The following is a 121,896-nucleotide window of genomic DNA, read 5'->3' as shown; positions in this document are numbered from 1 at the left end:
AGCCATGCCCAGGCTTTGCATACACATGCCATGAATGTACAGTATATACTTTTGTGTTTCAATTTGCATCAATCGTCAAGTCACAACAATAGATACTTTTGTGTTCACAAGGTGGTCTTTTGTCCGTCGTCAGTCTATGGGCACTATGTACAAGCCACCCAAACAGCAAATGCTTTACAACAAAACTTTGTGCTTTTGTCCGTCATCAGTCTATGGATGCTATGTACAACTCACCCAAACAGTGAATGCTTGACAACAATGAAACTTTGTGCATGGAAAAATAAAACACACTGTCACCATTTTAAAAATAAAACCGTGATGACAAATACAACCTTCAACAGTTCCAACTATGTCATACACAAGATGGCAATGAGGTAAAGGATGAAGACAAATTAACAGATTTGAACTGCCTTGTTTTTGTTTGCAACAGGTCATCTTTTCTAATCACACATTCGTTCTTGTGCATGTGTGTGCAGAATGCGACAGCCACTGTTCCGTCTCACTGGCGCTTCAACGTGTCGGAATGCTCCCACCGGCTTTCATATCTCTTTTAATACAGCTACCATGCACTGCAATTTCATGCCCTAAGCCTTGCACAAGTCAGAATTCACTTGAAAGAAAAGCACGCTCTTCCAAGAGAAAGTCACATTCTTTGGCAAAGTCTGCAATTGGTCTACTAGAAGCATAAAACAGAAGTCTTTTGACTGAAGTTACTCAAGTTCGCAAAGCCCCTTACAATGGTCATTTCCAGCATGTCCTTCCAAGTGTAGGGCGGCATTTGAGGTCCTTCACGAAAGAACTACGATGCGTTTTAAGAGAAAGGTTCTTGCATGTGTAATAGAGAAAATGTACTGCAAAGCGCTGCTTTCACCAAGACAATGGCACCAATGAGCAACATGCACCATAGAATGATACAGCTCTTTTAATGCGCACTCACTGGCTCCAGCAGGGAAGTTGTGGCTCCCCTTCACATATGCAGTGGCGTCATGAATCAAATGAAAACCTCTGACATACAGCTCTTCGTGCGTGCTCACTGGCTGTAGTAAGGAAATTGTGGCTCCGCACATGTCCGCTGCTGCATCATGGCTCCCGGAGGTGTCGACGGGGGCGGTGGCCCGGTGATGGGCCGGGGCGGCATGACCGACGAGGGCCTCGGAGGTGGCATGCTGGTCGTGTTGCTCCAGTGAAATGTGGGCGGGTGGCTCTGCTCCTCGTAAGACATGGCCGTTGTGAATCGTGGTGGCTGCGGGGGTGGCGGGTGCGCAAACTGGGGTGGTGGCTGGTGCACAAACTGTGGCGGAAGCGGACGAGCCGGGGGCGGCGGAGGTGGCGGAGCCGAGGCATTGTACGTGGCAGGCGGGGGCAGGCCTTGCGTGTACGGAGGCTGCGAAGGATTGTAGGCCATGGGTGGAGCCGCGGGAGCCTGTGGTGGTGGGTACGACTGCTGAGGTGGGGGTGGTTGGCTCATGTGCGGTGGCTGTGGGGCGTACTGCGGTGGCGGGGGAGGCATCTGCGGAGGCGGCATATTTGTTGTTGCGGCGTTTGCCGCTGCAGCCACTGCGGCTGCTGCGGCAGCCCTCTTGTGGCTGTCGTCCTGAATCTGGACAGTGATGAGGTTTGGTCTGCTGACGGTGGGGTTCTGCTGGTTCTGGTATGCCCGGGGTGGCGGTGCCACCATCTGCTGCGGTGGCGGCTGCTGGCTCGCCATCACGGGTGGCGGCATGTCTCGGTACTCGGGTGGCAGGGCCTTCTGGGGGGGCGGGGGTGGTGCCTGCTGCTGAGGCTGTTGCTGTGGCTGCTGCAGGACGCTGGTGCGGGAGACTTCGAGGGGCGGGGGCGGGTGCTGTGACACCGGTGGCGGGTGCTGCCGGGGGTCGCGAACCATGAGATGCTGCGGCGGCGGCGGGTGGCTCGCCACCATTGCTGCCATCTGCTGCTGCTGCTGCTGAGAGGGCAGGCCGTGCGACAACGCAGACGACTGTGAGGCCGCTGCAGCGACAGCTGCTGCCGAGGCTGCGCCCTTGAGGTGGCGATGGGTGATGTGGGCCTGCAGTTACACCAGAAGCAGCACTGCAGCTGACCGACCGGAGTTGCACTAATGCAATTCACACTGCCTTACAGCCAATCTGAGAGTGAACGGCCCTCTGTATCCACCACTGAGTAAGAGCCACATAATCTAGCTTGTGGCTACAGGTAGAGCCTACCGTAGTGCAACCTGCAGTTTAGCAGTGTCACTCATTAACTGTTACACATCACTGCAAGATAGCTGCAATTCATCTAAGCAGGCTATTCACACAGAACTTGACAAAACTTAGTTCCTGACAGCTCAAGCAGATGTTAACAACCCCTTCATTTGCTCGGCATTCGTGCCAGAGCATCATTTCGAAACAAGTATAATTTAACATTAGCTGCTGTACGTAACCATACAGAACTGATGAAATCCAATAACGACAAGATTAAGTACAACCCTGCTTTCATGTGTGAAAGGCAACACGTAACCATAAATTGTTGAGGTCTGGCCAAAAAAAGTGAACTGTGCACGTCATGTCCTAGTGAATTTTTCCAATGAAGCATGTGTCAGAATGGAGTAAACGCGGTACACATTATGAAGCAGTGAAAAGGAAGATCAGGCAACAAACTTTATGCCGACTAGGCAAACAAGCAGTCACCTGCAGGTCCCGCTGGCTCAGGTATGTCCGTCGACAAGAATCCTTGCCCTGGCGACTCCCACCATAGGTACACATGAACACTGTCCCAAGGTTGCTCTGCTCGAGGCGCTGAACTTTGTCGTTGCACCTGTAGACGAACAATAACCAATGGGCTTTGAGGGGCAGCTCACCATGTTTTGGCATGGCAAACAGACAAACACGGTATGTAGAAGCCACATTACCTGCTGCGTGACTTGGTAATGTGGGCAGTCACGCACGCTAGCTTGGAAACTGACGTACCTGTAACACGTCTTGTCAGCCTTTTTAGCACAGTCATAGCAAAACACATGTTTACATGGTATCTGAAAAAGAAGGGAAGTGCTGTAAGTTCATCTGGTATTGGCTGCAGGTTTGCATTGCACTGGCATGAAAGATATTTTTTGCTTCAATTACACAAGAAATCTGAAACAAATGCTAACTAACTGTAAGACTAACTGAATTTGCATAATTTGCTACGAAGCACAGTGCAGATGTCTTTTCATGGTACCCTTGTGTAACTGTTCTTCTGGTGACAAAGCATGCTCATTGCTGTCATCAAAACATGCAGGTGCGGCATTGCACTCGCATTAATTGCCATTCGTCACATGGTGAACATTAAACAATCACATGGTGAGCCAACATTGGCTGCCTTCAATTTTGGCATGTTACACGACTTTCACATGACTGGTTGCATTCAATGTTGTCACATGATGTGTCATCTGCTTTATTTCCTTCCTCAGCAATACAAATGCTCCTGCCATTTCGCACTCACGGAAGAGTTACTGCTCTGAAATCGCTTACCATCCGACCGTAAGTCAAGATGGGCAGGGTGCATTTGTCACAACAGTGGATCATTGGGTTGATGAGCTTCTCACCAATCAGATTCACCTGCAACAGAACCGAGGCAATGAGTGCAAAGGCACAGTGATACCTTACACAAGGTATAGAGAGATGCTATCAACTAAATGTGATGGACAGGGCATGAACATGCAACCTCACACTAAAGAATAAATTGCAACATTATACACAAGAAAGTTCACTCCATCGAGAACATTAACCTTAGCACTTCATGACAGGCTACATAAACTGCGACCTGATACTGCTTAACAAAGCGATCAGCTGCGGTGGTTCAGGGCTTTGGCATGCCGCCTGCAAGCACAGGGGTCAAAGGCATGATTCTTTGCTATGGAACCTGGATGCAAAAACGCTGTTGTACTTAGATTTAGGTACACATTAAAGAGCCCTAGCTAGTTGAAATTATGCTGAGCACACCACAACGGCATCTCTCATAACCTGTGCTCTGCTGACGGACATTAAACCCCATAATTATGGGTGTGCATTTTGTGTTCCACCAGTTCGAGCAGCCAGGCACACGACCTTTCCCTGGGTTCACTCCCCCATGCATTTAGGCCAGCACACTTGGTGCCAGGAGCTTCGCGCAAGAACTCTTTGCATCCACCAAAAAAACATAAGGCCGATTTAGAACCTTCAGCACATTACAAGTTCACCAAGGCAGGCATGAGCATTTCACTCCTTATGGCTTTTCTTAAGAATTCATTTCCCGCACCTTGTGGTCCCATCTGAGCTTCTTGTTCTGGTGCAATGGCTCCGGTGGCCCCGTTCGACCCAACGGTGAGAACGTTGGGGGCTCAATCGTGTCAGCCAACAGGCTTCGCTCATCATCTTCCTCCTCAAACTCTGCAAGAGGGAAGACCCATGTCTCATGCAGCAAACAGCACAATGACACATCTTTTTCGAGCACAACGTACAAAATGGGCATGCTATGACTGATGCCCAACCCAACCTCACTCACCCCTGCGATGCGGTCGGTTTATGATCACGCCAAAGCAGTTTCGCAATCGCTTGAACGGATCGGGAGCACTCGCGGCGCTCGTACCGTGGTGGTAACGGGCAAGTATCGAACTCGTTCTAGTCGCGTCGCCGTTCGGCAGCCCGTTAATGAGGTGCCTGTTCGGGCTCGCGGTGGCGAACTGGTAAACATCGCGAGTTTGACCTCTGGACGCAGAATTCTCGCGAAACAAGAACCTGCGCGGCGGCGGCGTGCGGAACAAGTACATCGTAGGCCGTCAATACCTGCTGCGGTCCCTGGAGCCAACGCGGCGCGCGTTCACAGCACAACACTTCATAGCGCGGGCCGGCCCGTTCAAAGCGAGCAAGATCGCCGTAACTACGCGGCGTTCGACATGCACGCGTGATGCACTGAAGAAGAAGAAAAGGGGGGGGGGGGCAGAACTGAGAGCGCGTGCACATTTTAAAACACCAATGCGCTTGCTCGTACCGAAGAGGCTCCGTGGCGCGCGCAAGAGCGGCACGAGCACGAGCACGCGCCAGAGGACCAACACGACGCGCACAACGCTCGAAAGTGAGCGACACTCGGGCCCGGCACATCTCATGCGCGGAGTACGCGAATGATCGGCGATGAGACAGCGATGAACATACTGGTGCACCGGGAGGGCTCGCCTTTTGCGTTGTTCTCGACGTCGTCTTCGGCGGCCGACAGATTGTGCTCGAGTTCTTCCTCCTCTTCGATGGCGGCGGTGGTCTTTTTGCCAGCAGTGGACGAGGCTTTGCGGCCGCGCGCGCTCTTGCGACCGCGCCCGCGGCCCTTGGATTTGCCCGTTTTCTTCGCCGTTGTTGCTGGAAATCGTGGCAAGCGCTGGTTACTAGGCGAGCAGCGATCGCTGGATTTTCGAGCAGCTGTTGCCAGCTTTTACGTCTACAAGAAAGAACGCGCCGCACGGCGCGGCGACGTGGAAGGCAAAAAAAAAGTGCGCCGTTGTTTGACAGCTGCGAAAGGAACAGCAGCTTCGCAATGAGTCTGGGAAAATATGAAATCGTTGCTACTACGTACGAACTGGCGAGCGCGCTCGAAAGTGACTTCGCAATTAGTAGACAAAAAATATTTATGTGTAAGAGAGAGGAAAAGCTGGCAGGCTCTTTGGGAGGCCCTACAATACCGTCGTCTGTAAATAGATTATGTAAATAAAGCAAAGAAACAAGCGATTTCGGCACATGTTAGCTGTTTGGGTACCTGCGTCCGCCATCTTGTGCCGGTCAGAGACGTAATGAAAGAGGCGGTTTCATTGGACGTGCATTAAACCCTCCCCACCATTGGCTCACAATCGATCACGTGAACACATTGCTTTTGTCTTGAGGGTCTTGAGTGAGTGAAACCGAGCGTATTTGATCGTATTTGTATTCATTTATTGACTTGCAAGTCGCGGGAACGTATTTTGCGCGCAGAAGTTCTTTGCCCCAAGGCCCTGATAACCAATCAGCAATAAGTACAATAATAAATTTGGCCCGAGGTGACCCTGATATTCTCTGCAGAGCGTGGAGTGTGCGCTGTGGGTCACGTGGTCAGTTCCGATTCTCATTGAAGTCGATCGATGCACCCGTACATGCGTGAGCGAGCTTGGAAGTGATCGTGAGGCTTGATCTGCATTGAGTTAGATCTGCACTGACAAAAACACGCTTTCAAAATCCCCTGTAAATCAAACACATAGACACACACGCTCCAGGAACCTCATGTGCTTTTGGGTATTCATCGTAGAATTCCGCATGCTCTTTAGAAATGAATAAATCAGTTTCTTGCGGAGTAAACATAAAAGTGGCAGTCCATGCATCTCGGCTTGTGGTCGCTTTTCTGCGATCGGTACTGGTAACGTCACAAGAGTTGAAACGAGGTCCTTTCGAAGATGCCCAAGTCAATGCTAAACAGTCAACTACAAGCACGTGGAGCACACTTTGCGCTTTCGATGTGAAATAGACCTTACTCCTGTAGTTCTCACCACAGGTTATCACAGCAGTTAGTGCACCCGTAGAAACTACGCGCGGGTGGATGTGGGACGCGAACGATGCTCACATCGTCCTGTGTCCCGGCGCTCGTTCCATCAAGAGCCACGTGAAATCGCGACAAACCGATAGTGTTCCTGCCTTCTAAAGCTGAAATACGATCGGCAGCCTCTCTTCGTTCTGTGTTAGAACGACTCGAGCTGGTTTGCTAGATCGTGAACGTTATTTTGGACCCACGGCCATGCCCACGACTGCTTAGACAATAGTCAGGCTCTCGGAGGCCGTCTCTGCTTATGCTTTCACCATCATCATCACCACCTGCCGCCGAGTTTCGCTCACTCTACGATAGACTAGTACAGAATCATGTGGTCGTTCGTCGGCGTTGTGCGGGGTGTTGTGTCTTGTAAGGTTAAAAAAAAAATTGCCTGCTTGCTATTTATTCGAGAATCTTCTGGACCTCCGATCATTAGTCGAACAAATGAGCCAGCCTCTGGCCGACTCCGTCGATTTACGGGTCACGTATTTGCACACAGATTAGATTTTTTTTTCCCTTAAAGTTTGGCCGAGAGACAATAACAGCAGCAGTCGGTGCGTTCGAACAACGTCGCGCAGGCGTCTCAAGCGGATTCGATGCAACATGGAAGCGAAGCGACTTGAGAACAAGCGGCGAAAGGAAAAAGAAAACTCCGGCAAGGAAGTCGACTGTCGAGCCGAAAAGAAGCGTGAGTTTTCTATCTGGGTTGCGCCGTAGTACAACCTCTCCGGGAGTCTAAAGTGCACCTTTCTTTGCGCCGAGTCCGCCGTGACGTAAATGTGCTTTTTGTTGACATACGGCTTCTACTAGCTGAACAGCTGTATCTTGCAACTACCCTTCGTATCGAGTGCAGCAGGCGGCGTTTCAACGTGGGCACACGCGTTTCTTGTCGCGAATGAATGGCCAGAGTCCGCGGTTGCACTGAAAACAAACGGGCCATGTGTTGACATTATCTACAGTTACAGGAGCGCGTTTCCAAGTGCAGGCGTCTAAATGTGCGCATGTTTGGCTTGTTCAAGGTCTCCTGAAACACGACTGGAGTCAGACGCATGCTGAAGTGAGCGCTACGTTGGATGTTGGCTTTCCCGTGGATTCCAACCAAGTGACCCTCGAATGCACGGACTGCCAGTGTTCCGTCACACTGCCTGGTGAGTCAGCGTTTTACTTCACGCACGCTCGAGCCCCGGACAGCCCGTGTTGAACAAAGTTTTTTTCGTTTTACTCTCTCTCACACAGACTTTTGTGCGATGTCGCGTGGTGTGACCTTTTGGAGCGAATTAATAAATGAGGCAGGCGCAGGTATCGCACTTCCTGCTTGCACGTTTTTACGAGGCGAATCTCTAATTATGCTATTCACATACATTTGAAACTCCGTAATGCTCTCATCAGACAAAACACTGAACATGGTTTTATTAACTTGATTGCATTTGAAAAAGGACGATAATTTCACAGGCTGTAGAGAGCAGAATCTTGACTTGAATCGACAAGCTTTTTTTAAACATTACCGAAGATGGTAAATTCCAAGGAAATCGAAGCACAAGAGCAGGTATCACAATTATGTGAAATGCGGCAGTTGGCATGTCTGAAGTGTGCAAAAATAATGGGTCAGTTGTGAGCTTATGTGAAATTATTAGATCATTCATGTGTTATTTCAGAGCAGTGTGCACCACATCATTTTGTTTCAGACGAATGAAGTGTTTTGCACAAAAGCAAGAATGGCTTCAAAATGAGACGGATCACAATGCATGAAGTGTGAAGCATACGTCCTGTACCATTTTCGAACCCGTTCTTAGTTTTGTGTAATACAGGTGTTACACAGCGGGCTGTCATTCATGACCAAGCCTGATTGCGATAGAATTTCTTGCATGCAATTGGCTCCTTTGTGCAAGCTGTGGGAGAGAACCAATCATGATCAAGAATTTGGATCCAGGTCAGGCATGATTGCAATTGAGAGTGGCTGTGTGACACTGGTATAAAATGGTGCATTTATCCGAAACAATGCAAAACTAACTGGCTCCAATTGCAGCTTTACTATGCCACTTCATTTCTGTGTGCTTGCAGAATTGTGATATCTTTTATTGCTGAGTTAGTAATGTAAACTTGATGACCATTAGTGCCCTTGAATTTTAAGATTTTCAGTGATTTCTTGCTTTAGCAATTGACGGCATAAGTAATTATTAACATTGCTGAAATGATATTGCTAGTGATAATGTAGGCTTCGGCGCATTATTCGTTGAGACGCTAACGTATTTGTTCAGAATAAGCGTTTTAGCTCTCGGAACTGTTCTTGGCAAATCAGTTCTGCGTGAACCCGCAAGGTGGAGGAAAGTAAATGAAAGGAAAAAATTGGCATCCATCCGAATTGTAGCACAAAGCTACTAAGGAAAACCATACAGGTTTCTCAGGAAGAAAGCCTCACAGTTGAAGAAAAATTCGTCCGGGACCGAGACTTGAACCCGGGACCCACACCTTTCCAGGGCAGTCGCACTACGATCTGAGCTAACCTGGAGGCTAGTTGATCACAGAGCAAGAGAAAATTAATTGAGCACTCGAGACACTGAATATGGCAAATCAGTTCTGAAGAAGCCCGCAAAGTGGAGGAACGTGCACGAAAGGGTAAAGTTGACATTCACCCGAATTGTACCACGAGGCTACAAAGGAAATCCATACATGTCTCTAAGAAAAAAAGCCTCGCAGTCGAAGAAAGGACTTTTCTTGTACCCCATATAATCTAAAATAAATTTCAGAAGAATAGTATCACTCTACTGCTTCTCGATGGCACAACCTTGTTTCATCCATAAATATACATGTGCCCATTGCTTCACCACTCCAGAAGTTTAATTTACAACCTTCTTCGTTTGATAGCAGCAGCCTCAAAGGAGCACTGGAACGGATTCTTCAACTTGTCTTTTTTTATATTAATTATATGAAGGTCCAAACGTTCGAAAAATTAGTGGTAAGCATCACAGCGTTTAAAATACTTTGCTGTAGTCCTTTTTTCTACAAACCAGTTATGGGTTCAGTACCCTGGGGGTAGATGCAACATTGGCTGGTTCTATGCCTGTGATTGCTGCGGCTGTCACACATGAGCGCAGCCTTGAGAAACACACGCAGCATTTTTGTTTATCTTTTTATCAGTAACACTATCATTCCTGGCCTTATTACAACACAGCATCAGCAAATTTTGTTCGCATGTCATCATAATTATAGAGTTTACTACAATAATTACTAGAGGGAACTCTGGTGCTGTCAGCATTCAACCACCATAGGAATGATGGTTAGCACATTGATTTGGCTAGTCTTCGTGCTTGTGGCTTTAGACGTTCTTGTGGCTTCGTTTATTATGTTTCATCTGTCTTCATTGGCCTCATTTCTAAGTAATCGATCCTTTCTTTAAATACAAAAGTCAATAATACTCGGCGAACGCGCATAATCGCTGCTAATTGCTGTGCTTCTGCTTGTCCGTGCGTATGTGGAGTAATGGTTTCACCATCGGGCTTCTGTGCTAGAAATCGTGTGTTCAATTTCTGCCATCGGACAATTTTAATAATGTTTATTTATTGGTGCAGTACTTTCTTGAAGTTGATAAGCTTGCAAAGTCACGAAGCTGTTTAAAGCCGGAAGGATGAAGTTCAGATAAATTCGTGCACTAACCATCATTCCCATGCTAGCCGAACCCCCAACTTCCGTAGACACTAGCACCACAGCTACCTCTAGCTAATTGCATGAAACTATGGTCATAACGTCGGTGACACTAGGCTGGTATTTCAAGACCCGACTTTAATACCAAATTAAGATTCCTATAAGCGTTTCTCAACCTCCGCATTTGCTAAGCATCATTCCTTTACGCATAAGACACATGTGGTGGAGATCCCGCAACTACGAAAAAATGTGTCCGTAGTCTTCCTAAGCGTGCATTCTCGTGCAGATGGCCGTCAGTGGCAGTGTGAGCTGTATGCGCCTGTGGTAGCCGAGTGCACCAGTCTGGTTCAGAAAGCCAAGAGAGTGGTGGTGAAAATGGTCAAGCAGGATCCCAACATCGACTGGCAGCAACTTGAGGTAAGCGCGGAGCACTCCACAGAGGAGTTCCCAAGAGCTTCTTCAACTTCACTCCATTGTCTCTTCACTTGTGTCACGCCTCCACTTTTGGGCATTCAAGCCTTTCTCGACAGCATAATCATGCCTGCGCTTGATGTATACACCTCAAAGCTTACTCGACCATATGTCAGCATTGCTGCCCAGGAAGGACAGCATGTTCAAAAACCAGGAAATACTAAGTGGTTGTAAAGTGAATGGCAGAGGATGTTACTGTCGGCCGACATACCTGACATAGTATTGGATCCAAGTTCAAACTGGCCAGGAGTCTCAACTGAATGGCCCAAGCAGTAGGCAGACTCTTGCATTTTGTGTTGTGTAATTGTTACTGAATTGGTACCACTGTGCACAGCAGCCAAGCGTTCTTGATTATAACAATTATTTAATTATTTATTGTGTCCATATTGTCTATCCCATATTACATAACAGCATACCTGCCAGTGCTCCCGGATTTTTAAGAGTTTACGAATTTGGGCTTACTCCACAATATTACTAACATTTCATAAATTTTTATGAGAATAAGTTATGTTGCAAAAAGGTTTTGCTTGTTTGTCTTTGAACCGTCTGATGGAAGTCTTCTGATGGTGAAAGCACGATGGAGAAGTACTCACTTTTGTTTATTTGGACTCAAGTTCGTGAAGCAGCCAAAATCAGCAACAGCAAAGTTGCCAAAAAAGTAACTTTAATCTAAAAACAGTGTCGTGGTTGCTTGCCAGCTTTTTGCTGTCCCTAGTTTGCTGTTGCTGCTCGTGCGTTGCACCTAAAGGTAAATCAGTGTTAATAAAGTATGTATGTATTCTATAAAAGGCAGCATATGCTCAGGCCAAGCTATAAAGAAAAATTAAATCTACTCCCCTCACCCTTATCGCCATCGATATTGTGTCCTCAGGATTGTTGCAGATTCTAAAGTTCGCATGTTGACAAATATGTAATAGGAGAAACGAAAAGTAAAAGAAAAGTATAATTACAAAGTCAACAAAGGCATTGCATAATTGAAGTAATGCAGTTTTCATGTAGGCACGAAGAAAAAGATTCCGGCTAACACCTAAAGTAACACATTGATCAATGCCGTAACACACTCGTGTGAAAAAATTTACTTGTAAGCTTGGGGAGGCACTACAAGACACAGGCATTCAATTCCCTCCCGCCTGCAAAGCATCCTAGTCATCTTCAGTTTACGAAAAAAGTAGCCACTCAAAACACCAAGCAACTGCTAATAGAAAATATAGAACATAAAAGACAATAATTAAATTTCAACAAAAGAATAACTTTCCGTTTGTGTTTGCAAGGCGAGTGAATCGATCTCAACTATACCCCATATCATACTTAGCGGGCAGCACTACGAAGGCTTGAGAAACGTTTCTCACAGCTTGAATTCATGACCGAAAATAGTGTGTCATAAAGATATAGGCGTGTACCATGTAACTTGATATAATATAAAGTCTCATACTTTATGAGACAAAATGGGATGTGCCTTATTGATTCTACTACACGGCAGTCATGATTCTAAGGAGGATGTGCTTGGGGGACCCAAGAAAAACAAACTTAAGTATGCACACTAATATAATGTGACTTAGAGTAGCCGATGGATTATTCAGGCTTGGCGGGGATTGCCTGAAATGTTGAAATGACACAGCCAATGGCAACCATGAAATAGGGGGTAAAAGAGCTTCAACATATGGAATGCAGGTTATATGTGAATTTCGCCTTATAGTGTGGCTTCACGCCATTGCAGCATGTGCTGCTGCAAAGTCACACAACAAAGCGGAATTTGCACTGCTGTCAAGGCACACCTAAAGGCAAAATTAGCATATAACCTGCACTCTGCCTTTATACTATTCTTGGCATATAAGGCAGGGGCTGACTTCGAGACTAAGGATGCTGGGAAAGAACTGTAAGTGCAAAAGGGCACAAATAATACACCATTTGATGCAAAGTTAAATTCTAACGTTGAGTTGTAGTTGCAATGTATGAAGCAGTTATTCCATAGAAAGCATTACAGATAAGAAAACAAGTGCACTGTGAAACATGTGGTGTGAAACTTCTATGACTGCATTACTTGCATGGCATCCACCGCGATGCCTGATAATGATAGGTAATGATAAATTGTAAAGGTGTGTATGCAAGAAGAGTTCGTTGCTGGGCTAGTTGGTTGTACGTAATTGAAGTAGTAACTTAGCGCGATAAAAACACTTGTTTCCGTGTTTTTGTCACGCTAAGTTACTACTTCAATTGTGTGTTCACGGTTATGCCCAAAGCTACCTGTTGAAGTTGAGCAGCGGAGAGCAGGGACAGCTGGATGCTCGAGCGGCTTACACTTGTGCCAAACACTGGCGATCTGGCTGGCCTTGTCCTTGTGCCCTTCTTCTTCATTACAAAATAAATAAATGATCTACGTGGATAATGAAAACCGGCCTATCAGTGCACTACTGGTGACGCAAAGAGCCAGGGTATCCTGTTATACTATAGTGAAGCTAAAGAAAAAAAAGAGAGAGAGAGAGAGAGAAAAAAACTGCTATTTGAATGCAGCTGTGTTGAATGACTGAAAAATGAGTGTGGGAGCATGTCACTGGCCCTCTTGTTCAGAAGTGGAAATGTACGTTGGCGCTCATTCTCACCTTTGTTTTTGTTTCCACCTTGCAGAAAGTGGAAGGGGTGCCAGCGTCGTTGCCGTCTTCCGACGAAGAGTCGAAAGATGAGAATCCACCTGTGGAACTTGTCAGTCCCAAGTACGACTACTACGAGAGTGGGGTGAGCCTGTGCTATGTTTTCTCGCTGTGTGCCTTGTGGTGAAGAGCAAATCGATTACGACGGACAGTCGGGCTAGTTTCTCTCGGACAAATGCAGGTAAATCGCGGGCCACATTGTAGACAAGGGACGACAGCAGAAACGGAGAAGCACAGTGCCCTGCGTGTTTTGTTTCTGCTGTCGTCCCTCGTCTGCAACGCACTGCGATTTGCCTGTATTTGAGTAAGCTAAGAGGCTGTGAAGTATGTTGGGGTCGTAGCTTGCTATGTTTGGCAGAACTAGTTTGACAACATGGACTGTGCCAAAATGTAGCGCGAGTGAACGTCATAAAAACAAACAAAAAGAAAACAAAGGCTTTGGTTTCAATGAAAAACATGGCACCGAACAGCAGGAAGCTTGGTAGCGAATGTCGAAGCAGCATGGCCTAGCAATGCCATGGTGGTGGCTACAGCTGCTAGCAGATCGGCTTGCGAGAGTGCTGGTTCGAGGCTGTGATATAATAGAAATGGTGGCGATGGTGGCTTCAGTTAATGCTGTTTCAGACCTGCAGTCCCGGCAAAAAGTCAGGAAAATCGGATGGTGGAGGGTTTTGCGTCCGAAATTTTAGACATACACTGGCTCTATGGGGTACGTGGTGATGGACATCTGTAAAATTGGGCATCCAAAAACCTGTTTGTTAAGTGTACTGAGGAAGTCTTGACTGATTATGTTACCTTTTAATGACACCTAGGTAGGTGACACATGCACTTGGTGGTTAGGATGTGAATCTCAGATTTTCAATACACCACCGGGAAATTCCCAATGTCGGAGTCATGTCCGGGTGCAGTGCTGTTTCGCATTGTGTTCTGGGTCATATCTGGTGAAAGGTATGTTTCTGGTCATTTCTGGAAAGAGATGCGTGGAGTAAAACGTTTATGACTGCGCAATTTGAATAGCTTCCGCGGCATTGCTTGCTGTGTATAGAACGGAGTACAGGCCTCTTACATTGTCCAACATTTTCTTCTTTTTTTTTTGGTAGCTGGCTTTAAGGGGGTTATATAATGCTACCCTTGACAGCAATTTACTGAGCTTATTGATAAAATAGATAGTGCAATTGTTGATGGTGGCATGCACTGTTGCCGTGCTGGTCGATTTCTTTCGCAGGCAAATGGCGACACGGTCACAGTCACACTGTTTGTCAAGAGCATCTCCAAGGAGGCATTGGCTGTGGACTTTGATGAAAAGGGCTTCCTGGTGAAGTTTCACACCAAGTATGTGTAGTTTGGTTTACTGTGCACTTAGTAATGCTGTACTCACATACAGAATATGATGAGGACAAACTTTTCAAGAGATTTCTGTGTTGCGAGGAAATTGTTCGCACAGGACTTTTTCAAGGAATGTTGTGTGAAAATGATTTTCTTATTTGTAATTGGCAAAATTGAAACCGTGTTGACACCTTTAGTCAATCCCTAATTTCAAGCTTTTAGTTTTCTGTTATGGGATTACCAATGTACAAAAAATGCACTGCCCTAATTAACCGTTACTGCAATGTTCAAACATATTTCGACATCAAGAAAAAATTAGAAGAACTTGTTTACCTTTATTTCTGGCCATGATGAGTACACTTGTGGAAAAGAACAGTGAAATGTTATTTGAGCATAAGGCTTTTAATTAGTATAGTAACTAATTATTCATTGTTTGCTGAGCTATATAAACTGAAAACTCACTCCAATGTTTCAAAAACAGTAGCTATGCTACTATAAGCTGTGCATGAAGTTACCTGCTGTTTGCTCAGAATTTTGAGGTATCAAACTCAGCATAACAGAAATATGTTGGGCATTACAGAGTTGAGATAGTAATAAAGCTTAAAACAGTGAGTAGAGCTCATTATCTAAAACAAAAAGTGAGTTTTTTTCAGGCCTTATCAACAAAACCTTGTGTTGTATTTGGATAGCTGGCTTGCCATTTCTCTCTGTGTTGCCTAAATTTTTCCTTGAGAAATCGAGATGTGCACAGTGGTAGCACATTCGCTCATTTCTTAATAAAAACCTTACAAAATCATAGTGCAGTTTCTAGTGATACCAAGTTAGTTGCTAGTTCAGTGTTGTCCTGTGTTTCCTGCTTTCTGTCTTTCTCATCTTGCACTGCCCCTAAGAAGTTATACCCCACCAAAATGGATGATTTCCCACAATGCGCCTAATTAAGTTCTGTACGTTTAGTTTTGCCCCCATATCAGTGATGCCACCCCCTCTACGTACGCTCTATTTTTAGCAAGCTACGAATTTCAAGTCCTTGGATAGGCGGAGTTTTCAAATGTCGGACTTTTGGCATTGACATTTTCGGCATTTATGTGAAATTTCTGGACAGTTCTAATGCAATAACGTCTTCACTGTTAGAGGTGCTCGCACTGCTCAGTGATTGCCTTGCATCGGTTCACCTGTTTCAGGAACACCAACACTGAGTTTTTGGAGCAGCATGGCGCATCAGAGGAGACAACGTTCATGTGGCGCGTCAACGTTAAGTAAGTGCACGTTTTTGGTATGCTCTCGGTAAACTTGTGGCACGAGTTATGCTTCTGCGGACAGAATACGAGACTCGTTGCAGTGACATTACAATAACCAATTATAGTTTTCCTGTAAATGATGCATCATCATGACATAGCAATGATATAAATAAGGACATGTTGATGACAAAAATGGTCACTGTGATGCCGTAATTTCATTAATAAAATGTCTACAAAGACGTTGAATCGGAAGAGTACATCTCAGCTGCTATTAAACCTGTGATCTTCACTTCTGAAAAGTGATTCCCCCTGACCAGCTGTGTCATTTGGACATTGATTGAAATTACAAAGGCAGGCAAATTGCTATATTCAGTAGAGCATGTTGCAGGGATAGTCGGCTTCTACTGGACAATTTCTGCACTCACTTTGTCCTCTCCCCTTTTTATTTCCATTTTGTGCCGAGTCTTGAGGTCTGCAATTGATATTTGCCCACTTGTATTGCAGGGAAGCCATACGACCAGAGGATTGCCGGTATCGGCTAAGCCCATGCAAGCTGGAGCTGGTTCTCAAGAAGAAGGTGGCATCACGGTGGTCATCACTCGAGCCGACCCCTCCTCCCAAGAAAATTGGTGAGTACACAAGCTAGTACAGTGAGGTCCTCCTTCTGGGACAGTATCCTAGAATAATTGCCTGAATTTCCCGACACACGGTTGATAATTGCTGTACCAGAGGTGTAAATGAGAGAACGAGGTTTTGCGTGACTGTCCTGGGTGCGTTCTGTTGTTTGGCAAACAATGTAATGTGGCAAAAGCGAAGAAACATACAAAGGAAACGATCAAACTAGCTCTGACAGACACGCTTGATAAGGAATCAAATCAGCCCTTCCATCCTTGACAAGAAAAAGGCCTTTCTGCGAAACCAACAAGGAACAGGCGATAGGACAACACAGTCTTATTTATGTCTGTCTTACTTGTGCTTCAATGGCTCTCCCGAGTATTGACCACCTTGCCTGACCACTACTTCTGTTTGTGTGTCTTGTGGCTTTCCGTCGTCTGCTAGCAGAGCCAGTGGCGACTCCCAGCAACACATGGGTACCTGTGTCGAGAAACGTGCAAGGCAGGACGCCACTGACCAACGTGGCCCCCGTGCACCAGCTGTCGCAGAACGCACAGCCCAGTGTCCAGCCCGCTGTGCTGGACTCTTGCGCTGGAGATGCAACCACTGCCTCAGCCGCTCATGTTGACCCCCTCTCAAAGGTACGGAGGGAAAGGGAGCTATATTTCAGCATTGTGGTCTTAGCCAAGGAATAAAGGAGGCGACCACAAATACCGTATTCACTTAATTCTAACGCATCCTTGATTATAATGCACATCCGTTTTCCGTGAAAAAAAAAAAGGGAAGGCCAATTATAACCTTCATCGTCTTCTTTGTTGCTGCTTGTCGTCTCCGCAGAAGGTCATCAACAAGCTGGAGACGCGACCGCCCCCGGCTCCTCCAGCTGTGGTTGCCCATGGCTACACGGGCCTGGACAACTTGGGCAACACCTGCTTCATGAACGCTGTGCTGCAGTGCCTGGCCAACACCCGGGAGTTCCGCGACTACTTCCTCAGTGCGTGCAGTTCTACTGTTCACTAGTAAATTTAACTAATGCTTGATCACTCGCAGTGAGCCACCAGTCTGAGTACCAGGCTGTGGTTGTTGAAGTGTTGGTTTTGTAGTCATTGCTTTACATCTTTAGTAATGCATTTTACGGCACTAGCTGTTACAGGATGACTCTCCTGTGTGCCGCTTCAAACTTAGTGGGCAACATTGCTGAAGCTGCGTAAGGATATATGCCAACTAGCACGAACGTTTCGTAAGGCTTACGAATTTCGGCTCATTTAACCGTTTTACGAGTTGCATCAAGTTCTTTGAAAAATACATTTGGATCATGAATAAGTTTTGCTTGTCGTTCTTCGGGCCTTCCATCGAGTCCTCTGATAGTGAAGGCACGGCAGAGTGGTAATTGCATTGAGCAAGTTTATACAAACGAGTTCCTTGTGAAACCGCCAGCAGCAAGTTGCCGAATAAGTCTTCGTGATCTAAAAAACAGTGTGACCCGCTGTGGTGGTGCACTGGCTCACACGTGTTGTGTGTTTGCTGCTGCTTGTGTGAAGTGACTAAAGGTATATTGTCTAATCATCATCAATAAAGAATGTGTTAAAATATGCATAGCACCCTCTCCCCCCTTGTCTCTATTTGTCATCGTCTGCATAATTGTTAACAAATATTGGTGTTCACAGGTTGGAAGGTATGCACAAGTAGTGCAGTCAGAGGAGTCCCACTATGCACATTTTGCAGTGAAAGTTGGTTTTGAACTGCAGTGCTTTCTGCAGGATAACTGTTAGTTCGTATATTACAAATACAACTTGTGGGTGTAAGGTTACTTCAAATTGCGCTTTGTTTGGGCACCTCTTTGCTTCCATTATGTGACGTACTACATTTCGGCTGCGAGTACAAGCAGTGCACTGTGTCCGCCAGTCGCAGAAACATGTCACGCTGCTTGTAAGTTGGAAAAAAAGAAAGGGTTAAGATCTGTGATGCCTTCTGTGTAATGATTTTGTCATATTTTACAACATAAAAGGATGAGTTGTTATGCCACATCCAGTTGCATGACACATGCATGGAATGACAGAAGGTTGAGCTACTTGGTAGGGATTCACGGTGGGAAAAAAGTTTGGCCTAAAGAAACAGAAAATGGCGAGCACGGTTCATTTCCCTCATGTTATGTCCTTGTCTGCACTTCCTTTTTTTCTGGCACGGACACGCACTTGCACATTGTTTTTTTTTTTTTTCACTTGTGATGCACTAATTTTTGGCCTGAAAGCAATAAGTGAGAGATGCCTCTCTGGCCTTTGTAGTGTTACGTGCTACACATGAAGCAGAGTGTAGTGGCAGGAACGTGTAATGGGTCGATGCGCTGCTGTTGCAGGTGCCACCTTCCAGGGCGAGCTGAATCGGGACAACCCCCTTGGCATGCATGGTGAGCTGGCCGTGGCATTTGCCGTCCTTGCCTCGTGGCTGTGGTCAGGCAAGCAGCGCTCGTTTGCGCCCGCCCGCCTCAAGAGCCTCATCAGCATCAAGGCGCCCCAGTTCACGGGCTTTGCACAGCACGACGCCCAGGAGTTCATGGCGTTCCTCCTGGACGGACTGCACGAGGTTAGCCTTCCTCTCCCGTCCCTTTCTTTTAAGAGGAAGTCTTGCCTCGTGGCCAACCTGCTGCAGAAACCCAGTGGCTATGACGTTGTGCTGCTGAGCTCGATGTTACGGCTTCGGCCTCAGCCGTGGTGGCCACATTTCAAAGGGGGCAAAATGGAAGAACACTCACATGCGCATTAAAGAGCCCCTGGTGGTCAAAATTAGGTCTGGAGTCCCCCACTATGGCGTGCCTCGTAATCAGATCATGGTCTTGGCACATAAGACACCAGAATTTAATTTTGTCTCAGAGGCCAACTGGGATCTTATTCTCAAACATGTGTGAAATGCAGAATACCTTCTCATTCGTCAACTGCTGAATCAATTTGAATGAAATTTGTTGCATTTAAAGGGAAAAAACTGAATTTAACTCAGCACCAAAACAGATATCCCAGTTCTGTAAGCTCGCATTTGTTAATGCACTTGAAACATTACAAATGTGGTATATGGGCTTACAGCTTGCATGAAATTGCTACGTTCACGAGAGTTTTGCAAAAGCCCTATGCACAAATTTGTAGTGCAATACAAATCGGTGTACTTAATCAATTTTGTCCACTTTAGATGTCTCCATATTGCAGTTTACAAATTTTTTATATTTTTCGCTGCTGAGTAGTCGTAAACTTCACCCTTCGGTTAATATTGATGGCTTGACTAGTGTGGGGTCTGATGTGGGATTCTCACACCGTACTCTTGGGACAAAGGAACGACAACACAGTAGTGCAAACAAGGGCATTTATTGCACCTTTCATACATCAGTGCCTGCTAGCCGGGCTGCTATCCACACAACATGCTGATGGGCGCGCGACAAATCTAGAAGTTTGACTCACCGCGACCGGAAGCGAGCGAATATGTTTGCCCCATGCTGGATACCAACGCCTGGTCGTTCGCGTGTATAGTCACGCGAATCCTGGCGCGTTCGAAGGCGGCCACGCGAGACGGTCTCGCCGAAGCATCGGTCGGCACGCGGCACGGCACATTCGTCCCGCTTGCTTCCCGAACCCAAAGAGAGAGCGCCTTGTCTCTCCCGCAACCAAGTAACCCCGCAGCAGCGCAACACTAGCGCCATCTCTCGGACTGCGCTTCAACCACATCGGCCGCGCGGACGTCACGCAGGCCACGCGGCTAAGCGGGATTACAGGAGACGCGCTATGCGGGAAAAACATCAGGGGAGGCGCGAGGGTCGCGCATCCCCACATCCCCCCAACCTTAAATCACTTCTTATTCCGGCGAAACATGTGACACGGTCTAACATTAACCCGTGCTTCGCGAGCAAGATAGTGCAACAGTGGTCGCGCCGAAGAAATGTCCACACGCTGTCCATAACATGCGAGCCGACATTGTCCCTGGGTACACCGCTGGCGTCCGCCGGTCACAGCAGCAGCTTTGCGGACTCGACGGCACGATTCCAGGCCAGGTTTCCGGAGACGACGACGCAGTAGTTGGTACGAGCAAGCGTTGCTCGCGCCGACGCGCCCTGCTGGCAGAGCCGCCGTAGCTGTCGGTGACCGCCGGCTCTTTTGTCCGCCGCCGAGGGTTGTGAGCTGGATGCAGGAGGCCGCCGAAGTCGCTGCGCCGAACTGGCCACAGCATCACCATCGCCCTGGGTGGCTCGATCGTAGTCCGGGGCAGCAGCGCAGACGATGTGCAGGTGACGGCAAACCAGGGGCGACTCCAATCACACTGCGTAAACTCAACACACTCGGCAAACACTAAAGTAGTGCAAGGGAGAGGAATTCAGCATGCGCATCGCCCACGTGGTACGATGTTCAACTCGGCTAGCAAAAGATCGGGCAGCTACTCAGATGCTAAGTTCACGTGAACGAAGCTCGCTTCCTTGAGTCGAACGAGTAATTTCAATTCGTGCGAGGCTACAGAATGAGGGAAGCAAATCGCAACACCTCAACGCCACGGTCCACCAGGTTGTGTCTCTCCACGTGCGACAGGCAGCTTCGTAAAGCCTTAGGCCTAAAGCGTCGCTACCCTGGCAACAACCGGCATCCAAAAACAACACCCAAAATGAGCGCAGAACAGGCAGCCGCGAGGAGACGTCAGCTCTGTGAGGTGGTCCTACTCCGCTCGGTGCACACAGCATCCGAGTTGACGGCACCCACCGTCCCAGACGGTGTCGGAGCGCCCGGTGCCAGGCCGCAATACCAGTCAGCCCGTCGTGGCACCCGTGGCCTGCGGCCACCCGGCTCCCAGAGCCACGACTTTACCGAGTCAAAGAGATAGAAGAAGCTATTTACATAAGAAATTCGGACCACCCACGAGGCTTCCGTACTCACTTGCTTCAGGCTTGCCAATATGCTCCGCGGGCGCTATGCCTCGCTCTCCCAGGATGCAGACCACGTGGCTCTCGTACCGACGAATGTCATAAAAAAAAACACTTGCGAAAAGGCTTAGCATGTTGACATGTTCAAACACACTACAGCCACCATCACCTCGCTCAAGAAAGCACGCCGCCGACGCTAGCGATCAAAATTCACACTAGGCCTACGCTTCGGTTCAAACAAAGGTCTCGAACGAAGCAAAACCGTTAAAGCTATCGTCTGATGCCCCAAGAGTTCCACGTTGGGCAGCCAGATGTGGGGTCTGATGTGGGATTCTCACACCGTACTCTTGGGACAAAGGAACGACAACACAGTAGTGCAAACAATCACAAGGGCATTTATTGCACCTTTCATAGATCAATGCCTGCTAGCCGAGTTGCTATCCACAAAACATGCCGATGGGCACGCGACAAATCTAGAAGTCCGACTCATCGCGACCGGAAGCGAGCGAATATGTTCGCCTCATGCTGGATCCCAACGCCTGGTCGTTCGCGTGTATGGTCATGCGAATCGTGGCACGTTCGAAGGCGGCCACGCAAGGCAATCTCGCCGAAGCATCAGTCGGCGCGCGGCATGGCACGTCGATCCCGCTTGCTTCCCGAACCCAAGAGAGAGCGCCTTGTCTCTCCCGCGCCCAAGTAACCCCGCAGCAGCGCAACACTAGCGCCATCTCTCGGACTGCACTTCAAACACATCGGCCGCGCGGACGTCACGCAGGCCACGCGGCTAAGCGGGATTACAGGAGACGCGCTATGCGGGAAAAACATCAGGGGAGGCACGAGGGTCGCGCATCCCCACACTAGAAAAGCCTGCTTCCTACAGTCAGTGGATATTGAGGTTTTCTTTCAAAAGCAACAAACCTCATGAATCCAATGCAGTGAATGTAGAGAAAATAATTCTTCATTCTCATGGGTTTAGATTCCTATCAGTAAAAAATCAGTATCAGTATCAGACTCCTATCAGAAAAAAAGGGGGGGGGGAAGTAAATGGATTTGCCTGAAATGGCAATAAGAGCTTGTCAATGAGTTTCTGTACATGCATGCACCTGCATACGACCTGGTCAGTCTGTATTTCAACTATTACCATGCTTTCACTATAACTGGTCAAAAATACAAGAAATGCTCGCACTAAATCTTCATCCTGTAGAAGCGTGCAACGAAGGTTGACGACGTTTTACTAACCAAACAATCGGGTATTTTTTTCACAACTGTCATTGTCCTGCACTAGCCTTGCTTCACCAGTGCCCTAATTAGTGCCAACATCAAGGATGGAGTTGGCACCATTCGAAGCTGCTTGCTGATTCTAATTAACAAGAATTTCTAACAGCAGACAGCAAAGTTGCTTGAGACTGTGTTACTATTTAACACGTATAGGTGCAAATGCTGGACATGCAAAACACACAGCAGATATACAAATTAGCAAATGCAGTCTTGACAACTTGATGGCTTAGCTTGGCTTGTCCCATGGTTTGAGCATGGTGTGCGAATACTGAAATGACTACACTATTTTCAATTTCAAGGAACTGTGCTGATGACACATAAAAAAGTAGCACTTATCTTGGTTGCTGAAGCAGCACGTGGTTGTGCTGGCAAAGTCAGAAGTATGCAATGGCACACTGTAAGGTGCCTGAATTATCTGTTGTCCTTACGCATTACATCATGGAATGGCGCACTGTAAGGTGTCTGAAATTTCTGTTGTCCTTACATATTATGTCTATGGGAACAGTGGCAGTCGGGCAAAACTGTCCACATATAAATAAGCATATCCGAATTATTGATAAGCAACTGGATATAGACCAAAAATGTCTTCTAGTTGAGCTAGCATGTGCTCAATCAGTTTACTGTTTGATATCAAAATTTACGGGACATGCAAATTGTGAAAGAAGAAAAAGAAAGAATGAGGAAAACTAAATAGGCTCGAATTTGATAATCTGTAGTTCTTTTTATTGACCTGCATGATTATCCAATAAATTAGAAGCCTCATGCCTGGAAAGATTACCAAGCAGCATCAGTTCAATAACAACGTTTTACACATTCAAACTAACTTTGTACATTTGAATGTCAATCACAATAATGCTAGAAAAATTTGTGTCCATGTGTATTTTCTGTTAAAACTAACTGCTGATTTAGGTTTTCTTGATTGCTTTGCACATTTTCCTTGCGGCTTAGTAGAAATTTAGAGCTTTAGTTTTTATTGCTTTTTCTATGATATGTAAGTCTTATTATGTTCTGTTTTAAATAACTATTTCATTTGTGCTCCTTCTTTGTGTGGTTGTTCGCAATATTCTAATACCTATTTCTTAATATCTATGGACTCGTCGCACAACTCTGGGAGAAGTTCTGGGTTCCTGCTTGTATATAATCTTTTTGTAATAACTTATGATTAATAAAATTTTGTTTGACTTGACAAAGCAGAAAGTCACATGTCATTGAGCCCATTTCTCATAAACTTTTATGGCTGACTGTATGTGCTGTTGAAAGGAATTGATAATGGGGCTTCCTGTTTCCGCACCTAGGACCTCAACCGCATTCACAACAAGCCTTACGTGGAGAGGGTGGAGTCAAATGGCCGACCAGACAGCGTGAGTAACTTTTGCTACTCTACCAGCGCCGAGCTGCTTCAAAGTAGGAGCTGCAACTAGGTCTTTATATTAAATATATATTTAGAGGCTCTTTTGCTCTTTCTATTCACATAAAGCACTGTACGTCCTTTGGTGTTATGAAAGGGAGCACCCCTGAAATTCTCCTAAGCACCCTCGAAAATATGCTGTAATGGAAAAACGCACATATCCTGCATAAACGTTTTCAATTTGACTAAATGTTAAACAGGAACGCTTTCTGTTGGATATTAATTGGCTGTATGCAAATCCGCACATCATGAGCAATCGTTACCGTAATAAAAAATGTGTTCACTTTCCTATTGGTCACGACTGTCATGCGCAGTTATCACATTCATGCTTCTTTACTGAAACTACGTAATTCTTTGAATGAGAGGATGTCACAGCAGTGCTAGAAATTGTGTTTTACATCTTAAACTCTGAAGTGCAAGGACAGCAAATCGGTGAGCATTCGGAGACTGCCTCTTTAAAGGGACTCGCCTTGAGCTACTTAAAAATATCCCAGAATCACGTTAGCACTGGTAGACAAAAGGGAACTATTGGCTGTTCTGTGGTCAGTTGAATGCAGGCGATTGAAACTGAGCAACGGTGAGACACTGCACAACCTCATTTGTTGTCCGGATCCTGTTTTTTTTTTTTTCCAGGTGGTTGCCGACGAATCTTGGAGCAACTACAAACTCCGCAACGACTCCATTGTGGTGGATCTCTTTCAGGGCCAGTACAAGTCCACCGTCATCTGTCCGAAATGTAACAAGGTGGGCGGGGTGCAACTCTTGTGGACAACTTTCGGGAATCTCGCAATTCATTTATTAGCTATCATGTGTAACACATGTATGTGTGCGTGTTAACCTGTGCAGCACTTTTGTACGATGGACAGGCTTTTAAAAGCATGTACTCTTTCTTGCCATATTGCTTTTATGTGATTTGTGACTCGCGTAAGACTTTCAGATTGATCATATTGCTTATGTTTGGATCCACTGCTGTCACCTGCTCAGCTCCTAAGGGCTAGGCTTTACTTTTTTTTCACTATTATAGCTTATACATTTTGTTCCTTTGTATTGGATTAGCAGAAATGGATACCTTCAAGAAACCCAGATACCTTCAAGAAACTGTGGTAAATCACAAGGCTTAGACTACTTATGTTTGGCAAAGAATTATTCTTCACCGACTCAAAAATAGCATTTCGAACACTTTGTATAATTTCTTCTTGTGCATCACGCGAAATTTCGCACAGGATGCACAATATGCAGGAGTGGGAATACTGCACCGATTGTGCTGTTTTGACACTGGATATTCCAGTTTCGGTGGCTGCACATCGATGGGGGTAAAGTGTAGAAGCGTTTGGGTGCTTAGGTTAAGGTTTCCATTAAAGAAAACCCGGATTGTTTAAATTTGTCGGGTACCCTCCACTGTGACTGACATCCCTTATAACCTTACTGTGCAGTTTTGGTATGTTAAACATCGCAATTTGATCTCGGCAAAATGCTCCGCTTTGTTCGCAGGTGTCCATTAGCTTCGATCCTTTCCTGTACCTGACAGTGCCGCTGCCAAAAAGACAGCGGGTATTTGTGGTGCACTTTTTTGCTCTCGACCCGCAGTCCGTTCCGGTCAAGGTTGGTGGTCACCTTTTAGCCTGTAAAGTGCAATTCCCTGCTCAATAGGCCTAACTGCCTCCTTATTTACAGCTTCGAGTAAGGCTCAACCAGGACGCCAAGATCCAAGACCTCAAAGAGGAGATATTCAAGAAGACAAAAGTTTCCCCAAAGAATGTATGTCCACGACATGCTTTGCTGCCTATTGTTGTACTGTCCGGGACAGTTGAAATGCAAATAACTTGGAGCTAACTAGAATGCATTCTTTCGTCTCTGCTTTTGCCAATTTGTGTAATGTTGGCATGATTTTGGTTTGTACACTTACTGTGAGGCCAATGCTATCTTTGGCCTTCAGATAAGCAGCGGTGCGAGATTCTGTTCTCGGGTTAATATTTGCAAGGATGTTCCTCATTATTATTATTATTGTTTTAATGTTCTCATTCATCCTTTATTTGTCTATGATTGTATAGCTAACAAATGTTCCCTTGTGCCCGTGATGGTTGTTGGACATAGTGGGCTAACATTGGCCAATGTTGCTCCTGTGCGAGCCTTTGAGTGATTGGCTGCTGCAGTGTCGGTCTGTTGAAAAGATTGGGACTGCTGGCAGCAGTGGCGTAGCAACAGGGGGGGCCGGGGGGCCGTGGGCCCCGGGTGCACGGGGCCAGTAGAGGAGCTAAGGGCCCCGGGTGCCAGACGACCTAGCTACGCCACTGGCTGGCAGGTCAATTGTTTCATTTCGCTGACAGCATTGTAAGATAGCCATTTGAAGCTTGAACATAGCTTGAACCTTACATGACTGGAGTTAAACTTTGCCGAAATAGAGCATAATGAACCAACCAGAAGAAATGAAAGCCAAAATAAATGCTTCAACTTACTTGAATTAAAACATTTCTTAAAATTTTTTAAGCCAATGGACAATGCAGCCAAGGAAAGCATAGGGGGAAATAACTGTCTCTTAATTGACACGCAAAAGTAATCAAGACCTCAGTCTGCTGCCATTGCACCGAGTTGTGCAGGCTAAAACTGTCATGGCTTGATAGGTGGGTGGCATTAGAAGTGGCTGTAGGCTAGAACGAAGACATAGAAGGTGAAACAGTTTCTTTTTTTTCCTTCTTCATTGTGAACGCAAATCCATTACGTGCAACTGGAACTCGACTGCATTATTTCAATGGTGGTTTCAGCTACGCTTACTGGAGGTCTACAACCGGAGAATTTACAAAGTGTACGGCAGGGAAGAAAGCCTCATTGGTGTGACCCCGAAGGACCAGATCTTTGCGTAAGTGTCCGAAAGTCTTGCTTGTAAGTGAAATGAAGTGCACCCCCATCTTGATTTTCAACTGTTGGGCGAGTATAATGAATACTGGGATAAATAAGTTATTATATTGTTTTCCATTTGCAATGCAACTTACACAAAATTTCGCTGCAGTATCAGTCAGTGCTGCACGAACGCTGAGGCAGATGCAAGCGGATTGCAGAGCATGATCACGCACTGGAACACGCGAGAAAATGGCATAGTTTCACCCTTTTTGTGCAGAACTGCATGACATGGGAACAAGCAGACAAAACTGAAATAAATCTTTCTTGCTGTGGTACAAAAAAAAAAAAAAAAAGACGCGCAGACATTCGGTTTGCAAGTTTTATTACTTCTCTCAACTTAAATTCATCTATTGAAGCAACAGATCAAACAAATAACTGCTGTTGCCAGAGACAGAGGGGTTCTACTCTGGCGGTTGCTGCTTACGGCGCGGCCGCCGTATCTTGAAAGTGAGCTGCGATGTGGACAAAGTGCGCCCAGTGCCTGTAGCTTCATATGCGCTGTGCTTTCGATGTTTAGTTTGCGTTGAAGCGAAAGACGGCGCGAAGGTCAATTCGCTTGCTGCTGCTGCTGCGCTTATCTTCATTTGCTATCGCAATCGATGCTTCGCCTTTCCAGTGAAACTGCGACTTGCTTTTCTTTTTTTTCTTTCTTTTTTTTTTCTTTTTCTTTGGACGTTTGTCACTCACTCTTTGCAATATATTTGTTATACATCGCGACGAAAGTTTTGGAAATGAAGCGTTTCAGATATTACAGACCTCGAATAAAACGGACGTTTTTTGCCGGATTGTCAGGGCCCGCTGTTACAAGATCCAACTATCTCCGCACTTGTGAATGTCCACTGACTCCGACTACAAACTTTTCTTACTTAAATTAAACAGGTGCTGGCTCTATGGTCAACGTGCCACAAAAGCTGTAGCTTCACCCATGTAACTGTAGCACACGTTGGAGTGATTTGTGGTACATCTGTACATCTGTGCTGTTGAGAAATCTTGATGTGCCATGTAACATACAAAACACTGCAGAGTGTTCTTAGATTGTTCTGTTGTTGCACCTTTCACCAGGTTCGAGGTTCTGGACAAGGAAGCTGTGCGGGAGCGAGTGGTGGAGGTGGCTGTTGTGCAGGCAAGTATTATTTTTTTCTTAGGGCAGCAAGTGAGGCTTCCCACATCAAAAAGATTTGGTTTTGTTTATCCTTTCCCATTCATTTTGATGGGAGTGGAATGCAAAAACATTTAGTGGACTCAGATTTAGGTGCTAATCTGGAGCTCCGCCACTTCGGTGCCTCTCGTAGCCTAAGTGTTGCTTTATGCTGTTAAAACCCATTGGCCAATGATTAATTAATCAGTACTGTTTACTTTACTAATTTTGATAGTACTAGTACTACAGTCAAAGCTAGATATAATGAACTCGCACGTAATGAATTATCATACATATAACGAAGTAAAGTTATGTTTCTCGCCGATGTCTGTGTCTTATAAATATATGCTTAAAACAAAGTTTTACTGTATTGTTATGTTCTAGCCTAATCACGGTGTTGCTTTGTTGTTTCTATATGCTTCTAAGGCTTCTGCATGTACCTAAGCTTCTAAAAGCTTGCAAACTATATCTGGTTCCCGCTCCTGGCCAGTGTCTTGACTTGGGAAAAACAAGAAGCATTTGCTAATATTTGACCTTAGATGCGCTCTGCCATTATGGCCTGGATATCAGCATGCCTCATCAGCTTGGACAAGCTGCAACGACACCTTTGTCTTCTCTACGCAGAGGGCGCTGATGCCTCCCCTGGCAAACACCTGCTCATCCTGCGGCAAGGAGTGCGTGGCTGAAGAGGACAAACTGAAGCGTTGCACCCGGTGCTTCCGTGTGGGCTACTGTAATCGGTGAGGAGTAGGGCACGTAGTTGTCAAACTTTTCTTTGCAGAGAGTTTGGAGGGGGTCTGACTTGGAGGAGCAGACATTGAGATGAAACGTTCATATTACCGTATTTACTTGTTTCTGAAGCACATACTTTTTTTGAGAAAACCAAAGTATGACGTGCATGTTAGAATCGAGTGTGAAACCAAAACTGCAATAGGTGATGTCCATATCTCAACCCCAGCCTTGGATACCACCTTCCAATATTGAAGGCCATTATTTGCCGTACTGTGAGTGCCAAAAGCTTTCCTGCGAGCACTGGCAGTTTGTCATCATTGGGTACCTCACATATAGCTAGCGCCTAAATTGCATCTCCAGCAGGGTTGCCATTGGGTACCCAAGGAAAAGGAGCCAGCACGGTACTCAAAAGCAGCCAATTTGTGTATTTTCGTGCCAAATTTGTTGCCAGCATCAAAAAATACAGTAACTCTAAAGTCAAGGATGACAATGCAGATACCTTATGGTCCAGAATTTCCGCCACATCATCAGTTTTAATGAGAAGGCTTGTTTTTCTTTATCTAGAGTTTGGAGGGCACCTCGAAGCTCAACTGGTTACAAAGTAATGAGTGTATCACTCCTTACAACCACAGCCCTACTTAATAAGAACCGCTGTTAGCACGTCCAGCGCTGCCTTGTTCCTAAGCTGCATCTTGGTTGAAGATACTCGTGAAAAAGAAATTCGCTCGGGATCGGTGCTTCAAATGAGGATACAGTTTTCAAGACACATTCCATGAGGTGGGGTTGAGCATGCGTCGGTGCCTAAAGTTTACACTCGCTTGATCAAATGTACTGGCAGCCATTTGCAAATGCCGAATTTCAGACTCGAGCACAAGATGGGAGCACTTGAAGACATGAAGTGGCATTGCCATTATATCAGTATGTCTCTTTGTATGCACTTCCTTTAGCTTCTCAGTTGATGGCATTCAACCTCTGAAGTGCCGACAAAGCATTTGGCATCTTCATTTACAGCTGTACTTCCATTCGCTACAGGAACTAGAAGAAGCGCTTTTGGACACTCCTTTGATCGTCAGCATGAAGGTTTATGAGCTTCTCACTGACATCTCCAAGATCTAGAGCTCAAGAAGCCTGATGTCATGTTTGCCTATACACAGCTTATCGCCCTGTTTCTCATGGTATAACTGTGGGATTTCACCCTTAGCAACGCAGTGATGGTGATGAAGTGCTGCTTCTACTTTTAATTTATTGTGCTGCCTTTTCATATCAGCTCTTTTTGAGAGGGTTACTCTAGAAAGGTAGTTGGTCTTTAGAACTAGAATTTGTAAGTTGTGCCCCTGTGCCTTTTTTTTAAAGCGAGGCTTTCCTAGCATCACTCTCACACTTTGGTGTCCGTTTCTCCTTCTAACCCTTATCGATTGTGCAGCTGCACAACGAGGTCTGACACGCTGATCTTCTATTGGCTTACACACTGCCTAATTCCGACCACACATCCTGCACTCTTTTCGTGCTCTTACCATTCATGAATACGTAACCAGCGGTGGCCGACTGTGGCGTTTGATTAAAGGTTGTGCGCTACATATGTTCTCTTAGTTCACTCAATGTGATTTATTATGCATGCAAAAAGTAGCAAGCAATTTAAATGCGTGGAAATCATCACCACAACTTCTTTTTGCAGTAGCAAAACCAGTTGCACTTTGCAAATGACTGGTTGAAGGTACTCTGAACTACTGACCAATCAGAAAGAGGCAACTGACTTCATCAGACTGCAGAATACCTTTTCTCTCAGTTGTGAATGGCACCCCCTCGTAAGATCCAGACGGTTGCGGAACCAGAATGAATGACCTTAAACCATGAGCAGGCCCTAATTTTTAAATACGTACTGAGGAGACTTGTACATTGTACACACCAGGCGTTTTGTTTCAATGCCCCGTTCTGCAAAACTAAGGAAGCTTTGCTTACATGGACAGACATCAGGGACGTTTTCCGCCCAATTTTGTTTTCTGCTAAAAAACCTCTCGGCAATTTAGAAGAAGTGCAGTGAACGTCTTAATGTACTGGTGTGCAGGACGTGCCAGACCAACCACTGGCAGCAACACAAGAGTGCCTGCAAGTTCTACCCAGAGCTGGTAGGCCTGCCTTTCGTGCTGAGCATGCCTGCATCCCAGGCGACGTACCAAAACCTCTGCCGGCTCATGGAGGCTCATTCAAGGTACGTTTTTACCCAATTTTCGTGCGTTTTCACAACCAGCGTGTTTGTGAACGAAGAGCACTGAGATGCGTAGTGCTAGAGAAAGAGTAACCGACAACGCTTTTTACTTTTCCTGTTTGACCGCGTTTGTCGATGGTCGTTGCCCAGCAACATTTGAAAACTTGGCCACGTGTCTCAATCTTGCCTTCCGAGGTGATTCTTGTCAGCGGAGTTTGGTGAAGTTTTCTTTTTCGCTTGCACTGAATGTGACAGGAGCCATGCCACACCTCTGTGACATCATGCTATGCAGCTAATCTGCAAGTTGTATTTCTCCAATTTGTCAGAGTAGCTGTGCAATGCGCTGACCTTTACTCTAATTTTCTTTTCTTTTTTTTGTTCTAGCAATTTTAAGGCGGATTTCCAGCATACTGCTATTTTGGTTTCTTTCATTACAGATCATCCTTTTTTAACATCTTCATTCAGTAGAACGCTTGGCATCCTTGTTTCCTTGACCCGTCATAGTGGCTCAGTGACTGTGGCATTCTTCTGCTAAGCATGAGGTCGTAGGTTCAATCCCAGATACTTGGGTGGCATTCTAAAAGGGGCAGAAAGCAAGAACACACATGCGCCCAGACTTACATACACATTGAAGAACCCCAGGTGGTTAATATTAATCTGGCTCCCCGCCCACTATGGCATCTTTCATAGCCTCAGTGTTGCTTTTGGACATTAAACCCCACTATAAAAATAAAATATTTGTTTCTTGCTAGGTTTCTTTTAGAAGTAATAAAAGCTAACCATCATAAATGCAGCTAGTCAGCAGAGCAATGAGTTTCTGTACAGTCTTAAGCCGGTTTCAGTGGCTGTCGTCGACAAGGTCTGGACTAACCAGCAGACAGCCTTGCTCGGTGTAAACGATGTGGAACCAACGATGCGACATTGCTGTGAAACTTTAATTAAGAAAGAGTGTCTGTAACCGCAAAATGATTTTGTGAAGTTAGAAGAACAATGCAAGTACCATGCTCGTGGAATGAAACATGTCAATTTAGGCCTAACCAGAATGCATCCTTTTGTTTCCCTCATCTTCAATTTGTGCTACATCGGCAGTTTTCACTGTTGTGCTTGGATCAATAGTCCATGCCACTTTTGCACGCCAAATGCATAGCAACATGACATTGCACTCTCAAGTAACTGCATTGGATGTTCTAGCTACTTCAAAATTTCCCTGTCACATTTCATTCCGTGAGCACTGTTACATGCATAATGCAGTTTTGCTACTCTGTGCAGCCTATATTGACCAATTATTCTTTTCTTTCATTTTTTTTTCTTCAGGCATTCTGTGAATGTCTTCCAACCACCCGTGGAGTCTAGCAAGCGTTCATTGGACGCAGCCACGGCCGCAGCTGCCTGCAACAATGAGGTGGCTGACACTAACCAGGAAGTTGAGATTCACGTGAGTGCTCAGCTTGGATATCACTTGCCTGTATTCTACCCTCGCCGAGCAACCAAGATGTGTCATTAGGCATGCGGACATTTGTGGAACTTAAGGGAGAACCAGTGATGACCTGCGGCACTGTATACATAAGTAGAGTTTTCGCGTAGTTTACACAAAGTTCTCATGTATGCTATATGAAATAGCGGGTCCAAAATGCACATGCACAGAGTGCCATGATCAGCTTTGCGGTCTATGCATGCACTGTCTTTGGGATTTAGCATTACATCTTTTGCCTGGCTAGTATTAACAACGTAGTGGGCCAAGATTGCCTGCTTTGAACCAAAATCAGCCTAGTTGCTTGCTTTTTTGTCACAGCAGCAAAACATAGATGGTAAAACTAGCCTTTGCTTGGTTTAGTCTCTCATTGAGGACAAAGTATTGGCACCATTTTGTCATCATTATTGAGTTGAGCCATCTGTTCTGATGCTGCCAGACCTAGCAAAAGATGCCACCATTGCTGCAAAAGTGCTTTGATTTCTATATACCAGATGGCTTCAGGGCATTTGGCATCGGCCATGCATTTATCATGCAGAATGCTCTACTAAATGTCTCCTCACCCGTCGTAGTTTCTTAGTGGTTTTGGTGTTGCGCTGCTAAGCACGAGATGGCGGAATCTAATCCTAGCTGCAGCGGCTGCACTTTGATAGTGGCAAGATGCAAAAACACGTGTACTATACCTTGGATGCACCTTAAGACACCCCAGGTGGTCGAAATTAATCCAGAGTCCCCCACTATGGTGTGCCTCATAATCATATCGTGGATTTGGCACACGAATCCCTAGAATTAAATTTTTAATTAGGTCTCCTTGAGGACATGCATATAACGTAGCCATAGCCCTTTTCGATTGCTTCTACTTAAAAGCCTGGAACGCTATACTAAAGCTGACTAATTATGTAACTAGAAATACTGGAACTGTGGCTTGTTACATTAGTTCTCACTTGTGGTTTTATGTGTGCCTGATGTTCCTCGTGAAGCTTGGCAGTTCCTATGGGGATCATCGAACCACAAAGCGCAAAATGCTCTTTTTTGCCTCTCTAAATGCTGACTAACCCTAAACGCTAGCTTGGCCAAGGATAAGTTCTTCTGGTAGTCTTCATTGTTTCGTGTACTATTGTTTATTTCTTGTGGCTTGTGGCAAAAGCTGGCTTTTTGTGTTGTCAATCCTAGGAGACACTTTGGGTGGTATTTCGAAGTTTGCTAGCATCGTCGTGCGATCTGAGCTATATTAAAAGTACCCGTAACTTGGACAACCCAGGCCGACGCCGTGAGCCAAGGTGCCGGAGACAGCAGTGGAGCCATGTTCACGGTGACCAGTGTGAACACCGAAAACATCGCCAGTAAGACTGACTTTGTCCTTGAAGATGAAGGTGAGCATTGTGATGTTTCCAGTGCCTTTACTGTCACTGAAACAAATGGAGGTGACCCTAACTTCCTTTTGCCTGAGCTACTTTTTTTTTTTTTTTTACTTGTGGTAGCAAGTTGGCATGTGACATTTGCACTGGTTCCTAAAGCCTCTTATGGCATTTGTGCCTCCAGCATGTGTAATCACGCAAAATTTTACTCGTAAAAGCAAGTTATACTTTGGCACTTTATTCTTTGGCATGGCAGAGGCAGCAAGGTGAAGAAAAGATTCCAAAAACTGCCATGACGAAACAGCAAAAGGGAGGGTTTGTGGAGACGATTTATTGGCACCCGCCAGCCATGGTGCCAGAGGCTCTTCTGAGCAGTGGTTAGATGCGGTCACTCATGCCATGCATGCTAGCATGTTATTTATCTCTTGATACATGCTTGTGAGCCGTTGTCGTCATCACCAGTGCAGGAGGCAATGGTCAGTCTATCACATGTTAAAGGGACACTGCAGAGAAGCACTCAAGTCAGTGTAGACTGGTAAAGTAAAATTCAAAAGCTCTATTTTTTGTAGATTTGGTGGCAATAGGCTGGTTATTAGAAGAGAAAATGAAAGTCATAAATTTCTATTTCTTGAATTTGGCGCCAAAATCCCGGAATTGGCATATGTCAGTCTGATGTCACAAATTTGAAAGTAATTTTCTTGTTTTTTTGTAGTTTGGCAATTGTGGTGCAGCAAAAGCTCATTAAACTTTTTAACTGTCAATTCTTTTTGAATTCAGTGTAGTCCATATTTACCAATAAAAATATAACTAGGCCCGTGCGGATTCCATCAAAATTAGTGAGGTCATGGCAAGCTGGTGCGATAAGTTCAAGGCTGCATTACCACCAGTCTTTTGTTTTGATGCGTTAGCATCGGGCGTGTCAAAGTAAACAAAGGTGTACTGTGTGTGAAGCTGGTCACAAGGTATTGGTAGAGAGGAGATGAAAGAGCTTAGAAGCTTGCAACTCTCCTGCTAGCTTAGAAGAGCATGGGCAGTTTAGAAGCCAGTTGGAGCTGGGAAGAAGGGAGAGAGCAGCGCAGCTGCGAATGGGCCTACGAGAGAGGGAAAGGGTGGTGGAACTGAAGCATCGTCACCTCAATCTGTTCCAGACCAGTGTCAGTTGCACTCAGCTCCTCGAAGAGGCAGGACATGTGTCAAGTGAGGTAAAAAGATCTGGAAAGCTAAATGGGTGTGGTGTAATGCAAACATTTACTGCCAAATCGCTACTGGGTGGATTTCTTTTGTCTTTTATGACTTATTAATAATGTTCTGAATGTAGGAGTGGTGTATTTTGTATCATAAAAGGGTAGTTTACTACCGCAGCTCGAATAATGTTTCTCTCTAGGGTTTCTTTACAGTTTTAACCGGAGGAGGAACATGCTGTGAATGAGTGTTACATAAGCAATTTTCTCTCGTGAAACTGTTGCGAAGGCTTAGAGCTAATGCAAAATTTCTATTCTGCCACTATTTTGCTGCAGTATTCGGGCCATGCCAATGAGCTTTCTATATTGTTTTTTCTCCCCGATCTCCGGTTAGGAAATGAGCCTTTGGACTTCAGTGGAGTGATCCGTTTGGCGATGGACTGGAAGAACGACCAGCGTCAAGGGAACTATGTCCTTGTCGAGTCTAAGGAAGTGGTAAGCAATTGGCTGAGAGGCCTGGAGCTGCATTTTTGACAAATCAATGGACCACTCTTAGTATGCTTTGATTATAAGCCAATTATTTTCTTGTCACATACTTTTGACTACATTGACAGCTTCCTGACTGCTCTAGTGCAGCAACGTGGAATGTACGTAGAGACTGGAATCTATGCCGGAAAGTTATTGACTGGTATTGTAGCCCCTGCGACTGAAGTCTCATGACTGATGTGCTTTGAAAATTTCCTTACACTTGATTTAGCTTTCAGCTTGTTTGTGCAGAGGAGAAATGAAGTAGGAAGAAGTTAGCGAGGTGGTAGCTCTGAGTGGATGAGTTTCCAGCCATTTCGGAATGTGCTTTGCTCTGCTTCCAAGGCTATTGGCTGCACCATTAAACCTTGATATGACGAAGTCGGTAAAAACTGCAGTTTTCTTCGTTATATAGAAATTTCGTTTCATTGAAATTTGATCTTTCGTGCAAATAAGTTTTGCCGTCGCCGATGGAGTTTTTTTTCTTACACGGAAGGGGCTGCAAAATTTTCTGAACTAATTCGGCAGTCGGAAGAAACTCATTGGAATGAGAAAAACTATCATTGTTGAATATGAGAGTGGCCCCATGCGCACTTGGACTTTGTGCGGAACATGAAGCCACTTCGCCTTGGTGGCTCAGTGTGCTATTTGAGAGCTGCTTTCTCAAGCAGTCGCATGTAATTAAATAATTTGACAATCTGTGGCTGTGGAACTTTCCATTTATTGTCTCAGTATTTCTTTGTGGCGGCAGTGAAATCTTGTTGTATCGAAATAGCGTATAAACTCTTCGCTATATTGAGGTTCAATATACACAGGTGTTCTATGGGCAAGGGGTTATAAAGAGATAAATACTTCGCTATATTGAGGCTTCACTGTGTGTATATTTTGGGGACCTTTGTGTCTAACATACATCTGCAAGTGCTAAAGCCAACAACTTTTGGAAGGTAGTCCTGCTGCAACAATGCGCTCACTCTTTTGCAATTTTACAGGAGTACTCAATGTCCAACGATGACCGCGACATGTCTGTTTATGGTGAGCCTGCATTTTTTTTCTACATTACATGTGTAGCTGTTCAGTTAAACACCGTACCAGTCACTCTACAGTGCACAGTTTTGTCACATGTTAATGCAATGCCAGTGGGCTGCTACATGTCAAAGACAAAGAGGTCAATGTGCGCTGGTTTCATTCGTATGTCTGTGGTATAAGGGCAAAGTGTAGGGCTAATAAGTAATTTGTTATGTGCAGTGGAGCACAAGCGCAGCACGATGAATGGATAGAAGTGATGTAAGCACTGCGCTTCATCACTTCTCCTCTGTTGTTGTGCTACTGTTTTGCTCTAGCTGTAGATAGAATCAAACGGACTTGTTGTATCTGCTAATAACCAGGTCCACATGTCGTCTGCATACGTAGGTGCTGTTTGGAAGCCTGCTAAGACAATTAGACAGTCACGAGCCCTGCAGCGTCGCCGACATTGCTTTAGTAGTAAACAATAGTCATTTATGCTCAGATTAGGCAGTGTAAGATTTCTTACGGTTGGCCTTTAAGTTTCCTTTAAGTCATTTACCAGCTGCCTACAGTCGAACTTCATTATAACGAAGCCTTATCAGACGCAAACATAGCCTTGTTATATCCAATATTCTTGATAAGCATATATTTTTTTGCACACTGGCATGAGTGAGACTATTTTAGATTTACTTTGTTGTATCTGATAACTTGTTACATCCGTGTTCGTTATATTAAGGTTCAGTTGTATAATCGGGGCTGCCGTGGTTGCTGAGTGACACCTGTTGCCGGAATGTTTCCGTGTCCTGCTCGCAGAGGAAGATGGCATCACGCTAGACCAGTGCCTGCGGCTGTTCACGGAGCCCGAGGTGCTGGACCCGCAGGAGGCGTGGTACTGCCCGGGCTGCCGTGAGCATCGCCAGGCTACCAAGGAGTTTTCCCTGTGGCGGTTGCCCGTCGTGCTCGTCATCCAGCTGAAGCGCTTCTCCTTTACCCGTTCCATCTTCCGCGACAAGATTGACAAGATGGTTGAGTTCCCCGTCTAGTGAGTGCTCTCTTGCTCTTGTCTCACATCATCGAGGGCATGCCCAGACTAGCCAACCTCAGAACTTCGAAAAATACACTTGCCAAACGATGATTCGGACACGACAGGGACCGCCAGAACGTCTGAATAATTGGGAGTCCAGAATAACGAATTAGCCCGAAAATAAGTGGCATTGTTCCACAAGTGACCGAAAAGGCTGTGCCATATTCTCAGTTGTTACTTTCAGAGATGGCTTCAGTTTACCATGACTGTAGTGCATTACACATTCATGTATAGAGCGACAGAATTCTTTCGCACAGTGCCAAGCATGCTATGTTATCCCTGTGCATTAACGCTGCCGCCTGTCGATGCATCTAGTGTTAGTCACGCGAAATGTAGCAAAAAAGAAAGTATCTTTCAAAAGTGATCGTTCAAGAATACAGCCCAAGTTTGTCAATGCGTATTTCTGCGGGCACACACACTTGCCTTTGGCCTAGGCATTCCGTGCCCGTCATTTTCTAGCAATGTTTCTTATGAAATTTTTTTCCACATGTTTCACGCTTCATCAGTGGTCAGAGCAATGCTCCACCCATGTTGTCGACAGGATCAGCCAGCCATGAACAGTAGGTGATGTGAGTGTCACAGAATCGAGCAGAACATGTCGCTGCAAAATTACGGCACGTATCTTCACCGATGTCATCTTATCTCTTGCATGCACCAAATGCACCAAATTTCTTGCATGCACCAAATCGTTATCGGCGACTACTATATCGACTAAGCTTCACCGCTTTCAGCTTCGCGGAGCGCCGGCGGCATGGCCGACGACCATGCTGATGGCCGTGCCAGCAACGTCTCAAAACAAAAATATCACTATGGCTTGACTCAGTAGAAAAATTAGCTCACGGAAGAGCTGTCAGAGTCCAAATTACTGCACCACGTGCTGTAAAGTGTCCGAAATACCGGTTGTTCTTGCACATCAAACAGACAGATAACCGCTCAGAACATGAATCGAGATAACCCTGCTGATGCAAAGATTGCCTATCCTATAGGTTAAAACAGGCCAGGTTTTTCTCATCAAACCTGAATTTGTATATTTAGTTCTTAACTAAAAGGCGCTACAAATGACCTTTAATGCCCCACACGGCAAGAACATGAAGATGCAAAAGAGGTCTATCATGTGACCTTGTATTAGTGTACATGGTTCCTAGTCTCTTTTATTATAATTTTGAAATGCAGTACACTTTCTCCTGTTATAACTTTTTATAACTTACAATGTGCAGATAGGCTTTAGTTTTCAATGAGCAGGAAAGTGGCACTGGCTTCGCCTTCTTCTTTAATGAGTTGACTTGGCTCATCTCTCGACAGAATAACGACAGGGGGCCAACCAGCCACGATGTATGCAAGTACTTTGTGGAAAACACGGTACAACTACAAGAAATGTCTGCATAACCACGCAAACTTATTGCACCAGCTTTTTATTTTAGAAAGTGATGGGAAATGTCAACATGTAGGTTGTCAGCAACAGTTGCGCTCACTCCTGCGAAAGCAGAACGACGGACGGCTTTCACAATTTGCGAGGCGGGCTATCGGCATCACTCTCACTTCTCAGCGTTGCTGGAGGAGGGAGTCTTACTTTTTTAGAGGCTGCTCGGATAGAAAAATTCTGCTTACAAAATATCCACGTGCTTTTGGAAGTGACTGCTGCATGAGTAAACACTACCGAGAGTGAGCTTTGCGCTGTGCCGTAAGAAGCTAGGTCCTAAAAAGTCGATTGTCAGTCCCTTTAAGTTTATGGGGCTAGTAGCAGTATGGCGAGGCTGTCTGAATAGTCAAGCACGTTCGAGTTATCGGTGTCTGAATAATCGGTCGTTGACTGTACTATAGACGAAGCCCAAAGGTACTAATATTTGGTAAAAATATTCTAAAAATGGTGTTATTACTCATCATGTTCATCGTTATAAGTTTCACAGCAGCAGTGATCTGTGTTGTAGTTTAATGGAGATGTTTATGAAATTTATTTTAAATATTTGCATGAGGCAGTGGAAATTTCAGTTGCCCAGATACATTGGTTCTATAATAAGCCAGTGCCACTGCTACAGGTAGGTCCGATTACCTAAAAACTCAGAATCAGTAAAATGTATAAGCAAGAATACTTCCGATTTTTAAAAAATCAGTTTTGCTCTTATTAGACAGAAGTACAAAAGAAAACTTCAAATTGCTGTTGTCAATACGGCAATCGTAAACAATCTATAAAGCACGCATTTTGCTATTATATCTTAAAAGTTGGCAGTCATGTAGGGGGTGTAAATTCAGACATGGATGAAAAAAAAAAAAAAGATCTGGGAGGCTTTAGTGATTTCTCCAGCTAGCTATGAACACCCATACTGCCCTAGTGGCAGGCTCCCACACGATATACGACTATCTCGCTTTACAGCTTGTCAAATAATGGGCACAGTCTTCCCAGGAACATTATATTGTGCTGTGTGAAATTTATTTATTTATATGAAATACTCTCAAGGGCAAAATACATTACAGAGTGCAGTGATTACACAATGTAGCTTCAACAAAATGTGTTATAACCGTAAAGCAAGATTCTCTACACGTCAATGGGAATTACTCTCAAAAAGATCACAAACTTAACTAGAAAGGCATAGACAAGCTAAATAACTGTCCAATGTATGACAATGTAAAAACATTTAAAATATACACAGTAGTAGATGTTACAAAAAGTTTCCTTATACAATCTTATGTCTGTTTTTATCCCTCTACGTGCCGTGGATGAGTACATTATCTTTATTATTATTATTATTATTATTATTATTAATATTATTATTATTATTATTATTATTATTATTATTATTATTATTATTATTATTATTATTATATTTCTTTGCAATTTGCACCAAGGATGAGTCTGGCTCATCCACGTGTTTAGGCGCTCTTTCTAACAGCTGGTTGTATCCATTTTGACGTTCTGGCTAGTTCCCCCAAAACTTTTTTGAGTGTTTCCCACACCCGCCGTCTTTTTCTTGCTAGTGGCCTCAACATGAGCCCTTACTACTGTGGGCCCGGGAGCAGCGAAGGTCCCCCTCCCATATATGACCTGTTTGCCGTCACCAACCATCATGGCGGCATGCTCGGTGGCCACTACACCGCATTCGCACGCTGTGTCGACCCTGTGGACACACGCCTGAGCGAGATCGGTGAGCGCTGTTTCCCGTATTTCAGTGCAATGTATTTAGGGTGAACGTAGAGAGACCTAAAAGCTTTATCAGCTTTGGTTTGGTGGAACTTCAAAACTTGATCTCCACTGCCATTTTTCCCCGTTATATGAAGGTTTAAGCCTTTTAAAGCCTAGAAAAGCTATTGCCATGTGCCAGGGCCTACCTAAATAATTTACATACTATAATATTTGCCTGTGCAAAGCAGCTTCTGTTCCGGTGCACTGGAGATGTGTACGTCATGAATGAATGAATGAATGAATGAATGAATGAATGAATGAATGAATGAATGAATGAATGAATACTTTATTTGTCCCAGTCACTTAGGAAATGGATTGGGACTTAGAAAATAAATACAGTAGAATCTAGTTAATTTTAACTATAAGGGGGGACCGGAAATTTACTAGAACAAAATGGAGTTTCAGCTAAGAAGAGCCTCTTTAAATATGGTGCCCAGTCGATTGTGCGATGCAGCGCACAAAACCAAAGCTACCACTGGGCCCTCATTGAAAAAGTTTTTATCTTTTATCCATCAGCATGCGAAGACATGTGCTGGATAAAGCCTAGGTTCCGTATAAAGTCCAAGTACGATAAGATTGTGCCTTGCATGCCGTTTGTTGTGGATGTGAGCGAAAACGTGCGAAAGTGAGCTGAGAAAGATGGTGGCTTGATGAGCATCGCCCTCCCGCGTGTCCAATGTTGGAGATGACGTGATCGATCGTGCCCTAGGTAGAGAGGGGCATAGTTGAGGGCGCAGTAATGTGATCAAGCGTGTGCTAGAAAAAAGAGGGAGGGAGGGGAGGCAAGTGAGTACGTGTGCATTAACTTAACAAGCGCACTGGAGGGCTCTTTGCTGCTCCGTTTAAACTGGATGGGAAAAGAGATCATGTGCCACTCTTCTTGCTCCAGTTCGTTCTCAACTTCCCGTGCCTCTTCCCTCAACGGCAGCTAGTGACGAAATGAACGTTTGCCTTTGTTCAAAGTAACCGCAGACTGTTTTTTCACCAAGCCCGAGCAGTGGTTCAAAACCCCTTTAAAGAGTCCCAATTGACCAAAAGTAATATGAAGCTCATCAGTACAGCATCTCTCATAGCCTATGTACCGTTTCAAGACAATGAACCCCACAGCTTGATTTGAAACTTCAGATCGCAGGCGCATGTCTTACAGTGAGCAGCTAGAGGACGAAGGTAGACTAACCAAGTCTCACCACGACGTCCTTGCTGAAAAATGATAATGGTTCCACAATACAGGGTTGGGTTTAGCGTTGCAGTTGCAGTTAGCTCGCACGCTCTTTCAGGCTGGAGGCTGTTTGACGACAGCCGCGTCGTCGACGTGTCAGACCCTCGCGTCGTGACTGCGTCGGCGTACATGCTGTTCTACCGACGCCGGGGCGTCCCGTTCGAGCTGCCGGCCATGGTGCCTCGTGCCTCGCCCTCCTCCTCGAGGCTCATGCCCGTGCAGTCGCAGAAGCTCGTCAAAGACCAGGAGAACTTGCTGGGCCAGGAGCTGGCCTGCCTCAACGACAGCAACAACAACAGGCACACCTGCGAGACGTCCGACGACTCGGCAATGGACGAGGACGAAGACATGAACTGCCCTGACTGACCGCTGGGGCTTGGGACGTTAGTGACCCCCCCCACTCTAGGTGGTTTTGAAATTGTTACTTTTCTTCCCCTTTGTGGGGTGTGTTTTGTTTAATTTTTTTCTTTTTCTAAAGCAGCTGCTTTCTGCATGCAACGTTTTCTTACTGGAAATGTATGTAAGGCCGAAACAAGCTCCGGTGGTGCTGCAAATTCAGCATAGTGTGACTTATGTACAACCAGTCAGTGCAGTGAGGCAGGGTAGTTGGTTGCTGGAACTTGCTATCATGCGTGCAGCACAGGCTTGATACGTACACACACGCAGAAAGGAACTAGTAAACTGGACGAGCTCTAGTCGAAGCTAGATGAGCACTCTTCCCTGTCTTCTTGTTTCTTTTTGCATGTGTGTAATCAAGTCCATGCTGCAAACATGAGTGCAAGCTATCTTCTACAACCAGCACCCTCTTGGGCTGGTTTTAGACGACAGGCAATTCACAGTATGTGAATGGGGGCTACATGGAGGTCTCCCAGCAAGCTTTTCCGAGCACAGCATGGCGTCAAAAAGACGGTGGATCCCTGCCTTGTGAAAGAGACTTCGAGAGATTGTTGGTACAATTTTATTGGCAATGTAGCACCTCCTGTTATGTTGTAGTAAAAGTAAAACTTTGCAGTTAATTCATGACGGAAGGCCGTACTGGCTTTGTTCGATGTACTCATGAGGTAGAAAAAGCCCTCATACCTGTTCAGAGCAACAGCATACATTTTTGCAGGCAAAATCTTGCGGGCAAGATATCTTTTTATTATTATTATTATTATTCCAATGCAAGGCACCACCACGCCACGACTGTGATAAAGATTTGCTTGCAAAATTTTGCATATTCTTTCATTTGTATGCTGTTAAAATTGCTGCCTTCTTTTTTTTTTTGTGCAAAGCATTTAGTACACTTTCCATTTATGTAACCACCTCATTGCTTGCCACAAAAGTCTTGGAAGGCCAGAACAAGTCCGTGTCCTACGTGTTTATTTATAAAGAAGTTCAGGCTGTCATATGTGACTTCATGCTCCAGAGAGATCTCTTGTGAGCTGTATAGCATTCAAGAAGAAAACGCACAGCTTTGAAAATGCTGCATAGTTTTTTTACTAACTCTTAAAGAATGCTGTGCCATCATTTTTAATATAGTCATCACTTGCTGATTTAGCAGTGACAAGAGGCATTGCACTGAGACATTTTTTTCAGCTCTTCAGCTGAAAAAACATCATCATCATTGTATCGTTGGCGTTCGTTCTTCTGCACAAAGCAGCCCTTGCTGCTAAGCATAGAAGGAGCTGATGAATTTATTCTCATTATATGTAAAGATTGAAGTAGACTTATTTTGGGATGAGTGCAGCGTGACACTTGTGGAAAATGTGCTCATGCAGTTTCATGTCAATTGGCATTGTTTGCTGGAAGGGTAGGGGCTAGTTTGGAAGCTTACTAACTGCATGCTTTGATAACAGGAGGGGAGGGGGGGGGGGCAGAGAAAATGAAAAAAAAAAGACGAAAGATCAGTCTTTTCAACTGTTTCACCAGTGCCACAGGGGCACTTTAGATCGCATTCGAGCTCAATAGGTATCGAATTTCACAATCACGATTGGCTCCTTTGTATAAATGGCAGAAGGGAGCTAATCACAATCAAGAAAATCGATCCTGATCTTAAGTGCCCCGTGTGACTGGAGTATTACATTGCTACCTTTTTGTTTGGTTGTGGAAAGTAATAAAGAAACAATAATGTTTCTTTATTATTCATTCTTTTTTTTTTCGACAAATTATCGTTTCTTATGATACTTGTTTCAGTATTGATGAGGGAAATGATGACAATGAGTCTTCCTTAGCCAGAAAATAACTGCTCCTGTTTTATGCGAATTGGTTTTTTTTGTATGTCTGTAGTGTTAAGTGGGAAGCGTCTCTGCATTCATGTATACCCTTCAATCTCAATGACATTGCAGTATTCTTGCCTGAACACTTTTGATGATGTCACTTTTAGCAGAGTATATCTGCTCCCATTTATGCAAATTAGTTTCTTAACCTGCTGGTGCTGGGGCAGGGAATATCCCTCAGTCATGCTGGACTTGCGTTAATTCGACTCTGGTTAATTTGATTTTTCGGTTATTTCAATCCCAACCAAAGGTCCCGATCTGTGCCCATGTATTTCTATGGGCCCAAACTTAATATATTTCTTTTCTAAAATTGGCCTTCCCTGAGTAATTCGAACTTGACCAGTAAGCACACACGCGTTTAACTCGCTATGGTAACACCAGTGGCAACTCCTTTAGTGGCAGCGTCCATCTCGGTATAGCGTAGCAGACTGAATGTGTTGAGCACATGTCATCTACCGTCAAAAGCAATTATTTTCAGCCTGCCCTTTGAAAATTCTCAAGCAATAACCGTAACTCACAATGTATGGTTATGGTAGTTACCCGATTCTTATGTGCGCATTTTGTTTTCAAGACAATTAGGCCGAGAATTGCCTGTGCAGTGCAGTCGGATGTAATATCAAAACCGCCTTCGCAGCATTCGTATGCTTTACTGCATAGCAAGTATGTTGTGCGGCGAAGCTGACTTTAATTGTACAGTGAAGCTGACCATAGGAAAGCGGCTGCCATTGTGCCACACTTATAAGACAACCTGCCATTTTTCTCGCTAAAAAGTCAGGTGCGCAGTAGATTTCTACTTCGTTTAGGAGCTTTAATGTCATCTATGTGTTAGTTATCTCCATTGGGCACATGAAAAGTGGGCAAGCATTTTATTTGGGAGCATGTTACAATTGGGAGAATACTGCCAAATGATTCAGTGGTGTGTTTTAGTGTGTTTCTATTTTCTTCTCCATCTTGTTTAATTCGACCAGCCGGATTAGCCGATCAAGTTCGCTGGTCTTGCCAGTTCGAATTAATGGAAGTCGGCTGATGCAAGTTCTCCAAAATTATTGATGTGATGACACTGGCACCGTATTAAGACACACATTCGCTGATGTCACTCTTTGCAATGTCACTTTAGGCAGTGTAACGTTCCTGCACTTGTTGATGTGACTTTGTTTTGCACACCTCTGGTGTTTAAAGCAGGGAGCATCTCCCACCTCCAACACCAGTGAGTTATAGCACTGGGGGCTGTATTCTGTAAACACTTTTTGTAATTTCACTGTTGGTGATGTCATTTATGGTGGTATATCACTGCTACTGTTTCTCAAAATTTGTTTCTATATGGCTTTGGATTTTAGGCCAGAGAGCATCTCCCACTCTCACATATTCTCCAACACCAATGCTCACATCACTGGTGCTGTATTCTCTACTGAACGCATCTGTTGTTATCAATCTCGGCGATGCCACTTTTGGTCTTGTCAGCTTTTGGAGGTGTCGGCTATGTCACCCTTTGCAATGTCACTCTCGGTGTGGTTTAGTTCGTTAGCTCATCAAAGGCCTTGTTCTTGAACATATTTTGCGAATGTGCACATCTCCTGCTTCCTCATTACTTTCCATGCCGCCTGCTTCTCGGTTTCGTCATGCAGGACTTCCTGTCACTACTGTGAGGCTTTGTGTTTCTTGTTGTATCAAGTAAAAGTTCAAGTTATCTTTGGAAGAGTTCCATCTAAAGCATGGTCATTGGCTGTAACCTGTGACTGCGGGCTGCATGCTGACATGTATAGGTGGGTTGTGAGAGGTAAGATAAGCTTTTGGCTTCCGTCAGCAACCTATAAGTCACAAATTCACGGTGTTTAATTAAAGTGCATGTGGGCTGCATGCTAGGTACATTATTGAAGCCTTCGTGGATCTGATTGTTACTCATTTCAAGCAGTATTCTTTTTCTTGGGGAATTCCTTTAATGCACGTGGTTGGCAGCTTAACATTTGGCGTCCTGGTAATTCGATAACCTCATGTTCTTGCATTGCATTTCAGTGCTTCCTAATATGAGCTCACTAGCGAAGTATCACTTGTGGCTGAAAGTTTTCGTCGGCACATGCTTGGCACTTTTGGTAGACAGACTCGGACAGATTTCAAAACAGTACTGTGTTAAAAGCCTCCAAGTTAATTGTGGGCTCTTAACAGGTTGTGAACAGTGTTTTAATTTTTAGAAAGTGTTTTCTTGATTTGGTATAACAGGAGTTCCACAGTTTATAAGAGACAGAGGCAATTTCTGGCGTTGTTGTCATCGTAGGTTGGGAGCGGTACCGAGTCGTTGAAGCATGATGCTTAGTCTGTGATGGAGGGCTGCATGCTCAAGCAAAGTTTCAAGGGTCAGGTGGTCATATTCTGTTTCAGAGTAGATGTGATCATGGCTGGGGTAGAAAATAAGCTTGAGACCCTCTCGGTTCTCCATGCATATTTCTCTGTTAATCAGCTTTGTTGAAATTATTTTGAGGTGCGAGTGCGAGCTGGTCGGGAGGACAGAAATTGTAGGCATCCACACTGAATTTGAAGTACCGAAGTATGGTATTGATAAGGAAGAGTCCTTGAGCGCTTTCTTTTGCTAATCTACTGACTGAATACTTCTAGTTAGCAAAATGAAATGCCATACTACACTGCCTCTTATCTAACCTAGTGTATGATAACCAGGAGAGTTGCCGACTTCGGCCTTTCTCTGTCTTGGCTTGCAGTGCTGGGCTTGCTCACTTTGATTGACAGCCGCGCAATGCATTTTACGCTAAGACATTTCTCATGAAACATGTTCTGCAAGGTTTACTCTGTGCCTGAATGCGTGTCCAACTTCTTGCGTAACTGCAGCTGGCTAGTTAGGTCTGACATTTGTTCATTTTTAGTAGTCTTCTTTCTCTGAAGTTGGTGTAATTTTTAAGCCACATGTTAAAAGCCGCTAATTACAGTGAAACCTCATTATAAGAAAGTCATATTCTACACGAAAAGACGTCCGTTGCTCCGATATTTGTTACAAGTATACACACTGATATCGGCAGAAAAAAATTCACGAATTTTAGTTTTACCTCATTGTACCAGATAATTTGTTATATTTGTTTTTGTTATATTGAAGTTCTAGTATATAAGTCTAAGTGAAGACATCTAAAGTGGCAATAAGCTCTGTACTTGTTTAATAGCCATTTCCTATGAAGAAGCAAGACATCACTTAATAAACGATAAGAATATTGCTTACAGTATAGAGCTATTTAAAAGTTTGTTTCTCCTCAGTGTTCCCCTGGGCTGCGCCGGCAAATGTATTTAAGCTTTGGAATAAATATAATTAGAGTTCAGAAACATTGTTCAGAAATTTATGTTGATCAGTAATGTGTAGAATATCTATCAAAAGGGTGTCATCAAAAAGCATAAGAAACCTGTAAGCGGATGCCGCTGTCAATTAATTTTGAGATTATTGATGGCCATCTTGTCATTAGTAAGGCAGAGTTTGTGTACACGTGCATTTGTGCCAAGGTCTTTCTGGTTTTGATCACACTTGCAGACATATTTCTTGAGGCGCATAAATGCTTTTTCCTCTCAAAATCCTAAGTGAACGACCCTGCAACAGGCTAGTGTAGTATTAGGAACATCCCACTTTTATTGATGTAGTCTCTGTTCTAGCCACTTTAGGTGCTACCCAAGCCAGTAAATCATGGATTTTAATTGTTATGCTCCTTGCCACTTAACCCGCCTTAGTTAAATGCTAGGTAGTAGTGAACATGTTCATTGCCCTCTGTGAATTGTACTTCTGTTTCACTTTTTGTGATGGTTTCGATGTCTTGCTTTCTCTTTCTCCTTTCTTGATATTCATTTTTGACAACAGTGTTGTCTTTTTACAACAACAGTGTTGCTTCTTTGCTTTGTTAGTGTTGACTAGCATTCAAGTCGCAAGCTCGACGTAAATCATTGTTTGCACAGGCCTGCCTTGTACCAAAGCTGTATATATTTTTACCCCAGCGGTGAAACTTGTTGTTTTGTCAATAAAATCCAGTGCATGATCATTGGAGTTGGTTGTATGCAGTGGATCATTTGGATAAACTGAGCTGCTTATGCAACTCTAGTTGGCTTCCTATATTTGGAAGGACTCTCTACCGCGGACAAATGGGAAAAAACCCTACGAAGCCCGCTGCTCCAAGACCAGCAATGGGTCGTCCAGCAAGCTCGCGCAGCGGCCGCCAGGTACTCCCTGTTAGTCCCTGCGTGGGAGACGCCCACTGCGTGCTGACATGTGTCCTGCAGGACCTTCAATAGAGTTTATCCAATTAAAATCTTCAGTGCTTCAATTAGAGGAACACTAAATCCTGCTAAACTGATAGAATATTTTCTATTCATGTCTTTGATTGTGATTGGGGGGGGGGGGGGGCAGGAAGAAGCTATTACTAACTCATTGCTTGAACTAGGAATGCCGCATCATGTGTCAATGTCACATGAATACTGATGCTACACATGACACAGTCATCAACCTCCCTGCCAGAGGCCAGAAACAAAAAACGGGTGCAGAGGTGGCTGGAAAAGGCAGAGTGCTTTGCATCAAAATTAGTGTGGTGGCCATCTATGAGGCCCTGCTGTCATATAGAGGCAAGAAACTAAGCCAAGTACAAAGTCGAGGAAACTAGGCAGATATAGCTTTCGCTTTAATACAACACAATACCACTGTTGCCACACTTTGTCAGTTCCACCTGATTTGTGGCCAATTCTAAATTGTTGGTATAAGTCATGGACCTTCACGTCGACAATAGTTCCCCATGGTGCACCAAATTACGCACACATGTTGTCCTTGTGGCAAATCAGTTATGTTTGGAAGCCTGCAAGTTGGAGAAAGAATGAGAATTTTCATTTTTAAGTTATCCTTGTGCTCCAAATTTTAAGACACCTTGTCCTCTCCTATGCCAAGTTTTCTTCTCACTGATTTCATGCTGCAGCCATTCTTTAAGTCAAGAGCCTGGAGTGGCTCACTGCAATGGCTTATAAATTAAAAAAGTGGCATCTAGTCGAGTGGTAAAAAAAGTGGTTCAAAAAAAAAAGTTGAATGGTACAAAAATATCATCAGCAATGGTTGATAGAACAAAAAAAAACGAATGGCTCAAACCCCCATAAGCAAGTGAAGCTGAAATGGCTGAAAATGAATGAAGACACGAAAGAAAAAGAAAACAAAGGAATGAAGGAACAAAAGAAGGAACCAACCAGTGAAAGAAAAAGAAAGACGGAAAGAAAGAACATATGAAAGAACCTTTAGCTAATGCATTAGGTGCTCGCATGTGTCTTTGACGAACTCGACCTACAGCAATGTATGTTTACTTCACACTGCAACTCATTGTCTTGCAAGGTCTGACCCCACCAATAGTATAACTTAACGCATTACCACGTGCACAGCAGACTTCCGCCTTCACGTGTTACAGAAGTGTAACATGCTGTCAATATTTTTCTTGCTCATTTTCAATAAACCAGGCTGATATATTAGTGGCACCAGTATTCTCTTCATGTATGAACAACATTGCTTAGCTGTAATGTGTCACTAGTTTCTCTGGAATGGTTTGTCCTAAGACCACAGCCACGACACAGGTAGATGTTTAGTGCAAAACAAATGTAGTTGAATGCCCTCCTGTAAACATTTATGACTGCTTCCTCAATCTATTTCGAACGTTATAATTTCAAATATTGCTTACTTCCTTCTTGTTTATGAGCTTTGATTGTTGAGTGAATTCTATCTGATCTCTTGAGTTCGACACTTTCATGCTTTCTTGTTTCCTTATTTCGGCCTTTACCTACTGGTCGCCTTGATGCCTTACCTCCCACTTCAATTGCTGCTTCAGAAGTCAGCCTAGTTACGGTTTCATTAAGTCTACGTTATCTTCATCTTCCTGTTCTAAAGCTGCATATTTGCTTGTGAGCACCAGCCTCAATTTGTCTGATATTACTCTTGCTGCGTCTAGTTTAGCCCGTTTCTTCTCGACTAATTTTGCTCTTTCTGTTTTCAAATTTAAAGCAGTCCTTGACCTCACTAACCTATGATTACTGCCATTAATCCTGCTTACTTGCTGGTGCAAGTTAGACTGGGCTATCGCAGGATGGGGATAATTGGAGGTGCAAGTTAGATTCAACTAGCACAAGACAGGCGTTAGTGGAGCTTGCTGGGAGAGTCCTTCGTCCTGCAATGGACATAAAACACATAGCATGACGGTGATGATGAAGGGTCATGGTCATCTGAAGTTTGTGACATTTCATTATCGATCTGCTTTATGCGCTTGCCTTGGAGAAACGGGAATGATTATGGTCCTTTGCGCTCTTCCACAGTGAACTTTTCTAGAGGTGCCACCATGTTCACAGAGGACCTGGAAGGTAGGCTCACAACATAACTGATTTTTGCACCGTTGAATTTAGACAAATTCGCCACTATTCCCGGCAATTTACATATCTCGCTTTACCATCATCGATGTTCCATGATGGTAAAGAACGGACGAGCGAACGAAAGAGCGAGTGAGAGGGAGAGAGCGAACGAACGCTTTCCTTGCCGAGTCCGACCATCACGGGCCTCCAATCACGAATTCGACCGAAAGATCAAATCTTATCGGCTTTAAAGGGCCCCTCACCAGGCCCCATAGCAAATTTTGGTTATACGCTGGAAGTTGTTACGTGTCCTCTAGGGAGCGTTCTGCCACAAAAATTTTTCAAATCGGCTCATTAATATAGCTGAGATAGAAATCCCGCGAACCCATGATTTCAGCAGGGAAGCTACGCAAGCGAAATTCCTTCCTTGCGTTCTCCCATACCGGACGTCGAGAATCGCGTGACGCATACGTCACAGGCCCCGCCTTCATTTCCTTTTTTTTTTGCTCTTTTCTTTTTTGTTTTTCGGCGCTACGCGCTTCCGCCGACGGCGTCGCGAGCGAGCTCTTGTCTTGTTTCCGCAGCGCACGATTTTGCGCGCTGTGCACAAGGAAACATGACGCGGTATAATTCAGTGCTGCACGAATACCGAGGCAGAACAAGCGGATTGCAGGGCGTGATCATGCACTGGAACGCGGTAGAAAATGTCATAGTTTCGGTACTTGCGGACGTGACCGCACGACCGTCGGAACAAGCAGACGAAGCAGAAGTACATCCATCTTGCTTCGGTGCGAAGTAAAAGGGAAAACGCGCAGACAATCCGTTTGTGTGTTTTATTATTTCTCTAAACTTCAATTCGTCAATTCAAGCAACAGATCGCACAGATAACAGATGTTGTCTTGAATAATTCTCGAAGTCACGTGTCACCACGAGCAACGTCACACCGCGGACACGATTACGTAGGCGCAGGGGCACGATTACGTCACCGTCCGGCTTGGAGGGCGGCGGCCGCGCGTGAGAAGGGAAACGACATTCGGATTGATGATGAAAAACTTTATCCCTCTTTAAAGGGAAGGGGGCAATGGAATAGAGGGTGGGGGAGGAACTACTTGAAGTAGGCCTCCTTTATCCTCTCAGCCCACTCCAGGATGGCCTCCTGAAGATCGGGCCTGGAGCTGCGCAAGGCAGCCTCCCACTGCTCCTCACTAGATAATAATTGCTTGAGGAAAGGGGGAAGGGGGTGCTTAGGGATTGAAATTTCACACCTTTCCGCGGCGCGTAGCGATGTAATACTTCGCAGACACGTTTGTTATCGCGCAATGTATGCTCTGCGCTTGTCAGCTCAAAATGGCCAGACCTGGTGAGCGGCACTTTAAAGATCAACATGATCAGCCGGGGTGAGTCAGGCGCGTGTTCCTGGCCGGTGTCGATCTGCGAGCACACGCATCGAGATGCCCTATGCGGAGTGCGGGTGTTCTCCAGACCAGTCTTGGCGTGATCGCCCGCGTCATCACCGTCAAATGAGGCCCAGTAGCCTGTGCCGCGTCTGCGCGTACGTACGTTTCATCCACAGACGACGGTGCCTAGACCATGGCCGTGGCTCTGAAATATCTGCTCACGTCATGCAAGGCGCGCCGGACAAGATGTTATCCATCTATGCAAGGTCAAAATGTAATCCATCTCTGTGGTGCGGCTTGTGGTGCAAAATTGAATTAGGCTCCATCTTCCACTTTGTTCATATTGTAGCGCGAACCTAGATACGCTTTACTCACAAGTTGGGTGGGCTGAGCAGTTTAACTTGCAGCTCACTGATAGTGATAACTCACACCCTTTTATATAACTGACACCCTTAGGGTGTCAGTTATATAAAAGGGTGTGAGTTATAGACGCATTTACACCCTTTTTCAGTTTTAAGGGTGTAAATTATTTTGAACATCTTGAAGGGGCAGCGCAAAAAGACGATGACAGAAGACAGGAACACAGTACAGCGCTGACCAACTCGTACCAACTCGCCCAAATGTCGATCCTTCTACAGCAAATTATTTTACAGTGTTGCTGATATGTCCTGGTGTGGAAACAATATCCAGCCTTCCTTCGTCCCAAACGACCACTTCGATCCGATACTTAATTGGCAAATTCTTTATTAATTGAGCGCGTATCTGCAGTGAATATTCGGGTGATGGGGGGGTCACGTTAGAATAGAAGAAGGAAGAGAAGAAGACGAAAGCGAGGCCCCGGCGAGGCTCATTCGGCTCTCTCGCAAAATTTGAGGCGGCAACACCAAAATTCGCGTCCGCGGTCTCCTCCCTCAAGGCAGGTCGGCAGTTACACACTTTCTCCGACAAAATCGTCCCGAGCGGGTCGGAAGCGCCCGCTCCACGACTGCAGCACGTCTTCCACCGGAGGACCGCCTGCTCCCCACAGCCGTGCGCGTCTTCCACTCGCCGGGCCGTGGTCCGCGGTGTTCTCTAGCTCTCTTCCGACGACGGTGCTCCACGCTTCCACGAAGACCGCCATCCGAGCGAGAGACGTGTAGGAGCCCCACGGCCACACATCGTATACCCGTTGGCAACAACAACAACATCAAAAAGGGTGTCGGTGCTGTTACGTTGCCCAGGCGAACGACGGTGACGTCATGCCCCTCCCGCGCCGCGAAAAGACAGCGTACAACGACATCCGGCAGCCGGCCACAGAAGAGGTGCCGCACATTCCGAGGCAGCCGCCGAGCCCGGTGTGCATCAAGCAGTCGGTCAAGAAGTACAGAGACCGCGTGATGCCCGATTGGTTCCAAAAGGTGAGCCACCCCTCTCTCTTCCACGGCCGATTCTTGCGGCCTGCGTCGAGCAGTGCCAACACCGTCTAGATAGCACAAGGCCTTTTCACTCCGATCCATGACGTCATGCTACCTGGCCCGACTGCCATAGAATCTAATGGGGACGCTCCCGACTAGGCAACAGTGATTTTGACGTCACCGCTTTCATCACGCCAGCCTTGTCAAATGCCAGGTATAGCGTGACATCATGGATCGAAGTAAACAGGCCTTGTGTTGTCTACGTGGTGTTGGCAGTGCTCCCATATGGACTGCAGAATTGAGCGTGCTTTCCCGCTCCCAAATCACGAAGAAGAACCGCCGCTGCAGCTTTGCGCATGCTAACGTGATCGCCCCGAAGCACAGGTCTTGCGAACGGAGGAAGCAGCCTTGAGAGCTGACGGGCGCTCCGCAAAAGTGTTGCCGGCAGTGTCCGATGATTGGCTGATTGGTGTCACCTTACGCGCGTCACTGCTCCTTGTCTTTTCGCCAGGCAATGGTGGCAGGACAGAGAACCCATGTTAGGATACAAGAAAAACCTGCCGGCTGCTGGTACAATGTCGATTTTGTGACACTATATATGCCAGAAAGCATATACGGTCACGTATTTGCTGCCTGCCAGTGAGGGTGAAAGCGTCGGCAACGTTTTGCCAGCGCTATTCTGCCGACGGCCAGCACAAAAGACTCGATTGTAGTACCTTGAGGAAGGGAAATAGCTGTAGATGAAGCGGCGTCACGTGACAATTTTGAGCTCTATCGCAAAGAATACAGAGGAAAGGGCGCTTTTGGGAAATCAGCATTCACCGCGTGGTGCACGCAAGCGGAAGTTTCCAGCCCCCGAGCTCGCGGAGGGCACGTGGGAAGTAGAGCGGAGAGAAAAAGGCGTTAGGCGATGAACTTGGAAGCCTGAAAAGGTCGGCTCAGAACGTGATCATGTAGCGGAATCTTTCTTTCTTTTAGGTGTTTCCACCGGATCCGTATGGAAATACGGATCCGCATTAGCATACCGTACGCCTGCCTCGCTGTCGCAGCGCGCTGGTAGCTCGCTGCTGGGTGACGTAAGCAGAACGTCACCTCGATGGACGCAGCCTTGCGCTCGCTGCAGGCTGCCTCCCGGTCTCGGTTTCGCGCGCTTTGATTGCCGAAATTTTATCGTGCCGCATTTCCAAGGGTAAACATCGTGAAGGGGCAGCGCAAAAAGACGATGACAGAAGGCAGGAACACACAGGACAGCGCTGTTCCTGCCTTCTGTCATCGTCTTTTCGCGCTGCCCCTTCAAGACGTTCAACCAGTACCAACTCGCCCAAATGTCGATCCTTTCCAAGGGTAATCGCATTTCTCCAGATCCGAAAGTTGACGTGGCTTGTACGCGGATGAGCTCGCTTCAATTTCCCAATTACGGGGAGCCCGCTGAACCTAATAGATTGAAAAAAAATTAATGGATTTGTGTTGATTAGCGACTAATTACCGCGTATCACCCGTCACCTCCCGATCGACATCGCTCACGCCTTGTCTCAGAAGGAACCGTCCTTTTTTATTTCAGAACGGCTATCTTAAAATATTACTTAAAGTATTCTTAGAAACACCGAGTATACACAGAATGAGGCCCCGTAGTTGGAAACTGAATCAGCATCCTGGCTTAAGGCAGCGATGTACATGATGGCGATAATTATTTAGGCATAGTAGCAGTGACAACATACGAAACTTAATTATAGGATGTTATAACATACGAATTATCAAAATACAGCGAATGACTGTGAATATTATTGGTAGCAATGAAAAAACTTAAGATGTACAATTGTCAGTAGCCCAATAACATTCACCGAAGATTACGACACTCCCTATATAATGGGAAATTTGAGCGCAGCTGTATAAGTGTTTTCATTTCGCGATATAAGAGACCTTTAGCTTGTACGCTATTCCGGTAAACGGGAGCGGTTTGGGCGGATTACCGGATGGTCGGGGCGTAAACGTGAGCGGTGAAGCCGCCTGGTGTTGTAGAGCTCAACCAGACAAACGCATAGCTAAAACTGCAGTAACTCACCATATCCTGCTTCGCCACCCGTGTAAATTTTTGGCAGAGGCGTAATTGTGAACACGATTACGCCACTGTCGAAAATTTACGCCAGCAGCTAAGCAAAATATAGTAATTAGCTCTGTGTTTGTATGGTTGAGCTTTGCGCCACCAGCTGGCGCCACCAATCTGGCCACTCAGGTTGGCGCCCCCGCTAAACCGGAAAACCGCCCGCGCTTGCCCGAATACCGGACACGCTAAAAGTCTCTATATACTGGCTGGCGCGGGCAATCGTTCTCGTGCGACACGTTACAAACGAAGCGAAGTGTGGCGCAACTGCCTCGCTAATCTGGAGATCGCGAGAGGCAGCGCGTGGGTGACGCGCGGGCGCGATTCACAGCGGCCGCCGCCGACGGACCTCCGCTCATGCAGCGCTTTGTTGCCATGCAGACGACGCGCGCTACACTGGCGCCATCTCGCGGCCATCGTCGCCGCACTACGCTTCTCTTCTCGACCTTTAGCCACACCCTCCGCTTTTCGCCTCGTGCTTCCGCTGTACCCTCCTCCCCGCATCTTTCATCCTCCGCTGCCGTCCATGTTTGCTCTTTCATCTTTTGCTGTGCTCGATCGCTCGGTTAGGCCGACGCTCGCCGCAGCAACGGGCGCCTAAGAGCTGCGTTCTACCGAAAAACCTACGCAACGTACAGGAAAATTAAACAGAAATTTAGACGGAACGAGTTGAGCGTACTACTCAAAAACAGAGAATACAATGGTATCGAAAGTTAAAATTGGTTCGAAGTCGCTGAAACAAAGCTTTCTAGTTCTGTTACATCTCAAAATTTCCTAATGTCATCACACCATTTAGCTCTCTGCCGTCCTCGAGTGCGCCTACCGTCTCATGCCACATATTCTGTAAGTGTGACAGTTTGTGACATTCTGTTACAGTTTAGGACGGTCCTTTGAAAAGTGGGACAGTTAGGGTACCCGCGGTCCATAACTTGATTTAGTTTTTTTTTATTCTTTCCCAAATGAAAACAATCTACCACCACTGCTCAATGCCTAGGTCACGGACGAAGCTGACAAGTGCCAAAAGCTCAAGATGGGGCGGGCTCGCTACGCCAAGGACGACGGCGGCCCGTCGGCAGCGCCCAAGGAAAAATCAAAGGACAGTGTACGTACACACCTTCGCCTTTACTGCGTGAGGCAGTAACAGAGAGCTTTAGTAGTGTAACATATCGCCACTTACACTCTTAGAAAAAGCTACACCCTTTGGGGCGTATCTTGTCCCACAACAATAATCGTCATCTGTCTTGACCGCGTTTCCATTCTTTAACGCTGCAAGCCCGGTACTTCGCAGTCACGAATGACGTGCGCGTTATCAGTGTGACGCAGCATTCTCGACAGGAAAGTAGCGAGCGCCGAGTTTTCAGGAAAGGAAACGCAAGCAAGGCAGATGACGATTATTGTTGTGGGACAAATATACACCCCAAAGGGTGCAGCCGTTTTAAGAGTGTGCGGAATACCGGTCTACCGTACACTCGAACGGCGTTAGCAACACTCGTAGTGACATCTTGTGCCGCTTTTTCCGACTACAGTGTTGTACACATGTTTTTTATTAAGTTGGTGTTTCCGTGAAATGACAAAAAAATTTAGAAAGACAGCACTTTAGCGATTATGTTGCTACTTATAATTTACACCAGCGGGCAGAATGTGGGTGGTCACAGCAATAATAGCTCTGTGTCATCTCTGGCTAAACTGTGCGCCACAAGGTGGCGCGACCAGCGTTGTTATCGTTGTCTACGTCACCGGTAGCCCGTTATTCCTGAAACGGCGGTGCATTCTGCGGACAAGCCAGAACGTTCCATTAGCTGTGCGGGGACGTGGGTTGTCGGAATCATGAACGCTCGAAGCTGTTTCCGTATTGTTTGGTATTGGTAGCGTATTGTCTGACAGATTTGAATTGTGGAATCCCGGAACACCAGAGGCCTAGACGACTGCAGCGTTATTAGCGCCATCTTAAGCGCACAAGCCGAACGTGCGACTCGCTCTCGGAGGAGAAAATTGCTGATACGAAACCACGTGACTACTGCCAACGTCCGATGTTTCGCCTATCCAAAGCTCCCGGCGCTGCCGGAAAAACCGGCGGACGTGCCGGCGGGACGAACGCTCGTCGAGACGCAAGCATGCAGTGGCCTAGGATGCCAAGGTTACGGTGGGCCGTCGCCAACGGCAGCGACGCGGCGCTGCGATGACATTTCAATCTCGATGACTGCTCCGACGACAGAGCTCGGAGCGCCTCAGAGCGCTCCAAGATAGAGCAATCGAGAAGAACCAGCCGAACGCAGGGCGCGCACCCTCTTTCAACCAGCCGAAGACAACGCCGCTCGCGAGAGCGCTCAGAAACGACCAGCCGAAGATATAGCATCATGATTCGCAAAGAGTGACGACAGGGCCTCTCCTCTGTTTTTCCTTCCTCCGTGCTTGTGCGTTAGTTGACGTCAGCGTCATGAGGTGGCGCCACATGCATTGCAGCATTCGTCTGTCTCTACCCTGTCCCGACAAGTGAAGTGTGTTTTGTTTGTAGGCTTTCTCCGTAGCAGACATTATTTTGCTCATCTCGCAAGGACAGCTTTACGCTGTCTTAGATGTCGTAAGTCATCGAAGTGCCGTCGTTATGGCGTCGTCACGTCGCACTCGTCGTCGTCGTAGGTGTCGGGCCATCGTCATCGCTGTCGCGCCTTCGTCGTTAGTCATTGTGCTTTTTGTGTGGTGAAGGACTTGCGACGTCATATTAAATATGAAAGTAGAGTTCTGAAAGAACCCTATAGCAATCTGGCAGTGTTGCCAATTTAGGTCCCTTTATTAGAGAGTTTTAGAAATAGGAATTTCAAGGTTGCGGGACGTTGCAGTTCGTAGTGGGCAGAGTGAATGGAAATTAGAGATTACAAAGAATGAAAACGGTGTGTGTTCTGCGCACGTGCTTGAATTGTCGCTAGCACTGTGTTTTTGGGGCACGCTAAGCCATTTGCGTGCGCTATTTGGAAAACTTCGTTGGAGCTGTGATTACGTGCTTTACCGAATTTCCCTATAATGTACCTTTAGAAAATTTCGCATTCGGCACTTTTTGACTAGAGGCTTTCCAAAGGGACATCGTAACCAAACATTGTATCAAGCTAGACTGATACGGCGTTCAAGATCCTCCAAACTCTCTATTAGGGAGTTTCATAGAACACTGGTTATGGTATATTTGTAGAGTTCCCTTTTACAATGTTTCAGAAAACTTGTAAAACTCTACATTAGGCAGTTTTGTAAACGGCACACCCAACAAGGAGTTCTAAAAGTTACCAAAAACTTCCCAATAGGGATGCAGTCACTGAGCACGTGTTGGTGGGCGAGTTGGTTATACGTGATTACAACGAAGGCGCAAAATAAAACAACGGACGAAGGAAGGAGACACGAGGCAACCACGTAGGCGCATCTACGTAGGCGCATCTCGTGTCTCCTTCCTTCATCCGTTGTTTTATTTGGCGCCTTCGTTGTAATCACAATAGGAATCCCAATAGGGAGTTTTCTAATATAGCGCACCTAAGCGTTTTCGAAAACTCTCCGCTAGGGAATTTCGAATAGCGAACGCGAAAACGCACGGCCGGCGAGACTCCCTTACTCTGGACTCCTTTTTCTAAAGCGCCCTAAAAACGTCACCATCGGGACGGCTGCCTCGGAGGTCGCTAGCGGTGCCCTTCTGCGCCGGCAGTGTCTGGGCCCGGGAGCGGCGGGAAGCCCCTACCGGGGCCCGCTGCTTAGCTGCTACTACCGACAGTACGCGCGTGACTCAGGCGTGTGCCAGTCTTTCGTGCCGCTGCTGCACACGATGCGGCTCAGCGAGGCGCTCAGGGCGCCCCAGCTGAGCCCCGTGCAACAGCGGAGCAGGCGCCCTCTCCCGCGCGCCGCTTGCGCTATCAGGTAACGGACGCTCTATAGCGGCGTGTAGTGCTTCACTGAACGTTTTATTTGTATCTCGATAGACCGGGTTATGGTATAACCGGGTTATATTAAAGCCCCTTAAACTTCGTAAAGTAGCGACACTCTCCTCCTCCGCCTGCACTCCTCCTCGTTTCTCCTCTCTTTCACGCTCCCTCCTCGACCGTGGCGCCACCTACACTGCTCGAACCTTTCTAGCCTCTATTAGCCCCGAGAAAGAGGAATGGCGCCCTCTCGCGAGTGACGTCACGGCCAGGACGCCGCTCGCTCCGGCTCGCTCGGCTGCCGCGCGCGCTCGTTCCCTTCGTGTATGCTTGGGGTATAGGTGGCTCGAGCCGTACGTATTGAAGAATAAGTCGGCTTCTTTCAGCTGCAATACCTTAACCACAGTTTCTTCTTCAAAAGCGTGTGAGTCGAGGAACTTTGCGACTTGGATATCGCAAGCTAAGTAGCGTTAAAGGGGTCTACAAGTTTTTGCAATGCATATATGCGCCGTGTCTATCGGTAAATTTTGACTAAAAAGAGAATATCTGCAAATTCAACGCGCGAAGTTATGTATGATGCTTCGCTAAACACTTAACATTCCTTTAGTATTTAGCTATGAGAGGTATTGCATTTTACGTGGAAGAAAAATTTGGTAATTGGCGTCAACATGTTATCCGATATTAGAAAGACACTGCCCAGCGAAGCTGTCATCATGATTCCTATTACTCTGTTGTGTTGTTCTATTCAAATATGGCCATTCATTAATGCGTAAAAAAATAGTTAGGCGCGCATTTCTTATGAAAATGTTTGCTGCTACTTTCATCCCCCTCTGAAACAGGCCTCCAAAAAACGAATTGCTCATGGCTGCTAACACGACGGCGTGTCATGTAGAGTATTTACATAGTTAATTCACAAACACCATAGTAGCAATCACCTGAGAGAAAAGTTTCGTTGTTTAGATCGACAGCCACTCAATTGAAAGTGATGAAATGTATCATAGTGGCCCTCAGTAGCCTTTATCGACAATATGGCCCACCCCTGATCACGTAACGGTAGCAATCGACTGTCCGTATGGCGAGGCACGCTATGTTCGCGAAACCCATCAGTTCACTTCAACTTCGAATTAAAACCATAAAGCATTTTTTTACAGTGCCAACTGGAATGGCTAAAGTATTCTCGAGCTACTACTACGCAGCTTAGATTGCCTACAAAAGGAAAATTCAAGCACCTTTTGTCTCACCATGTCTCGATCCAGCATTATTTAATTATACAAACGGATAACTATTCGCTTCGTCGGTACTTAAAAGAGAACCTTGCAGGCTAATTTAAGTTTACTCCAATCCAATCGCAAACATTCATAAAGAAAGCACCACAAGCCTTGCATATACTTTCACTTGATTTCTGACCCTCCACAGGGGGAATTTCGATATCTTCAATATGTCCCATACTACTAGTCATTGACGCTTCGACTGCTTTCTGGCTACAGCTATGTGGTCCAGCAGGCATACTTCACTAAAAAAATTGGGCCGAGCAGCCTGTGTCAGTTTGCCAAACAGATTCGTCATGTATATTCCTTAAGCAACAAGCACCAGTAAATTTCTCAAGTGAGTTTGATGTGATTTGATTTATTAATTTCCGTTTACACACACACATGTACAGAGGAGTGGTAAATGGAGGTGGATGAGGGAAAAAAGCCGCACAGACGCGGCTTGAGGTAATCTCACCCTCTTAGGTACAATATGGCTGCATGGGGTAACACATCAAGCGCCATATAAATTACATCTATATAGTGGCCATAAAACATTGCAGTTATACAATATATGAAAGCACAGTGAAATATTTCCACGATAACAATGCAAAACACACTGCGGCATTGAAATAAATAAATGATATTCACTTGGTAACATAGACAAAAAAAGAGGAACATAACATGCATTATTAATCATTAACAAACGCGCTCTAAAGAGGTGAGTTGAACGTGTAGCACGGAAAAGGGAATATATATTGGTACATTCCTATTTGTACTCTGTAAATAGCTGTAAGCCTTCATTAACTTTACTTCAAATTTCCGCTGCTTAAAAAAAATAAACACGTGAAGAACCGCCTAATGTTGACAAGCAGTTAAAGAAGCAAGTGAGGCGTGTAGAATCTAAGCTCCAGTATTAGTTAAGTCACCGTGCTACTGCCGAGCGTTTCTGTGAGGAAATGCAAAAATTCGATATTATACCATGAACTACTCGTCGTGAGCAAACCTGTTTTAGCGGAATAAAATCAACGTAACTGCTGTAGTAGTCATATATAGCCAGCTTTGTGACATACTTTTTGCACCGCGGCAGGTATGGTATCATAACTGGATTCCTATAGGCTATGCTTTTGCGATTGTCTATCCGCGTATGAAAAACCCGCAATGGGCTGGTCTGCGTCGCTTCGGCTGGCACTGTAGCGTTGCCTTCGAGAGCTGCATTGTTGTCTAAGAAATTAGCTCTTTGAATAAATGTTCGCAAAGGAAGACGTCATAAAAATATATTTGAGACGACCACCATAAGTATACAAGCAGAGAGAACGAGGGCGAACAAACGAAAACACCGCAGAAAGCGCCCGTACAACGCACGAACTGTAGCAGACGACAGGCGCGAGTCCCCTCCCTGACGTCACGCGAGCGGCGCTCGCAGCGCCGCTCGTGTTCGTTCTCGGGGCTAATATCGCTCCTCCGTAGACGCTTCTCGGGCAAAAACGGCCGAGTCGCCGGACCGCTGTAGCTTTCTAGAGCGCAGCCTTTTAGGCGCCCGTTCCTGCGGCGAGCGTCGGCGTTCCCGGCGTAACCCAGCGAACGAGCACAGTGAAAGATGAGCGCGAACGCGGTTCGCAGCGGGCGATGAAAAACACGGCGAAAGAGGAGAGATGAGAGGAGGAAAGTGGAGAGGAGGGTGCAGCAGGACCATGAGGCGGAAAGCGGTGGAGTGCATGGTCGAAACGTGAGAAGAAAAGCGTAGTGCGGCGACGGAGGCTACGAGATGGTGCCAGAGTAGCGCGCGCCGTCTGGGAAGTTTGTCGGAGGCGGCTTCTGTGAATCGCACCCACGCGCCACCCACGCGCGTGCTCTCGCGATCTCCAGATTAGCGAGGCAGTGGCGCCACACTTCGCTCTTTCCAAAGTGCTGCCGCACGAGAGCGATTGTCCACGCCAGCCAGTTTATCGGGAAATGAAAACATGTATAGGGCTACGCTCAAATTTCGCATTAGGACGTATCATAATCGTCGGTGAATAGTTTTACAACGTTACGTTTGTATTGGTATGTAAGAGGCTTTGCGGTGATAGGGGCGGCCATTTTGAATAATTACTTTTGTGCCTGAATGAAGCACATAGCTGACATTCATTCAGGCACAATAGTAATTATTCAAACTGGCCGCCGCTGTTGCCGCAAAGCCCCTCCCGAAAATAATTCCTGGGTACGGCCCCCGAAGAGCGAGCCTACGTAGGTCAACAAATGCGCCGCCTGCCATGCATGCCAAGACACCGCGCTTCAGTAATGCTTCTCTGTAATAGCGCTTCTAAAGTTGCTTTACAAACGCACCTTCACTACCTTGCATTCGAGCAGCAAAAACTCCACAGCGTCTGGTAACGAAATGTTACTAAGAAATCGCCGTTGGGTGCTATTGAAGCGCGCTGACAGCTTCGGTCTAAGGGCGGCGCTGCCGCGCATTATACCGTAAAGCCCCTTAAACTTTGTAAAGTAGTGCCGTGTTTTGAAGAATGCTGCCTCCTCCTCGCGCACTCTGGCCGAGGCCGACGCCGCGTCGCTACTGGCCTATTAGCGTCACGTGGGCCCTCGCGCCTCACTTCAGCGCCATTTTTGCCCGAGAAGCGTCTGCGGAGTGGCGAGGAGCGCATGTTGGCGCCGTTGCTACGCTCGAGCAATGTAGGCGGCGCCCCGGTCGAGGAGGGAGCGTGAAAGAGAGGAGAGAGGAGAAACGAAGAGGAGTGAAGGTGGAGGATGAGAGTGTCGCTACTTTACTAAGAAGTTTAAGGGGTTTTATTAAACCGGAGTCACCAAAAAGGAAGTGAGAGAAACAGAGACGGCAAATTTGATGCAAAGCACGGAAGCGAGAAATGGCCGTGGAGTTTTACAAGGACGGCAAGGAAAACACCAGGAAACTAAATGTGTGCGCTAGCACAAGAACAGCGCCTTGCTTCTTGTGGCCCGAACTGGCTAACTGAGAACAGACACATATACAGAAGGAAATATTGGCAATAGGGTGAGATGTCTGCTTGCTGAGATAGAGAGCGAGAGAAAGAGAGAGAGGAAAGAAGAATCTGGATACGATCCGGAATATCGTAATGCCACGATAATTCAGCGAGCCTGAACAGCAGGGTATATAGGGCCGCGCCTTCGAGTTACGCAGGGTTTCAAAGCTGAATGCTCCGTCAGAGGTCGAGATTAGCAAGAGATGTTTAGAGCAATTGGTAAAAAAAAATTGCGAGAGGATCAATTTCACGATGAATGTCGACGTTAATGCAAAGCGTTTTTTTTTTAATTCATATACCCTAAAGGCCCTTTTTCAGGCATTGCATAGGGGCTTACTTAACATTACATAACATATTGCAGTGAATAAACAATGAAAACGAGCTCCATTTGCAGAGAACAGAACTTGATAAAACATACTGGAAAATACACTGCAAGCACCGAGAACATACTGGAAAAAGTAGAACTAAAATGGTAGTGGCAACAATAAAGAAGAATACAATTCTAAGCAGTCGGCACAATACAATTCTAACGGTGGGCGCGCAATAAGCACTTCAGTTTGCAAACAAAGGCGTCGTGGTTATTGACAGAAACGATTTCCGCAGGCAGCTTATTCCAATGGTAAATGACAAAGAACAATGGCGAATGACGCATAAGCTTGGTACGAGCGATCTTTGGTTGTGTACTTTAAAGCCGTTACAGCAACTGTAGCGACACAGCATATTGCTATCACCCAAACGCGTCGCGTATGAGGCAGCCGTGTATGCAGCCAGGTTCCACCGCACTGAACACGCTGCGCCATCTATCGGTGCCGCCGCAAATTCCGCGCATGGCGCTTGTGTGAATTTATATTCAGACAAGATTGTCTCAGCATATACATGTCGCTAGTTCTATTGCGCCCACCATTGAAGAAATTTTAAGTGATTTTTTTTTTGTCGCTTATGAGCGGCACATTCCCAACAGCACATACTCAATACTCAGTGACCCAAGTTGACGTCAACAGGATCATTTCATTTCATTCATTAATACCTTCAAGAGCGGGGGGCATTACAGACGGGAGTGGTAGTATAGAAATAAACAACTGAAGTCCCTGGTTATACAATATTAGCTAATTATTCACAACTAATGATGCCTTGCATGAAGTTTTTAGTTACTGGTTATACATTGTCAGCTAATGATTCATGAAAAACGAACAATGTCTTTGTTCCCGAATAGAATGAAAAATCGTTCATTGAGCAATGGCGTGTACCAAATGGTCTAAGTTGGAGTGAAAGAGATTCATTGTAGAGTGGCAGATAACCAGTGACCCAACTTGGTCCAACGGTTGGTTTCAAACCCTTTCGCTCAGCACAGCAGCTCCGATTCTGTGCCCATTAGAACATGAACCACTCAGTCACCCGGTGACTAATCGTAATTAAAAACATGGAAGAGAGGAGGACAGGATCGTCACTGGCATTGCTAATTTTACAAGGTCAAGTAGAGATAGGCAACGCGCTATAGACTGCAGTAGATGCGTAGTAGAACCCGACTTTATCAAGCAGGCTCACCACCCCGTTTCAGAAGGAGTGCCATTAGCGATCATCATCGCCATTCATTGAACAGGAATTGCCGTATGGAGAAACGTTCTAGAATACAAGTCAAGTTTCGTTCTCTGACGGAGGTATATCAATAGTAGGACGAGTAAGCACTTAGTCCGCGTTTGGTTTCAATGGCTCCTTCACTAACAGTTTGGCTCAAGACAACGGTCGCTGGTTCGACTCGTGGCTGGGCGGCCGCATTCCCATAAGGCCTACGGTTTACGGAATACCGGAGACGTAAACGTGAACGGACGAGTTGGAGGCGCCACGTCGTATAAATAATGAAAACACAGCTTTAATGCAGCGATCAAGAGCATGCTTAGCTGTTGCTGTGAAGCGCCGGCAGTCATACAATCGCCAAAATGCGGTTCTTTTTCTTTTTGTTATCCTTCGATGAGGACAACCTTGTAACATAAAAACGCTTCCAACGCGACGTGGTTGAACAAAACGTCACGAGGTGTCGCTGCTGGCGCTTCTGTTGCTGCAGCGACATCTACGGTAAAACCGCAAATCAGGCAGTGTAGGTTGACATGGGTTGGGCCTCGTTTGAAGTCGGAGAAGCGCAGAGCAAAATTAGTTTTGTAGAAAGACTCAGGAACATTGAGCAACATAAATGGGCGACTAAAGTTATAGGGGTATTACTCAGGCTCGCGCGTGCGCACCTGACCCTTCTCTGGATCGCACAGCGCCGACGGAGCGGCAGTCGCTCCCTAGCACTTTCGCAGCAGCCCTAGCAGTCAGAGCTGTGACCCCTAACCCGCGGCTCGCAGTGAGTTGCGACCACGGCGGGTTCAGGCCAGTGGGGACAGGGTGAGTCTCAACCTAAGGTGTTTATTCACCTTAGAGTACACTGTTTCCAACAGACAACAACAGCCACAACACACACAAACACAACACAACACAACACAAAACCTCAGCGGCGGAGCATTCCGCACGTCTGGGGCGAAACAAACCGCACCATGTGGGAACCACAAAAGAGGCTGATAAGAGTTCAGCTCACCCAAAAGTGGATCCGCGCTCGGGCCCTGGGGCGGTGAGTCGCACACCAAGGTCCGGGCGCCACAGGGGGACGGCGTGCGGCGGTCTCAGCGGCTGATTTGAGATGCGGCCGTTCGCTAGCTCTTCCGCCGTGATCCGTCGGGGGAATAGCGCTTCTCCCGAGCGGCGGAGAGGGGTCTCCCCGGTTCCAAGAAAGGGAAAGGAGGGAACGGGGTGCCTTGGCTGCAGCGTCACGGCCAGGCGCGAAGAGCAGCGGGAGCGACGAAGGTGCCCTCTCCCCGCTACCCTCCGCGAGCGAGCACGTGATTATCGCGTGATAACCGCGTGGCCGCTCCGGAGATATCGGGATGCGCGTGCGATCCCCACATCCCCCCCTCCTTAAAATAACCCTTTAGCCGCTAAGAGGCCGCCGTCACCAGAGGCTTTCCTGCGAGAGGGGGCATGCTACTCCGACAGCAACACGGTTTGAATCCATGTTGGTGAGGGAGCAGCTCTAGCTGCAGACCGTCGTTGTCGCCGTGTAGGTGGTCGCGAGCCAGGCCGGAACATGGAATGATGATACGGAGCAGCTTGACAGCAGCGGGATGCAGTGGGAGGCAAGAAGGGCGCTGGGTCCGGGTCACCCTGCGTCTCGGCGGCGTCACCTGCCCAGTCGGACGTGCCGGGTCCGTGGTGGCGAAAGGGTCCCTGGATTTTTCTTGGCTGCCTCGATTACGCTGACGCGATCCCCGAACCAGCCTCGAGATGGCGCAGGACAGCTGTCTTTTGGGGTTCCCGGGGTTCGTTGTCCTCCCTCGCGGGTTTCGGCACGCAAGGTCGGCAAAGGCGCGCCGACCCACCCCTGACGATGGCTTGCACCTCGCTGCGCAGCAGGGGTCCACTCTGTCCTTGCGGGCGAAGTCTTTCGCTCGGCCTTGAGGCTGGGTGCTTGGTTGCGGAGCTGTGCGGCGCGGTTCGGCGAATTCTGCGCCGCCGCGACCATTCCGGACCGGAAGTCGCCCGCTGCACCTCTCACCTCGCTGTTAGCCGCTGGAGGATCTTTTCTCGCCGCCTGTTGCCTGCACTGCGCTGCTGACTGCTTACGGCCTGCTCGTCCCCACCGGCAGTGGAGATGGTCTTTCCTTTTTGCTTGGTGGTTGTTTCACGGCTCCCGACGGGCGGTCTGCTGCTGCGACAATTCTGTTAGCCCCTCTCGCTTGTTCCAAAGAGAAAGCGCGTGCTCGCTCTGGAAGCCTGCATGCTAGACATCGGAGGAGCATTCCGTCCGATATCGCGCACAATAAAATAGCCTCCGCGAACCGGACAGAGTTAGTTCTGCCGAGATCGCAAGTTATAATGCCGCACCGGGCTCGAACGTCGAGCCGTGCCACCCGATGCCGCTGCCTGCGGGCGCGGGAGAGCATTCTCCTCGGGCCACTCGTTCCCTCTGTCATAGTAGGGTTTGAGATCGCAGACATGCACCGGTCGGCTGATCGGTCTTAGCTTCAAGTCCGCCAGCCTGTACACGAGTGAAGAGACAGTCTCTCGCACCCGGTACGGTCCTGCCCATTTTGGCGCCAGAGAAGCTGAGAATTTCTTACTGGCGTCGCTCAGGACGTGATTCCGTCTCAACACCAGGTCACCCTCTTTGTAGTGAACTTCCCGATGAGAGCGGTCGTACTGCGCTTTCTGCTCGGCACGTGCAGTGCTCAGGTTCCGTCGCGCTTTTCGTAAAGCCTCCGTTACCTTCGCGCGCAGCCCAGTCGCATAATCGGCGCGTGCCGACGAAACAACCAGTTCCGTGCTGCTTCGTTCCTGTAGAGTAAGTTCTACCGGATTCAACAGCTCCCTCCCAAGGTTGAGGGTGGCGGGTGTATACCCAGTCGATCGATTCACTGTCGACCTGATAGCAAATCCAATTTCAGGAAGACAAGCGTCCCACTCATTGTGCGTCCCCGCAAATGCAACTAGCATGTGCTTGATGTTGCGGTTCACACGCTCAGTGGGATTCGCCTGGGCATGGTACGTGGTTGTTCTCCTGTGCTTAATGCCGAGAGCTGCACAAGAGTCCACGAAGAGTTTGGCAGTGAAGTAGGACGCATTGTCCGTTATCAGCTGCTCAGGATAGCCGAATCGTGTAAACACCTCGATCAGCTTTCCCATGATTACGCGTGCCGTCAGCTTCCGTAGGGGGAACAGTTCCACCCACTTGCTGAAATGGTCTGTGACTACGAGAAGGAATCGGTTCCCGCTCGGTGTCCTGGGGTAAGGCCCCATGACGTCACATGCCGCAATTTGCCACGGTGTTCGGCTATTGATCGGCTGCATGAGCCCGGGTGGGCGTCCACCACGCGGCTTCACGCGTTGGCACACGTTGCACGAGCGGGCGTAGCGCATCACCTCCCGCTTCATTCCAGGCCAGGTAGCAAAGCGGCACAACTTTAGATAAGTCTTAGGGCCACTCGCATGCCCGGCCAGGCACGTATCGTGAAAGTAGCGTAAAAGTGCTCCTCTCAGCGTGCGTGGAATCACCGCTTTGAAGGACTCGTGTGTATCCTTCTCCGCGGGAATGTATCTCAGCAGGACGCCGTCAGAGTCTAGCAGGTAGGAATCCAACGCGCTCACAGCATTACCAGCTGTTTCGGAGCGCCGCGCACCCACAGCAATACCAGCTGCGTCCATGTGCGCCGCGGCCGCGCCGCCGGGCTCCCGGAGCCCCTCAAACACTTTCTTACAAAATGGATCCTCCCGCTGTGCCTCTAACAGCTCCTTTCTGCCGAACACGCTCCCCACAGAACTGACGCAGTCCAAGTGGTTCACGCTTTCGTCCTGAGAAGGGGGTTCATCCGCCCTTCCTTCGGGACCAGCGCCGTCGAGCATTGTAGCAGTTACTCTGCTCTTAGGCTGAGTCACTGAGGGGTCACGATGGGTATTAATATTATCCCTCCTGACAACCTCAGTCGTCGCAGCGGTTAGTCCGCTCACAAGCTCAGTTTCGGGCGAGGTGAGTTGAGTAGTAATATCACTCTTCTCACAGTCAACGGGCGCGCGCGAAAGTGCGTCCGCCACAACGTTGTTCTTTCCTCTCCTGTAGCGAACGGTAATATCGTATCGCTGCAGGAGAAGTGCCCATCGCGCGAGCCGGCCGCTCGGCTCTCCTAAGCGCCTAAGCCAAGTTAATGCCATATGATCGGTCTCAATTATGAATGGGACTCCATCAATATAGTAGTCGAACTTTTTGAGAGCGAAAATGATCGCCAGACATTCCTTTTCTGTCACGGAGTAATTTTTCTCTGCGGGAGTCAAAGAGCGGCTGGCAAAAGCTACCGGGCGCAAACTACCTTCGTGCTGTTGGAGCAAAACCGCTCCTAGGCCAAGGTCGCTGGCGTCCGTATGAATGACAAATTCTTTGTTCAAATCAGGTAGCCTTAACTCGGTGGTTTCCACGAGCGCGTTTACGAGGTTGCGCAGTGCCTCCTCTTGCTCGGGACCCCACCTCCACTGCTCACCTTTCCTCAACAGCATTGTCAAGGGGGCTTGCAGTGCAGCGCAGTTTGGGATGAACTGTCGATAGAAATTCGCCAGCCCCAAAAAGCGTCTCAGTCCGCCTATGTCTTCCGGTGACGGGTAGTTCAATAATGCCTGAACCTTGTCATCACACGGTAGAAGGCGTCCATTATCCAGTTCAAAACCCAGTAGCGTTACTCGGGTTGCCGCAATCTGGGTCTTGGTCGGGTTTAGCGTTATCCCCGCAGACCTCAGACGCTCCAACACGTCCCTGAGATGGCGTAAGTGCCCATCAAAGGTACGCGAGTATACCACAACATCGTCCAGGTAAGCAAGAGCGTGGTGCCACCTTGCGTCACCCAAGACACGGTCCATCAGGCGCTGGTAAGTCGCAGGCGCACCGACAAGTCCGAATGGCATACGGGTAAACTGGAAAAGTCCCCTGTGACACGTGAAGGCAGTCTTCTCTCGGTCACAGGGATCTACCTCCACCTGAAAGTATCCTCTGCTTGCATCGAGCGTAGTGAAGTACTTCGCTCCGCCAACGTTGGATACGATCGAGGGAATGCTAGGAAGCGGATATGCGTCCTTGCGTGTCACCTCGTTCAGGCGGCGATAGTCAACACAAAGGCGGGGCGTCCCATCCTTTTTAGGAACCAACACCACAGGAAAACCCCATGGGCTGTCCGACCTTTCAACAACGCCTGTATCGAGCAGTTCGTCCAGAGCGCTGTCTAGTGCTTTCCTCTTAGCCAAACTCACCGGCCGAGGATTGCACTTCCACGGAGAGGCGTCGCCAGTCTCAATTTTGTGCCTGTATAGCGTAGTGCAACCAGGCCGCTCTGTGAATACGGCATCATATTCAGTCAGAAGCGCTGAGAGGCGAGCCTTTTCTTCCCCCGACAAACTGCTTGAGTCGTCCAGCAGCGGGTGGTATCGTTCGCCCCTCACTGCGGCACAGTCTGCCACCGCAGCGGGGGTTATGGGCTTTGCGGGAGGGGAGCAGTTCCCCTCCGCGCCTCTTTTCTCAGCGCGGTTGGCCGGACGGCATTTCGACCCGGCCGCAACCGTTCTGAGGGACCTTTTCGGGCAATCGTTTGGTCGGTCTGCGCGCGAAGCATCATCGAACGAAGTTGTCTCTGACGCTTTTTGAAGTGAAACGAAAGGTTTCAGGGTGCCACATGCTCGCTCCCTATATCCTCCGTTGCAGACGTCAATAACAATGCCCGTCTTGGCGAGGAAATCTCTACCAAGAATTATAGGAACCGACAGGCCGGGAAGGTGAGCTAGGCGCTGTCGCCTCACCCGTTTCTCCCACCGCACCACAAGCCTAGCAGCACAGCTCGCGTGTGCCGTGCCACTGGCGAGTCGGAAGGTCACATTACTCTCTCTCAGTCGGATAGCGCTCCGACGGAGATGTTCACACACCTCGTCGCCAAATAGTGAAGCGCTCGCTCCTGTGTCTAACAGCGCAAAAAACCTGCGCCGGGCGACTGTAACCTCTATGAGCGGGACTGGCGTGTCGCTGGGCAATCCAAAACGACAAGCCAGCGGGGCAAGGAGTTCGTGTGTCTCACTTCGCACCGCTGTAACCGCCGCCGGCCATGCAGCATTGCTCACCGGCGGCCCCGCTCGTTTCCCGAAAGCGCGTGCTCTCGGTTCGCAGGCTGTCTGCAATCCCGGGCGTAGTGCCCCGGCTGGTTGCACCGATAACAGAGGAGAGCCGGCCTTTGACAGGCTTGGCGTCCAGTGCCTCGCGCCGTTTGACCATTGTTCCTCTCTATCGACTGCTCCCTTGCAGGCACGCTCTGCTCTCGCATCATCGAGCCGGCATATCGACCACGATTCTGCATACCTCGGCCATCGGCAGCGCATGCTGCACGCATGGCATAAGTGTACGGATCGAGAGCCCGGTCAGATAAGCCCCAACCGTTTCTCAGTTGTCCGTCACTGAAAGCAACCGCACCACCTCCACCGGAACGGGTGCGAAAAGTGTCCCCGTTCCACGCGCATCGCGGCTCAAGTGCCCTCGACGCTGGGGGTGGAGGTCGGTATGAGCGCAAGGCGAGTATGTCCGCCTGTATGCGCTTTGCCTCCGAGGCCAGCTCATCCAAATCCCTGAACTTGCTGCCTCTTAGGTACGCTGCGAAGGTGGGATGAGCTTGTCGTGTGACTCTCTCCACCTTATCGCAGTTCGGAGCGGTAGGGTCAGCGGTACGATAAAGTTCGTCCATCGCCCTGACGTACTCGAGCAAGGATTCGTCCGGATGCTGAGTGCGTAGCTCCAACTCGCGCCGCAGACGACGCTCGTAATCTGCGGGCAGGAATTCCTCGCGTAATGCCGCTCGGAACTCGGCCAGCGTGCTAGACCGGTAGCCAGTAAGCCGGAACCAGCGGGCAGCGTGATCAGTTAACGACACTGGTACGACGCGTTCCAGCATCTCGTCATCGGACAGCCCCGTTGCGCGCTGGTAAGTCAGCACGCGATCGAGGTATTCGTTGACGCTAACTGAATCATGATACCCGCTGTAGGTGGGTAAGTCCACCCTCACTCTCGGTCTAGCAGCGGCGGCAGATGTCAGCAGAGTGTTCTGCACGGCACCTGTCAACCTCTCAATCAAGCGCATCGCATCCTGCAACAGCGCCTGTTGAGGCTCGCTCTGGCCAGTAATGCCTGGCACAGGAGCAGAACGCGTCGAGCAAGTATGCCGCAGTGGCTCCATGCTCTCCGCAAACACTGGCGAAGGGTTCGGCGTAATGTGCCTCACGCCTTCAAGGGTACATCCTGCCGGAGAGAGCGCCTCATGTGTCGCGCTACCCTCTTCGAAGCTTATCAAATTCCCAGGGCTAATGTTCGCCGCAGGGCATGACTGAGCGGTAGCAGTTACCGCCGCTTCGAATTGTTGTCTGTTGGTAGCAACCTGCGACAGCGTATACAACGGCTGTAAATCAGCCCCGTATGCTGCCATGGTTCGTTCGTGCAGTGGCAGTCACTCACACAAACAGACTCAACCTGTCACACCTCTGGCCCCACGTTGGGCGCCAAATATAGGGGTATTATGGTACGTTCACACTGAGGAATCCGGCGTCTACAGCGAATAGAATTCCCCCGCCGCCGAAAATCGCGTAGTTCACACTGCTTGCGGACCGCGCCGCCGGAAAGACATACAGCGCCATCTGCCCCATAAAATGCTAACCTCCAATCAAGCGCGGGATGTCCCGGATGTTCGCGCGGCTCGAAATTGCGCAGCAGTTGTCTCCGCTCGCGTCGAGTTCGTGTGTTTATGTTGCGCGTCTCCACCATTGCTTGGAAAGACAATGATGAACCCCGAGCAAGAAGAGGCAGTACTGCTCGGCCTGTTGGCAAGCATCTTTCTGGCGATGCATGACGCGCAGAAGCATTCGCCGAAGAGACGGCGGCAGCGGCGTTGGTGGGTTCGCCCACCAATCTCGCGACCGATGTTGTGCCACAAATCGTCCTTCTGCACGTTGTCTTTGCGCTTCAAGTGGCGCTTATCGTAGAGGACTGGGTGGTTGCGCACCAGTTCGATCAGCATTTCGGATGTGGATGTCACGGCGGACTTTGATGACTGCGACGACTGCGACATGACGTGAGACTCGGCCGCCATCTTTGGAAGTTCTGTTTCGCGCTCCCCGATTGGTCAGCGCCGCGCGGCGGCGAGGCAATCCGGCGGCAGCTGCCGCAAAAATCGGTACGGGAGCGATCGGCGCGGAAGGGGCTTTTCCGGCGGATCTCGCCGCCGCCGAACTGGGTTCCGCCGAACTGGGCGCCGCTCCAGACGCCGAATGTCTCAGTGTGAACGGGGCATCACTCAGGCTCGCGCGTGCGCACCTGACCCTTCTCTGGATCGCACAGCGCCGACGGAGCGGCAGTCGCTCCCTAGCACTTTCGCAGCAGCCCTAGCAGTCAGAGCTGTGACCCCTAACCCGCGGCTCGCAGTGAGTTGCGACCACGGCGGGTTCAGGCCAGTGGGGACAGGGTGAGTCTCAACCTAAGGTGTTTATTCACCTTAGAGTACACTGTTTCCAACAGACAACAACAGCCACAACACACACAAACACAACACAACACAACACAAAACCTCAGCGGCGGAGCATTCCGCACGTCTGGGGCGAAACAAACCGCACCATGTGGGAACCACAAAAGAGGCTGATAAGAGTTCAGCTCACCCAAAAGTGGATCCGCGCTCGGGCCCTGGGGCGGTGAGTCGCACACCAAGGTCCGGGCGCCACAGGGGGACGGCGTGCGGCGGTCTCAGCGGCTGATTTGAGATGCGGCCGTTCGCTAGCTCTTCCGCCGTGATCCGTCGGGGGAATAGCGCTTCTCCCGAGCGGCGGAGAGGGGTCTCCCCGGTTCCAAGAAAGGGAAAGGAGGGAACGGGGTGCCTTGGCTGCAGCGTCACGGCCAGGCGCGAAGAGCAGCGGGAGCGACGAAGGTGCCCTCTCCCCGCTACCCTCCGCGAGCGAGCACGTGATTATCGCGTGATAACCGCGTGGCCGCTCCGGAGATATCGGGATGCGCGTGCGATCCTCACAAAGTGCATAAGTATCTGTGCCTGAAAAGCGTGGACAGTGAATGGAGGAAGTGGTCAAGAAAGTTGGCAGCCAAGTACAGGGTAATTGAAAGCGTATAAATAGACAACCAGGAGTCATCAGAAAGAAAGTGAGAGAAACGGAGACAGTGAATTGGATGCAAATAATGGAAACAAAAAACGACCACGGAGGTTTACAAAGATGGGAGGACAGAAATTAGAATGGAAACTCTATACGATAACACAAAGTGCGGTGCCTTGTTATTTGGGTCTCGAACTGGTTGCGTAAGGACAAGAACATACCGGAGCAAATATTCGCAACAAGGTGAGGCGTGTGTGTATACTGCAGCAAAAATCCGAAGACCACTCAGCATATATACTAATGGAATGCAAAGGGATTCATTCAGTGAGACCCGTAGGTGACGCATACCTTCCAAAAGCGCTTGGATTTAAATTGGATGGAAGCATCAACCGGTCAGCAGCCAAGATAAGCAAAAGACGTTTAGAATACTGGCGTAATAAGTACAAGGAAGAGATTGATACGACCAGATCCGTTACAGTGGGCTGCGGTACAAGGAGATAGGGAAGCTTTGAGAAAAAAAAAAAGGTTACGGAGACGTACACAAAAATCCTAGAATGAAAAACATGTATAACATACCTGATTAAATCAAGCGGACTACTATTGTCACCACACCGTTTTCAAGGGAATACCAATGAATGATTATCATCTGCCGCACCCATAATCGGTAACCCGGTATTCCGTAAAGGGTAAATAAGGAGAAAACTAGCAACTCTCAAATGTCGCTCTGGGACATTAAGACCCGTAAGTCAATCAATCCCATGGTTCATATGACTGCGCAGCATGCCCCTGAATGAGAGAGTCGAAACCGTCGATTCCCTGTAATTAGGAAAACTTGCGTATTGTGACGTCGAATCCAAGTTACTTTTTTGGCCCTGACCCAAGCTATGCTGCTTGAAGTGCCTAATTCGGCCAGCTATCATGCAACGGAGAAAGAATTGTTCTTCATAGAGTTGTAACTTCCGAGAGGCTGACAGTCAGTCCCTAAGGCCAGCGTACAAACATTTCGTCCATCAGGAGTTAGTCCCCATAGCGTCTCACCCCCCCTCCCCCCCCAAATGACGAATCGTTATGTTTTACAGTTCAGTTATAGTCCACCAAATGCCTATCGAAAAAAGAAAACGCGCCCCATATTAAATAATTCGATATCAGCATATGGAGGCCCCATATAACAACCATATGAAGGCATGTCTTATATTATATATGGATCATACGGGTTTTATGTGGAATACCCGTATGAGGCTCACATGAAGATCACAAGGGACATTCCCCATATCATACATGGAAACATACGGGTTTTCACACGGGACCTCCATATTGTCATATGCCATTATTGGACACGGGACAAATTGGGTTTCTCCATATGGATGGGCTAATCTCTCGTCCCACATTTTGGCAACTTTTCCTCTTACAAGTCGTGTATTTGTGCGTGCCTCGTGTGTGTGTCTGAGAGTGTGCGTTTTCGCAAAGTCAATCGTGTGCTACAGATATGCTGCACGCCTTTCGATGCAGGTAAAATCCGATAGCCAAGACGAACCGTTGCCAGCACCAAAAACAAGAATATCGTCGAGAAGCAGAGGCAAACCGAAGGCTGACAAAGAGGCGACGGAGAACGAGGTGGAAGAAAGCAAGTGAATCTATAAAGTGCTTGCCGGGGCCCCGAGAGCTTGCTCTGACTGTCGTCACATTAATTAATTGATTCGTTAGTTAGTTAGTTAGTTAGTTAGTTAGTTAGTTAGTTAGTTAGTTAGTTAGTTAGTTAGTTAGTTAGTTAGTTAGTTAGTTAGTTAGTTAGTTAGTTAGTTAGTTGATTCATTCATCACAATGGCATCGTTAGTGTCTCGCTGAAAGTCGACACCTCGCTTCTGGCGCAAATGTCAGAAAGCGATGTTTCGAGTTAATTTATTTCGCCAATTATCGAAAATTTTCGCACAGTGAATTGTAAATAGGGGTTTTCTAAATACGCTGAAATTTTTCACAGCGTCGATAACTGTTAACTGAAACGCACGCTGAGCACGTGTTATTCGAAACTTGCGAAGAGCTCACGACTTCTGCTACATGAAGATGACTTCATTACTCGTCGCGTTTCTGTTGTGCAATGGGGCTGTACGCCGAACGGCGAATGATCACAAAGTTAATTAGTGAAAAATTAGGTAACTTGACACTGCGAGTTCAAGTAATACGACTGATGGGACAGAATATCGTTAGCCGCCACGGTAGATTTCTAACGATTCTGCTTTCTATATTAGAACCACCGGTGATACGGTGCAATCGACCGCATGCCGGTAATTATTGGGACCATAGGTAGCATATTGAAGAGATCTTGTATGTAATATGCGTCATAAGTGACAATAAACGATTCCTTTTATTCGGTTTCCAGGGCTGACTCGATCACTATACTGCAGCGCCTATACGCTGTAAAGTAATTTACACCCTTAAAAGCGAAAAGGGTGTAAATATGTCTATAACTCACGCCCTTATAGGGTGCGATTTATATAACCGACACCCTAAGGGCGCGAGTTATAGACACATTTACACCATTTTTCACTTTTAAGGGCGTAAATTATTTCACAGCGTACTCACCAATGCTGCTTGGACGACTGTGTCTGTGTAGCTGCTAATGCGCCTTCCTATACATAGGTCTAAGTGAATTTTCATCTGGCGCCTACGACTCGTATGTTACCTCCGTTATAGAAATGAATTTGGTTTATTAATCGTTGAATAAATATACCTTCAATGATGTAGCAACAGTCACTGAACTATACTAAATTCAAATGAGTTGCTGTTGAACATTTCACAATAAAAAAGCGATTGACAATATAGCGTTGACTAACTGTTGCGTAGTTATTGCGTGCAAGCATGCACACGCGCACGTACTATATATATATATATATATATATATATATATATATATATATATATATATATATATATATATATATATATATATATATATATATAGTTTAATCGAAACAGAGGTTGCTTTTCCTCAAACTTCGTCCGTTCAACACGGCAGCGCGTGCTGGAAACGCTGCATGCCGTTCACTCAGACATGGCTCCTTCCCAAAGAAAAAAAAAGAAACACGGATTCCAGGGGCCCCCACTGTTTTACAAGCGCTGTTTAGAGGCGGTCGCATGAGGCTAATGTAATTCCAGCCGCCTTGTTTCAGTTCCGTGCATCCATCGCATTTGTATGCCGCGGCATCGATGCGACGGTCCGCGGGGGCGCGCGGCGGGATCATCGATTCTCGGTTGTAGCCAGCGGACGCTTCACTTTCCGGTCTCGTATGCAGGTTCTCTCTTTTGTGTCTTTTACCTCTGCGGCACGAAATCTAGAAGTACGCTCTCGCTTAAATCGGGTCGACGGCCCGCTATGAGTCAAAACAGTGGAAACGGTTGCCAGGCGACCGGGTCCTGTGTGCGTGTTCGCAGTCGTGTCTCGCCGACGAAATGTGCGGCGACGCGCTGTTTCGCAGCAGCTCACGTCTGCGTCAAATTGATCGCTTCGGCCGAGCGCTGCTGTAAGCCCCCATCTCTTCTTCGCCGGGCGCTTCGGATGCCCGGGACATACACGCGCTTCTTTTTCCTTGGCATTCACGTAGCGCCGCTGGCGTCGGTTTGGGCGTCCATCAAAACCTGTCCATCACTCTATTCCGTGCGGCGTCCTAATTTGATCGCTCCCTCTACAGTACGGCCGTGCTGCTGGATCGACACACGACCCAGAGGCAGCGTCTGCTCTTCTGCAACTTCGTCGCGTTCGTCTGCTAACTGCCGCCTGTTCGCGCGGTTGTCGGAAGCAGAATAACAAAACAAGAAGAAAAAAAACTGTGACTGCTTTCCTGGCTGCGGATTTGAGTTGGACGACGCCACGGACTGTGACCAATGGGCGGCGCGAACCGGTCGCCCCTTTTGCGACGCGTCGCCCCACAGCCGCGTGACGTCACGAATTTCTCTCTCCGAAACCGGGCCAATCGTGACTCTCGACGCTGGCGCCGCTCCACGGCTCGCAGCGTGAGCGCCGCCGGCCGTGTGCGGCACGTGGGAGTAGGGGTACTTGTATTGCGCGCGGCACGCGAAGCGTGCGCCGCGCGTCATTGGAGATTTTGGTTTCGAATGCGCAGTACGTGATGGTGTTACAGGAAGCCGGTCGGCCGCTGCCGCCGGACTTGAGTTTCGCTACAAGCACCTTTCCGGTATCTGTGCAATCCCGTCGTTGTCGGCAGCAGCAGGTGTGGGCGGTCCCGTGCCGGGCTAATCAACGTATCGGCCAGGTACTGTTTCGCTAGCCGGAGCGGTTTCGTCTGTCCCGAGTTTTCCTCCCGTCTTCTGCCGGCGTCTTCCCGCCACTGTCGTCTGCTAAGTCGCACCGCAGTGGACGTCGCCAGTCTCCGCCGAGAGGAAGGAGCAACACACTTTGGCCGCTGCCGCTTCGCAACCAGGTAAGCGATGCGTGTAGCGGATGAAAAGGCGATCGTTTCCCGATAGGCCGCCTTCTCAGCACTCGCCCCTCGTCCTCTAATTCCGATGCGGCACACATCGTGTTACGCGTTCATTAAGCCGGCGGCGCGCATCAGCCGACGCGAAGTCAGCTGCCGCCGCGCGCTATCTCATGTATTATGCGCGCCGTCTGTTACGAGGCGAAAGCTGGGAACTTCGTGGAGGGAAAAACAGTGGGCGACGTAAATTAAACAAGAGACAACAAAGAAATGGCCGATAAAGCAAGTAAAATTGCCCGGATGTCCGGCCGACCGCCTCCCTCCACGCCACCTGGTTTTTGGAGCGCCATGCCGAGAGTTGTCTGTTCGGGGGCCCCTTCCGAGCAGTTTGTGCTTGCTTGTTGCCGGCATGTGAGCAAGCGGCATGGCGACAGTGGCACAAACAGCGCGCGCGTAGCAGACGAACAACTGCCCCGATGCAGACGACAGAGCGCGTATAGCAGACGAACAACAGCTTTGCTTTGCTGCCTGCAGCAGACGTTTCGCATCAGTGCCGCCTTTGGCGGTTGAGAGAGCGGCTTTTGTTTCTCTTTGCTTTTCTTTTGTCATTCGCGCCCGTCTCCTGTGGGAGAGGGTGTGTCGCTTAACGCGGCGACGTCGCTGTGACCGTGCGTTAGCGGAAGCGCGTACAAAGCGGAGTTGCGCTCTAAGCCGTGACGGGGCGAGATAATGTGGACACCACCGAAGAGAACGCAGGTAACACACTTCTGCCGCCGCTGCCAAGGGAGGAGGGAGGGGGGGGGGGGGGGTCGGCAGTCATGAAAGCGTAATGGATGTGTCAGCGACCCCGTCGTATACCCGGCCATTACAGGGTACGCGTCGACATTGGCTCCGTAATATGTGCACCTCTCCCCTCTTTCTCTCTCTTCGTGTCGTATCGTTCGCCGAAGCTCGCTTACCTGCGCGACTTCGAATGTAGTCACAAACCTCAGCCCGTTGATTGTTCTTCGGAACGCTCTTATTTTGCCGACCTAACCTTAACGTCGTAATACGTGCAAGTCTATATGGTAAAACTTAAGATGGATTCGTACTGCTCAATTTGAATTCGAGATTGCAATCGGACAGGTATAGTGGACATCCATGCTTCCACATGAATCATTAATATAGCTTCGACGAGCCGAACAGTCAATGGCAGCGCGCTCTTATGATTGATGCGGCTTTTAATACAAACTTCCGTGCACATTGAATGCATGCGTATACCTTGCACACGACGTCATGATTGACGATCGACGTAAAGTGAGGTATGATATCGAAGCGCACTGTCGAATACTGCAGGTGATCAGGCACACCTACCAGCGCCTTCAGCAAAGCTCGTGCGGTTGGTTTTCTGGAGTCAACAAATATGTACAAAAAAAAAAACGCGCGCTCTTTTGCGGTCATGCATGCATGCGACGACTGGCGGCGGTGCGACTCTTCAAAGCCAGTGCTCGCAAGCACACCCTTATTAACCGGTTTTGTTTTGTTTTTCCTTTTTTCTTTCTTTGCTTCATAATGCTAACCTCTCTCCCGCCGTTTCACTCTCCGATTGCGGGGCCGTTCTGAATTTTTTTTTCTTTTTGTACTTGCTCATTGTGCCGACGCCGGCAGCTAGCGAGTCTTGGAGGAAAGAAAAGGCGTTCTACGGCCGTCTGCAATCAAATTCGCATCAGCGGACTGACTCGTGAACGAGTAGTTTCGTTTCATCCTCTCAGGCTTGGCCTCCTTTCCCGCCATTTCTGTGTTTTTCTCTTCTGCTCACTCCTTCCTACTTGTCTTTTTCTTTCTTTCTTCAAAAACGTCCCGTATCCGCGTGATTCCCAGTGCGAATCATTATTTCTTTTCTTGTCGTCTGCATCATCACGACGCTGACGTTCTTGCTTTTTTCGTCTGCTAGTTCTGTTTTCCTGGCTCGCAGCGCCGTCTGCTCCTTGCTGGTCGTCTGCTTCCTTCCCTCCGTTGCAGCGCGTTTTTCTCCATATCACCGTATTGCGGCTTGCTGGTTCCATTTGGCTCCACTTTGGCGCCTTTTATTTGGCTGTATATACTCGTGGAGTTTGCCGCTGCATTCTCTTCGCAGACGCGTTGGATTTTGGATTTTGCGGAATGCCGGCCTTTATAAGAGTCTGCTTTCTCGCTTCTATATTCCCCCTCCTTACCCTTTTTTTCACGTCCTTATTTTTTAAAACTTTGTTTCTTTTGCTTTCGTCTTCCGTAAGCGTAATTTTCTCCTATCCGGTTGAGAGTCTCTCGATGGAGCCGGCTGAGGCGTTTACGCATACCATGCGGGGCGTAATAACAATCGAGTGTGCGTATCGTGACGTGGCTGCGGAACCATGCTCTCGAGAGAGTGGAAGGCTGAGGGGGAAGTAGCAGGCCACTGGCGCCTGAGGCCGGTTGTTGGAGCAACGACGGGAAAGTATACCTGCGGCGGCGAGCGAACCAGGCAAAAGAAACAAAACAAACGAAAAACGAAACAAAAGAGCGGCGGCGCTAGGCACGCTCGCCCCCTTCCCTCCCCCCTACAACAATGGCGGCCCTCATCAAAAGCAGACGAACCAGTCAAACAGAACGGAACGTCGCTCTTGACGCCCGCTAGCTTGCCGCGGGCACGCTGCAGGTAGTCGCGTTTTTCCCCCCGCAGTTTTTGCTTCCTCGTTGTTCGGCGTTTCATTCCTTCACTTTTATTTCTCTCGAATACTCTCGTCCTTGCTCGACGTGCGTTACGTTGTGCCTGTTTCGATGTGGCGCAAACGTTACCTGTATTTTGTTCACTTTTATTTTCTCTCTTCGCGACGTACGCGCATGTGTGAACAACCGCGCGTCCGTCCGTCGTCCGATTGTTCCACGCGCATCAGCGCCTCGCGCCTTCATTCCCGCGCTCTGCAGGAGCTGGAGCAATAGCAGCAGGCCAAAGTGTCGTTTCGTATGTTACAATTTGAACAGACGACAGAATCGCACCAGACGGGCGTCACAAACGGACGACGCGAAAGGTGCACGCAAGCCCCGCGTTTGAGGTCCGTCAAACGGTCCGACAGAGGGCGCCGCGGGGCACTTCACGAAGGACGATGACGTCATCGCGTTGCGTCACGACGAGCTGCCACCTTTCGGCAGGAGGGCGTGGTTGACGTTTGGAACGCTATAGTTTTATGCCTACTTGGCTGGGGGCGCGCGTGTTCTTTTCCTTTCTTTCTTTCTATCTGCTCCGTGTGTTGTTTTTCGAAATTGCCCTTGTACCGCGGCAAGCTTGCTCTCTCGCATCGCCCCCTTTACTGCTATACGCGCGGTGGTTCAACCGGCTTTCTGGGGTTGCTGTTACGCGGCGGCGAACCACTCGTCGCCCGTGTCTTTATTTTTTTCTTCTTCGTAGTTTAAGGCGCGTCCGCGCGCGTACGTCAGGTTCCGCCGCACTTCCTTCTTTCGGCGTTGTTTTCTGCGTTCTCCCCCCTCCCCACCCCCACACCCCTCGTCTCTGTCTTGTGCGTGCGTGCGTGCGTACCCTGCGGCCAGAGCGCGCGCGGTCGGCTTTTTCACCTGGCTTCTCGCTTCGGAGTCGCTGCGTGTGTTTTTTTTTGCCCTCTCCGTTGTACTGTGCTGACTTATCGGTCCGGAGAACCGAACCGAACAGATCGGCCGCGGCAGCCCGAGGCAAACAGCTTCCGTTCCTCTTTCTTTCTTTCCTTCTTTCTCTTTTTTGTTTTGCCCCTGAATGCACGCCAGCACGGTGCGCTGTCCCGTGGGGTTCCGTCCGGAGGAAAACGCTGTATACCTTGTCGGCCGGTTTTTTTCTCGTGTGATTCTCGGGGCTTCGTGTGTGTATAACTTCGCTGCGGGCCGAGCAGCGCGCGGTTGCGTCAGCGGGCACGACACCCGAGAGCGGCGGTGGTGGCGCGCCTCGGGACGTTTCGGCGAGGGAGAGCAGGAGAGGTGACGGAAGCAAGAGGGAGGGAGAGAGAACGTCCGAGCGAACGCTGATGACCGCTCCGTGTGAGCACTTCGCGGTGGTCGAGTGAAAGCAATGAGGTAAACAAGAAATAAAAAAGAAAGGGGGGGGGGGATCGGAGCAGCGGACTCGGGTGGGAACGACGCCGAAGAGTTGCGCATTGCAGAGCCAGAACTGACCAACTGTGCGCGGTATCGTGGAGCTTATGCGGTAGCTTGCGTGTTGACAGAATCATCTGGTCGATCGCGGTCCAGGTTTTTTTTCTTTCTTTTTCTCCACGCCCGTAGCTGTCACGGGTGTGCCCTTGGCTATAACTTGCGTGATTCCGCGGTCATCGGCGTCCGTCCTACTGCGTAAAGTACACGGATTTTCCCACCCGCTCGCAAAGGGTCTACCAGAGAACGCCGTTGAAAGATTTTTGTTTGATTTATTGATTGCGTATTGGTACTGTTCAAGGTGACATGCTGTAGCCTAATGGCCGCATTTTATAACGATCTAAGTTTTAGCCTCCTGAAGTCGTATCTTGTATCTGTGTTATATCCTCCTAGGGCCTTATTTTATGCCTGTCGATATTATAGCCCCCTGTGACTGTATTCTGTACTGATGCACGCACTATCATTCTGGCACCGTAGTTTGTACCGATCCATCTTTTATGCATCGCTTCATTGGTCCGTATTTTGCACCGATCCATCTTCTATGTATAGACTGCTGGTTCTATATTTTGGTTTGTATTTCGAACCAATTTATGCTCTACATATGTATCGTCATCATCATCATCAGCCTGATTACGCCCACTGCAGAGCAAAGGCATCTCCCATATTTCTCTATAACTACCCCGGTCATGTACTAATTGTGGCCACGTCGTCCCTGCAAACTTCTTAATCTCATCCCCCCACCTAACTTTCTGCTTCCCCCTGCTACGCTTCCCTTCCCTTGGAATCTAGTCCGTAACCCTTAAAGACCATCGGTTATCTTCCGTCCTCATTACATGTCCTCCTCATGCCCATTTCCTTTTCTTGATTTCAGCTAAGATGTCATCAACTCGCGTTTGTTCCCTCACCCAATCTGCTCTTTTCTTATATCCCTTAACGTTACACCTATCATTCTTCTTTCCATAGCTCGTTGCGTCGTCCTCAATTTAAGTAGAACCCTTTTCGTAAGCCTCCAGGTTTGTGCCCCGTAGGTGAGTACTGGTAAGACACAGCTATTATACACTTTTCTCTTGAGGGATAATGGCAACCTGCTGTTCATGATCTGGGAATGCCTGCCAAACACACTCCAGCCCATTCTTATTTTGATTATTTCAGTCTCATGTTCCGGATCTGCGGTCACTACTTGTCTTAAGTAGATGTATTCCCTCACCACTTCCAGCGGCCGCTACCTATCGTAAACTGCTGTTCTCTTCAGAGACTGTTAAACATTACTTTAGTTTTCTGTAGATTAATTTTCAGACCCACTCTTCTGCTGCGCCTCACAAGGTCAGTGAGCATGCATTGCAATTGGTCCCCTGAGCTACTAAGCACGGCAATATCGATCATCAGCGAATCGCAAGTTACTAAGGTATTCTCCATTAGCTTTTATTCTCAATTCTTCCCAATCCAGGTATCTGAATATCTCCTGTAAACACGCTGTGAATAGCGTTGGAGAGATCGTACCTCCCTGCCTGACGCTTTTCTTTATTGGGATTTTGTTGCTTTCTTTATGGTGAACTACGATGGCTGTGGAGCCGCTATAGATATCTTTCAGTATATTTACATATACGGTTCGTCTACACCCTGATTCCGTAATGACTCCATGACTGCTGAGGTTTCAACTGAATCAAACGCTGTCTCGTAATCTATAATAGCTATATATAAGTGTTGGTTATATTTCGCAGATTTCTCTATCAGCTGATTGATAGTGTGAATATGGTCCCTTGTTGAGTAACCTTTACGGAATCCTGCCTGGTCCTTTGGTTGACAGAAGTCTAAGGTGTTCCTGATTCTATTTGCGATTACCTTAGTAAATACTTTGTAGGCAACGCACAGTAAGCTCATCGGTCTATAATTTTTCAAGTCTTTGGCGTCCCCTTTCTTATGGATTAGGATTATGTTAGCGTTCTTCCAAGATTCCGGTACGCTCGAAGTCATGAGCCATTGCGTATACAGGGTGGCCAGTTTTTCTAGAACAATCTGCCCACCATCCTTCATCAAATCTGCTGTTACCTGATCCTCCCCAGCTGCCTTCCCCCTTTGCATAGCGCCCAAGGCTTTCTTTACTTCTTCCGGTTTTACTTGTGGGATTTCAAATTCCTCTAGACCATTCTCTCTTCCATTATCGTCGTGGGTCCCATTGGTGCTTTACAAATCTCTACAGAACTCCTCCGCCACTTGAACTATCTCATCCATATTAGTAATGATATTGCCGGCTTTGTCTCTTAACGCATACATCTGATTCTTGCATATTCATAGTTTCTTCTTCACTGCTTTTAGGCTTCCTCCGTTCCTGACAGCATGTTCAATTCTATCCATAATATACTTCCTTATAAGTCAGCTGTCTTACGCAAGTTGTATAACATATGTGTAACCTCCTGTTACTATGTGGTAACGATCCATGCTCTATAGCTTTCCGCGGCCCGTGTCTTGCACAGATCCATTTTTTCCCCGTTCTTATCATTTCTCGAGCCCCACCTGTGTTGTACAGATCGTGGAGATAGCGCAGTGTCCAGACAGCGGAGTGTCTCACATGTCCCTCCGTTGCTGTGCGACATTAAAAATCCATCGATCGTTCAGTCAGCCTATATACAGCACGAACGAGTGACGTCGCAGTGACGTTAAACCCCGCTGCGTGACGTCACAACGCCCGTCGGCGCTGCCATTTCCGCGGAGAAGCGCCAAAGGCGTCACTGGAGCTCCGCGGGGCGCGTCATTCGGTCACGTGACTTTCATTTCTCCGAAGGTTTGCCCTTGTATGAGCGTAGGTTGCACTATACGCGAAAATCACGTGCATTTTGCCTTGCACGTACACGCTTCGTTGCGGCTTATACTCTCTGCATGCGCCGCTCTGCACCTCGGTGGCACGCGACGTTTCGCAGAGAGAACGAATTTTCGCGGCACCATGGCATCATAGCAGGAAAACCAAACTAAACCACGGCCTCTTTCCTCTGGCGCCGAGGCCAAGCTACGGAAGCGATGATGCTTTCTTTATTTTCATTCCTTTCTTTGTTAGGCAACCGGCTTTCGTGAAGGTTTGTAACCGAATTTCGTTTGTTTGAAAATATCTTTATTATGCTATTGTTCATTTTTTACCGGATGATTCCGCTTCGCTCTATTCGCTCGCCGCTTGAAGAGAACGGAAAGTGAAAGAATGCGTTCGGGCATGTTGGTATTCCATTTAGCGTTTTAGCGCACATAAATGCAGCGGGATAGTGTATTGAGCGTTGGAAGTGACCGCTTTGGCTATGTCTTATATACGGACACTGTGTATTTTTGTGCGCTATAATGATAAACAGGAAGCGGGGTGCTATAGGTCGTATGGGAAGGTACAGTGAAGTTTGTCCCTGATGGTTATGAGACGTTATGAGATGGTTATTTTCCCAGCTCGAACACCCAGACGGATACCTTCACGGGACTCAGGATCCTAGATCCAAGTTAGGAGGTTCGGCCACAGCAACGTGCGTTTTATGCGAAGCATATTACGAGGGCTCAACCCAGCTCCTCAGGCGCGGCGGTGTCGCCTTGAATACCACGTGACACCGTGACGTCACGACAGAGGAGAAGTGGCTTTGGCTCAACTCTTGCAAGATGGGCTGGGTGGGAATCGAACCAGGGTCTCCGGAGTGTGAGACGGAGACGCTACCACTGAGCCACGAGTACAATGCTTCAAAGCGGTACAAAAGCGCCTCTAGTGAATGCGGTGTTGCCTTAGAAACGCTCAGGCATGCGTCGCTTGCTCAGGCGCACATTTCGTTGCCGCGCCGAACGCTGCGTTGCTCGACGCTCACCGCGTCCAATGCGGGGCGTCCAAGGCGAAGCAGAGTAACGCATGAGTTGTTTCTTCGTCTAGCCGAACCAAATATAGCCAAGCAACAGCAGTTCACCAAGCTAAACAGTGGTTCAACAACTAAAATAAAGGCTAGTATGCTTCGCATCCTGGGCTTAACCTTACCTAAGCCACAGCCATTTTTTGGTAACTTTCACTTAAAGGTAAACTGGCACCGAAATTTCACTTTGGCTAAATTTGCTATAAATGAGTGTAGTGTACATACGTCTGAAGTAATGTTAGCAAAGCCGCAGGGCTGATAATTGTATTGTTTTCTTGCCACAGCAGCCTTTGAGCAGACGACGCGTACACCTGGTGGTTGTCGCTATGACGTAAGACCCAGTCCGTTGCCTCCGAGATGTTTTCGGCGCGCCACTGCCGCCTTATCTCGGAGGTCATTCGTTCTTGGTGCTGCGTCACTTCCGTATGGCGGTGTTTATGGTGTCGGTATCAAAAGCCGTTATATTTTATTGAGAGCTTTTTTTTTTACGCTTCCGCTCGTATCTCAAGCGTCATATCTCGAACTGCGGCTTCTGTGTATCTATACGGTATCTTAAACTAGCTAGGCTTTTTACACGCTCCAAAATTTCGTTGCACTTTGCCTTTAATGAGACTGAAAACCGTCGACTCGCAGTTCTGTCACCCCTTCCTCCTCTCCCAGTTTAGGGTAGCCGGTCATGGCTCAGAATACTGACGCCCATTTTAGAGGTCAATTGTATAAACTCTATATGATACACTTCGCGCACGTAAAACAGTGACAGTTTGCGAGTATTAATGGCTGATGAACACCTATAAAGATATTTTAATTTAATGTTAAAATTGTTCTCCGAATGGCGGACTTAGCGTCATCGACAACATCGTGAAATCACGGCAGAATTTGCTGACCTTACGCAGCAATAAGGCTAGGTATGATGACGTTGCCCATAAAAGAAAGAAAGAAAGAAGTCTGCGTACGTTTCGTCCGGTGCCTCTCTCACGTGGCAGTCTCGGTGATCGGAGGGACTTAGCGAGCCGGTGAATCACGACGTCATGACGCATCCCCTTCTTGCTATACCGACATTGGTTTTAAGTACATGCTGAATTGGGGTCTCTGTCATTCTGACGCTTACCAGTGTAGAGTATTCTCCCGCAAGTATTATTAGTTACGCGTAAAAGTCCGCGCGAGCCATCGTTGTCAGTCTGTTTATGTTCATATGCATGACCAAGTGATACCCGATTGCCCGTGTTTTGCGCTAGCTGACCGTCATGTGTCTGCAAGTTTCCTAATTTCATCACACCGCCGTCATCGACTTCCATTCTCTTGGCACTAAGTATGGACAGCTGGGCTAGTTGGTTATGATTAGCATTGTGAAACATAGTTCCAGCGCACAAGTGAACAAGGACGAGGAGAGAAAGACAACGGGTGTGTCGAATCAGCTAGGTGGGAGATGAACAAGATTGTACTGAGTGATGTAAAAAAAGAAGAAAAAGTTTCACTTTTTATTTTTGTTTTGACACCTCTGATGACCTTTGCCTAAACCAAGGAAATATTTTTGAGTGGTCCTGCGCACTAGCAGTCCCCCACCCCCTCCCCCTGTGTGCATAAAGCCCTGTTTCCCATGAAGCCGGCGTTCGTGTTGTCTTTCTCTCCTCGTCCTTGTTCAATTGTGCGCTGGAACTATGTTTCACAATGCTTCTCTTGGCAACCCATTCTGCAGCCGTAATAGTACACCGCCGGTTATCTGATCTACACGTTGCTTGTCTCGCCCAACCCCATTTATTCCTCTTATCAACTGGAATATCTAGCCGTTGCGCTCGCTTTTTTTTTTCTCTCTTTGTAATCCACACCGTCTACCTGTCTCCTATATGACGTTACGCCTAACGTTTCTTTCTTTTTTTTTCGTTCAATCGCTCGTTCCACGGTCTGCGAGTGTTAGTCACCAAGTACGCCAGACACAGCCCTTCTGTGTGCGCATGCGCACACGACGGCGCGAGCTCGTGCCACGCGCCACGAAGGCGTTGCCTGTGGCTGTCGGGGTAATTACCGCGCCCGCTGCAGCTCCTCGCGGGTCTCTCAGTGGGTGGGCTGCGAGCCCCGCGAACGCATCTCCCGGACCCCCATCTTTAGTCCCCCCCCCCCTCTCTCTCTCTCTCTCTCTCTTTTCAATGTGTCCAATTTGTGGTCTCCCTTCGCTGTAATGAGCACTCCCGCGGGCTCATTTTTTTTTTTTTTTTGTCGCGTCGAGTAAGCACCACGCTGATAGCGTGCGGCGTTTAATTGGCAAGCCGACAATTCCGAACGAATATTGCCTTCGCCGGAGCCTCCTCAGACGTTTCTGCAGGGATCGGCTCGCGCCAACGGCAACGTTGGATCTTCTTGCGCTTCAAGTTGTTTTTGTCGTTTTCGTTTATCAAAGACGATAAAGCATATCTGAAACCTAACCCCCACATTCATTGTTTCGTACCTTTCAATAACGAAATGCAATTAACTTGTATGACGCTTTTCTTGGTTGCATGGTCTGTTCCTTCCATGTTGATCGCATAGTATCGCTGGACTTGCATCTGAGGAATGCATACATACATACATACATACATACATACATACATACATACATACATACATACATACATACATACATACATACATACATACATACATACATACATACATACATACATACATACATACATACATACATACATACATACATACATAAGCATCTTATTTACTACGACATGCAGTTATGTTAATGTAAGACATAAAATATGCAACCTGAACTCGCGCTAAACTTTCCTGTGACTTCTTTAGTCCTGTCACGTCGCGATTTACATGACATTCGTAGTAGTTGGCTGGCTTACACAGCTATCAATGTATATTGTTTGAACGGCTGGGGTCAGCAATGCAACTATAGAAACACGACGCAAACGAAACCGTCTTGTCGTTTATGACAATACGACAGGTGAAATGAGACGACTGTGCAACCGAACTGTCAGACATTTGAGAAAGGAAATCTGGCAACTGATTATTGTTGAGCAGAAAGAAAAAGCTGAAGACGGGACATCAGGCCGTCCCGACTGGGTCAAGCCACGGCTAGGGACATTTACTCAGAAGTCGGTACGGTGGGCAACCCTATATGGCTATATATATGCAAGGTACGTACGTAGATATGGAAGGGAACAGCTTATCCGTGCTCAAACAGCGGTTATACTGAGTGACTGCATGCCCTGTAGTGTAACCTCACACCTTTATCGCTCAAATTGGCTTAGCATATCTATACCGCCGAAGAACCTGATGCATTGTGTACCCCCTGTTTTTTTATCGCAAAGACGAGGATTACTGAAGGCGTGTTTAAAAACCTTATTTTTTCGTGAAAAGAACAAACAAAATCGCCTCTCCATCTATTCCCAGTTAAGCATATACATGTGTATATATACCACACTGCCTGAATGCAAATCGGGCGTTCTCTTCTGTACATACATACTGGTCCACCACTGTTGCGGCGGCCTAGAAACACTACGGACGTTTCCGCCGAGCAAGGTCTGTCCGAGGCCTTGCGCGAGAGCAGCCCGCAGAATTCCCAAACGCCACGCAGCCGATCGGGGCGGCGGCAATGCTGCATGCGCCGGCAACAGCAAGCAATCGGCGTTTGCTGCCGCCGCCGGCGGCGGCGTCCTTGTCGGTGCTCCTCCTTCCTAATGAGCTCGATCAGCGTAATTGGCCGCAATCGCGGTCGCGCGCCAGCTACCCGGCGTGCGCGACGTGTCCGTGCATGCATGCTCATCGGTCGCTTGGTGCGCTTTCGCTTTCCGAACGGCGAACGCGACGCGGCCCTCTCGTCGATGGATGGATGGATGGATGTTATGAGCGTCCCCTTTGGAACGGGGCGGTGGCTTGCGCCACCAAGCTCTTGCTACTATGCTGCCTAATATCCTACCTAGGTTAACCCATGAGAAAAAAAAAAACACACACTATGAACTACCACGTCCACATTTTCTGATACCCTATTGCGAACTGTGCTTTTGTACGTCTCCGTCCTTTGTCGTTTCCCTACTTTTCTTCCACCAATCCTCCAATCGCCTCTTACTGATGTCTATTGCAGACCTGTTTGCTTTACCACTGCTCCCGCTGAACCCAAGGGCTTCAAGGAGGCCAGTGGTGCCTAAATCGACCGCTGGATACATGTCTTCACATTCTAATAAAATATGCTCCGTCGTTTCCCTAGCTTTACCGCAGCAAGCACATGCTTCTTCTTCCTTCTTATATCTCGCTTTATACGTGCGTGTTCTAAGGCATCCCGATCTCGCTTCGAAAAGTAATGAGCTTCCCTTTGAGTTATCATAAATGGTTTCTTTCCTAATTTCGTTTTTTCCCCTTAAGTAGTTACTCATGGCAGGTTTCTTTTCCATTGCCGCCACCCATGAGATTAATTCAGCCTCTCTGACTTTCCGCTTGACCTTCTTTGTTGCTGTGTTGCCCACCCCACAGGCCGCATACTTGCTGGTAAGCTTCCTAGTTCTTTTCCTCCACTGTGAATCAATGTTTTGCCTGTACAGATACCTGAACACTCTCCCAGCCCATTTACTTTCCTCCATATTCCTCAGCCGTTCTTCATACTCAATTTTACTGCGAGCTTCCCTCACTTCAAAACTAGTCCAGCCCATATCCCCTTGCACAGCTTCATTTGTAGTCTTCCCGTGAGCGCCCAATGCGAGGCGACCCACTGACCTTTGGTTCCCGTCGAGTCCTGATTGTACCCCTGATTTAAAGCAAACAACCGCATTTGCAAAAGTAAGTCCTGGAACCATTACCCCTTTCCACATACCTCGGAGGACCTCGTACCTATTGTATCCCCATAGCGCTCTGTGCTTCATTATGGCTGCATTTCTCTTCCCCTTGACTGTTATGGTTTTTTCCTGTGTTTCCATATATCCGTTGCCTTCGTTTATCCATATACCAAGGTATTTATATTCTGTTACCCGAGGTATTTCTTGGCCCTGTATCTCCACTGTCTGTTCACTGTTTTCATTGAATACTATAACACCTGATTTTCTAACACTAAATTTCAAACCTAAATTGTTGGCTTCCTGTCCACAGATATTAGCCAGACGTTGCAAATCACTTTGCTTGTTTGCGAGCAACACAATGTCGTCCGCATAAAATAAACCTGGGAGTTGCTGCTCTATTACTGTACCTGCCTGTTTGTATGAGAGATTAAACCCGATATTACTTCCTTCTAGCGCCCTCTCCATCCTCACCATGTACATCATAAACAGCAGCGGGGATAAAGGGCACCCCTGCCTCAGTCCCTTGTTGATATGAACTTTCTCCGCGCTCCTCATCCCTTCCCATTCAACGCAAACAGTATTTTCTAGGTAAATCTCTCTCAAAAGCTGTATACAATCGTTACCTAAGCCTTCCCCTTCCAGAATATCCCACAAAATGCTGCGGTCTACGTTGTCGTATGCTCCTGTAATGTCCAAAAAGGCCACATACAACGGTCTGCTTTCTGCTTTTGATATTTCAATACACTGAGTAAGAACAAACAAGTTATCATCCAAACGCCTACCTATTCTAAAGCCATTCTGAAGCTCTCCCAAAATGTCATTATTTTCTGCCCATGCTTGAAGCTTTAATTTGATTGCCTGCATTGCTAGCCTGTATATTACCGATGTAATGGTCAACGGTCTATACGAGTGAATTCTGTCTTTCTCCCCCTTACCTTTATAAATTAAATTCATTCTACTTTGTCGCCAACTGTCTGGTATTCGTCTATCTTTTAAAGTTTTTTCAACTGCTTTCACGAGAGCTTCCTTACTTTTTGGTCCCAGTTCATTTATCAGCCTAACGGGAACCTCGTCTAGCCCTGTGGCTGTGCGCTTAGGAATTTTCTCTTCCGCTTTCTTCCAGTTTAAATTTGTAAGCACTAGCTCCTTTCCCCCTTGGGTCTCTTTCATGCTCTTTTTTTCTTCAAATAGGGCGCTTCAAGAGGGCGCTGGCGTCGCGTCTCCGCCGCCAGCGCCCTCTGCAGTGTATGCACCCTCTCGTCGGTCTTGCAGTATCGGTGAAACGGCACAGCGCTGTGAGAAGCTACGGCCCGCAATTCTGGGGGTCGGCTCCAGAGGCGCCTCAAGCCCGTGACTTTCCCATAAGGCCAATGGAGCCGATTTTCGCAGGCGACGCTAGCGCCGCCTGGATTCTAACGGTAGTTGCACTGATACCAGAAAAATGTTTTGAATATTATTCCCTTACAATCTAAATTTAAAAATGAAAGGCGACGTCTGAATAATTTAGAGTTGCTTGGAAAGTTACATGTGTATCGAAAGCGCAATGACGCTTGTGAGGAATACCGCACAGCAGACGACCGACACCGGCGACGTCAGCTTCTGCTATCGCTTTTGCTCTGCCCGCTTGCTTTGGCCAGGCATATCCCACTATATATATATATATTATTATTTAGGACTCAGAATTAGCTTGTACATTTACCTTTGAAGGTTGGCACTGCTGCATAGGCCGAGAGAAATCACGACGCTAATCACACTAACTTGCTGCCAAAAAACAGCTTTATTAGAACATCATCGATGTTTACATGAAATAAAAAGCACGACAATAGCGTTTCAGAAGATATACTGGTGCGTAACATGCATAGTAGTTTATGTGCAAAAAGATACTGCGTACAGTCTCGCCACACATTTCTGTTGAACACAAGCTGTCCGCCGCTCAGTGAAGAAATACATACGACCACATAAAGCCGTCGCACGCCGGTATGTTGCTAAAGTTCCTCCAATTTTGTAGGTGAAGATGTCACGCCACTTCGTTCACAATATTCATAAACTGCAACTTGATTTGAGCGAGTGCCTCCTGTTTGAGCAGAAACACGTAGCTTTCACAACGGCGAATTCTGTCGCGACTGTTCGCCTTCTGGTCCAGAATGTCTGCTGTCTCTCTCTCTTGCACTTAACCATTCGGTAAGTCACGGTATAACAATTTTAAGCGTTTAAGCAGAATTTGCTTCGAAAAGTCTGATTTCAGATAGAAATGTTTTTCTGTGCGTGCTGGTTTGATGCGTTGCAAATAAAGTTTACATAATAAAGGCTTAGCTGGCGTTTCGATTACCGCCGCCGGCGGTGCGCTGTCGTCGTTTCGATGGTGGCGCCACCCCAAGGCTTGGACGCGAAACACGCCACATGCCACAGGCTTGGCGCCGTACTGAGGGCGTGTTGTGGCCAGCATTGAACACGGTGCACGTTGACCGCTGTGATAGATAGATAGATAGATAGATAGATAGATAGATAGATAGATAGATAGATAGATAGATAGATAGATAGATAGATAGATAGATAGATAGATAGATAGATAGATAGATAGATAGATAGATAGATAGATAGATAGATAGATAGATAGATAGATAGATAGATAGATAGATAGATAGATAGATAGATCGATCGATCGATCGATCTTCCGGTTGGCTACCCTGCGCGGGGGAAGGGGGATAAAAAGAGAAAGAGCGGAAGTGGGAGACAGAGAGAAATAAAGAAGAGCACAAACAAACCACGTACACTACAGAGCGGTAGTGGGGTGGCATTCTCAAGGTCTATCGTGAAGCCCCGTAGACCGCATGAACCTTAATAACGCGAGTAAGTCCTTCTGCGCGGATGAGAAGACACCTTCGAGCCAATAAGTACGAGGGAACGACGTACGTGCTACTATAGAGACCACCTCGCGTCGACGACGGAAAGCACGTGTTGTACTTGTACGTGAAGATTTCGCACGAGCCTGGGAAAAACATGACGTTGCCTACATCAACCCCGCAAAAAAAATTTAAAAAAAATACGGCGACTACGTACACGTCCAGCTCGGCCATGTCTTTGTACAGTGCAGAGACACCCAGTGCAGTATGTCACGCCAACAAAATAAACGTGTTTCTAGGTTAGACCATTTGCTTGTTCGCCCTCAAATTTCCTCACAGGCGTATAACGTTCCGCATTGGCTTTCGTTTAACCACATGGTGAAGTCCAAGTATATCTTTACACGATTTTTTGTCTACACAGAAAGCAAACGTGCGAGTCGTCTACAGTGGTACTGGAGCGAAAACGTTTTTTTTTTTTCTGTGCAGGGAACAGTGGCGCCGTCTGAAGAAGACGAACCATATACCGAAAATACAAAAAAAAAGAAAGCGCGGAGTACTAGAATACTCTATAGTACAGCAGAGTTGAACTGTAGAATAATTTTAACGTTCTTCACGATATATACGGCAGCCATCGTTCTTTTCATTGGGAAAATGTACTTCTTGTCGTGACATTGCCATCGATGATCGTACAGTAGCGAATGGTCCATAGCTTAAACCGCGACTTGCTATAGACGGGCTTGTAACTTATCTACTCTACATTCGTTGCTAATCGTGTTTCTGGTTAGCTGCACGCACACATGTACGCGTACCTTCGATAGCGCTGCACTGCTAAAGCGAGACGGTCCATGCGTGCGGACTGACTATTGATTTTGTTACGTGCACGGTTGCGCCACCTACACGGTATATCACGCCACGCGCGAGGCGCACTGCATGGTGTCGCATACGAATCAGCGTGGTGTAACACCTAAATTAGAACTCTGCGCTCCTTTTTACGGTCACCCCAGTCTTTCGCCGTTCCGCGCCGTTAGGCTTAGCAGTGCAAAACTATAGATGGGCCAGACCGTTTAGTTGGTTTAACTGGGCCAAACATCTACCGCATACCTTGTGGTAGTATTTACTACAATAGTAGTGAATACATAATTAGGCGAGCCAATTACAAAGTGTCTACTTGCTATGCTGTTTTTTTTATATCATACACCATTTCTTTGATTTTTGTACGAGCGTCCTCTATGGGAGGAAATTAAAGTGAAGTAGTTTTAATATTACTTGATGTGGTATATGCTCGGGCATAACAGGGTAAAAAAGTAAATTGTAAATAATAAAGTCCAACTGCAACAAAAGTGCACTTTCGCTAAATGGGTTGTTAATATCAGTAGTGTATACTACCGAAGAAATATTTGCAATGCAAGCCTGTTTATTGCCCAGTTTTCTTATTAGCAGTCTTTAACTAGCATCTAAGTGGACGACACGGGTACCTGGCGGTTAGCGCATACGACACAAATCCCGGACCGTGGCCTCCGAGAGTTTCAGCACTCCGTGTGCTCCACCTGATCTCGGAGGGCATGTCCATGGGCGCCATGCTTGTTCTCGAGGCTCCGGGTTCTGCGTCATTTTCAGGCGAGGAGTCCTGATGGCGTGTGCTGTTTTTCTTTCTCACTTTCGGTATAATAAAAAAAAATACATATATCTACACGAGTATATTCTCCCGAGCCTTTCGTGACGCATCCACTCGTATGTCAGTGTCGTACTTCTGCACGGTGCCTGTAACTGCACTATCTGAAACTAGGCCTTTTACGCCGTTCAAAGCTTTGTAGCATTTAGCCTTAAAGCGACACGCAGGCGTTGTTGTATAAAGTGGTAACATGTTTCTCCAACTAAAGCAGCGGACAGCTTTTACAGCGGCAGCATCAAAAGACAAAACGTTCGTATCGGCGCTGCTGTTGCCGGAATTCTGAGTCCCATAACGCTCTTTTCAAGCTCTGACGGCCCAACATGACGGTGAAATGGTACGAGTATGTGTGAGCTCTGTTCAAAAGGATGTTGAAACAGCTTGCAAGCCATGCTGAACTGACATCGAGGCACCCCGTACGCACGATGTTTTATAACAGCACGGTATACGTAACTGCGTGACGAATTATACAGATAAGCAATTAAAATGGCGTTGCGTAGCCCCACATACGGCGACGAAAAACTTTTCGCAAGAGCAGATGTTGCCCTTCCTCGCTGTCCGTGGAAAATCGCCGTTGCTTCCAGTTCCGCGCAGCTGCCTCCACATATACCGCGCGCGCGGTCTCTTTCCCGCTCGGCGCTGTCAGATCAACGCAATATCGCGTGCAGATCGAAATTTCGAGAGAAAAGAGAAGCAAAAAGTAAAACAGAAGTGACTAATTCGAGACACGGCAGCAGACGACGCCCGCAGCTCGACCGCCTGCGTGTGTCGCCGTCAGATACAGAGTTGCCCTGCATGCAGGCGGGCGCGTGGCAGACGACTCTGGAAAAGCCATGCAGGAGCAGACGACCATCTGCTTTCGACCTACAGACGTGGTTTTACTTAGTGCTGCTGCTTTCTTCCTTTCTTTCTTTCTTTTTCTTTTTAGGTAGCGGCATGGGGGGGAGGGGCGAAGTGTACTAGAGCTTTGTACACTTTGGAGTAGTCGTGCGGATTCTTCTCGCATCATCCTCCTCCTCTGCACGGTCATACGAGGGGGAAGTTGTTTTACGTTGCCGATGTGTGTATGTGTTCGCTATATCACCTGCTCATTTCCGAACGGCTAGTGCTTCTTTTGTTTTTTTTTTGCGGTAGCAGACGACAGGCACGCAGCGTTTAGAAAAAACGGCGCATCACACTTCTGCAGGCCTAGCGGCCTACCTGTTTTCTTTTCTTTCTCGGTAGCGGACGATACAGCGTGTACAATAACGGCACGTCACACTTCTGCAAGGACGCGAAGGGAGTGTTTTGTGCGAATGCCGACGCAAAGTAAATTTTTTAAAGCCTTACTGCCGTTGCCTGCCCCCCCCCCCCCCCCCCCCCTCCCTTCTGCACTGTTTTAGAGTCGGTAATTTGGCTGCGACTGCTCGCTGAGCCCGCTGCGTGTTTTGTGCACGAACGTTTCCTTGACAACAGCTTTAGTCAATTCACAGCAAGTAAAACTGCCCCTCTATCTGCTCATCCCTCTTTTCGCGTCACCTATATCTACTGGCGAGGTTGGAGTCAATCGATAGGTGCGAAATGAATTATACTTTCAACTTTTGTTGCCATATGAAGCGATGTTGATAATTACCAGTTCCGGTATGGCAAATAATAGGTGTAATTAACCACTTTCACATTTGAATTTGGTGTGTAAAATATTTCGACAGATATATGGCGGAAACCTGTGCGACGTACCCGATCAACGCCTGACCCGATGCATGCAGTGGGCCAGGGAGGAGGGCGAAGGGGGAGGCAGGGCTGGTGTCAAGCGTCACTAAAGGCTTACTGCCTGATGGGGTCCACTCTCCTGGTGATTGACAGTGTATTTGGCTCATTGTCACGAAGGCGCTAAAACGTTGTAAGAAGCGAAATGAAAACCGTTTACGTATAGCCCATAGAGAATACCAAAACTTCTTTTTCAATAACTGGCTAGTAACTTCCACTGAGACGCAAATCCAGGAAAAAAATAATTAATAAATAATTAAATAACGCTCATCGTGCCGAAAATTTTTCAAAAGCTCATAATATTGATATTAAGTAAGATATCTAAGCCCAAATAATTCGCATTCACTTCGGTGTTTCACTGCCCATCTCCGATGTTATATATATGCGCCTGCAAGTTTCATAACCTCATCACTTCGTCTGATTAAAGAAAACTAAACGAGATGGCCGTCGAACTATTCTATCATCGAGCAGAGTGTCCATTATGTAACAAGCAAACAAGCAAACAGCCAAACAAACTGGAGTAGAGAAATAAAGAAAAAAAACGAGTTCTTTATATTACGCCCGCAAATTCTTTCACTCGTGCGATAGAAAAGAGCACAAACCACGGGGAACGCCTGTACCTCGGTATGACAGTCGCAATGCGTGCGTGGGACCGAAACCGACTGGTCAGGGGTGCTATTTCGCCATATTTGTCAAATTCCGTAATGGCGACATTCTGAGCCAATCAGAGGCGCCGTAGGAGACCAGCGGACCAACCAGAGCTGACAAGATGCCGAATTCGACGATATGGTGGAATTAGGCAATGTTCAGAATAGCGCCCCAGAATGCACTTCGTTTCACTACTCGCAAGTGTTGCCAGACTCAACGTTCTTAGACATACTTCAGTTTCACAGCTCCGCTCAACGTTACTAGATTAATCTAGTAGCGTTGGCTCCGCTCGGGAGATGGCCGAAGTGGTGGTCACGCGAACTAGCGGCGCTGCGATCGCGTCTTTCGTCACTTTTTGTTTCGTTTTTGATAGAAGTTGCGTCATTTCTGGTAGATTTCTGTTTTATATTTTGAGAAGTAGTTATTTCACAGTTCTTAATTTTGAGCCTCGTTGTGAAATATTGTGATATCTTAGCTATGTATTGTAAGTGCGTTTCTGGTAAGGAACTTGAAACTTGACTTCTGCTTTCACTTCTGGTTTCATGTTTGTTGCGCTGCACCGTCAGTCGCTATCCTTCTCCGTTTTGTAGGTGTTGTGTGATGTGTCGCGATTTGCTCGCTTGAAAAGCTTCTTGAAGAAGCGTTTCCGCATCTCATGACAGCAAGAAGTTCCTTATGCCGTGCTGTTTTGCCCCCGGCTGCACGAGCGGCCTTAGACACGATGCCGCTGGTCACCATTTTTTCGCACCGCCGCAAGACGCTGGAGAGTTTAATTGCAACTGTGGAAAGAATCCTGAGAGAAGCAGACAGCTTGAACATATGTGCGGGCGTGAAAGAAGGCCAGCGTGACTCGGCGACATCAGATAATATGCATCACAAGCAGTGCAATGTACTTACAAAGCAACTAGTCTGCGCGCGTTGTCTCCATCTACAGAGGAAACTTCGACTGAGCATTAAGGCTCCGAGCGCAACGCTCAAGCGATATCAGAAACTACGCAATGTGAAGAAGAGGCTGCTTAGGGCGGCTGCTGCGCATCAAAAGCAAAAGATGGAAATTTTGGCTCTGAAGAAAAGGCTTTCTGAAATGCCCGATAACAGAATCGAGGAAGCGTTGGCCGAACTTCCGCCTTTGCAGCGACTTGCATTTATGACATCGTTTAAACAGTTGAAAGCAAAGTCGGATCCGTGTGGCGCGCGGTACAATGCGGACTGGCTTCTGAATTGTTTAATGCTGAGGATAGCGAGCCCTTGCCCTCTCTGAGCCGTCTCACACAAATACTGAAAGGAATACCATGCTTCAATCCTCTCTGTATGGAAGCTATTGGAAAACAGCTGGGCAACAGAGCAGATGGGAAGAAATTCGGCACACTGATTTTGGATGAAATTAAGTTACGCCAGCTAGGCGTACGATTTCAACAAGTCAACCTTCAAACTTGATGGTTTTGTGGACTACGGCGGTATTTCAAATGAAGGAACTGACCAACTTGCAGATCATGCGCTCGTGCTGATGTTCGTACCACTTCTGGAGAGCTGGGTGCAACCGATTGCCACCTTTGCCACGAAAGGTGCTGCGCCTGGCAAGATTTTAGCAGAGCTGGTGTTGCAAGCAGTAATGCAATTGCATAAACATGGTGCTATGGTGATCGCCGTAGTCAGTGACGGGGCTGGGAACAATCGCTCGATGTGGCAGCAGATGGGAATCAGCGGCAGCGTAACCTCACCTTCTCACAAGATTCCACATCCATGCCTGCCTGAGAGCGTGTACCTTTATTTCCTGTGTGATGTGCCACATGCACTGAAGTGTGTACGCAACCATTTGCTCAAGCACAAATATGGACAGGTGAGCTAGCGTAGCTTATTTCATATATAACCTGTGCTGATTGGCGTCGATAACTCGCTGACAGAGCAGGTGCAAGCAGCCAGAAAGAGGGCAGAATTGCTTTGAGCAAAAGTGGCTCAAAATTACTTTTTTGAGCACAAAGTAAATAAAAAGTGTCACTGGGTTTGTTGTTTGTTTTGTTCGTCAAAAAGAAAATGGATTAAGCTTTGACATAAATATGTTCATAGTATTTAACTTCGTCCTTTTCACTGCTCACAGATCACTTCCAACTCATTTGCACGTCCCATAATATCCGCGGACAACTATAAAAAATACATGTGTCAATTAAATTTATTAGGCGAAGCGTTGACGGGGGTGGATATCAATTCACCACAGCGTTGTCTCAAGCGACTGCTGGGCGTGATGCGTTAATGTCCCTACGTCTGCACAGGCGCTCGCCGTCTTTAATGAATACACATCTTAAGAATAAGCAGCAAAAAACAAAGCCCCCGCTGAAGGGAGCACCGTGGCGCTTTTATAGGGAAAAAGTTGGTTGAAAAGCGGAATCGCAGTGCACGACCTCTCATTTGCGGTGTAGTTGCAGCTTCTAAAGACTAGCTAGACATGTCATTCAAAGGTCCTTGGCATAAAATATTGTTAGGGCAGCCAAAACACAGTCGTCAAAGAGCAAACGACACAGGCCAGTTGGGGAAAACGACCCACCGCAGAGATGACATCGCAGGAGTAGACGATGCGCGCTGCGTGAGAGATGTGTCACTGCAGCGCCGATAGTGCACAGACACCGTGAAGTCCCCGTTACTTACGCGCGGCAGGTTTGTCACAAAACTCAGACTGCGTATCTAAACTACATTTACCGACGGATAAGCGTTTACAGGCCTGTTGGTGCAAACGACGCGTCGCAGCAGGAGCAGACGACGCGCGGCGCATGACGAAAGACGCGACTGCAGCGCCGGTAGTTTCAGCGACACCCGTTTCGGCCACGTCGGCCAATGGGCTCGCATAGGGAGCTGCGAAACTGAAGTATGTCTAAGAACGTTGGCCAGACTAATGTGCGGTATCGACTGCAATATAATAAAAAAAGATTCACGTAATTTATTTTTAAACCGCGCAGAATGCGTCCAAATCTTGCCAGTTATATGCCGTGGGCCACGTAGGATTTAACTTGCAGTCCGTAATTCAAGCACCTAAATATCTGGTGTCATGGCGCCTGTACCTGCCATGTATGATTATACGTTTGCTTTCCCTCGGAATCCGCTCATTAAGGGACCGCCGGTTATGGACTCTGTGCGCCACTTGTTCCACGGCTAAGTTCACCTCTTACTTAAAATTTGAAGCAGTTAATGTAACCAATCTGCGTTTGTTATCTGATTTAATTCCGTTTGTCCATTTAGATTTGCTAACTACGTGCACCTGCCATTTTCCATCTTGCTTCCAATCGCCTGCTACCTTGTCTTAAAGCGACGGACAACCAATTTTCATGGTACCTATTTTCTTTAACGCAGTGGTAAGCTTACCGGCGGGAGTGCCTAATCCTGAAGTGGTAACGCAAAAAACGCCGTGGACCATTTTTTATCAGAATTTTCGATCTGCAGGGAGGATGTAGTCGTTCACTAGAAGCATGCTGAAAACGGTGATCGTCGAGCGCGATAGCGTTCACACGCCGGCATTAGTGGGAGGCAGACAAGGGCCGTAGCTGCGAGAAAGTATTGTTTTGTTTATCGATCTGACGTTCCTGCTATTCATGTTTTTTTTTCCAAACTGTTGAGGTGTTTCTGCGATAATAGCTGCGTGTTTTCGTGGGTTCCTCTCCAATTGCTTAGATATTTAACCAGTCAAACGAAACCAATCGGATCGAAACCGAAACGACGCTATTACACGTGATACGCAGTACCGCGTGTTGGCGTAACTATGCATGGGCTTTTGATTTCCGAAGCATATAGAATAAAGCGCAAGTATATAATAATATAGCAAATACTGTTTTAACAAATAAATATGTTGTACTTAATAACAGCAGACTTACGAACAGTAGTATCATAGACTACATCCGAAGTACTAAGATTTCACCGCCAGGCCTCGTCACTTATTGGCTTCTTAGATTTTGCCAATTTGAAATCATAATCCTTACTTAAATCGCGAACACCGTGAACTATAGATTACTATATCACTACCAGTATAAATCATGCTCATTTAATTTCCATCAACGTCTGGCAACACATTCTGGCAGTTGTCAGTCCCTTTAGGTCGAACGTACTAGGGAGAACGCCACGTTTGTACCTGCAAATAACAGCTCTTTATTACCTACTCCATGCACTATCTTAGAAACATCTTGGATCAGCGATGAAATCACTTCAAATTTATTGAATGAAGGGGAAGACCGCCGTCCTCTTCCATTTGCAGACCGCCGAATCTGACATTTCGGCTTCGAGACCCCCCTACGCTCTACCTATCACCACTCCCTGTCAGTCATCCATATTTCATTACACCCCATCTCGCTTCGCCGATAGAGGTACCCCTTGTGCATCGATCGGCAAGGAGCAAAAGGTTCGACTACATCGCCACGGAAAGCGTAACGGGAGGTTTCTTTTCATCATCGGGCGTCTCACTATAGTGGGTTATAACTGACGAACCGTATTGACATTGCCGACGTTATCGTGCATAAACTCCCAAAGGATCGATTCTTATCGCGCGCCCTCTATCTAGCGTTACCGCCCCCCCCCCCCCCGACTGTTGCGCCACCTATTTCATTACGAGGCGGCGCATGTTGTCAAATCAGTGGGCGAATCAATCAGCGAAGGAGAGGGGAGGAACTGTTAATCTATGTCCTTCTCTCTTTGCTTCACCTTTTCATCGAGACCGCGACGCTGGCGCCCTCTGGCTTTCTGGCTTCGCGGCCTCGCGCTCCCCCGCACTGCAGCCTCCCTCTATATCGGCGATCCATCTTTCATTTTATCCCATCTCGGCCCGGCTCTTCGGTGCCTCCCGTGTGCATCGATTGGTCGGGAGGCGAGGGGATCGGGCGGCTGGCCCGCGCCGGTGCAATATACGGGCGGGTTTTCGGACGGAGGGGCCGGACCCCGCCGCCAGGGGGCACAGCTGGCGAGCTGAGCGCGCCGTAATTTACGCTCGTCCGTTCTCCCCCGCTCGTGTGTGTGATCGAGAGAGTGTGTTGGGACACCCTAACGAAAGGGTGAAGGAAGAACTACGCATAGAAGGGGGGGAATGAGGGTTGTCAGGGCGGGGGTTAGTGCCGGAAAGAGGGATTAACGTCGAGGGGGGGGGCTGCCTCAGAATGAATAAGTGACTGCGGCGCGCGCGCCAGGCACGCCACAATGAAATCAACCCCGTGGTGGTGATTCTCCTCTATTATTAACTTTATTTTTTCGATGATCCACGTCCTCATTACTCCTCTCTTCTTTTCCTTTTCTTTCTTCGCCAAGGAGGATGAAGATTTTCATTCTGCTGGACGGTTGTACGGAGCGGAGAGTTTCTTGATATATCGGTGACCGGCACGGTCATTGCGCATGCGCGTTGAAACTTGTGAGCATGCGCAGTCGAATTGTGCTTGTCGCACGGCGCGTGCAGTAATGGGACCGCGGCAGGCTGATGCGGAAGAGGGAACTGACATCGTCAAAGAGAGATGACGCAATGTAATGGATTCTGTATGACGCCTTTACAACAAAGCGTTTGGGACCCCCGAAATCATTCGTTGTACAGGTACACTGCGTTGTAAAAGTCGCGCGGCGCACAGCTCCCGATGGAGCCGGGACTGAATCCCTCCTTCGTTATAAAGGTCATTTCGTTGTAGAGGCGTTCGTTGTATAGAGGCGCTCCACTGTAGTGTGCTGACGGTGATCACGTCACTAGCTATGCCCAACAGTTCTCGGAGGCTCGTGCCGATTTCGTTAGGATCAGTGTGAGGACTGGTATTCTTTTGCTTATAGCTAAAGAGCTGCAGTTACGGGTAGTTTAGCTTTCGACATACTTGGCTGTTCTATATCGCGTACAGTAGGCTAGCTATGTGCAGTGTATAAATTATGCCCATACATAAGCGTGCACTGATAATATGAGCGTACTTTTGGCACTGAGTGTGCGAGAAAATTCGCCGTAGCCGGCAACAGCGTCAATCAGCGCTCAGGTGTCCCTGTATACATAGTGGCTTAACGTTTCTCGGGAGAGAGACGGCGAGAAAAACGTCTATTCAAAGAACAAAGAAATGACGAGAAAGAAATACACGAAAAAGGTCAAGCTGTAATTCGGTTTTCAGTGTACTGCGTAATTAAATGTGTTTTATTGCTCCTCAGTATATAGGTCTCGTAGCAAGCTCTTGGCAGTGGCATTTCGGTGGTCAGGGGGACTGCCTCTCTACAGGAATGACCCGATTGCGGCTAGTCGATCCTCCATGTTTTGGTTGCTTATAAAATTTTCAGGCGTAGGATGGGTTCGACATGTAGTATGCAGGACTATAGTTGCGTTTGCGCCGTAAAACCCTGCATAATTAACTATCATGCAGGACAGCAGAGCCGGAGATCACTTCGTCCTGCATGCAAGGACTCAAATAGGTTGTGGTAACGTAATAATAATAATAATAATAATAATAATAATAATAATAATAATAATAATAATGTTCTATGCCTTTGCGTGACGTCCAAAACATGGTGGCAGTGACGTGTTTGCGGCTTTCGCAATTGCTTCTGCCGCTTGAAACGTGCAACGCGGACGCCGAAATATATATATGTGAAGCAGCGAAGCTTTCAAGACTCGGTTAACTAAACGTTATAAAGTTAAAATGCGATGCGTGAAGTCGTCTTTATTGTCGTCCTCTGCAACGTGTAATGTCATACAATGTTTGTTTGTGTATACTTCACACCGTTGATGTAAACTTTATGCCGAAATGAAAAGACCAGTGTATATATATACACGCGTGTGCACAATGCGAGACGCCGACGCTGAAGTGATGTGAGGAGGAGGAGGAATAAACATTTATTGATGAGGCAAAAAAAAAAATGGCGGAACGAGAACGACGAAGGCGCGGCGTTTGACGTTTGTCGAGTGAGGGAAATGTAGCCGGGAGGGTGGTCTTATATATATATGCAGGCAGAGAAAAACACAGCGCTGATCATGGTAATCTGCTCCCCCACGGCTTGCAGAATCAAGCGTCCTTCCTTTCTTTAGATCACTATCATCATCACTATCAAAACACAGCGCGAAAGGCAGTGAGTGGTAAGGTTCACTCATTTCAGTCTCGCTTCAATTGCTTATAATGCAGACTGGCGCACTTGCTATACACGCGACTATTCGACAAGACAACAAGCAGCCACCATCAGCAAAGGGCGGGCGAAGTATATATACGCACAGAAGGCTTCGCTTTCCAAAGTATATATATACGACCTTTGAGACTCGCTCCGGTATACGCAGAAGGGAGCCGTCGCTGTACACTGTAAAATAATTTACACCCTAAAAAGTGAAAATGGGTGAAAATGTCTCTAACTCACACCCTTAGGGTGTTATCTATATAACGGACTCCCTAAGGGTGCGAGTTATAGACACATTTACACCTTTTCACTTTTTAGGGTGTAAATTATTTTACACTGTAGTTGTCATTCGGACGCCACCTATTGGTCCGAAAACGCTCCTCATGACATGGTGGAGCGGTATAAGCCGCCAAAACATTTCTCAGAGCACCCGCGCGATGACCCATGCATCGTTTCTTGAGAGCTCTCTCGAACATCGCTAGAGAGAGAGCTCTGGCACTGACACGGGACTTTCCGACAAATTGTGACTACACACTGTGTGACGTAGGACTGTACGGTGACACTGCGTTATAGGAACGCCTTTGCGGGCTGCGTGACAGTGCCCACAGAAATAGTTCGTGTGTACGTGCGTGTGTGTGCTTAGGTATTTTTTTTTCCTTTTTTTATGCTTCTTTCTTTCTCACCTATTGCATCCCCTTGCCCCTCCCACAGTACAGGGTAGCCAACCGGAGATAATCTCTGGTTAACCTCCCTGTCTTTCCTTTGCCTTTCTCTCTCTCTCTCTCTGGCACTGAAGTTTCCTCGGGGAGCTGCAATCACGGCGGTTCGGGCATGCATGGAAATGATTGGCGGTATGCACGGACTTGCCAGCATCAACTTCGTCCGTCTGGCTTCGAACGGATTTGTGACTTCGCAACTCCATCATTTTTAACAGCGCGTTTTCCGTTGTGAATAGCACAGTTCGCAAATGACTGCGGGTATGTGCAGATAATAACTGCCTCGCTGTGTTTAGAAAACGAGAGCTTTAGAAATTCACAAACGGTAGAGCGTAACACACAACGTCACAAGAACGTTTGAAGCCACCATAGCGCGAAGATTAGACAAATTTACGTACTAACCATGAAGTCATATATCCTGCACATCGTCGAATTCCGCCATATTTTCGAATTCTCTAACGGCGGAATTTTTAGCCAATCAGCGAGGCCGCAGCAGCCCTCTTGGCAAATCAGAGCCGGCAAGATGGCGAATTCGACAATATACGGTGCAATCTGACGATGTCCAGATTAGTTCCGTGCATGCGCATCATTCCTATGTCGCATAGCTGAACGATAGCAGGCGACAGTGTTCCCTCTAGTGATTTTTGCAGGCAACTCTCTCTATATATGATCGTTTCCACAATCGAGTGACATCGACACAGAGTCGGCGCTCAGGACATCGTCACGCTTTGAGCTCAGGGTGGGAGGGGAAAGGGGGGGGGAGGTTACACGCACGTCACAGCCGGTGAGTGTGTAACCTGGGGCTTCATTGCGGTTGTCGGCGATTCGCCGTGGCACGCAAGTATATACGCTTGGCGCGGGGAATGCGATTCGTGAGGAAGCCGGAGTGCGTGTGCTTGCGCATTAACCGTATATATATATATACGTACAGGTAGACTGGAGCGGGCGCCCTTTCCACTCGCATGTCCGGCCGTCTGCTGTATAGAAAGGCGCCGGCGCGGGGTCGGGTGTATGTGGTATACGTCACCCAAGTGCCGTCACGCCAGCTCTCTAGATCTATATAGTCGACCGAGACCAACACACGAGTCGTATAAGAGATAACTGCGGGAAAGGGAACAATTTCGGGCCGTATGTCTGTGGATCATATAAAGATGATGCACCCAAACCACGATAAACGTCCGTTCTTTTTTTTTTTTTTCATTTACGTTCCGCCATCATCGGAATGCGGCCGCCGTCGCGGTCGGGAATCGAACCCCCGACTTCGTGTCCAGAAGCTGAATACTACTGTTATGTATTGTTACTGTTGTGTTATCACGTACGCGGTGCGTACCCCGGCAATATACAGGCAGCGGGCCCACCCACCCACTCACTCACTCACTCACTCACTCACTCACTCACTCACTCACTCACTCACTCACTCACTCACTCACTCACTCACTCACTCACTCACTCACTCACTCACTCACTCACTCACTCACTCACTCACTCATATATATATATATTAGCATTAAATCTAAAAAATAAGGCATAGATTCCTTTTTCTTCAATCTCGCGTTACCATGCAGTCGGTGAGAGAAATGTTTACTGATAAAAAGAGCAGTTTGCCTGATGTACAGTCGGCGCCTAATGTTTACGGACCGCTGCATACAAGGAAACGTTGAATCTCCCAGCAGTTTGTGTCCTTGTATAGGCAGTAAAACCGTAGGACACTAGATAAGCTGTTCGCAGATACCTGTATGGCCTGTGAATTCGAATAACAAGCTGTGACCATAGGCTGCGGAAATATTCAGTTTCTTTTTTTCCCCCTTCGGGCGCCGTGGTCCGCAAACTTTTGTCGCCGACTACGCTATAAGCATAATCTCAAACGCGAACACTTCCGAAACGATAATGTGTTGTCCCGTTTCCAGGTTCACCTGCCGTTGTAACAGCGGCTTAATTCAGTCTCCAAAACGTACACTTCGGAGTGGTCTACGTATACTCGGGAATAGACGCGTCTATACAGAGCTGGTATATATATTATGTAAAGCTTCATGTTGTCCAGGGTAACTACGTAGTGTAGCAATGCGAGCTCGGAAGTATATGCCATATTGGAAACTATAGTGTGTCGCAGCACTCTTAAAAAAGCTTGCACCCTTTTGCGCTTATATTTTTCCACAACAATAATCGTCGTCTGCCTTGCTTGTGTTTCCTTCCTTGAAAACTCAGCGCTCGCTACTTTACTCTCGAAAGTGCTATGTCATGATGATAACGCGCAAGCCCTTCGTGACTTGGAAGTACCAGCCACGCAGCGTTAAGGAAAGGAATTGCGGGCAATACAGATGGCGATTATCGTTGTGAAGCAAGATGAGGACACGATATATGAACACACAGACACGGCGTTCTGATCAAACATTTCAATTCATGCTTGTGACACGTTGCTGTATAGCCATGCTATACTCGGTTCGGGGCGAAGAAAAAGCGGGCAAGCATTCTTGTTGGCTGGCGGTTTTGTTATGATGTGTATAGCGAGGATACCATTTCCGATGGTTGAAGTGGAAGGGCGTTTTCAGCATGCTCGTAACTTCATTCTCTTAATTTACGAAATTTCACTGGCGGTAACATTTTGGAGTGAACCACTGGCGGACCTAAAGGGGGGAGCATGGTTCTGTCCCTTTTTTCTCACCCGCAGGACATTTCGGCACTTTTCGCACTGACAAAATTTAGTGTGCAGCGAGAACCCCCCTCCTCTTGGAGGGGCATCGAGTTGCCCATTAATTCTGCCTTGCTTTGCGATCTGCTATATAGCCTCCTGGTTAGTTGAGACGGTATAGAGGGACCAGCCCGAAAAGGCGTTGGTCCCGGAAGCGTTGGTATACCGGGTTCAATCTCCGGGCTACGCAGGTCAAATCTTTTTCTTCACCTGCCAGGGCTTTTTTTCAGAGCTCCGCGCTACAGCCGGGGAGACGGCAATTGTTTTCTGTCATGAACCTTCTTCCACCCTGCAAGCTTCTGTATAACTATTTTTTTTTCCAAAGTCATGTCTTTATAACAAAGAGTCGTTGTCCGTAAGCCTTGGCTGGCATAAGTACATCATCAGGGACTTCCGCCATCGCAGCTTGGATAGTGTGCCTCCATTTCTCTCCCAGTGTTGTTCTAAGAAATTGTTAGTCCGTACGTGTCCGCATACGTTTTGCCAGTGGCAAATAACTACATCACACGAAGTCAGCGAAACCAACAAAACGGTGCAAATGTGCTTTAGCATGCCGTACCCTCGGGAATGTGGCCGGACGCGGGATGGATATATACCTATAGCGCTCTGCATCGACGTATATAGCACTAAGAGATACCGACACTTCTTCCTTAATGCACAGATGGGGGAAAAAAATTCGGCAGCCCAACCCATTTCTTTCCATCCTTTGTGCACGTCCTTCCCCCGCGCCCTTCCACTCCAGGTGACAAGCGCCCCCTTTTCGGGTGTACGATGACGCGAATCCCGGGACGGCCCCGGTGCGGTGTCCAATGGAGTCCTGTCGAGGGGACACAATGAGGCGACGGGATGGGGGGTTGGACACCCTTTTCTCTCGCCGTGGGTGCTCCTCCCTCTCCGGCTCGAGGAAAGGCGGACCGCCGGCGGGGATCGAAATGTATTATTCACGACCGCGGGTTTCTGGGGGACGTTCGGGGTCCCGCAGCGGCGCGCTGGGCTCGTCCCATCGACTCATCGCCATCGAATGGCGCCCAGCGCGGAGTCGAGTTGGACACAGCCCGGCTATCGTCGGTTCTTATCAATCAATAAACTTTCGCTTACATGATATTGCGCGACATAAAAAACGACACGGACGTGAGAGAAGACGACACACCAAGCGCAAACTTTCAACTAAGTTTATTGTGCCACTGCTTCCATTTTATACATGGCAGGCAACGTAGATCGCGCATGCGCTTACAAAGAAATGAAGTGCGAATTCATGTAACATGGTTACGTGTCGTGTGATGCCGCGTCCAAGTAACGTAATTCTTTTTCTGTGAGAGCCAGAGACGGGAACTTTCGAGCTTTTTTAGGTAGCGAACTTAAAGGGGCCACGCCACTGAAATTTACGAGCTTACATTATGCCTTTAGTGTTAACCCATACGCGTCCGACAGCGAGCTAGCCAATCGCAAGCGCTGTTGGTGCGGCGCAAAATATTTGAACTTTTTTTTTTCTACACCGCAGTTAAACCGTGCAGCAGCAGTCTGGTAACTCTAACGGGTGACGAAATCGTATCGCACCCCCAGCGACGGCTCCCTCGGAGTATGCTAGAAGCCGATCTCGAAGGTCGTGCTTTTGTATGCCGCAAGCACCGGGAGCGATTGCAGGAGCCGGAAGTACGTCACGGTCGCCACGCGTGGTTTCGCATTCGCATGTGCGTCTCGGTGGTCAGCCCGATCAATTCTGCATCTGTTCTGTGTTTTGTGCTGCTCGCGACGAAAAAAAAATGATTAATAATTATGGGGTTTTAAGAACTAAAATCACGATCTGATTGTGAGGCACGGCGTGGTGGGGCACTCCGGAAGTTTGGACCAGCTAGTGTTCTCTAACTGCATGCATGCTCGTGTCACGCGGGTTCAACGAATTTGGGACACGGCGCGCTGTCCCAAGAATCTCGCTCACTTCCAGGGGGAAGGTGTTTGCCGGAGCAATCGCACAACTTTGGGCGTGAACCACCTCGACACAGCGAGCACGTGGTTTCGGAATGTATTCGAGTAGCACAAAGCTCACCTCGCACACTTTCACGTCACAAGCACAAGCACACGCACTAGCACACGCACTAGCACACGCACACGCACAAGCACTAGCACACGCACAAGCACAAGCACTAGCACACGCACAAGCACTAGCACACGCACAAGCACACGCACACGTCACGCCAAAATGGCGGTCGGTATTGGTGGGAGCGGGCTTTAGAGGCAGCGATTTCAAATTGGAATTTCGACCTATAGAATGTGCGCCGATATCTCAGGTTCTTGTGAGATGATATTGCTTACCATCACTTACAGTATAGTGCAAGGGAGGTATTCTGTAGGAGTCCACCTAGCGGACTGTCCATATCGGCCGCTGCTGATTGGATGCGGCTGTACGAGCGAGGAGGAGACGAGCGGCCCCAGCCAATCTGCAGCGGCCGAAAATGGACAGTCCGCTAGGTGGACTCCTACAGAATACCTTCCCAGGACTGTGGGGGAGGAGGGGTTATGGCCCCTCTAACGAAGTTAGAGACATTATTAGTATATTTTAACAATAATATTATGTTTTAATTAGTGGTTTGAATGCACAGATGCAATTAAGAGAGACGTAAAGAATGGGCAAACCAGTCTGGCTACTTGAAGAGGTACGGTGCCTGCCTATTCTTGAGGGAGGAGGGCACAGAAACATAGAAACGAGATAGGCAGAAGGGCAGGTAAGGAAAGAGGGCTGAAAAACAGTATGATAGATCGCACAAACTAAAGTAAAAGAACGACAAAGGATGCAGCTATAGAGCACGACAATAGAAACACAGAAGCAGAATATATATACTATATATACGTGTGTGCTCTGTAAGGCCCGTGTTTATGATTTTAACAAGTGTATTGACCGTAACGCTTATTGTGTATCCGGCGATCATAGCTATAGACAAATAGACGTGTGATAATATCATTCATGACGTCGGAGGAACGTTAGAGATGTGATGTCGCTTGCTGCGAGTGTCCATGCATCGAAGAGTGCGTCACCGTTCCAATTACAGGAAACTTAGAACTTGAATCTCGGTCGTGAGGTTAATAAGCACTACTCACCTGGTCTGGAAACAAATATATTTCGCAAGCACAAGATGCAAAATGCCACCAAAGATATCATTAAGTGATTACAAAAAAAAAAAAGTACATTGCTGTGCTGTCACCTGTACTGCGTGTAGTGACACAAGTGAACTTTGTGGTGCCTTCTGTATTTTACATAGGGAAAGTATCTCGAACACATTTTTTTGTTCGTTTTAAAATTAATAAATAATTTGTCAAGCGCGTTTCTGTTGGGTCGCGGGAAGAGTACACTTCCAACCATACTATCACTCGTTAGTCTGCTTTAAAAGAAATATAGGCATTGCTGGATGAACTTTATTTAAGAATCGCATAGGGTAAATTTTTTTTTGCCGCGATTCGTACAAAAAAAAAGAGCACTCGTTAAATTGTTACCACCACACCTTTGTCGGTGTTGTTCTATTTTCGTGTCATACGAAAATGACCACGCTTTGACTAAGAAACATCTGGAGCAAAACGAAATTCTGGTGACCTACTATATACCAGCGACCACCAAGGCATCATTTCTGCTGACTGCCATATACAAGAAAAAGAAATCGATAGAAAAGAGATTAACTAAATAATAAAGCGCAGGTGCAATCATTGATGCGAAGCGCGCAAACGCTGTTTAAGGTGCAAAGCCCGAATCTGCGCTAATAAATTTCCTCCGCAATTTGGGCCTCAAACCACCTTAAACCCGGCGCAAGCCCCTTTGCACGCACAAAAGTAAAATTCGACTCGAACGAGTCCGTCCCGTACTATAGAACACGCCAGAAAGGTATATATACACGCTTGCTGTTATATTGGTTGCTTCTAAAAGTAATAATTAAGCTAACCATTAAACCTAACCGATGCGACGCGTTCCGGAACGCCCATCAGTAATGACGTCCCCGTTTCTTGCGCATAATTGCGTATTCGGTCGAAGCCGCGTAATTACGCCTCTCCTGGCCACCGTGATTGACTGGAGCATTAAAACGTCAACTCCCTTGCAGTGAAGAGCGTGTGCTTCGGGCCGCGTTTGGGGAAAAGGATGCAGATATCGATTTGAAAGCGTAATAAACGGATTCGTCGTTTTGTTTTAATCTGAACTTCGAAACATGGCGAAAAGAACTGAAGTGATGTACGTGCGTTTCCATCTCCCATTTTTTTTTCTAATACGTAACGTACTAATTCGTCGGAACAATCAGCGCATGCACTGATCGATGGCAGGTTTCGTATTCACGTGAACCAAAGAAACAGAAGAAAGGAAAGAAAGGAAAGAAAGAAAGAAAGAAAGAAAGAAAGAAAGAAAGAAAGAAAGAAACGGGCGTCTAACTTACGGATCGCTCGATAAAATCTCTCCTCTGGGCTCGGCTCCCCCTAGCGGACGGAAGTAAAAAGCCCATCCAAACGGCACGCTATTGGGCGTTCCTAACGCGTCTCTTCTCGATGTTAAAACAAGACGAAACGGCCAACTCTCGCGGCCCTAACCTCGGGCTCAAACACATCTCGATGGAGTTTCCGTTCTTTGTTGTTTCTTTTTTTATTCGAGCTTACTCTTTCTTTTCTTCTGTTTCTGTGGCGGCCAACTGGAGGACAAAAGAAGAAACAAAAAGAAGCGCGAACCCCACCGCATTAATCGACGGGTGGGTATAGTAAATGAACCCGCCGTTCGGAAGGAGCAGACGACGCGAAACACCAAAATGGCCGAAATAAAGAAACAGAAAGAGAGAGAAAAAAGAAAAAAAAGAAAAAGAAAGCTCCGCCATGGCGACTTTTTGGCGGCCCTGGTGCACCGGTCCCCGCCGTCGTCTGTCGTTCTGCTGTTCTCGCGTTATTCTCGCGCGAAGCGCCAGGCCACACCCGTCGCCATGGCGACGAGGGGACGCCTCTGGCCGCTGATTGGCCGCCGCCCCGGCGTTTGTCGTCTGCTGCTTTTCTTTTTTTTCATTGTCCGAGCTTGTCGTCTGGATCGGGAAAGAAAGGGGGGCTGGACGACGCGGGGGCTTTTACAATGAAAAATGGCGGCCACACAAGGGTGAGGTGAGCCTCGGACGGACGCCGGTACATTATGCTCGGCGCGGGACCTTAACTGCGTTCGAGTCGGAGCTAGGCGCACTCGTGGATTAGGAGCTTCTAAACTTCTTTTTTTTTTCTCTCGCTCGCCTGCGTCTCGTCGGCGGTCGCAAAATCTGTCACCATGCGCTGACTGTGTGTGATCTTTGCACTGGATTCAGGTGGCTTCGTCTGACTACTCAGGGTACGTCGTTTCTTTCGCCTTGTTTTTGAACTCATGCGCGCTTTGCGTCGAAACCATTTCTCTATGGACCGTCTAGAGTTCATGCAAATGCGGTGGGTGGGATGATTAGCATCTCATTATTCCCATCTACGGCGAACATCTCGCTGACACAAATTTGCGTTGCCTGGGCGTTTCGAAAACTTAGCGACGAAATGTTGAGTGGTCTCTGAGTCGGCGCGTGGTTACTTGCGTCCCGTTCGTTGTGACGTATATTTGCTAACAGTTGTCAACATTGTTAGAACGTGCACATGGACGTACTCTCAGAAGATAGCCGCTACAGTCTAAAAGCGCAGATGGACAAGACAGCGTTCATGAACGATGATCGGTTCTTCTTACATAGTTTGTGCTAATCTCGCTAGCTTAATCGCTTGGACAGCCCGAGGACATAAGGGCACACAGTTCGACAATCGTAGAAGCTACGTTATATGCCAATCTAAATTCGACCGTTCTAGTTTCAAAGAACGTTTTAAGTTCTCAGCATGGCAGCAGCGCCCAAGGATGTGCGGAAGCCACTGCTGCACTCTTTCTCTCTAAAGACTACATCTATGATTGGTGGTTATATGGTGCATCCATGCCCGTGACTATAGTTTACGTGCATTCATGGTGTTGCTTTGCATTGCCATTACTTTTCTTTTGTTTGCAATATGTTAGTGTATTTCTTTGATGACTTTCTCATAGCGTCGTTAACGAGACTATTTGCACGTGCTCGCGGACCCGGTAGCACAGGACGTGCCCGCTTTTTAGCACTGTATATGATTCTTTTGTTCTCCTCACTTCACTGAGCCCTATTATATCCCATTTGCTGCCCTCTAATTCCTCCAATAGCACTGCTAGACTCTCCTCACTAGATAACGTTCTAGCATTAAACGTTGCCAGGCTCAGATTCCAGTGGCGGCCTGTTCGGACCCAGGTATTCTTAGCACCCTCTGCTGCGTCACAGGTCTGACCGCCGCCGGGGACCGAGGGCCGGGGTTTGAGTGTTGTGTTCATATGGGAGGTTGTGGCCAAGTACTGCACCAGGGTGGCCAATCCTGCTCTGGCGAGGTAGTGCGTTACCGGTTCTGGTCACCGGGATCAGGCCGCACTCCAGGCCTGTTCATGCAATTTTATCAACACGCGGATTTTTTTTTTTATCCGGTGGAAAATTGCGCGGCCCCGGGATTCGAACCACGGTCCTCTTGCACGCGATGCTGATACTCTACCTCTGCGCCACCGCTGCCCCGACTTCACGATCGCCCAAGTTAATCATGTTCTTAACATTTCTTTCAATACTCGAATGTCATCGTCGTTTTAACATGTGCTACATTACATAGCCAGCGATACGATTCTGTACAACACGAATGCTGCTGATGGCGTCTCAATCCGTGTTTGCTTCGCTTACGCTCGTCCACTACCCATGTAGAACCCAATTAACAATTGTCTAGGCATAGTCTTTCGTCTAACGGCAGGCGTAGATATGATTTTGCTGCCATACGATCTTCTTCGACACAGTTTCCTATACAACAATTACTGGAGGGAACGCCGAAATTGATAGGTAGCACATTGATCTGTCCGATCTTCGTGCTTGTAGATTCAGACGTTCTTGTGGCTTTGTTTATTACGCTTTGTCTGCCTTCACTATCCTAAATTTCAGAACAACCTGTACTTTCTTCAGTGTAGAAAACTCCGCGGACACGCAAAAATTTGGAGGACGCTTAAGCTTCGCCTTCAAGAGTGGAACGCGATAGCATATTCAAAGATCCCCGACTGTTTGTCACGCTTCCCGGCAACCGCAGCTTTTCTTTTGCGCATGCGCCGACGCGAGCGCCATCTGGATGGTGTTGTTGCAAGGAACCGAGCGGGCCGGGTGCTGGTCTATGAATGGCAGAAACGCTGGAAAAGGGGGTTTGTGTTTGAGTTTCCGCGAAGCAGAATAATATTTGGGGTATACCTAAATTAGAGTCCGACGCTATCATGTCTGTATACGCTGTGTTTAGGTCGTACTTTGCGACTTTTCTGACGCATTTTACTTTGAGGAATTAAATTAGTTTAGCAACGCCCCGGTGCCACGCGGAGAGCCTGCGTGGTTGTGGTTCCGAATAACTTTTGGCGAAACGACGTCCGACCTGGTCCGACGACGACACGGGATTTTCCTTTTTTCTTTTTCTTTGCGACACGGGGCACTTAACGCTTTCGCGTTAAATTTGCTGCTAACAGCAGCGGTTCAGCTTGTCGAGGTGGCAAAATCGAAACGCGTGAAGCATCCCAACCCGCGTGGCTTGTCCGCGAGAAACTTACAAGGGCGTTCTATACAGCCTCTTGCCGATGCATGCGTCCGCGGCGTAATCCATGGTTTCAATGTTCGGTTTCGCTGCCTAAAGGTCCTGTGTTCGAATCCCGCCGTCGGGCGATTGTAATAATGTTCATTGGATTAGTTATTACACCGTATACTTTGTTGTAAATGACTATAGTTCACAAAGTCGCGAAGCCGTTTGAAGCCAGAAGGACGAAGTTTAGGCTAATCCATATGTACTACCATCATTCTTACGTTGGCTGAACCGCCCTGCTTGCGGCAACCGTAGGCGCTATAGCGCCAGAATTTCCTCTAGTAATTATTTTATGAAACCTTGTATGGTCTTGGAAGCGGTCATCGTCGATCTGCTGTCGTCACACAGGTACGCTCGCTGATTGCTGAACCGTGTTCTTCGTGCCGTGACGTCACGGCATCGACGCGCATGCGCAGTCGTGGGTGGTTAGATTTTCAAGTACTTTTGCGATAGCGCGCCATATGTCGCGTGAGTGGAGAGGGCGTCGCCGCGACGCCACGTCACTATCGCCCTCGGAAGCATGCGTTATCCGCCGCCTGCTCTTTGCCCATGCAAGTTCTCGCCTGTGCTCTAACTGCGACTCGGTAAGGCCAAATCAAAACGCGTCAAGCGTGTCAACGCGATCGCTTGCATAACTGCAAGTTATGGCCGCTTCATAACTCATCGCTTCATAACTGCAAGTACAACGCTCAGCGGCGTTCAGTTCGGCATTAATCATTTTGCATACACAACTCGCAAGAAGTGCTGGGGTGTCCACGGATTTTCATTGCGTTCTTCAATCCGTACTCCTATATATAGGTATATTTCTATTCTTCAGCCTTCAGTATTTCGTTTCCCTGTAGGGGCGACGGCTCGATCACTAACGTCATTCGATATCATAATTGAGGTCTGATCTGTTTCAAATGAACCAGCCGGAATCCTAGAGTTTCGCCCTTTTCTCCAAAGATGTATAGAACAGAAGGCTGAATATATTTCGCCTTCATTCAAACGCGCATGCATTCGTTGAAATCACAAGAATGGATGGAAACAACTTTATTTGAAATCACAAGAAAGGTTACATTGCAGTGACTGCAGCTTGTCCGCAAGCGAGGTCGAAACAATTGTCTCTGTATGCGAGTATGAGGTGTGCATACATCTCGGGTCATTTCAATATTAAGCACAACGCGTGCATCCTCACGAAAAGGAGAGGGGAGGGGGGGGGGGGGGGCGACCCACGCGCTGCCGTTCCGGTATATACGCATTTCGGTGTTCCACGCGGTGTACGCTATAGATATGTATATATATATAGTGCGCTATATACGCACTATATATTATACGTACGCTCCATACGTTATATCTGCCTATTGATTAAGCATTGTCCGCTCCGTCCGTGTCGAATCCGAAGACGGCGTATACGGATGCAATATTTAGTATATGCGAATCGGGTGGTGTCCGTGTCTCGATCGAGGCTGCAGTTCGCGTGCGTATAATCAACGGGGGCGGGGCCGCGTGGCTTTTCGCCCGACCCCGGGGTTTCGACGTCGGGTCTGTGAGCCGACCCCTGCACGCGCGGGGCTTCGATCGGCGCCGAGCGTATATGCAAATCCAATCTCTCTTTGCAACCCGCCGTGGTTGCTCAGTGGCTATGGTGTTAGGCTGCTGAGCACGAGGTCGCGGGATCGAATCCCGGCCACGGCGGCCGCATTTCGATGGGGGCGAAATGCGAAAACACCCGTGTACTTAGATTTAGGTGCACGTTAAAGAACCCCAGGTGGTCGAAATTTCCGGAGTCCCCCACTACGGCGTGCCTCATAATCAGAAAGTGGTTTTGGCACGTAAAACCCCATAATTTAATTTAATTTTTAATCTCTCTTTGCACGGGACCGTCTCTCCGAGACGAGAGTCCGAATGCGTCGCGAACCACGCCCCCCCCCCCCCCGTCTTCCCCTGCCCTCCCCCACACACTTCTATTCGTATTTGCTTTGAGGGCATACTTTTGCATGGCTGTGGTGCTTTGGCCGCAGTGATCCAACTCTGAAATATTCGTAAATATTTGATACAGAGCCCACTCCGGTGCGGGCGAATATTTCAATGGTGAATTAACATTGTTATTGAATTTGCGCATACATAAAAGTGATCACGAAAAGAAAGAAAAAAAGAGCTATCCACTGCCACCAGGAGGGGACACAGCGCCAGCCTGCTAAAGAAACGGGTACATACAAAAAAAAGGAAAGTGCGCGAATATTATAGAAGCGAGAATGGAAATATATTAAGGGGGAGAGGGGGCACAGTGAGTGAGAAAGAGGGCAAAGTGATATAGTGATAATGCAGGCGGTGAATTATGTTTTGTCATAATTCAAGGTTCTTAATTAGCTGCAAGCTTTCCCAAAAGATGAACAACAAGTACATACTACAAAATACATCATAATTATCGGCAGCAGCAGCACTAGAGCTACTGGAGGACGGAGGTCTCTCTCTCTCTCAGCGATCTCCATTTATCCCTGCCGTGCATGATCTGGCCCCGTCTTATGCGTGCGAATTTCGTAATATACGCCGTTCCCTACTGCGCTTCCCGTCTCTTGGCACCCATTCTGTAACTCTGATGGGCCACCGTCTGCCTGCACTATTCATATATACGCTTCACGTGGCCTAGACAAACTCCGTTTCTTCCGCTTAATGTAAACTAGAGTACCGGCCACCCCCTTTTGCTCTCCGATCTACACCACTGTGTTCCTGTATATATAGCGTTCTAAAAGGTAGTTACACCTACCTTTTTTTTTCTTCTCCTTGCGTGATCCCGAACTTCTTCTCAAGACGTATATGCAGAAGTATATCTACCACTGACGGCGTCAACTCAGTATATTGTGCAATATACGAATGTGTCTGGTATTAAAGTGACTGAAGTTCTCTTCAGCTGTGATTTTCACAACGTACATGGGCATAGCTGGGCAGTGGAGGAAGAGGGGTGTTGGTTATACAGTAAAAGCTCGTTAATTCGAACCGCAAGGGGAAGCCGCTTCAGTTCGAATTAACGAAAGTTCGAACTAACGAAAGTGAAGGACAGCAACAGTACACTGCGATTTGGAAGCAGTAGGGCATGTCAGAAATTTGGCGAGTCAGAAAGCGATGGCGTGTGCCGCGGGCTCACGCCATCTTCAAGTCGAAGCTCTGGGTCCGACTGTGCCACACCACCGATGTCCACTGAAACGAACGTTAGCCGACGCTTAACACCATCACAATGAATCGCGACGGCCAATACCTCCTAAGCTGAAAACAGAGGTGCACAACCGATGAAGACTGCCGAGACAAAGACGCTGAACATGTGAAGGTGGCGAAGGCCCTGATTCGTTGGTTCTTGATTGCAAGCGCAGCTGCGACGTACTTGATTCGCTGTGTTTTGGAGCTTGCCGTGCCATCTCCGCACAACATTAGCAGCTGTACAAGATTTGCAAAGCCTCCGAGATTCGCAATGGGCAAGAAGTCTCGGAGGTTACGTAGAACGGAGAGGCGGCAGCCGCCGCTGCCTTCTGGCTGACCCCGCGTCGGTTAGATTTTTTTCCGATTTTGCCTTCTCTCGCCGTTCTCTCCGTTTCGGAGGCAATATAGCCTTGTGTGTAGGCAGTAGGCGCGTTTCTCTGGCCGTGTGCCAGGCGAGCGTAGTTCGAATTATCCGTTAAGGAACCTTCTCGCGTTCGAATTAACGGACTTTTTTATACATAGACTTCTGTGGAGCTTGGCCGGACCAGATCGTACAGTTCGAATTATCCATAAATTCGTATTATTGAAGTTCGAATTAACGAGCTTTCACTGTAAGTGTATAGATGGAAGGTGATTGCTCCGTTCTCAGTGCCGCTAGCCAATTTTCCAACTGCCAATAAGCGTTGAGCACTCGGTGAACATAAGAATTATAATAGTTACCCGCGCTGTCCCGTTTTGTGGGCAGACGAGAAATCCAGGCGAACGACTTCGACCTGAAAGTTATTGCGACTATAGCACCCTCAAAGTCATATGCCGTATACTGCGGGAACTATATACTGCTCTGAAGATACTATCACACGAAGCTGCCGTTCTGGAACTTATTGGCTAGCAGAAATTCATTCTTTCTGAGCTTTTTTCTCTCTCACTGACGCTATTGTGCGTAAAAGATAAAGCTCAACAGATAGCGGTATAGCGAAGATGTAGATATCGATATATACGGGTATTTCTAGAAAGATGGACGCATTTCTTGAGATAGGAGCACATAGAGACTGCTATAGATACCCGCTCTCTAATACATATATAAACAGACATAAATAGACGGATAGGTACACTGAATAATGTTTCATTTTGGCTTGTAACATACTTCACGCTTATCTACAGCCCGCATAGCCTGTTGGGCGAAGATGACCTTGAACAATGGCTGCTGTTCTGTCACCTGCGCACTCCGGCTGAATGAGTCTTGTGTATACGCCTCAGCCCTCTAGTGAATCAGGCAGGCTATATCAGACAGGAAAATGGAGGGCGATGCACCTGCGACCCTGAATGGCGACATTCGGACGTGCATTCAACGAAGACTTCAACTTCGCGCGTCGTCTGCTCATTATTTTTCCACGCGCACACAATGGCGCGCCGCTGAATGCGCGTCGCTTCGCGGACAGGATGTGACGTCCCGACCTGTCGTCTGGTACTTAGCAACCTGTCGTCTGCTGCTGGCTTCCATTCGCGAGCCGTCTGCGCGCGCAAGGTGCACGGCTATGAAACTGCGGCTGCAGGTGAACTATGAGCCTATGTGGGGCCGGATGGTACTTGGCTTCCCTTTCTTTGTCGTCTGCAACGCTTTTCTGGTCGTCTGCTCGGATTCCTTCTTTATCGTGTGCGAGTTCTGCTCTTGCGTAACATAGCGTGACCGGAAACGGAAGTGATCTGTTTGCTGCAATCCGGTGCAGTCGTGAGATCGTTGACCGTGAGGTTTGTTCGTCTCGCTTCGATTACGCGGCCGGGCCCCCCGGCGGCTGCGCTTTACCTTAGCGCGCCCAGGGATGCAGCACCCTCTTTTTTTTCTATCTCTCTCTCTCTAACAAAGTACAGTAGCGAGCAGCTCACGGCAGACGTTAAACAAGCATCAAAACGCTTTACAACTCGCTGAACCGGCCTCGTCTTTTGTATAAGCCTACAAAAGGGAGCCGAAAAGTTAGCGGTAATGACAACAGAGAAAAACCAGTTCTTTATGAAGCCGACCCGTAGCGCTCCGTGAAGGATTACCCTTTGATTGGGCGGC

General features: G+C 47.6%; 3 protein-coding genes across 7 annotated transcripts; 2 read left to right on the top strand and 1 right to left on the bottom strand.

Moving 5' to 3' along the window:
- Nucleotides 1-906: 906 nt before the first annotated feature.
- Nucleotides 907-5,862, bottom strand: LOC139060869 (E3 ubiquitin-protein ligase Hakai-like). 3 transcript variants are annotated; one of them, XM_070540120.1, is made up of 7 exons: nt 5,740-5,862; nt 5,148-5,345; nt 4,255-4,385; nt 3,489-3,575; nt 2,949-3,010; nt 2,670-2,796; nt 907-2,047 (listed from the first exon to the last, which is right to left on the bottom strand). In XM_070540120.1, the coding sequence occupies exons 1-7, from the start codon at nt 5,750-5,752 to the stop codon at nt 1,031-1,033; spliced, it is 1,635 nt and encodes a 544-aa protein (XP_070396221.1). In that variant the 5' UTR covers nt 5,753-5,862; the 3' UTR covers nt 907-1,030. The 3 variants fall into 3 exon arrangements, with proteins under 3 accessions (XP_070396221.1, XP_070396222.1, XP_070396220.1); XM_070540121.1 differs by having other exon boundaries at nt 5,169-5,345; XM_070540119.1 differs by lacking the exons at nt 5,148-5,345; nt 5,740-5,862 and adding an exon at nt 4,501-4,914.
- Nucleotides 5,863-6,861: 999 nt separating this feature from the next.
- LOC139060868 (ubiquitin carboxyl-terminal hydrolase 19-like) lies at nt 6,862-48,334 on the top strand. Of its 3 annotated transcripts, none has more exons than XM_070540117.1 (25): nt 6,862-7,225; nt 7,557-7,685; nt 10,466-10,596; nt 13,276-13,383; nt 14,524-14,630; nt 15,806-15,880; nt 16,367-16,491; nt 16,925-17,118; nt 17,315-17,471; nt 18,834-19,060; nt 23,942-24,007; nt 24,688-24,798; nt 25,546-25,656; nt 25,729-25,812; nt 26,817-26,911; nt 28,015-28,075; nt 28,715-28,830; nt 30,888-31,031; nt 32,343-32,463; nt 33,761-33,872; nt 35,433-35,533; nt 36,553-36,595; nt 37,382-37,610; nt 40,626-40,792; nt 42,108-48,334. In XM_070540117.1, the coding sequence occupies exons 1-25, from the start codon at nt 7,141-7,143 to the stop codon at nt 42,413-42,415; spliced, it is 3,207 nt and encodes a 1,068-aa protein (XP_070396218.1). In that variant the 5' UTR covers nt 6,862-7,140; the 3' UTR covers nt 42,416-48,334. The 3 variants fall into 3 exon arrangements, with proteins under 3 accessions (XP_070396218.1, XP_070396217.1, XP_070396219.1); XM_070540116.1 differs by having other exon boundaries at nt 16,922-17,118; XM_070540118.1 differs by having other exon boundaries at nt 7,203-7,310; nt 16,922-17,118.
- Nucleotides 48,335-52,840: 4,506 nt separating this feature from the next.
- Nucleotides 52,841-76,046, top strand: LOC139046801 (uncharacterized). The gene is made up of 4 exons (XM_070520712.1): nt 52,841-53,449; nt 56,542-56,649; nt 59,164-59,441; nt 75,894-76,046. The coding sequence occupies exons 1-4, from the start codon at nt 53,291-53,293 to the stop codon at nt 75,895-75,897; spliced, it is 549 nt and encodes a 182-aa protein (XP_070376813.1). The 5' UTR covers nt 52,841-53,290; the 3' UTR covers nt 75,898-76,046.
- Nucleotides 76,047-121,896: the final 45,850 nt, after the last annotated feature.

Source organism: Dermacentor albipictus, chromosome 6 (assembly GCF_038994185.2).
Source record: "Dermacentor albipictus isolate Rhodes 1998 colony chromosome 6, USDA_Dalb.pri_finalv2, whole genome shotgun sequence".
Taxonomy (NCBI): domain Eukaryota; kingdom Metazoa; phylum Arthropoda; class Arachnida; order Ixodida; family Ixodidae; genus Dermacentor; species Dermacentor albipictus.
The sequence above is the reverse complement of the archived record's forward strand: the minus strand, read 5'-3'. Positions and strand labels throughout refer to the sequence as shown.

Coding starts and splice junctions, on each gene's coding strand:
- LOC139060869 (XM_070540119.1), bottom strand. CDS start 4,765: ATGTACTTGTTCCGCACGCCGCCGCCGCGCAGGTTCTTGTTTCGCGAG. Junction 2,797..2,948: donor GCTGACAAGACGTGTTACAG/GTACGTCAGTTT, acceptor GTTCGTCTACAG/GTGCAACGACAAAGTTCAGC. Junction 2,048..2,669: donor TGAGCCAGCGGGACCTGCAG/GTGACTGCTTGT, acceptor GTGTAACTGCAG/GCCCACATCACCCATCGCCA.
- LOC139060868 (XM_070540116.1), top strand. CDS start 7,141: ATGGAAGCGAAGCGACTTGAGAACAAGCGGCGAAAGGAAAAAGAAAAC. Junction 17,119..17,314: donor ATGTTGACCCCCTCTCAAAG/GTACGGAGGGAA, acceptor TCGTCTCCGCAG/AAGGTCATCAACAAGCTGGA. Junction 28,076..28,714: donor TGGAGGTGGCTGTTGTGCAG/GCAAGTATTATT, acceptor TTCTCTACGCAG/AGGGCGCTGATGCCTCCCCT.
- LOC139046801 (XM_070520712.1), top strand. CDS start 53,291: ATGCCCCTCCCGCGCCGCGAAAAGACAGCGTACAACGACATCCGGCAG. Junction 53,450..56,541: donor TGCCCGATTGGTTCCAAAAG/GTGAGCCACCCC, acceptor CTCAATGCCTAG/GTCACGGACGAAGCTGACAA. Junction 56,650..59,163: donor AGGAAAAATCAAAGGACAGT/GTACGTACACAC, acceptor CTTTTTCTAAAG/CGCCCTAAAAACGTCACCAT.